Below are 144179 nucleotides of genomic sequence, written 5' to 3'. Positions count from 1 at the left end.
AAATTCCCCTATAACCCCATACAACCTCAACAGTAAACAGCAACTGTCTCCCTACCCCCCACTTCAAACATGTTCCCAACTATTACAAAGTGCACAGTTCACAAGCATTGTCCACTCAGTTCTCCCCCAGTTTATGCTCCCTAATGAAGTCTTCGGCCGCTTCTGGCCTCAGAACAGCACCCATATTTTCGTCGGGTTGAGGACCCCAAACCTGATCTGCTGGTACAGCACTGCCTTGGTCTTGTTGAAGCCTGCCCGCCGCTTTGCCAACTCTGCTCTGATGTCCTGAAAAATTTGGACGTTATTCCCTCCCAGTCACTAGTACGCTTCTCCCTGGCCCATCGCAGAGTCATCTTTTTCCACCAATTTGTGAAGTCTCATGATCACCACCCGTGGCGGCTCCCCAGCTCTAGGCTTCTGCCTCGGGGATCTATGCGCTCTGTCCACTTCAGGCGACTTATCTAGCACCCTTTCTGTCACCAGCCCTGCCATCATCTTCGAGACATACCTCATGGTACTCGCACCTTCCACTCCTTCAGGCAGGCCGACTATTCGCAGGTTCTGCCTTCTCGAGGCATTCTCCTGCTCCTCCATGTTTTACACAGGTCCCGTAGGGGCCCCACCTCTGCCTCCAGAGCCATCAAACGATCGCTGTGGTCCAAGATCACTCCTTCAATTTTCTGAATCTGCGACCCCAGCTTCTCCAAACACTTCTCCACCCGTTCCAGAGAACTCTTCAGGGGTGCCAGAGCTCCTTCGAGCAAACCTCGTGCATTTCCTTCCTCTTCCGGCAGAATTCCTCTTTAATAAACGCCATCAGCTCCTCCATCTGGAACCTTCCAGTTTGCATTAGCCGTTCCCCTGCCGCCTTACTTAAGCTGGCTGTTGCTGCAGTACAGGCTTGCTCCAAACCTTTAGCCTGTTGTATCACTGTTTTCTGCCGGGTCTGATAGCCAGCAGAGACACCACTCCTGACTACTCCTCCAACATTGACCTACGCCTTTTCATCAAATGTTTTACCCAGTATTGGGTAAAAAGAGCTATTTTCTGTGCCTTTTAAGCAGGAGCTGCGATGAGTATCACCACTCCCTCCATGGCCATAACTGGGGATCTGTGAAGTTAGGACGGTTTTCACCTAATCCGATCTGGGACCAGTGTTCTAGCAGAAAAGATAAATAGGGTGGTCACAAGGATTTTAAACTAGTAAATGGGGATAGTGGGGAAGGGAAGGCCTCAGGGGTACTCTAAACAGGGCAAAGAGTACAGAAATAGTCAGAAACCTAACTTTAGGAACTGCAGCTAATGGTAAAACTTCCAGAAGTATAACGGTTAATAGGAACCAAAGCAACATGTCAGCACATGAGAAGGTAGAGGCTAATAGGATGAACAGGCAGGTGTAGTCTTAATGACTACGGAGGGGAAAGGAAATGTTAATCAAAATGTAAGATGTCTGGGAGTGGAAGTTGGGGATGAAGCTGAGTGTTATCAGAGGTTAACAAAGGAGGTCAGTTGTGTGAAATGTGTAGTGCACTGCAAGGGAAAGACCAATCAGTAGAACATATTTTAAAACCTTTATTTTGAATAAGGTCAATGAGTTGACAACACAAATAGAGACAAATGGGTATGATTTGGTGGGAATTACTGAAATATGGTTGCGGTGGCCTGGGAGGTGAATGTCCAAGGATACGCCATATTCAGAAAGGATAGACTGGATGTAACAGGAGGTGGGGGTTGCTTTAGTGGTTAAAGATGACATCAAGGTTGTATTTAAAAGATAGTATTGGCACAAAGGGCCAAAATATTGAATCAATCTGGGTGGAAACAAAAAAACAAGGAGAAAAACTCCTTGGTAGGGATAATTTACAGGCCGTCGAGCAGTACTTGCAAAGTGGGGAATAGTATAAACCAAGAAATAATGAGGGCATGTGAGAAGGGCACAGCGGTAATCATGGGTGATTTCAACATGTATATTGACTGGAATAATCAAATTGGCAGGGGTAGCCTCGAGGGAGTTTTCAGACTGGCTCCATAACATATTGTTCAGGAAGCAGGCTATTGGGCAGCAAGTACTGCTGCCTCACCGGCAGAGGGCCCAGGTTTGTTCCCGGCCCCACATTACTGTCTTTGTGGAGTTGGACAGTTGAGGAACAATGGTGGATGTTCAGGGAGATATTAAACACCTCTTAATTAAAGTTTATTCCTTCGAGGAAGAGGAATTACAAAAGGGAGAAAAACATTCCATGGCTCAAAAAAGGAAGTCAGAGAGGACATAAAGGTTTAAAAACTAGTCGTAGCACGCAGTATAAGCTAGTGAATTGGGAGAACTTTGAGGTTCAACAAAAGGCTACTAAAAAAAATCAAAAGAGCTAAGATGCTTTCTATAAGTATATAAAGAGGAAGAGAATAACTAAGTTGGCTCTTTAGATGACAATACCGGTGAGGTAATAATGGGAAACACAGATAGCGGAGGTACTGAACCAATAACTTGACTCTGTCTTCGCGGTAGAGGATAATAAATTTTAAAAAACTGCAGTTAATGCAGAGGAACTTGGTGCCATAACCATCACAAGGGTTGAATAAACGAATGGGATTAACGGCAGATGTCTCCAGCACCTGATGGCCTGCACCATAGGGTATTAGTGATATTTCAAAATTCTTTGGAATCTGGAAAGATCCCGGTGGACTGGAAACACATTAATATGATGCCCCTATTCAAAAAGGAAGTGGGGCAAAAAGTAGGAAACTGTAGACTGGTTAGCTTGACCTTGGGGAGGTTGCTGGAATTGATCATTAAGGAAGAAAATGAATGAACATTTGGAAGGACAAAGCTCAATACACTTGTCAGCATGTTTTATGAAGTAAGTCATGCTTGACAAATTTAGTTGAGTTCTTTGAGGATGTATGTAACCAGCATGGTGGATAATGCAGTGCTGACAACTAGCACGGGTTTTCCTTATTTCACATGGAAAATCTGCTTGAATACGGCAATACGCTTCATCGCGTAGTGATACGCAATCCACTGCAGCCCTCGGTCAATACCAACCAGCCACCGCACTGAAGGAGAATATTTAAGCAAGAGGAGTTTTTTGGGGGATGGAAGAAAAAAAATATTAAGAGGCAGCTCCCGAAAAGGGCTGGCTGGCTTTGTGGGGTCTGGGGGGCGAGGCAGGAAGAGGAGCTGATTGGCAAGCCAGAGTGAATGCATTCCTTCCGAAAAGCTTTGATTGGTTTCCTTGGTGCCAACTGTTAGAAGACAGGGGCCCTGCACCGAGGCCCCGGCCACTCTCCTCTCTGCCCACACACTGTACAGTGCATGCCTGTCATGTGAGTCTTCACGTGGTCTCGCATCAAGGTGCCTGTACATGTGTATAAAAGCAAATTGCTGCGGATGGGGAATCTGAAACCAAAAAGAAATGCTGGAAAATCTCAGCAGGTCTGGCAGCATCTTTAGGGAGAGCAAAGAGCTAACATTGCAAGTCCAATGACTCTTTGCCAAAGCTAACAGACAAAGTGGGAAATATTTATACTGTGGAGTGAGAATGAAACGTGGTCATAGCCACAGAAACCCAGGGAAATCGGGTGCGAATGGCCACAGAATCAAAGGGGAAAGAGTGCTAATGGCAGTCCCCAGAGAGAACAAAAGACGTGAAAGGCCATACAGCAGAGAAACTGACTTGAGGGTAAACTGTAACAGGTGTACATGTGGGGGGGGAGGAGAGGGGGGGGAAACAAAGTGGAATGAAGTCATTGGACTTGAAACGTTAGTTCTCTTCTCTCCCTACAGATGCTGCCAGACCTGCTGAGATTTTCCAGCATTTTCTTTTTTTTTTGGTGTATGTAAAAAGCATTGGATTTGCATTTCCCATTTGTGCTTTAGGTTTGTGCAATAAAGGTGTAAAGCTGTACTTCAGATTGGTGGGCATTTTTTATTTGAAATGAAAATACAGATTTTACTACCAAAATAATGGGTATCTGGAATATTGATTTCTGTTGGGGAAGGTTGGCAGCTCTGATAATGGGGGACCTGTGGATGTGGCATATCTAGACTTCCACAAGGTGCCACATAAAAGACTGGTCCAGAAGGTAAGCTCACAGGGGATTGGGGGGGGTAGAGTACGAGATTTATTTTTAAAGATACTTCATTCCAAACATACACAGTAACAACTAATGCACCATCCATCAAAGCATAATTAGCAGTTTGTACAGTTTTCCACTTTTAATCCTTCTTTTTTTACTCCTCCCATCCTCCCCATGCAACGAACAGCTCCTTCAACAAAGTCAGGAACAGCCTCCGCCGCACCTCAAAACCCTTATCTGACCGCCCTCAGAGCAAACTTATTCTTCTTCAGCTGGAGAAAGTCCTACAAGCCCCCCCAGCCAGGCTGCCACCCCCAGTACCGTATCCGACCTCCAATTCAAAAGGATCCTTTGGGCAATCGGAGGTAAAGGCCACGACAGGGGCAACAACGGCAGCACAGTGGGGGCAACATGGCAGCACAGTTGCTTCACAGCTCCAGGGTCCCAGGTTTGATTCCCGGCTTGGGTCACTGTCTGTGCAGAGTCTGCACGTGTCTGCGTGGGTTTCCTCTGTTGTTCTGGTTTCCTCCCACAGTCCAAAGATTAGGTGGATTGGCTATGCTAAATTGCCGTTAGTGTCCAAAAAGGTGGGGTGGGATTACGGGCATGGGGTGGAGCTGTGGGGGTGCCCATTCCAAGAGCAGGTGCAGACTTGATGTGCCGAATGGCTTCCTTCTGCACTATAGATTCTGTGACATTGGCCCCCCTCCCCTCCAGCAGCTCCAGCTCCTTCGAAACACCAAAGATTGCCCCCATAGGATCCAGTCTGACCTCAACCCCCCTATCCTGGACAACATTCTGAACATCGCCTCCCGTGAGCATGATTTGCTGTCCCCTGCCCCAACCCCCCCCCCCAAAATCATCCTCGCCCAAGTCAAGTACACCCCTTGAACTGAATCAAGCTTATCCTTGTGCAGGAAGAGGTTGAGTTCATCTGCCGAATCGTCTCACAACAGAGTCCCCAACCTATCTCCCTCCCCAACTCCTACCACTTGTGCTTTATCCTCCCCACCTGTGCCTTGCCCTACTCTCCCAATTATCCATATGTCTCCAAGCCAACTCTCACCCAAGTCATTAGGGTGCAGCAGGTGCTCCAATAACCTGTAGCTGGGGAAACGTCTGCATCTCATTTCACGTGCAGTCCACAGCTGCATATACCTAAAATTGCTACCCCTCGGTAGCTCAAACCTCTCCCGCAGCTTGTCCAGCCCCACAAATGTCCCCTCTGCGAACATATGCCTAACCCACTCCAGTCTCCTCTCCCCCCCCCCCCCCCCAGGCTTTTAACATGTGGTTCCCCCACAGTGCTATCAGCACCAACATTTTATCCAGCCTAAAATGCCGCCTCAACTGGCTCCATATCCTTTTTTAAAAAAAATAATTTTTATTGAAAAATTTTGTATTTATATAACAACAATGAACCGCAATAAAATACCAACAATAACAATAATGATAACAGTCATGAACATTCGCCCATCTTTAATGAACAACAAAACATAGTAACAACAACTTAAATTAACACAATATTAAGTTAAGTAACCATAGAAAAAAAAAAAGAAAAAATAAAGAAACCCCCCCCCCCCCCGGTCGATGCTGCTATTGACCAAGATACCTATCTTTGAGCCAGAAAGTCCAGAAAAGGCTGCCACCGTTTATATAACCCTTATACTCCATCCTCTCAGGGCAAATTTGACCCTCTCCAATTTTATAAATCCCGCCGTGTCACTGATCCAGGTCTCCACACTTGGGGGGCCTCGCATCTTTCCACTGCATCAAGATCCTCCGCCGGGCTACTAGGGACGCAAAGGCCAGAACACCGGACTCTTTCGCCTCCTGCACTCCCGGCTCCGCCGCAACTCCAAAACTCGCGAGTCCCCAACCTGGTTTGACCCTGGATCCAACCACCCTCGACACCGTCCCCGCCACCCCCTTCCAGAATTCTTCCAGTGCCGGGCATGCCCAGAACATATGGGCATGATTCGCTGGACTCCCCGAACACTGGTGCACCTGTCCTCACCCCCAAAGAACCTACTCATCCGAGTCACAGACATATGGGCTCGATGCAGCACCTTGGATGAGACTAAGCCTCGCACATGAAGAGGAAGACTTAACTCTCTCCAAGGCATCTGCCCAAGTCCCGTCCTCTATCTGCTCCCCTAGTTCCCCCTCCCATTTAGCCTTCAGCTCCTCCAGTGACGACTCCTCCACCTCCTGCATTACCGTATAAATGTCAGACACCTTCCCCTCTTCGACCCACACCCCCGAAAGCACTCTGTCCATCGCCCACCGCGAGGGCAGCAAAGGAAATTCCTCCACCTGTCGCCTAGCAAACGCCTTTACCTGCAAGTATCTGAACATGTTCCCTTGGGGGAGCCCAAATTTATCTTCCAGTTCCCCCAGGCCCGCAAACCTCCCGCCAATAAACGGGTCCCTCAATTTACCTTTGCCACCCCCTAAATCCCCCATCAGTGTTCCGTGGGATGAACCGATGATTTCCACCTAATGGAGCCTCCATCGAGCCCCCTGTTTCCCCCCTATGCCGTCTCCACTGTCCCCAGATTCTTAGGGTCGCCGCCACCACCGGGCTTGTGGTATACCTCTTAGGAGAGAGCGGCAACGGCACCGTTACCAGGGCACCCAGGCTCGTACCTCTACAAGACGCCATCTTATTTTCCACGCCGCGCGCGCGCCCCCCCCCCCCCCCCCCCCATATCACCCATTTACGCACCATTGACACATTGGCCGCCCAATAGTACCCCAAAAGGTTGGGCAGCGCCAGCCCGCCTCTATCCCTCCCTTGCTCCAGGAAAACCCTCTTCACTCTCGGAGTCCCATGTGCCCACACAAAGCTCAAAATACTGCTAGTCACCCTCCTAAAGAAGGCCCTGGGGATGAAGATGGGCAGGCACTGAAAGAGGAACAAGAACCTCGGAAGCACCATCATTTTGACGGACTGCACCCTCCCCGCCAACGACAATGGCAGCATGTCCCACCTCCTGAACTCCTCCTCCATCTGATCCACAAGCCTGGTGAAATTATGCTTGTCAAGAGTCCCCCAGTCCCTGGCCACCTGCACCCCCAGGTACCTAAAACTCTCCCCTGCCCTCCTAAGCGGGAGCCTACCAATTCCCCCCTCCTGGTCCCCAGGGTGCATCACAAACACCTCACTCTCTTGCCTAGATTTAGTTTATAGCCTGAAAAGGTCCCAAACCCAGCTAGCGGCTCCATCACCCCCGGCATCCCTCCCACCGGGTCCGCCACATACAGTAGCAGGTCATCGGCAAACAGTGACACCCTATGTTCCTCCCCACCCCGCACCAAACCCCTCCACCTCCCTGAATCCCTCAACGCCATTGCCAACGGTTCGATTGCCAATGCAAACAACAAGGGGGACAGGGGGCAACCCTGCCTGGTCCCTCGATAAAGCCGGAAGTACTCCGACCTCCTCCCATTCGTGGCCACATGCCATCGGGGCCTCATATAGCAGCCTCACCCATCTAATAAACCCTTCACCAAATCCAAACCTCCCCAACACCTCCCATAAGTACTCCCACTCCACTCTATCGAAGGCCTTCTCCGTATCCAGCGCCACCACTATCTCAGCCTCCACCTCAATCGGCGGCATCATGATGACATTTTACAACCTACGCACATTCGTGTTCAGCTGCCTTCCCTTAACAAAACCTGTCTGGTCCTCGTGTACAACCCCTGGCACACAGTCCTCTATCCTGGTGGCCAGGATCTTTGCCAGCACCTTGGCATCCACATTAAGGAGAGATATGGACCTGTCTGAACCACACTGCTGGGGGTCCTTGTCCCTCTTTAAGATTAAAGAAATCGGCGCCCGCGACATCGTCGGGGGCAAAGTCCCCCCTTCCCATGCCTCATTAAGTGTCCGCACCAGCAAGGGGCCCACTAGGTCCACAAACTTTTTATAAAACTCCACTTGGAACCCATCTGGCCCCGGCACCTTCCCTGACTGCATCTGCCCGATCCCCTTAACAAGCTCCTCCAGCTCAATCGGCACCCCTAACCCCTCCACCTGCTCCTCCTGCACCTTCGGGAAAGATAGCCCATCGAGAAAACTCTCCATTCCCCTCCTCTCCACCATTGGCTCCGACTGGTACAGTTCCCCGTAAAAGTCCTTGAAGACCTCATTCACCTCTACCCCCTTCAGCACCACATTCCCACTCTTATCTCTCACTCCAGCAATTTCCCTAGCCGCATCCTGCTTGCGGAGCTGATGAGCCAGCATCCTACTCGTCTTTTCACCATGTTCATACACTGCCCCTTGTGCCTTCCTCCACTGTGCCTCTGCCTTTCTAGTGGTCAACAAATCAAATTTAGCCTGTAAGCTGCGCCTCTCCCCCAACAATCCCTCCTTGCGTACCTCCTATCTACCTCCAGCATCTCCCCCACCAGTCTATCCCTCTCGCTCCTCTCCCTGTGTGCCCGGATGAATATCAGCTCCCCACGAATCATTGCCTTCAGGGCTTCCCGGACCTCCCCGTATCATTCACCTCTAGGTACCCCTCAATACTTGTCCGGACCCTCCTGCACACCTCCTCCTCCGCCAACAACCCCACATCCAACCGCCACGATGGGCGCTGGTCCCGCACCTCCCCCATCTTCAACTCCATCCAATGCGGAGCGTGGTCGGAGATTGCAGTGGCCGAATATTCGGCCTCCTCCACTCTCGGAATCAGTTCCCTACTCACCACAAAGAAGTCTATCCGAGAATAAACCCTATGTACATGGGAGAAGAAAGAGTACTCCCGTGCCCTCGGCTTCACAAACCTCCATGGGTCCACCCCTCCCAACCTCTAGATCCGGGACATGTCCCAGCATACGCCTCATAAAGCCTGCATCATCCCAATTTGGGGCATACACGCTAGCAAGTACCACCTTCTCTCCCTGTAGCCTGCACCTTACCATAACAAACCTACCCCCCTTATCCGCCACCACCTCAGATGCCTCAAACGACACATTTTTCCCCACCAGAATCGCCACTCCCTGGTTCTTCACATCGAACCCGGAGTGGAAAACCTGCCCCCCCCCCACCCCTTCCTCAGACGGACCTGGTCCGCCACCTTCAGGTGGGTCTCCTGAAGCATTGCCACATCTGCCTTTAGCCCCCTCAGATCAGCAAGTACCCTAGACCGCTTCACCGGCCCATTCAGTCCCCTCTCATTCCAGGTGACCAACCGGATCAGAGGGCGTCCCTCCCCCGTCGACTAGCCATAGCCCATCGACTGCCCGCCCCAGGCCAGCACCCCCTGCCCGACCCAGTCCCCACGGCGACAACACCTCACCTCTGTCCTCCCCGGCCCACACCAGCTCCTTCCTGACCCTGCCAGCAGCAACCGGGTATCTCCCCCCCCCCCCCCCCCCCCCCCCCAAGGCTAGCCCTAGCCGCGAACCGTCCTCCATTGTACTTCCGTGGGTCAGCTAACTTCTGCTGACCCCGGAAACTCCCGCCAAAAACACGACCCCTCCCAGAGTGGGATCATCCCCCATCCTGTAACTCCTCAAGGCACCGTTCCAGCGCGGGGAGGAACCAGTTAAGGCCCCCCCCCCCCCCCGTCATCATCTCCAACCCCCAGCCCCGCAATGCGGGAAACCAGAGGAAAGCCTGCACTTTCGCACTGCCCCACCACACCCTTCTGACGCAGCTCCCAAATAGCAGCCCCACTCCATACCCCCAACCCTATACAGAATACAACAAACCCCCCCAACCCCCCCCCGCAAAATATAAAACTCAAACAATGCCCCCCAACAAAAAACCGAACAACACCCCAATAAATAACCATATCAAAATGACAAAAGTACAGAAAAAACACAGCAACAGCAGAAACCAGCAATAAAGCATTACAACCCCCCCCCCCCAAACCCCTAGTTGAGTCCAGCTTCTCCGTCCGCACAAAGGCCCACGCCTCCTCCGGTGAACCAAAATAATAATGCCACTCCAAATAAGTTACCCACAAGCGCGCAGTCTGCAACATTCCAAACTTTATTTTCTTCTTATAGAGCACCTCCTTCGTCCGATTAAACCCGGACCGCCGCTTAGCCACCTCCGCACTCCAATCCTGGTAGATCCGTACTACCCCATTCCCCCAATTGCTGCTCTTCACCCTCTTGGCCCAGCGCAGCACACACTCCCGATCACTGAACCAGTGGAACCTCACCAGCACCGCACGCGGGGGTTCATTCTCCTTAGGCCTCCTGGCCAGTACTCCGTGGGCTCCCTCCAGCTCCAGGGGCAGGTGGAAAGATCCTGCCCCCACTAGCGAGTTCAGCACCGTGGCCACGTAGGTTGTCAGATCCGACCCCTCCAGCCCCTCTGCAAGGCCCAAGATCCTCAGATTCTTCCGCCTCATGCGGTGATCAAGCTCCTCGAAGCGGTCTTGCCACTTCTTATGGAGTGCCTCGTGCCCCTCTACCTTACTCACGAGGACCACGGCCTCCTCCTCCCGTTCAGCGGCCTACGCCTGGATGGCAGCACCCTGGGTCGTCTGAATCTCCAAAAGCTTTTTATTTGTTTCCTGCAGAGAGCTCAGCACCTCAGCCTTAAAATCTGCAAAACAGCACAGGAGAGCAGCTTGCTGCTCCTGCGCCCACAGCCTCCACTCCTCTGGTGCTCCGCCGGCCACCATCTTGGAATCCTTCCCCCGTTTTTTCTGGGGAGCTGCTGCCGTTTTTTTCGCCCTTTCCACTCCGAGTTCGAGTCATGAAATGTGGAGAAAGTTGATCACCACACCTTCTCCCACCAGGAGACATCGAAAAAATTCCGTTTTTGGCTCTAAAAAGAGCCCAAAAGTCAGTTTGAATCGGGAGCTCCCAAATGTGCGGCTTCCTACATCACCGGAAGTCAATTGGCTCCATATCCTGATAGTCGATTGAACCACCAGAATCTCTGTACATTTCCTGGGGGCTAATGGCAATCAGGCCGTCACCAGGGCCCTCAGACTAGAACGCCTGCAGGGTGACTCCTCCAACCTAATCCACTTTGTTCCCACCACCAATACCTCACCGCCTCCACATTCGCAGTCCAGCAATAATGCATCGGGTTCGGGAATGCCAACCCACCCTTTGTCTCTGCCTGTGTAGTAGAGCCCTCCTCCCCCTTGGCACCTACCCTGCCCAGATGAATGCCAAAATCATTGGTTCTCGCACTCGCTCTCTCTCTCGCGCACGCTCTCTCTCGCGCACGCTCTCTCTCACGCACGCTCTCTCTCGCGCACGCTCTCTCGCGCGCACGCTCTCACGCGCACGCTCTCTCGCGCGCACGCTCTCTCGCGCGCACGCTCTCTCGCGCGCACGCTCTCTCGCGCGCACGCTCTCTCTCTCGCGCCCTCTCCAAATCAATTGGGTGATTTCAACATGCTGACTGCTCTCAATAGTGAATCTAAACCTGATCTCTGTGTTCAAGGTCTTTGTCTTCCGGATGTTGTTTGGGGATGTATTAAGGGTTATCTATTGAGTGCTGTATTCTTTGGGGATTTATTGGTGTTGATAGTTGTTAAGATGTTCACTGTGTGGGTTTATAAAGTCTTAACTGGTTTCATAAATAAACATTGTTTTAATTTAAAAGTATATAAAGGTCTGTTGCACCACACCTGTAGAGTGGACACTGTGCTCCCCATACCACAATCTATTAAAAGATGTGGGTCAGGTGAACTCCATGATGCACTTCGGGGTTCTCTAAACCTTGGCCCATAACACTCGCCACTCAGCCGACCCCCGAAGGGCCATTGCCAAGGGCTCAATCGGCAACGCAAATAACAACCGTGACAGCAGGCACGCCTGCACCGTTTCCCCCATGTAGCCCAAAATACCCTGCACTTAAGTCATTCGGGTACACACTAGCGAAAGGGGACGCATGTAAAAGAGGAACCCACACCACAAACTTCAGCCTAAACCTGCCCAGAATTTCGAATGGGCCATCCACTCTACTCTGTCAAAGGCCTTCTCCACATCATTGATACAATAACCTCCCAGTGCCCACCCTCCTGATGGAGTTATAACTACATTCAGCAGCCCCCTAAATGTTACTGGAGAGCTGCCTACCCTCCACGTCAGTGTTCAACAAAGAAATGGGTCTGTCGGACCCACACTGTGTCCTTCCCCTTCAGTTAAATTGATGTCTGTCTGTACTGGCAGCTGCTCCACTGCCTTGCCCATAGGCAACTATCAAATTGGGAGAATGTGCAAACTCCACACGGTCAGTAACCCAGGGCCGGGATCGAACCTGGGTCCTCAGTGCCATGAGGCAGCAATGCTAACCATTGTGCCGTCGTGCTGACTTGAGCTCCACATAATACCTAATCGCCACTCTCTCCTTCTCTCAAAGTGCCTTGCCTGCCCTAATCCAACCTTCACTCTGGCCTTTGCACCTGTCCTGAACCAAGCTTCACATCCAGCCAGTGCTGCGCTCTGTCTGAGATCGCAATTTCCACATATTCTGTGCCTACTGTCCCCATCAGCATCGCCTGACTCACAACAAAAAAATCAATCCTGGAGTACGACTACACGTGCAAAGAGGAGTACTCCCTCCTGGGTTCGTGAGCCTCCATGGATCCACCATCCCAATCTTTCCACACGCTGCCCCCCCCCCCCCCCCCCCCCCCCCCCCCCCCCCCCCCCTCTCTCTCAAATCGATTGGGGCTCGACCTGTCCATATTCGGCATCATCACAGTTAAAATCCCCTCCTATGATCAGCTGGTGCAAAACCATTTCAGGAGTTGCCTGTTCGGGTGTACACAGGGAGAAGTTAGAATGTTTAATTCACCTAACAGCACATCTTTCGGGACTTGTGGGACAGTGACCCAAGCTGTGAAGCAACAGTGCAAACCACTGTTCCCATGCCGTCCCTTGGTGTGCAGGTTAGATGGGGTTACGGGGATAGGGCAGGGGAGTGGGCCTGAGTAGGTCAGCTCAGGTAGTGATGGTACTGCTGAACATTTTTGATAATGGACATTGAAATCCCACTAGTAGAATTCAATTTGCCCCTCTAATGTTTTGTTAACTAACACTACCAATGTCCCCTTCAACACTCCACTCTTATCACAAACCTGAGTGAGTCAAACCCTGAGTGAAGTACTTGATCCACTCATCTCTTCCTCAGCCTAACCTGATTCTTCACCTGGAGATGTGCCTCGTGCAAGAAAATTACCTCCGCTCTCAAACCCCTCGGGTGTGCAAATACCCGGGACCTCGTGACCTGTCACGCCACAATTCTTAGCGGAGGCTTCCAGTCTCCACCCTCTCTATTGTCAGCCATCACCTCTTCTTTTTGGCTCTGCCTCGCCAAACCCACTCCAAGATGGCCCCTGCCACCACGCTCATCCTCCAAACCTGCCACATCATCACTTGCTCCTCTTTCCCCCCAACCCCCCTGCTCTACCCGCCTTGTCCTCGCAGCTTCCTCCCCCAGGTCACTCATCACCTTGACTTGGAAATATATCGCCATTCCACCGCTGTCGCTGGGACAAAATCCTGGAGCTATCTCCCTAACAGCGCAGTGGGTGTACCCACAACTGAAAGACTGCAGCAGTTCAAGAAGGCAACTCACTACCACCTTCTGAAGGACAACCAGGGATGGACAATGAATGCTGGCCTAACCAGCAACGCCCACATCCCGTAAATGAATCTCCTTCCTCTGCTGCCAAAATTCTCCTTCATGAGGCTCATCAATTGCTCCATCTGAGGCTTTCCTGCCGCCACCGAACCTTGGAGTACTAGATCGGATTGGCTGACTGACAAAGCAGGGGGTATGGATAAATGGGTCCTTCTCTTGGTGACTAACTGTAACTAGCAGTGTGCAGTCGGGGTCAGTCCTCTGACCTCCACTGTTTAAAATCTATATAAATCTGCAAGCAGGGACAGAGTGTAACATAGTAAAATTTGGGGATGGTACTAAAATAGATGGGAAAGCAGGCAGTGAGGAGGAGATTGGATTGGATTTGTTTATTGTCACGTGTACCGAGGTACAGTGAGAAGTATTTTTCTTTTGAGCAGCACAAACTGATCATTTAGTACATGAAAATAAAACAAAAATACATAATAGGCCAACACCATGTCCACAATGTAAATACAAAGACACCAGCATCGGCTGAAGCATACAGGAGTGTAGCATCAATCAGGCAAGTTCATACGAGGGTCATTTAGGAGTCTGGTAATAGCGGGGAAGAAGCTGTTTTTGAATCTGTTTGTGCATTGTCTCAGACTTTTGTATCTCCTGCCCGATGGCAGAGTGAGTCAGCTGGGTGGGAGGGGTCTTTGATTATGCTGCTGCTGCTTTCCCCAGGCAGCGGGAGGTGTAGATAGTCAATGGATGAGAGGCAGGTTTGTGTGATGACTGGGCTGAGTTCACGACTCTCTGAAGTTTCTTAATAAACGCAAATTATTGTGGATGCTGGAATCGGAAACTAAAGAGAAAATGCTATAAAACCTCCACAGGTCTGGCAGCATCTGTAGGGAGAGAAGAGCTAACGTTTCAAGTCATAGAATCATAGAATGTACAGTGCAGAAGGAGGCCATTCGACCCATGAGCCCACACCTCCACCCTCTTCCCATTACCCAGTAACCCCACTCAAGGGCAATGTTGGACACTAAGGGCAATTTAGCATGGCCAATCCATCTAACCCGCACATCTTTGGACTGTGGGAGGAAACCGGAGCACCTGGAGGAAACCCACGCACACACTGGGAGAACGTGCAGACTCGCAGTGACCCAAGCCGGGAATCTAACCTGGGACCCTAGAGCTGTGAAGCCATTGTGCTAACCACAATGCTATCATGCTGCCCCTGCCAAAGCTGGATTGACAGAGTTATATGGACTCAACGTTGGCTCTTTTCTCTCCCTACAGATGCTGCCAGACGTGCTGAGATTTTCCAGCGTTTTCTCTTTTGGTCTCTGAAGTTTCTTGCAGTCTTGGGCCGAGCTGTTGCCATACCAGGCTGTGATGCAGCCAGATACTATGGAGTTTACAGGCGGAATTTACAGACTGATGAGGCTAGGAGAATGGGCCAAAATTTGGCAGATGGGAATTTAATGTAGATAAGTGAGGTTATCCATTTTGGCTGAAAAAATAGAAGGCAAATTATTATCTAAATGGAAAACCGATTCAAAATGCATCTGGGCAGAGGGATCTGGCTGTTCTTTGTTCATGAATCGCAGAAAGTCGCTATGCAGGTACAGCATGTAATTAAAAAGGCAAATTGAATTTGTGTTTATTGTAAAATGACTAGAGTATAAAAGCAGAGAATTGTATAGTGTTGGTGAGACCAAATCTAAAGTATTGTCCAGTTTTTGTCTCCCTATTTGAAGAAGGAAGAGGTGACATTGGAGTCAGTTTAGAGGAGGTTAACCAGATTGATTCCAGAGATGAGGGGTTTATCGTATGAAGAGAGATTGAACAGTTTAGTCCTATACTCTCTCAAGCTTAGAAGAATGAGGGGAGATGAAATGAGGTATACAAGATAATAAAAGGTACGGATAGTAGACGTGGAGCGGATGCTTCTTTTTGTGGGCCATTCTAAAACGAGAGGTCATATTAGGATAAGAAGTATCAAATTTTAAATAGTTGAGAAACTACTCCCAAAAGAGTTGAGTGGAATTCACTACCCCAAGAGTGGTGGATGCTAGGACAGTGAGTAAATTTATGGAGGAGGTATAGATTTCTTTTTTAATAAATAAATTTTAGAGTACCCAATTATTTTTTCCAATTAAGGGGCAATTTAGCGTGGCCAGTCCGCCTACCCAGCACATCTTTGGGTTGTGGGGGTGAAACCCACGCAGACACTGGGAGAATGTGCAAACTCCTCACGGACAGTGACCCAGGGCCGGGATTCGAACCCAGGTCCTCAGTGCCGTAGGCAGCAATGCTAACCACTGTGCCACCGTGCTGCCCAGGTATAGATTTTTAATTGGTAATGGGTTGAAAGGGCAGGTGAACGGGCAGGCTGGTGAAGTTAGGACCAGGATCAGCAGAATGGCGGAGCAGACTTGATGGGCCAAATGGCCTAATTCTGCTAATTTATTTTATGAACTACATCTTTTGAATTTATGAAAGGGTTGACGCATGAGGAGAGATTGAACAGTTTGGGCTTGTTCTCACTGGAGTTTAGAAGAATGAGGTGATCTGATCGAGGTATGCAAAATAGATGAAGTAAACGCAGACCAAATGTTTCCACATGTGGGGCAATCTAGAACGAGAGGTCGCAGATTTGGGTTGAGAGGCAGTAGATTTGAGGAGAAACTGCTTCTCACAAAAGAGGATGGTGAATTTGTGGAACACGCTGCCCATAGTGCGGTAAGTCTGAATCATTTATTCATTCAGAGTATGTTTTTAAAAAATAATAAATTGAGCACCCAATTAGGGGCAATTTAGCATGGCTAATTCAGCCACCCTGCACATTTTTGGATTGAGGGGGTGAGACCCACGCAGACATTGGGAGAATGTGCAAACGCCACTTGGACAGTGACCCGGGGCTGGGATCGAACCCGGGCCCTCAGTGCTATGAGGCAACAGTGCTAACCACTGCACCGCCATGCTGCCCTGGTTTTAGAGTATGTCTGTTGAGTTTCATTCTTGGTAAACTTTCAGGCATTATGCTGTATGTCGGCAATAGGAATTTCAGTTGCTCGTGAGAGTTTATGTAGATTAGGTCTTGCAACAGTTTTTGTAATTAGCCTGTCAAAGGTAATATTCATGGCAAACATTCCTCAAGTTCTTAAGCTTTTTGTTTAGTATTTCTTGGTAATGCCACTCTTTAGCTTGTATTGCAGATACAATTCTGTTCAGTCAGCATTTTGCTTGACACTCTGACATCTGAATGTAAGATTTGTTGCTTGTCTTTTACATGGCTATAAAGTTGGTGTTCAAAATTACTATTTCCACATTTACAATGGAAATTTCCTATATTAGTTGCTGTAATTGCACCCTCCATGTTATAACCAATTTATATGGGAAATTTGCATTGTACATGGGGATATTGTAACTTGTGAAAATATTGGCTGAATGCATAACTTAAAATGGAAGTGGATAACATGAGAGCCCTGGTCAATGATCCTTTGGCTTTGACTCTCCCATGTGCTAAACCCTGTAAAATCATAGTGTTTTTATTGCTGGTGGTTTAAAAAAAAAGTTTACAAATTAACAAATATTGTTATACTATTATTCTACTCTTCACAGCTATTTGTATTCCAGACTAGTATATTTGCTGTATAATTTTCAATTAAAATTTTTTTTTATAGTACCCAATTTTTTTCCAATTAAATGGCAAGCAATTTAGTGTGGCCAATCCACCTACCATGCACATCTTTTTGTGTTGTGGGAGTGAGGCCCATGCAGACACTGGGAGAATGTGAAAACTCCATACACAGACAGTGACCTGAGACTGGGATCGAATCCGGGTCCTCGGTGCCGTCAGGCAGCAGTGCTAACCACGGCCCCACCGTGCTGCCTAGAAATTTTGATAGTTTCTAGGTTGTGTGTAATAATGCAGTGATTATTGTTTTCTGAATTGTACAGTGCAACTATAAACCAGACGTGACATCAACTGAATTGTTTCCGATCCAACTTGTAAGTTACTGGACAGGTAGATAGGCTGGGCAAAAAGGAATAGTGGATACTTGTCTTAGTGGCGATTACTGAAACTGTAAAACAGTGGTTAGGCCACAGCTGGGATATGCAGTTGCAGGAATTTGCGAGGAAGGTCTTCCGATAGGCCTGCCTCTTTGTTGCTGGAGGTGGTGCTGTCAGTGGGAGGGGTTGCTGGAGATCTTGCTGTCAGTGGTGGGGTGGGGGGGTTTGGAGAGTGGGGTTGTCGTCTCTCTGATTTATAGGAGAACTTTGGAGGAGGGTAGGATGTCCATGGAGGGGGTTGAGGCGAAGTGGAAGGAAGAATTGGGGTTGGTGTCGGGTGCTGTGGAGGGTAAATGCCTTGACTTTGTGTGAGGTCTCTGGTACCGAGTCTCGCTCAGAAGGGAAGGGGGGAGAATAGAAAAGCAATAGTGATGGGAGACTTGATGGTTAGGGGAACAGCTAGATTCTGTGGTCGTGAACGAGACTCCCGGAAGGTATGTTGCCTCCTGGGTGCCAGGGATGTCTCTGATCGAATCAGCGAGATTCTTAATGGGGAGGGGGAGCAACCAGAAGTCGTGGTGCACATAGGCACCAACGACATAGCTAGGAAAAAGGATGAGGATTTAAAAAGTGATTTTAGGGAGTTGGGTTGGAAGCTAAAGAATAAGGCGAGCAGAGTAGTAATCTCAGGATTGTTACCGGTGCCACGTGCAAGTGAAGCAAGGAACAGAGAGCGAGTGCAGCTGAACACGTGGCTACAGGGCTGGTGCAGGAGGGAAGCCTTCAGATAAGTGGATCATTGGGATACCTCCTGGGGAAGGTGGGACCTGTACATAAAGGACGGATTGCACCTAAACTGAAGGGGCACCAATATCTTGGGTGGGAGGTTTGCTAGAGCACTTGGGGAGGGTTTAAACTAGTTTGGTAGGGGGATGGGAACAAGAGATATGGATCAGAGGATAGGGTAGCTGTTGAACAGGCAGAAATAGTATGCAGCGAGTCTGAGGAAGGATAGACAGTTGGTTGGGCAAAGTTGCCCTGTTTCAATGCAAGGAGTGTCAGGAATAAGCGGAGACATGGATTTCACAGGGGCAGGAATGGTTTAGATTTTGTGAGGTTTAGATGTTTTAAGAAGAATGGGGAGGGAGGTAAAAGAGGTGGAGTGGCACTGTTAATTAGGGAGTGCATCTCGGCTACAGAAAGGGAGGTAGACCCCCCCCCCCCCCCCCCCCCCCACCACCACCACCACCACCACCACCACCCATAGCAGCAGAGAGATGGAGGAACAGTGGGTGGCAGATCTTGGAAAGGTGCAGAAGTAAGAGTTGTCGTCATGGGTGACTTCAACTTCCCTAATATTGACTGGAACCTCCTTACTGCAAATGGTTTGGATGGAGCAGATTTTGTCAGATGTGTACAGGAAGGATTCCTGACTCAATATGTCAATATGCTGACTAGGGGGCGAGGCCATATTAGATTTGGTGCTTAGCGACGAACCAGGCCAGGTTTCAGATGTCTCGGTGGGAGAGCATTTCGGTGACTGTGGCCACAACTCCTTGACCTTTTTTTTTTTTTAGAACAGTACAGCACAGAACAGGCCCTTCGGCCCTCGATGTTGTGCCGAGCAATGATCACCCTACTTAAACCCACGTAACCCGTATACCCGTAACCCAACAATCCCCCCATTAACCTTACACTACGGGCAATTTAGCCCTACCAAAGTCATGGAGAGGGATAGGAACAGAGTGTGGGAAAGTATTTAATTGAGGGATGGTAAATTGTACTGCTATTAGACAGGCGCTGAGGAGCATAAAGTGGGAACAGTTGGTCTTGGGGAAATGTGCAACAGTATTTGTGGGGGTTGTTTAAGGAGCACTTGGCTGCGAGTGCTAGATAGTTTTGTCCCACTGTGATGAGGAAGGAATGGTAAGGTGAAGGAGCCTTGGATGACGAGAAGTGGAGCTTCTGGTCGAGAGGAAGAAGGAAGCTTGCGTAAGGTTGAGAAGGAAGGATCTGTGACGACTCTGGAGGGTTACAAGGTAACCAGGAAGGAACTCAAAAATGGACTTGGGAGAGCTCGAAGGGGACATGAAAAAGCCCTGGCGGGAAGAATTGGGGGAAACCCCCAAGGCGTTCTACGCTTGTGTGAGAAATAAGAGGATGATCAGGGTGAGAGTAGGGCCAATCAGGCATAGTGGAGGGAACCTGTGCCTCGAGTCTGAGGAGATCGGGGAGGCCTTAAATGAATATCTTGCTTCAATATTCACGAGAGAGAGGGACCTTGTTGCTTGTGAGAACAGTGTGAACCAGGTTAATAGACTGGAACAGGTTGATATTTTGAAAAGCATCAGGATAGTTAAGTCCCCAGGGCCTTGCGGTATATACCCAAGGTTATTACGGAAAGTGAGGGAGGAGATTGCTGCATCGTTGGTGATTATCTTTGTGACCTCACTCTCCACTGATTGGGAGGTTGGTGAATGTTGTTCCCCTATTCAAGAAAGGAAATAGGGAAAATCCCTGGGAATTACAGACCAGTCAGTCTTAGTCTGTGGTAAGCAAAATATTGGAAAGGATTCTGAGAGTTAGGATTTATGATTATTTAGAAAAACATAGTTTGGTTAAAGATAGTCAGCATGGCTTTGAGGGGCAGGTCATGCCTCACGAGCCTCATTGAATTCTTTGAGGATGTGACGAGACACATTGATGAGGGGCGGGCAGTGGATGTGGTGTATATGGATTTTAATAAGGTTCCTCATGGTAGGCTCATTCAGAACATTAGGGAGCATGGGATACAGGGAAATTTGGCTGTCTGGATACAGAATTGGCTGGCCGAAAGAAGACAGCGAGTGATGGTGGATGGAAAGTATTCCGCCTGGAAGTTGGTGACAAGTGGTGTCCCGCAGGGATCTGTTCTGGGACCTCTGCTCTTTGTGATTTTTATAAATGACTTGGATGAGGAAGTGGAAGGGTGGGTTAGTAAGTTTGCCGATGACACGAAGGTTGGTGGAGTTGTAGATATTGTGGAGGGCTGTTGCAGGTTACAACAGGACATTGACCGGATGCAGAGCTGGGCTGAGAAGTGTCAGATGGAGTTCAACCTAGATAGATGTCAGTGATTTATTTTGGAAGGTTGAATTTGAATGCTGAATGCAGGGTTAAAGGCAGGGGCTGTAATTCTCCTAAAATCCTGGCCAAGTGTTGACGCCGGCGTCAAAACCGACGCGAGCGATGCCGGCGTCAACTGGCCTCCAGGCCCAGTCATTCTCCCCGTCCGGAGGGGGGGTGGGGGGGGGCTAGAACTGCACTGGAGTGCTGTGTGCTGCTCTGGCGCTGGCCCGCTGTGGCTGGTGTGGGCCTGTGAATGCGCGCCAAGGCCGGCACGAGTCTGCGAATGTGCGCCACGGATGTCTCCGCGCCGGCCCGTGGGCAACGTAGAGCTACAGGGGCCCTGCGGGGAGTAATATAGCCCCCCCCCCCCCCCCTCTCCTGGAATTAGCATGTCCACCGATCGGTTGCCCCCGATCGCGGCCCTCCCTTGGGAATCTCCGGCCCGGGCTTGGAGAACCCCGGTCAGTATTTTTGGAAGTGTGGAGGAACAGAGGGATCTTGGGGTCCACGTACATCGATCCCACAAAGTTGCCACCCAGGTTGATAGGGTTGTTAAGAAAGTGTATGGTGTGTTGGCTTTCATAAACAAGGGGATTAAGTTGAGCCGCGAGATTTTGCTGCAGCTTTATAAAGCTCTGGTTAGACTTCACTTGGAATATTGTGTCCAGCTCTGGTTGCCTCATTATAGGAAGGATGTGGATGCTTTGGAGAGGGTGCAGAGGAGATTTACCAGGATGCTGCCTGGACTGGAGGGCATGCTTTGTGAAGAAAGGTTGAGGGAGCTAGGGCTTTTCTCACTAGAGCGAAGAAGGCAGAGGGGTGTAAAAGGTGATGAGAGGCATGAATAAAGTGGACAGCCAGAGACTTTTCCCCAGGGCGGAAATGGCTGTCACAAGTGGACATAATTTTAAGGTGATTGGAGGAAGGTATAGGGGAGATGTCAGAGGTAGGTTCTTTTACACAGAGTGGTGGGTGCGTGGAATGCACTGCCAGCAGAGGTGGTGGAGTCTGAGTCGTTAGGGACATTTAAGCGACTCCTGGACAAGCACATGGACAGCAGTAACTTGAAGGGGTGTAGTTTAGGTTGAACATAGATTAGGAGAAATGGTCGGCCAACATCGTGGGCCGAAGGGCCTGTACTGTGCTGTACTATTCTATGTTCTATTATACAGCTGAAGATAGTGTGCAGGGCACACCTCACAATATCCAGGATGGTCCGGCTGTTCGAATGGGTAGAGAATGCCTATGAGCAATGTAGGCGGGGCCCTGCAAATCATGTACATATGTTTTGGTCCTGCCCGAAGTTGGAAATGTTTTGGAGGATGGTGTTTCGCACCATTTCGAGGGTTCCGCATATGGACGTGGAGCCCGGTCTCCTAGAAGCCATATTATGGGTGTCGGACTGGCTGGAGCTGCAGGCAGGTGTGGGCAGATATTTTAGCCCTCGCCTCACTGAATGCTCATAGGCGGTCTTGTTGGGTGGAGATCAGCTTTTCCACCCTGTGTTTCAGCTTGGCGGGGCGACCTACTGGAGTTTCTAACCCTGGAAAAGGTGAAATTTGCTTTAAGGGGGGCTGCGAGTGATGGGTTCTACAATTGTTGGAGTTTGTTTATCATGCACTTTTGAATTGGTTACTGTTGAGGGAGGTGGGGGGTTTTGTGGGGTTGTTGTGAACTGTAAAAATGTTGAAAATTTGTTGAATAAAAACGCTTCCAACGAAAAAGCCACAGTGGAGTATTGCATGTAGTCTGGTGATAGATGATAGAAAAGATGTAATTGCACAGGAGAAGGTACACAGGAGATTTATGAGTATATTGCCTGACTGAGAATTTTAATTGAGAAAAGATTGGATAGGCTCAGGTAGTTTACATTGGATTGGAGAAGGCTGAGTGTATGAAATTGTGAATGTCTGGATAGAGTAGGGTAGAAAGGCCCTATTCACCTTGGTTGAAGGGTCCATAACTAAGAGGCATGGATTTGGGTAAGAAGTAGGCTTAGAGGATTTGAGGGGCAATCTTTTCACCCTGAGGGTGATGGGGATCTGGAACTCGCTGTCTGAAAAGCTGGTAGAGGCAGAATCCCTCATACTTGGATATGCATTTGTACCGTAAAAGGTTGCCAACCAAGAACTGGCAAGTATGGCATTTCTATGATTCGGTGATGGGAATTTTGATATACCTGATTTCTCCTACTCTTGGACATTTTGTTTCTTCACTGACGGTGCCTTTGTGGTTTAAATAAATCAGTAACTGCATCCAAGAATTTAGTATTGGTCCCACACACATTTGATAGCCTAATCTCAAAACTAATATGAATTAATTTTGTGCTCGAGCAAACGTAAGGAAAATTAGTGTACTAGTTTCCCATTTACAAATTGTATTGTATAAGATGAGGTGCAGTTGAATTCTAATAAATGCATGCCGAGTTTATTCTTGGCTGTCGGTCCAAAAAGAAACAACATTATGATCTTTGTACCTTTCCCAGTTTTAATCACTCAACCTGTATATAAGTCTAAATTAGAATGCTTCATTCTACAAACTAATCTTTTGCAGTAAACTATTAATGAAAGAAGACAAGTGCGGAATTGACAGCATTCCACACTGCAAAAATAGCTTGAATGACTGGGATATTTTTGATAAACTTCAAATTGAGAGTACATTAAATAATTCTTAAAGCGTGCAGCAGTTTTGTACCCTCAAAAATACAAACCACGTTTTTGGAAGTAGGTTGTCTGCAATGTTTCATAAATAACACACCCCCTCTTTATTGATTCTTAAATGTATAAGCACCCTGCCCCAGCCTCAATCACCCCTGGGTAATCTTTTCCTGAAGACTGATGGGAGAAGTCTGAAGTTAATGAGAGCTGTATCCCGCATATTCCCAATTGCACCCTGTTATGACCAGGTATTTGATTTTCCACCTCCAATGTTCCTTGACCTTCTTCAACTTGTTGCCGCTGAAACCCTTATCTGTGCCTTTGATTGCAGAGGTTGATTTATTTTTTAAGAATAAATTTAAAGGACCCAATTCATTTTTTTTCCCAATAAGGGGAAATTTAGTGTGGCCAATCCAACTACCTTGCACATCTTTGGGTTGTGGGGGCGAGACCTGTTTTGTTATGCTCTTGACGTGGCATAAACTGCTTCCTTGATGTGCACTCTGACAAAGGAAGGTTCAGACTTGGAGATAGCTTTAACACATTTATTAAACTGTTAACAATTCTCCTACTTGGATTCTACTCAGACGAACTAACCAGTCTGCTACAATCCACGTGGTGGGTGTGATGTGTTTCAATCAATCCTGTGTACTCACTAAGTGTCTCCACTGGAACAAGGAAGATCATGTGTGCTGTGTCCTTGTATATGGGTTGGTGTAATGCCCTCTGTGGTTGCGTCACGTGTGTGTGTGTGTGTCTTGAATTCCCATTGGTCCTGTCCTATCTTACTGGCCTATTGGTTGAATGTCTGTCATGTCTCTGGTGCTCCCTCTAGTGTCTATCTAGTCTGCTTGTATTTATATTAACCCCTTGTGTATTTACAGTGATGCATATCACCACAAGACCCATGCAGATGCTGGGAGAATATGCAAACTCCCCACACACAGTGACCCGGGGCTGAGATTGAACCTGGGTCCTGGGTCCTGGGTGCTGTGAGGCAGCAGATGTTTCGCTATTTGATGCTCTTCTGACCGGCCTCCCATCTCCCACCCTATTAAAACCTGTACTCATTCAAACTTTCGTTGCTCATATCTTACTCCAAAATGCTCTCACTCCATCACTCCTGTGACCGTAACTGGCTTACCTTTGTACAACACCCAAGTTTTAAACTCCTTGTCCTTGTTTTCAAAGCCTTTTGGCGGTCTTGCCTCTCCCTCTGTTTAGTCTCCCTATCTGTTTAGTCTCCTTAAGCCCGATAGGCATTCAAGATCTCTGCACTAATTCAGTTTTGTTCAGTTTTGGCCTCTTGTGCATCTCTGATTTTGATTACATGATCATTGTTCGCCATGTTTTCAGTTGCCCTTAACGTAAGCTTTAGAATTTCCTTTTTAAACCTTTCTGCAATATTATCCCTCCTTTTTTTAAGATGCTCTTTGATCAAACTTCTGGTTATATTTCCTAAATTTCCACATTGTTTGATATTGCTCTTGTTAAATGCATCATGTAAATAAGTTCCTTTTAGTAGCTATGATAAAGGAACCTAATTTCATAGTGTTATATCCTGATTTAAACTTTGTAGAGCATTAGGGCGGCACGGAGCACAGTGGTTAGCACTGTTGCTTCATAGCGCCAGGGTCCCAGGTTCGATTCCCAGCTTGGGTCACTGTCTGTGCGGAGTCTGCATGTTCTCCCTGTGTCTGCGTGGGTTTTCTCCGGGTGCTCCGGTTTCCTCCCACAAGTCCCGAAATACGTGCTGTTGGGTGAATTGGACATTATGAATTCTCCCTCAGTGTACCCGAACCGGTACCAGAATGTGGCGACTGGGGGCTTTTGCAGTAACTTCATTGCAGTGTTAATGTAAGCCTACTTGTGACAATAGAGATTATTACTATTTTTTTCTTCATTTCTTCCCTGGCAAACTACACATTGCCTGCAGTGTGGCGAAGTTGCAAAAGTTGTGTTTATGGAAAATGCGTCTACATTTTAACTGGAAAAGGTTGGGAAAGCATGGGCTGGTGTAATATTTCAAAACTGGGTTCTCTGATGGGGTTGATGAGGCCATTAAAAATTTCTAAACTTTTATATTTGAGTTGCTAGTTGTGGTGTTGTGCACTGTGGTGACATAGAACCATAGAAATGTTACAGCACAGATGGCCATTTGGCCCATCTTGTGCATACCAGCCCATGGACACCAAGATTCCTTTTCTAAACCCATCTTCCTACACCTGGTCCACAGCCCTGTAGCTCACAGCACTTAAAGTGCAGATCCAGGTACTTTTAAAAATAGGTTGGGGTCTCTGCCTCCACCACCAACTCGAGCAGCGAATTCCAGACTCCCACTACCCTCTGCTATTTCCAAAAAATAAGTTTTTCCTCGTGTCCCTCTACACCATTGCCACTTATCTTGAATCCATGTCACCTGATTCTAGAATTCTCCACCCAGTGGAAACATAGAACAGTACAGCACAGAACAGGCCCTTCGGCCCTCGATGTTGTGCCGAGCAATGATCACCCTACTCAAACCCACATATACACCCTATACCCGTAACCCAACAACCCCCCCCCTCCCCCCCTAACCTTACTTTTTAGGACACTACGGGCAATTTAGCATGGCCAATCCACCTAACCCGCACATCTTTGGACTGTGGGAGGAAACCGGAGCACCCGGAGGAAACCCACGCACACACGGGGAGGACGTGCAGACTCCGCACAGACAGTGACCCAGCTGGGAACCGAACCTGGGATCCTGGAGCTGTGAAGCATTTATGCTAACCACCATGCTACTGTGCTGCCCTTAAACAATTTTATCCTGTCCACTCCATCTCTTCCCTCATAATTTTGTACACCTCAATTAAGTCACCTCTCGGCCTTCTTTCTTACAAGGAAAAGAACTCCACTCCATCCAATCTCCTTGTAGCTACACTTTTCTAGCCCTTGCCGAATTCTTGTAAACCTCTTCTGCACTCTCTCCTGAGCCATTGCGTCGTTCCTGTTATGTGGTGACCTGAATTGCACACACTACTCCAATTGTGGCCTCACTCGTGTTTTATACAATTCCAACATTATATCCTTTTATATTCTATACCTCTGCCAATGAAGGAGAGCATTCCATATACTTCTTTACAATCTTGTCTACTTAAACTGCTGTCTTTAGAGCCCTGTGTACTTGTACACCAAGATCTCTCCTTTCATTTACCCCTCTTAGTATATTCCGATTTCTTGTGTACTTCCTCTAACTGACCTCGCTAAATGCATGACCTCGCACTTGTGTTAAAATCCATCTGCCACTTTATAATGATAATCGCTTATTGTCACAAGTAGGCTTCAATGAGGTTACTGTGAAAAGCCACATTCCGGTGCCTGTTTGGATAGGCCGATATGGGAATTTAACCTGCGCTGCTGGCATTGTTCTGCTTTACAAGCCAGCTGTTTAGCACACTGCTAAACCAGCCCCTTCGACCAATCATTATCGTCTGCAAATTTCCCAATCATGCCCCCTACGTTCACATCCAAATTGTTAATGTATAACGCAAACAGTAAGACACGGAAGCCCGGTGGGGGTGGGGGTGGCGGATCTCTCTCAACCTTATTTTTGGGATTACATGAATATTTGGAGGAGTACTTATACAGAACAGTTTGAAAAACATTGATCAAATTGGCTTTTGTTTATTTTGTATTCTTGCCACTCAAAATACCAAGCAGAGTTATGCGCAAAGTAACATTATAGCTTAGAATCTGCAGCATAAATTCAAATGTTAAGATTTGACAAGGAAAAGGTGGTATAAATGAGATATTGGGAAGAACTTTGTCATGACGTTTGTAATGCAGATTTTTTGAAAAGTCGCTTCACAGCCCTGTGTTTTTGATCTGTATCACAATGAATGTGTTCTTTGGAGCACTGTGGTCCTCTCTCTCTCTCTCCTCCTTCCCCCCCCCCCGGCCCCAGAAGGAAACTGATACAGTATTACTAAACGTGTGGATAAACATTTGTGGAACCACCTACCCTGCACATCTTTGGGTTGTGGGGGTGAGACCCACACAGACACTGGGAATGTGCAAACTCCACATGAACAGTAACCCGGGGCTGAGATTGCACCTGGGTCTGCAGAGCAATGAGGCAGCAGTGCTGACTACTGCTACCATGCCGACTGAAAAATATTTTCAATATCGGTACAGCTGAGTGAACAGCTTGATGTGCGTTTTTTGTGGTTCCTACAAATTTCTTGCAAACCTCTTGGTGGGAAGCAGAGACTATCATGCCGCTGCCAAACACACCAAAATATTTGTATCTCTAGAACCATTAATAATGAATAGCATTATTGTTTGTTCAACCTTTTCTGCTCCTCAAAAGCTTTCATAGTTTGATACATTAAAGACATTCTAATGTGTATCATAAAAAACATGGATATTTACAGCACAGAAGGGGGGGTCATTTGACCCATTTAGCTTGTGCCAGAAGTGATCCTTTGAGAAATTGACATGAGACAACCAATTGTCCTGGATTTTGGTGTGGTATGTCTTCCACTTAAAATTAATGTAGCCAGATCCTTCCCCTCTTGTATAGAAACTGCAGATTTGTGACTTTCAAATATCCTTTGTTTTGAGCTGCAGAAGTAACTAAATAACAATGTCACAAGTATGCTTACATTAACACTGCAATGAAGTTACTGTGAAAAGCCCTGAGTCACCACTTTTCGGCGTCTGTTCGGGTACACTGAGGGAGAATTCATAATGTCCAAATTACCTAGCAGCACGTCTTTCGGGACTTCTGGGAGGGCACCAGAGGAAACCAGACATGGGGAAAAAGTGCAGACTCCGCACGGTCATTGACCAAAGCTGGGAATCAAACCTGGGACCCTGGCACTGTAAAGCAACAGTGCTAACCAAGGTAATGTGTAGATTGCAGGTTTCATCAGAATTTTTTTTTGTTATGGGATGTGGGCCAGCATTTATTGCCCACCCTAAGGAAATTTAAGAGTCAAACCACATTGCTGTGGGTCTGGAGTCGCATGTTGACCAGACCAGGTGAGGGTGACGGGTTTCCTTCCCTAAAGGACGTTAGTGAAGCAGATGTGCGTTTATGATGTCTTATGAAAACTAAATATATATCAACAGAACAGTAATAATAATAACAATAATAAACCCCCCCCCCCCCCCCCCCCCCCCCCGGCACCGTAACAACGCATGTAACAAACCCCCCCCCCCCAAACCCAATGAACAACAAAATAAATTAACAATAAGCAAATTAACTTACCCCCCCCCCCCCCCCCCCCCCCCCGGTTGCTGCTGCTGCTGACCTAGTTCCTTATCGTTAAGCCAGAAAGTCGAGGAAAGGCTGCCACCTCCTAAAGAACCCTTGTACCGACCCCCTCAGGGTGAATTTGACCCCCTCCAGTTTAATCAATCCCGCCATGTCATTGATCCAGGTCTCCACGCTCGGAGGTGTCTCATCTTTCCAATGCAGCAATATCCTCCGCTGGGCTACTAGGGACGCAAGGCCAAAACATAGAACAGTACAGCACAGAACAGGCCCATCGGCCCTCAATGTTGTGCCGAGCCATGATCACCCTACTCAAACCCACATATCCACCCTATACCCGTAACCCAACCCCCCCCTTAACCTTACATTTATTAGGACACTACGGGCAATTTAGCATGGCCAATCCACCTAACCCGCACATCTTTGGACTGTGGGAGGAAACCGGAGCACCCGGAGGAAACCCACGCACACAGGGGGAGGACGTGCAGACTCCACACAGACAGTGACCCAGCCGGGAATCGAACCTGGGACCCTGGAGCTGTGAAGCATTTATGCTAACCACCATGCTACCCTGCTGCCCCGAAAACATCGGCCTCTTTCGCCTCCTGCACTCCCGGCTCCACCCCAACCCCAAATATCGCGAGTCCCCAGCCTGGCTTGACCCTGGACCCTACCACCCTCTACACCGTCCTCGCCACCCCCTGCCAGAATTCCCCCAGTGCCGGGCATGCCCAAAACATATGGGCATGGTTCGCTGGGCTCCCCGAACACCTGATACACCTGTCCTCACCCCCAAAAAACTTGCTCATCCTCGTCCCGGACATATGAGCCTTATGCAGTACCTTGAACTGGATGAAGCTAAGCCTTGCACATGAAGAGGAGGAGTTCACCCTCTCCAGGGCGTCCGCCCATGTCCCCTCCTCAATCTGCTCCCCCAGCTCCACCTTCCACGCAGCCTTCAGCTCCTCTACCGACGCCTCCTCCACCTCCTGCATCACTTAGTAGATGTCAGACACCTTCCCATCCCCGACCCACACCCCCGAAAGCACCCTATCCCTTGCCCCCCGCGGGGGAAGTGAAGGGATCCCCTCCACCTGCCACCGAGCAAACGCCTTGACCTGAAGGTACCTGAACATATTCCCCGTGGTGAGCTCAAACTTCTCCTCCAGTTCACCCAGGCCCCCCCCCCCCCCCCCCCCCCCCCCCCCTGTGTTGCCTCCACTGCCCCTAAATTTTGAGGGCAGCCGCCACCACCGGGCTCGTAGTGTACCTCGTTGGAGGGAGCGGCAACGACACTGTTACCAGTGCCTTCAGGCTCGTGCCTCCACAGGACGCCATCTCCATTCGTTTCCATGCTGCCCCCTCCCCATCCATTACCCACTTACGTACCATCAAGACGTTAGCCGCCCAATAGTACCCAGAGAGGTTGGGCAGCGCCAGCCCCCCTCCATCCCGCTCGCTCCAAAAAGACCCTCCTCACCCTCGGAGTCCCGTGCGCCCAAACAAATCCCGTGATGCTGCTATTCACCCTCCTAAAAAAGGCCCTCGGAATGAAAATGGGGAGGCACTGAAACAAAAACCAAAACCTCGGGAGCACCGTCATTTTAACGGACTGTACTCTACCCGCCAACGACAATGGCAGCATGTCCCACCTTTTAAATTCCTCCTCCATCTGCTCCACCAACCTAGTAAAATTGAGCTTGTGCAGAGACCCCCAGCTCCTAGCCACCTGAACCCCCAGGTACCTCAAACTCCTCACTGCACTCTTTAGCGGGAGCCTACCAATCCCCTCCTCCTGATCTCCCGGGTGTACAACAAACAGCTCACTCTTGCCCAGGTTCAATTTATAGCCCGAGAAACTCAGCAAGAATCTCCATCACCTCCGGCATTCCCCCCACTGGGTCTGCTACATACAGCAGCAAGTCGTCTGCATACAGCGACACTCTGTGCTCCTCCCCACCCCGCACCAGACCCCTCCACCTCCCCGACTCCGAGAGCCATGGCAAGAGGCTCAATTGCCAACGCAAAAAGCAACGGGGACAGGGGGCACCCCTGCCTAGTCCCACGGTGGAGCCTGAAGTACTCTGACCTCCTCCCATTTGTCGCTACACTCTCCATCGGGGCCTCGTACAGCAACCGTGCCCATTTAATAAACCCAACCCCAAACCCGAACCTCTCCCACAAGTACCCCCACTCAACCCTGTCAAAGGCCTTCTCCGCATCCAATGCCACCACAATCTCCGCCTCTCCTTCTGCCGCCGGCATCATTATCACATTTAGCAGCCTTCGCACGTTAGTGTTCAGCTGCCTCCCCTTCACAAAACCCGTCTGATCTTCATGTATCACCCCCGGCACCCAGTCCTCTATTCTAGTGACCAAGATCTTCGCCAGCAACTTGGTGTCCACATTCAGCAGTGAAATTGGCATGTATGATCTGCACTGCAAGGGGTCCTTATCACGCTTCAGGATCAGGGAAATCAGCGCCCGAGACATCGTTGGGGGCAAAACACCCCCCTCCCATGCCTTGTTAAAGGTCCTAACCAACAGGGGGCCCAACAGGTCCGCGTATTTCTTATAAAATTCAACTGGGAACCCATCCGGTCCCGGCGCCTTCCCCGACTGCATTTGGCCAATCCCTCTGACTAGTTCCTCCAACTCGATCGGCGCCCCCAGTCCCTCCACCTGCTCCTCCTGCACCCTTGGAAATCGCAGCCTGTCCAAAAAGCTCTCCATTCCCCCTCCCACCACCGGCGGCTCCGACGTACAGTTCCCTGTAGAAGTCCCTAAAGACCTCATTGACCTCTGCCCCCTGCCGCACCACATTCCCACCCCTATCCTTCACTCCACCAATCTCCCTAGCCGCGTCCCGCTTGCGAAGCTGATGCGCCAACATCCTGCTCGCCTTCTCGCCATACTCGTAGACCGCTCCCTGAGCCTTCCTCCACTGAGTCTCTGCCTTTCTGGTGGTCAATAAATCAAACTTGGCTGCAGGCTATGCCGCTCCCCCAGCAATCCCCCCTCCGGGGCCTCCGCGTACCTCCTATCTACACTCAACAGCTCCCCCACCAGTCTCTCCCTCTCCCTATGGGCTCGATGGAGATCAACTCCCCCCTAATCACTGCCTTCAGAGCCTCCCACACCATCCCCACCTGGACCTCCCCAGTATCATTGACCTCGAGGTACCTCTCGATACATCCCCGGACCCTCCTACACACCACCTCAACAGCCAACAACCCCATGTCCAGACGCCAAAGCGGGCGCTGGTCCCGCACCTCCCCATCTTCCGATCCACCCAATGCGGAGCATGGTCCGAAATCGCAATAGCCGAATACTCGGCCTTCTCCACCCTCGGGACCAGTCCCCTACTCGGAACAAAGAAATCAATACGGGAATAAACCCTGTGCACATGGGAGAAAAAAAGAGTACTCCCGAGCCCTCGGCCTCCCAAACCTCCAGGGATTCACTCCTCCCATCTGGTCCATAAACCCCCTCAACACCCTTGGCCGCCGCAGGCCTCCTACCTGTCCTCCATGATCAAGCCCCCCATCTCCAGGTCAGGAATGCGGCCCAACATACGCCTCATGAAACCAGCATCATCCCAATTTGGGGCGTACACATTTGCCAACACCACCCTCTCCCCCTGCAGCTTACCGCTCACCATCACATATCTGCCGCCACTATCGGCCACCACCTTAGACGCCTCAAACGCCACCCTCTTCCCCCACCAGGATCGCCACCCCCCGGTTCTTCGAGTCGAGCCCTGAATGGAAAACCTGCCCCACCCACCCCTTCCTCAGACGGACCTGGTCCGCCACCTTCAGGTGGGTCTCCTGGAGCATGGCCACGTCCGCCTTCAGCCCCTTCAGATGCAAAAACATCTGGGCCCGCTTAACCGGCCCATTCAACGCCCTCATGTTCCACGTGATCAGCCGGATCAGGGGGCACCCTGCCCCCCTCCCCCGTCGACTAGCCATAGCCCATCGACTGCTCGCCCCTGGCCAGCACCCATTCGGCCCGTTTCCCACAGCGATAGAACCTCACCCCGACCCACACCAGCTCCTCCCTGGCCAATCCAGCAGCAACCCGGTATCCCCCCCCCCCCCCCCCCCCCCCCCAAAAGGCTAGGACACCTAGCCGCGACGCTCCCTCCATAGTACTCCCGTGAGCCTGCTGACCCGGCAGCTCCTGCCCTAACTCCGACCCCTCCCGATACGAGGTCACCCCTGCATCAGCTCCTTGGCACCGCTTCAGCGCGGGAAAACGGATCTGATATCCACGCCCTTGTCACCAGCTCCACCCCCCTCGTCCAGCAGCACGGGAAACCGGAGAAAAGCCCGCGCTTTCACACTGCCCCACCCCACCCCCCCCAACGCAGCTCCCAAACAGCAGTCCCAACCCATCCACCAGCTCTGTGCAACCAAAAACACAGATCAACCACAAACCCCAATACCCCCCTTAAAACACAAAACCATAACCAACATCATCCGAAAGCGAGAGAAAAAAACACACTAACCATCAACAGCATAAACAGTGATACAGAAATAAAAAAACTCCCACAGCCCCCAATCTCTAGTTCGAGTCCAACATTTCAGCCTGCACAAAGGCCCACGCCTCCTCCGGGGACTCAAAATAGTAATGCCGGTCCTTGTAGATGACCCACAGGTGCGCAGGCGGCAGCATGCCGAACTTCACCTGCATTCCGTGGAGCACTGCCTTCGTCCGGTTGAACCCGGCCCTCCGCTTAGCCACCTCCGCACTCCAGTCCTGGTAGATACGCACTACCGAATTCTCCCACTTGCTGCTCCTCACCTTCTTGGCCCATCACAGCACACACCCCATGTCACTGAACCGATGGAACCGCACCAGCACCGCCCGCGGGGGTTCATTCGCCTTAGGCCGCCTGGCCAGTACTCTGTGGGACCCCTCCAGCTCCAGGGGCAGATGGAAGGATCCTGCCCCCACCAGCGAGTTCAGCATCACGACCACATAGGCCGGCAGGTCCGACCCCTCTAGCCCAGGATCCGCAAGTTCTTCCTCCGTGATCGAAACTCCATCTCCTCGAACCGATCTTGCCACTTTTTGTGAAGCGCCTCGTGCATCTCCACCTTCCCCACGAGGGCCGAAACTTCATCCTCGCGCTCAGAGGCCTGGAGTATCGCTGCACCCTGAATTGTCTGGGTCTCCAGCAGCTTACTAGTCGTTACCTTCAGGGATTCCAACAACTCCCCTTTTAGCTCCGTAAAATAGCGCAGAAGGGCCGCCTGCTGCTCCTCCGCCCACTGCCTCCACTCCTCGGGGGCTCCACCGGCTGCCATTTTGTCCACCTTCCCCCGCTTTTCCAGGGGAGCTGCTGCCGTTTTTCTCCTCGCCCCACTCCGAGTCCGCACCATAAATCCCGGGGGGTTTTGCTCCAGACCCTTTTATCCACCAGGAATCGTCAAATCAGCGCCGTTTGGGGCCCTTAAAAGAGCCCACAAGTCCTATTAAAGCGGGAGCGGCCGAACCGGAAGTCTTTGAGAGACTTTTCAATTCCAAATAAAATATTCTTGTTTCACTCCATATTCCATTTTGTATTCTAGGATGTGTTCATACCACTTCCTTCTCTAGATAAGAGAGACTGGGATTTTTACTTGTACTGTAGAATCTGAGATTTAGAACCTGTCAACACCATTTCTTGGGAATGCCAGTGGTACAAAATTGAAGAGATGACCCCCTCTTGCCTGCAAGCAACCAATACTTGAGTTTAGATTTTGAATGCTGGCAGATTATTTGACCACTGTTTTAGGGTTTTAACTTGTGTGCAATGTTGGATTATTCTTGTAATGTAGCAGGTATATGTACTAATAAGGTTCACTACACATAATGTAACTGTCTGGTTACCCTGAATTATTATCAATGATAAATTGGCGATTAACGTAGTAAACTGGGGTTTGACCTTCATTTGACCCTAAAGTCTAATTTACCTGTCGAGCAAATAGGATTTGCCTATGATGGGAATGTATTAGGCCTCTTAACTATTTTAAGGTTTCATCTATATGCTTAGACAGGATTTAAAAATTAAAAATAGGTCTAAAGACCTTCAACAGTGTTAATTCTCTTGAGATTTTTGGTACAAAACTCCTGAAGATGTGGATTCTTGTTTGTATGATTTGGTCACTTAATTTAAAGCAATTTTACATTTTTATGAATATAGTTTTGCAGTTCCGATTAGGGAGTTGACTCTAGCAACATAAATGTGTGGAATGATACATGGGTATTGCAAGTTGAGTGCAAAATTAATTCCAAATGCATAATCGGGAAGTTGAATGGTAGCCAGATGCCATAAAAGATCAGCTTTCATATCCAAATATCTCCAGGTTATTTTCACAATGATTTATTTGAATTGCTGTGACCGTCATGCAGATATAGTGCAGTAAAACTAACTGGAAATTCTGGCTAAGGTAGATTTGGGACCTGCTTCTCACCCTGCTCCTCACCCTGCTCGGTAGTAAAATCATGGCATAAACTATGGTTTAGTGCCCCTCACATAATCTCAAATTCTTGGGGAAGCAGTCTTGCATGTGTGATATTTGATCTTCGGTGGCAGCACCAAAATACACGTGAGTATTTAAGTGTAGCTAAAACTGCAAATGTTGAAAATCTGATACAGTTGAAACATCTTCTCTATGACCTACTATGTATGCAGCATTCTCTCTTTTGCTCTCAACAAAGTAAACTGCCAGAATTGTTACGGCCAGCTGATTGGAAAACTGTTCTCCACTCTGGGAGACTAGCAATTTTCCTCAGCATTTCTGTTGTAAGCTGATTGTACAGTATTTGTAAAGATGCTGTAGCTCTTTGTTTGCAAACAACGCATGTTCTGGAGAAACAACTTTACAAGAATCTGGACTATAATAAAAACATTGTTTAAAAATTAAATATTTGTGGCATAAGTGATCACACTAGGACTATTGCTGAGTGTTCAGTGGAGCAAGTCACATTCTGCAGCATAGAATACTGCTTTCACTGAATCCCCACCTACAGTGCACATATTTGCTCTAGATTGTAACAAGGCGTAGAAAGGACAAACAAATTGCCCAGTTACAATTAACTCGTACCTTTTTGGTATCTTTGTCTCCTTTTCCAACCCCTTGCTGAGCACTAGTTAATCTGGGATTAAATTGACAACATCCATGATTTTCACCTTTATCATGGAATATGTTGACTGATGGTGCTTTGACTTGATCCATTTGTTTTGCATCTTTGGACATTGTTTGGGAGGAGATGGCAGTAGCAATCTTTAATTGGGCAAAGATTAAATTGTGTGTGCTATTAGGAAGGCTATCGAAGTGGGGGCCCATTTGGGGAGATAGCATTGTTGTCAAATTTTATTTGTGGTTAATGTAGAAAACTGCTGCAGAGACGAGCCTATAATGGGTGTGTAACACGAGCATGCACTCTCATTCATGTGAAAGGTTGGTGATATCCTATTGTAGTTGGTAGCCTTTCTGTGATTGGTTGCCTCAGACACCTGATGCATGCTCAATGTTTTCCTTCATATGGAAGCAAATTTCCCAAAGTTGATAGCCCTACCTCCTGGCACTTTATAAATGCCAGCGTCTCAAGATTCACAATCTCATAAATAGATTAATCTAGCGGGAGTACATAAATGGCTCCCTTCACTTTCATACCAAAATAATGAGCTTCTTTGTTAGTAACTGCTGCAGTGGATTTTTTGTATCCAGATAGCAGCATCTGAGCCTCTGACACATAGGGTTGCTAAGGTGTTTTTAGCATCTAATATAATAGCACAATATAGTCTCTACCTTTGGAGTGCTGGTCCTGGTGGCTTGGCTAGTGCTCATTCAGCAATGAAATCACTTTCAATCTGAGCTTCAGTGATCCTTCAATTTCTCTAGACTGTCACTTTCTCAAGACTACCTTTGTGAATTCACTGACTCCGCCTGATTGACCTCCTTGAGGTTTTGCATCAACATGGAGAAACTTGTATTTTCCATTATCACCTGGTAGGTGCTTACACTTTGCTGTGCTTCTCTGCAATGTTTTCCCTGGATAATGTTTACCTTTTAGGACACAAACTTGCATTCCCCCACTTTACTCTCCTGCAGGAAACTCTGGATCATGTTTTGCTGTTGTTGAATGGGTCTGTGGATGGGCTCTTTCCAAGCTCCTGTATATACTGCTGTTTTCCTGCTTGGGAGGAAGTAGGAGGTACCCAACAATAGGCCGGGAAAGAAAAATAACAGAAGTAAACTCTCTCGAGCTAAGAATCACTTGGGGACTGATGCCAGGAATTGAATGACTATTTGAGGGACAGTGTAAAGTATACTTGTGCAGTGGGCTTTTCAGTTAGTTTTTAAAAAGTAAAAGGCGAAAATTCAGCCCTAATAGTTTAAAGTGTTGCTTACAAAAACTATTTGGTCAACATTGCTTTCAGTCTTTTTAAAACTTGAAATTTTGTCATCCTTTCAGCTAGTCACTGGAAGTTTGAATTTCTTACCTACTGATTTCCATGGGGATCATAACATTTGTGAGTCAGGAAAGTCTTTTTGTACCCGTAAGCAAAAATATAATATATTTTTAGTTTGTGAGAGATAGGCTGGCAATACGTTTGAGTGAGATACCGGTATCGTACCTGCGAGTAGTATTTTAGGCTGGCAATTGGGGTCGATACCCACGAATAGTATTTTACAAAGGCAGTCGGGGTGCGGTTCTGGTTTATACAAGAGAGAAAATTAACAAGTCCACCAAAGTGTGAACAGACGAGGCTGGTTATACATATTTACAAATGCCTGCTTTGTCTCCCTTCGGTCCATTTATCTGGCTGGTCTATCTCTGCTGCCTTGCCTGTTGTTGGCCCTGGCTTGTGCTTCTCCATTTATTGCTACTCCTGCTGGCCCTCCTTTTGCCCTTTGGTTCATTGTACCCCCCTGCAGCCATGCCCTTTGTGTTTTGCGGTCAACTTGTGGGTTTTTACCCCCCCTCCTTCCTTTGCTATCTGTGGCTCATCTTTGCCCCCCCTCCTCTTCTCTTCACCCCTACCACCCCACCCCCAAATTGGCTGTCGGCAACAAATAGGTCCTGGAACAGGTTGGTGAGATTTGGAAGCCCTCTAATGATTCCCAGATGGCGAATTTGATTTTCTCCAGATTGGAGAAATTCCGACAGGTTGGACAGCCAGTCTGCAGCTTCGGTGGTGCTGCTGATCGCCAGCCGATCAGGACTCTTCGTGCAATCAGGGAGCCAAAGACAAGGGTGTCAACCCCCTCCCCATGAAGAGTTCTGGCTGATTAGATACCCTGAAGACTGCCATGTTCGGGTGTGGCTCCATCCTCATCCCCACAACCTTGGACATTGCCTCAAAGAAGGCTATCCAGAACCCGATCAATCTGGGGCATGCCCAGAACATGTGGGTGTGGTTGACTGGACCTTGCTGACACCATTCACACTTGTCCTCCACCTCCGAGAAGAACCTGCTCACCATAAGCATAGTTAAGATAGCTAATGTTTTAATTGCTAAGATATGTTACACTAAACATCCATAGAATAGACAGCCCCGAAACAGGTCATTCGTTTGAACAAATTCATGCTTTTCCCAGCCAACTTTATCACCATAACCCTTTCTCTTCCTATACCTATCTAGATTCCCCTTAAATGCACCCAGATTCCCCTTAAATGCACCTATACTATTCGCCTCTACCATTCCACTACTCTTCCCACCACTGGCTTAGTCTGAATTCTGTAATTAATTTATGTACCATGAATAGGAGTAGGCCATTCAGTCCTTCAAACTTGGTCTGTCATTAAATGAGATTGTGGCCGATCTTCAAGACCATTTTCCTGCACTCTCCCATATCTCTGTTTTTAATATGTAGACATCTTAGAATCACAGTCTTGAACATACTCGATGACTGAGCCTCCATAGCCCTCTGAGGGAGAGAATTCCAAGATTCTCCACCTGAGAAAAGAAATTCCTCCTCCTCCATTATCCTAAATGGCATGTCCCTTATTGTGGGACTGTCTCCTCCTGATTCTAGGCTCTCTATCTAGTCTATTTAAGCCTATCTCTTAGGACAATCCCTCATCCCAGGAATTTATTTGGTGACCTTTGTTGCAGACCCTCTATGACAAATATATATTTCCTTAAGTAAGAAGACCAAAATATATAATATTTATTTGTGTCATAAGTAGGCTTACATTAACACTGCAGTGAAGTTACTGTGAAAATCCCCTAGTCGCCACACTCCGACGCCTGTTTGGGTACACTTTTTTTTCTTTTTTAAAATAAATTTAGAATACCCAATTATTTTTTCCAATTAAGGGGCAATTTAGAGTGGCCAATCTACCTATCCTGCACATCTTTGGGTTGTGGGGGTGAAACCCACGCAGACACGGGGAGAATGTGCAAACTCCACGCGGACAGTGACCCAGGGCCGGAATTCGAACCCGGGTCCTCAGCGCCGTAGGCAGCAATGCTAACCACTGTGCCACCGTGCTGTCCCTCTGTTTGGGTACACTTGAGGGAGAATTCAGAATGTCCAATTCGCCTAAAGTCTTTTGGGACTTGTGGGAGGAAACTGGAGCACCCAGAGCAAACTCATGCCGACACGGCGAGAGTGTGCACACTCTGCTCAGACATTGACCCAAGCTGGGAATCAAACCCGGGTCCCTCATGCTATGAAGCACAATGCGAACCACTGTGCTACCCTGCCGCCCATAACTGCATGCACTACTCCAGGTGCATATCACCAAAGCTCTATAAATAATTGCAGTATGATATGTTTTACTCCTATACTCAAATCCTCTCGTAATAAAGGCCAACATACATTGCCTTCATCATTCCTTGCTATACCTGCATGTTAGCATTCAGTGACTCGTGAACAAGTGACTAAGTCCCTTTGAAGCTCAACACTTGCCAGCCTCTTGCCATTTAGTTTTTCCTACCAATGTGAATGATCGCACATTTTCCCACATGTATTCCGTGTTCCAGATTTTTACCCACTCGGTCTCTCCAAATCCCCTTGAAACATCTTTGCATCTTCAACTCTTATTTGCACCTAGTTTTGTGTTATCAGCAAAATGGAAATATTACATTTGATCCCCACATTAAAATATAGTTGGGAGTTCAAGCAGTGATCTTTGCGGTGCGCTCATGCTGAAGATGTCCCACTTATTCGTACTGTCTGCTTTCTGGTCATTAACCATTTCTTAATTCATACCAGTATATTCTTCTAAATCTGATGTGCTCTAATTTTGTTCACTAACCTCTTGTATGGGACCAAATCAAAAACTTTCTAAAAATCTAAATATGCTATATCCACTTGCTCCCCATTATCTGTTCTGAGAGTTACATCCTCTCAAATTCCAACAGGTTTGTTAAACATGATTTCCCTTTCCTGAATCTGTGTTGACCCTGCCCAATCCTACCATTATTTTCTAATTGTCCTTTAACCACCATCACTCTTCCTTTCAGGTCTGCCACCTTGCAACCTGCAGGAACCATTCCAGATTGTCTAGGTATTTGAAAGTGACCACCAACTATAACCTTTGCAGCCACCTTTTTCAATATTGAGATAAAGATCATCAAGACCAGGGGATTTATCTAAATTCCCAAGTTCTCAACTATATTTTGTTTTACTAGCATCTTGAAATTTCTTGTTTAGACCAGTCCCTTGATTTTCCTTTTATTTCTGGGAGATTTTTTGTATTTTCCTCTGAAGACAGACACTGCCATTTCCTTTATTCCAATTATACATTCTCCTGACTCCGCTTGTAATGGGCCCACATTCATTTTTTGTAATGGTTGCCTTTTTTACATACATGTACAAGTTTTCAGTCCATTTCTAGGTTTCAAGATGGTTCACTGTCTCATAGTGAATGGTAGAACCCTCCAGTGTATTGAAAGTCAGAGAGATCTAGGTGTACAGGTCCACAGGTCACTGAAAGGGGCAATACAGTTGCAGAATGTCATAATATGCACACAAGTATATGATGCACAGACAGGCAGTGATTGACGCACAGGATGACCAATGAACACAGAACACAGCAGCCAATCACCAGACAGGACACGACCACTATAAAGCCAAAGGGCACTAGTTTTCCCGCTGTCTTGGGATCCAGCCTCTGAGACAGTCGGAGCCCGTGAGCAACAACTTGAACATACACCATGTGGTAGTTAGTAAGATAGTCTGGTCAGGTTAGCCTCTGATCTCCATTCAAGTCAGCATGGTGTCAACCCACAGATAAAGTATGTATGATAGTTAACTGTTCAATAAAATAGTTGCATTTCTTCAAGTGTTGGAAACCTGTCTCTCTCACTGCTGCAGTAAACACAGTCCTCGCAGACCCAGCTTGCCCAACACATCAGAGAAGGTAGTCAAGAAGGCATATGGCATGCTTGCCTTCATTGGCTGGGGCATTGAGTATAAGAATTGGCAAGTCATGTGTTATGGGAGGCGTTTGCAAAACCCCAAAATGTATCACGGAGTTCAACCAACTTCCCTGTTTAATGTATTGTTGCTTTTGAAGCACACTGCTTGTTCTCCAGGTGTGGTATTACAATTATGGACACGTGGGTTTTTAAACATAAAATAATGTTTATTCCATGAACTCAACTTAACCGTTTAAAATAAACATTGGATCACTTAACACCCCTTACTTCAAAGATAACCCTGAAAATAATACAACACTAAATAATCCTTCAAAATGTTCCTTGAAACCTCCAAAAGACGTAACACCTTTAAACAGAAACACATCAGGTTAAAGACATTACTATTATGAGTTTAAATCACCCAAATGATTCAGAGATGTCTTTTATGGCAGCGATCACAGCAGATCCAGCTCACTGCATACACACACACACACCCAAGCTCTTTCTCTTCATGCAGCTCTCAGCAAACCAGCCAGGCACTTTTCAGCTGCTCTCTCAAACTGAAACTAAAAGCAGAAGTGAGCTCAGCTCCCCCCATCCTCTGACATCACTTCAGTAATATGAGCTCTATTTCTTAAAGGTACATTGCTTAAACATCCATTTCTTAAAGGTATTCTCACATGACACATGTTGCAGCTGTATAGAACCTTAGTTAGGCCACGCTTGAGTATAGTGTTTAATTCTGGTCGCCACACTACCAGAAGGATGTGGAGGCTTTAGAGAGGGTGCAGAAGAGATTTACCAGGATGTTGCCTGGTATGGAGGGCATTAGCTATGAGGAGCGGTTGAATAAACTCAGTTTGTTCTCATTGGAACGACGGAGGTTGAGGGGCGACCTGATAGAGGTCTACAAAATTATAAGGGGCATAGACAGTGGATAGTCAGAGGCTTTGAGGGTCAATTACTAGGGGGCATAGGTTTAAGGTGCGAGCCGCAAGGTTTAGAGTAGATGTACGAGGCAATTTTTTTTTTTTTTTTTTAAAGAGTGTAGTGGGTGCCTGGAACTCGCTGCTGAAGGAGGTTGTGGAAGCAGGGACGATAGTGACATTAAGGGGGCATCTTGACATGCATGAATAGGATGGGGATAGAGGGATATGGACCCAGGAAGTGTAGAAGAGTTTAGTTTAGACGGGCAGCATGGTCGGCACGGGCTTGGAGGGCCGAAGGGCCTGTTCCTGTGCTGTCCTTTTCTTTGTTCTTTGTTCTATTCTAAAGATTTATTCACCTTTTTCTTGGTCCTCTTTTGCAGAATTCTAAAATGCTCCAGTCCTCTGACTTTTTTTTACTTTGGCAATGCCTCCTTTGCTCTAAAGAATTCTTGATTTATTTTGTTAGCTATGGTTAGATCACTTGCTAGATTTTTATGCTTGAAAGGATTTTTTGGTTTTTGTTAACTAGTATTAGTTCTTTTAAATGTTACCTATTGCCTGGCTACCATCATAGCTCAATAACTTTCCACTCTCACCTTATTATCTTGGTGACCGTCTTGTATTGATGGTTTGTTCTTTGGTAGCATCCTTGATTATTTTGTGGATTGCTGATCCATGGTGTTTGCTGTGACTTTACTAAGGGGCGGAACGAAGAGGAGGCTCCAAGTCCTAGCTGGAACCAGGATCAAATCCTGTGCTGCTGTTCTGAAGCACGTGCGAGTTGACTAGACAACTTAAGCTGATGAGCTCTCCTGATGGTCTTTAGTTTCCCATTCCCCAGAAGTCTAACCACCATTTGTTTAATTGTGGCGGTTTTGGTTTCAATTCTAACTGAACATGAAAAGCAAACAGCTTGGAGAAAGACTGCACTGTTACTTAGCAACCAGAGGCCACCTTTAAGTTAGAAAGACCGTTTTGAGTTTAGTTTTAACTGGACCAAAGGTAGTTGGCACTTAGCAGCTAGAGAGGATTCTTGGCTCGTATCAGAACCATGATGTAGTGGAAATAAAGCAAGTCCCAGAAACTAAAGAACTGCTAGTTCTAGAAACCAGAGAAGTTCCAGGAAAATTGAAGTCTTAGAGACAAAAGGAACTGGAATTTGATCAAGATACTTTTCATTGAAGTTGAAGACTGCTGAATTGTGTCTCTTACCACTTGAGGTTGGTCGAGCAGGAGTTTCCCTTTTGAAATCTTTGATTTTCATTTATATTTTTAGCTTCTCTCTTTCTTGTTTTAGTAGGGATTATTCCTATTATCTATGTTAAACTAGCTCCTTTTTAAAAATATAGCTATCTTGTTAGCTACCCGTCAATCATCTGATACTACACATTTTCCAACAAATTATTAAATGTGTGATGGGTGTCTGTGCTGTCTTTGGATACTTTTCAACTGTGCTGACGTTTCAGGTCAGCGAAGTCCTTTCATCCTTTTAGTCTGGACTGGATGTTGCATGTCATTAGGTGACCCCTGGATATGCATAGAGCACTTATTTTGCAGTCTACCATAGTGAAGTGAATCACTGGTCCATGATCAACAGTCCAAACTATATTCTTGTTCATTTTGGGACCTAAATACTTTGTTGCTTGGTTGAACTTCAGATTTCTTTGCAAACAAGTTACTGCTAATTTTCTACCCTTTGTAAGCAATAGTTTTTTGAGGGGAGGGGTTCAAGTGTTTATAAAATTTTTGAGCTATAGACCACATGGATGTTGAAGTGGTCAGAATACATTCAGTAGCATTTCTATCAACAATGTGTTGAAGAGGCTCTGCAGCGTTTGATGTCATTTCATTTCTTCTGACCCATGCCACCAAACTAGATTGTCGGCAGTTTCATGCTTTTGAAAAAAAAATTAATGAGATGGGTGCCACTTACTAAGCCAGCATTTATTGCTCATTCCTAATTTTCCTTGAGAAGGCAATGATGTGTCTGTCACTTGCTATCAGCACTGTTGTCGACACGGTGTAGGTGCATCGGTGATGCTGTTAGGGAGTTTCAGGATTTTCAGGGACATTGAAGGAATGGTGATATAGTTCCAAGTCCGGATGGTATGCAGCCTGGAGAACTTGCAGGTTGTGGTGCTCCCATGCATCTGCAGCCCTTGGCCTTCTAGGTAATGAAGGTTATGGATTTGGAATGTGCTTTTGAAGGAACTCTGATATATTGCTGTAGTGCATCTTGTAGATCGTACACATTGCAGCCACTGGGCATCAGTGGATTGAATATTTAAAGTGATGAATGGGCACTATTAAACTAGGCTGCTTTATCATGGATAGTGCTGAACTTATCCAAGTGTTGGAACTGCACACATCCAGGCAAGTGGAGAGTATTACAATGTACTGTTGTGCCTTGGAAATGGTGGGCAGGCTTTGGGGTGCCAGGAGGTGAGTTATTCTCTGCAGAATTCTTAGCTGCTGACCTCTTGTCGCCACAGCATTTCTATGGCTAGTCCAGCTCAGATTCTGCCCCCCCCACCAAGGATGTTGATGGTGGGGGATTCAGTAATGGTAATGCCATTGAATGTTGAGGGGATATTAATATTGTGCTTAAATTCACTTAATAGCACAATTGTAGAAATGACCACACGCTAGCTGTATAGCCAGTTCAACCTAACTAGCCTCCAGGTAAAAACTAGGAAGTGAGAAATAAAGACAAACTGATAAGCTGGAATCAAAATCAATCCTTTCTGCTTTGTATCTGGAGTTAGCAGCCCCTTTTAACTTGTTCTAACTCATTCCTCCTTCTGTAAATGCCATTAAAAGCAGATGAACGGGGCGGCGCAGTGGTAGCACTGCAGTCTCACGGCGCTGAGGTCCCAAGTTCGATCCCAGCTCTGGGTCACTGTCCGTGTGGAGTTTGCCATGTTCGTGTGTTTCTCGCCCCCACAACCCAAAGATGTGCAAGGTAGGTGGATTGAACATGCTAAATTGCCCCTTAATTGGAAAAACGGATTGGGTACTCTAAATACAATAGAATGTACAAGTAATGGAATATTGTTGTGGCTGCACCCCAAGTCCCCTCAAAATAATGTTCAATTGCAATCTAATTGTAAGTTTTCTGTATATAGTGAAGCCATGCAAAACTGAAATGCATGATGTGACACTGAAACAGTCTGAAATCCAATGTAATAAAGAGATTTGGTTACTTTGAAGCAGTGGTAGGGTGGCACAGTGGAGTAGTGGTTAGCATTGCTGCCAATGGTACTGAAGATCCGGGTTCAATCCCAGCCCCGAGTCACTGTCCATGTGGAGTTTGCACATTCTCCCCATATCTATGTGGTCTCTTCCCCCGCAACCCAAAAGATGTGCATGCTAGGTGGATTGGTCATGCTAAATTGCCCCTTAATTGGAAAAAATAATTGGGTACTCTAGTTTTTTTTTTAATTTTAAGCAGTGGTTTTGAGCCAGGTTGTTTTTGAACATACCTTTTTTAAAATTGTAGTTTTATTGTCAGTATCTCCATGTTTTATTGGTAAGTATTCGTCTTCTCATTGAAATTGCCTACCATGAGACTTAAATGATTTGAATGCAGCAGAAAAAGCACTTCTCATTGGAGTCAAAATGTTAACTCTTGATTCTCTCTCTGAATGCTGCCAGACCTGAGTTTTTCTAGCACTTTTTATTTCACATCTTCAAGTTTTTGTTTGTATTCAACATGTTGGTGAAACAGCAGTTTGCCAATAAGAATGCATTTTACTAGCTGGTGTATTTGTTCAGAAATGACCTACACCAGTTTTCTTTTACGATGTACATGAGTCAAGTAGATCAAGTAATGGCTCTGTAGGAAATAAATAAATCATTATTTTAGGGCCCTGTATGTTACTAGGAGGGCATGCGGCTAATTGGGTGACTGCAGAGTAAAATTAAAGCTGAGCAGGGGCTGGTGGCCACGGGAAGCAGACCATTTTACAAGGTGGCACAGGGTTGGTTTCTGAAATAAGAGATGGATGCAGTGTGCAGGCTAAAATAATAATATAATCTTTAGTGTCAACAGTAGGCTTGCATTCCACTGCAATGAAGTTACTATGAAAATCCCCTAGTCGCCACACTCCGGTGCCTGTTCGGGCACACACGGAGAATTCATATGTCCAATACGTCTAACAAGTGCATCTCAGGACTACTGGGAGGACACCGGACACCCAGAGAAAACCTGCGCAGACACTGGAGAAAGTACAGACTCTGCACAGTGACCCAAGCTGGGAATCTAACCCCGGTCCTGGCGCTGTGAAGCAACAGTGCTAACCACTATGCTAGTGTGCCGCCCATACTAAGGAAGTGACAAAATTGAGTTGGGTGCAGTGCTATTGGAGGCCAGTGGTGTGAGTCGATCATCCCCAAAACTAGTCAACAAAAAACAAAAAAATTCTGCAAATGCTGGAAACTTTAAATAAAATCAGGAAATGCTGGATACTTTTGTTTCTTAACCTGTACACACTGAGGCACTTTGAATACTATACTGATGGGAAGGTGGATGGAATATATGTCTTGCCTATGGGAAGGTGGATGGAATATATGTTTTACCTGTGTTCAGATATGGTGCCACTAGGCTGCGGTGCGTGGAGTAGAAAGATAAAGGCTTTTAGGGAAGAGTTTCAAATGAAGCACATCCTGCAGGATAATGGCTGCCCTGATCGGGCAACTCAAGAACAGGCCAAAGGCAACTGAAGATTATTGTTTTACGCTGATGCTATGGAATAACAACACGAGTAGCCTTCGCTGCTAACAGAATGCTGCCTAAATTGAAAAGATATTCTGCCTATTGCACAAATAAGTAATGGGATGTGTGAATTTTGGTGCCAGTGTGATGCTGGGTATTTACGCTGGTGGTGGATCATATCAAACAGCATATCCGCTGTTCGCAATGGGCAAAGTACAGACTGTGTACCCAACCAGCCCATGCTTGCAAAACGATGTCCAATATTAGATGCGATTCCGTGACTGGACAACATTTGCTAAATAATCCTCAGTGTTAATTTATGCTGACAATTTAAGATGTCAGTCGGGCTTATAGTGCACTGCATGTACTGGTAGCGACACACATTAATACCAGGACCCTATTTTTAAAATAAATTTAGAGTACCCAATTACTATTTTTTTTCCCAATTAAGGGGCAATTTAGCATGGCCAGTCCACCTAACCTGCACATCTTTGGGTTGTGGGGGTGAAACCCATGCAGACACGGAGAATGTGCAAACCCCACACGGACAGTGACCCGGGGCCGGGATTTGAACCCGGGTCCTTGGCTGAGTCAACGCTGCTAAATTGTTTGCTTTTAAGCAATGCCTGGCCGTTAATTGTTAGTTGCCATCAACTGGTGTATTCTCTATGGCAATGCCTCTCCCAATCAGTCCACTTGCCAACCAATCAGCACTCTCTTCTCCTACGGTATAAAGTTGTTGTTTTCCCTGACATTGGTATTCTTGGGAGTGCAAAATGAAAAGCTTCTGCAAAATATCCCCTTCAGCAATACTGAACCATATTTTGCAAATGCGGCCAGTGCCATTGAATTAATTGGATGTGTTTGTCCTGCGATTGTGTTTTGGACAACTACATATTTTGAGTATATCTTGACTGGTGACTAAGGATAGCTTTTTTAAATCTGGAAAATACTGCACTGCAGTGCCAGGTGTATTCTATTAATTACAGGAAATAGGAGCTGGCAAAGCTGGCATTGGTGCCCTACATGTGTTTTCCATGCCGTTGGCAGCAAGGTGTACCATTTTTATATTTAACTTTCCCTGCTGTAGATGCATTATAGATTTAAAAAGTTAAACATGTGCAACTAAATGTTAGTTTATATTGTGTTCTGTTGGATTTGAAGTGCAATCCATGCTGAACTTTTAGCATTCGGACATGTCCAATTACTCCATCATCTGTCTCATTGCACATTATAAATTGCATTTGTTTTTTAGAAAAATCAAATTTTTGGACACATTTACTAGTTTGCTGATTAAAATGTTGTTATGATCAGTCCCCAGGCAAGGTTCCCCAAATTTGCTATCCTGGGCGAGGAGGAAAGAACTGACTAGCATTCTTTATTCAACCCCTTCGGTTGGGAAGATTAATTTTAAAAGCACCTCTTCCCTTTTTGGAACGCTATTGATTTTTTAAAAAGCCACTTTAACCAGGCTTTCTTGAGTTAGTGAGTTTATTAGTGCCTCATTGTAAGAAAAATGATATAGCACATGGATATACATTCACACAGGTTACAAATGAGAATAGAGTCCAAAAGTAAGTGACTTGTTGGTAAAGAGTAGATGGTGGAGCATTGCGACCGTTGTGATTTGTGATTCCTTTAGCGCTGACTTAAGGTGAATAGTTCTGAAATTCCAGTATTCTATGGTTTGGCTGAGCAACTGTCTGGTTACTTTTTCAGCTGTGGCCTTGCTGATTTGGCTGGCTGATTCAGCATGAAAGAGAGCTACCTGCAAAAACATTTTCAGAGGTCAGCTGTGTTTTCCTCTTGTCACACGCGGACGTGGACACGCCTCAAACTAATTGACAGTCATCACATTTTACAGATGGATTTTATCCCAGTCTTTGTATATTCCTGAAAGGTGAAAATCCACAAACTGCTCTGGAACGTTGCTCACAGGATATCATTCCTGCTGAGGTGGTGATCAGCTCCGATTATCTCCAAAGAAGGTGATAGTTTCTGTGTGGCTTTTGTGCTTTTGATACATCCTTGCCTGGAAACGAGATGCAGTTCCTTTGATTGTCTTATATTGTTAAGGGCCAGGGCTTAGAAACTCCAAAGTATGTTATGAAATCTACCTGACCTACAACCTTTATGCTGAATTTGGCTAGGATGAGCACAAGAGCCTTCCCTTCAGGTGTGACACTTTAATCAAAACAAGCTTTATTCTGAGAACTTTGTTAATATAAATATAAAAACACAGCAAGAACTTTTATCATAACGACACCACCCAGCTACAGTAATCTTTGTGTAACACGTAATGAATTCCCCTTAACTTCCAATTCAGAAACAAAATCCACTAAACCAAAAACCCCTATTCAAAGGCGTGGCTCAGCACATTGTATTCTCACTTGACTAAGATTAGTATCGGTCCCTATGATTCTGATCCGGTTTCCAACCAGATTCAAATTCCTTCCGGAAAGCAATTGTATCTCAAAAGCCACCACCAAGGTGATTTTAACTGCAACGGATATTTTAAAATGAAAATAGAGAGAGACAAGCCAAAACACTTTGTCCTGTCTGTAGTCCACAGCAGTCAAACTGAAAGCAAAACCAAAAACCTCACACAACCACAGCCCAGCTCCACCCACACAATGACATCACTGAAGACATGATAAGACAAAAACAAGGGACACTCGCATGACAGTATCACCCACCAGCATTTAAACTAGTGAATGAATTTACATATCCAGACATGGCCTGTTTAAAGTTCAGTCTGCCCATATGCAATTTGGGGTATTCCCTCCATGATACTACCTAAAATTGCAATGATATGTTCTAAATCAAATCGGCAAACCTCAAGCATTTATGGACATAGACCTAAAAATAGAAAATAATACAACAATGGCTCTGAAACTAGGGTCGGTTGAGACTTTCCAGGTGTCTGTAAAATGAGGTGTAATGTGAGCTGGTGGGGGATGGGGGTGGGAATGGAATGCTGTAACCACATGTACAGCAAAGAGTGGGCTAGCTTTATCACCTGGGAAAGGAGTCAGCAAGGGTAGACAGATGCTGCTGGGAGAAGCACTACTCAGTGTTAACCAACTAAATACCTGTTTATTACTCTTAATGCAACACTTTCATATCATGTGTTATAACCTATTTGTGCCTGTGATTACTAATCCATTTGAAAAATAGCCCATCAACCCAAAATGTTGATGCATAGAAGCCCAATAGTGCAGGAGGAGGCCATTCGGCCCATCAAGTCTGCATCAATCCTTCGAAAGAGCATTCTGCATAAACCCATAGTTCGTGCATTGATCATGGCCAATCCCCCGAATCAGCACATCTTTGAGAGCCACTGTATTATAGCACCCTAAAATGAAGGTACGAAAGAATCCTTGCCTTCAGAAATATTTGTAGTATGATCGGTCCTGTGAAATACCTTGAGACATTTTGCTGCATTTTATTATCATTTAAGGTGGCTAATACGCAATTAACCATTCTTTCTTATGTTCTGAACTTGAGTTAATTTTTCATGCTATTTCCATCTGATTAGAATTACTAGAGGAGTGCATTGATTGTATTAAAATTGTAGACTCGTTAGATATCACATGACTATAATTAGATCATCCTAGTTGATTATCGTGATGCTGATGGAAATTTAATAATTTACCACAATAACATTGCATCGCCTTAGTTTAAGCTGCTCATCATGTGCTAATATTCCCCAATATTTAATTCTGGTAATGGTTTCCTATTTTGAGAGCTGTTTAGTGATTCTATGTCTTGTGTTTATGGCATTTTTAAAAATATTGCCCAAATATATATATATATATTGTTGGGGGTGGGTGGATGGATGAGTTGACATCCAGCTTTCCCCCAAATGTAACCTACCAATAAATCTAATTGGTGTTGCTGGTATATAACTCTAATCACAGAACTGATTGTGCCTAACTGATTATAATAATCATTTATTGTCACAAGTAGGCTTCAATGAAGTTACTGTGAAAAGCCCTTAGTCGCCACATTCCAACGCCTGTTCGGGGAGGCCGGTACGGGGATTGAACCCGCGCTGCTACCTTCTGCATTACAAGCCAGCTGTTTAGCCCACTGTGCTAGACCCACCATAATAGAGGTATGCTGGATGGAGACATCTCAAAGGTTGGAATACAAAGGAGTGCAATTCATGCTGGAGTTCTGTAAAGCTTTGGTTAGGCAACATGTGGAGTTCTTGTTAAAACAACAACTACTTGTATTTCTATAGCTCCCTTTTAAAATGGTAAAACATCACAAGGCAGTTCATGGAGCATTGTGAAGCAGAATTTTGACATTTGCACATTGGTCCCTACGACCCTACTAAATGGTGATTACTGTACTCATTTCATTAGATACAATGAATTCTGATTTCTTTCACTGGTGAATGTAGCTGTTAGAAGATTGCAACTTATAACTGATAAATTTGCCGAATACTTTTGCAAAACGAATTCTTGATCAAATGCAAAATACTGCAGTTTCTCCAAATCTGGACTAAAACCAGAACATGGTGGGAATACTCATCAGGTCTGGTAACCTCTGGGGCAGAAACAAAAAATGTTTTCTAGTTGATGACCTTTCATCAGAAAATTATAAATATATAACAAATAACTGTAATCTGACTTGTACTTGTGCCTAAATGTTTCTTCTAAAGAACAAAGAACAAAGAAAATTACAGCACAGCAACAGGCCCTTCGGCCCTCCCAGCCTGCGCCGATCCAGATCCTTTATCTAAACCGGTCTCCTATTTTCCAAGGTCTACTTCCCTCTGTTCCCGCCCATTCATATACCTGTCTAGATGCTTCTTAAATGATGCTATCGTGCCCGCCTCTACCACCTCCGCTGGTAAAGCGTTCCAGGCACCCACCACCCTCTGCGTAAAAAACTTTCCACGCACATCTCCCTTAAACTTTCCCCCTCTCACTTTGAAATAGTGACCCCTCGTAACTGACACCCCCACTCTTGGGAAAAGCTTGTTGCTGTCCACCCTGTCCATACCTCATAATTTTGTAGACCTCAATCAGGTCCCCCCTCAACCTCCGTCTTTCCAACGAAAACAATCCCAATCTACTCGACCTTTCTTCATAGCTAGCACCCTCCATACCAGGCAACATCCTGGTGAACCTCCTCTGCACCCTCTCCAAGGCATCCACATCCTTCTGGTAATGTGGCGACCAGAACTGCACGCAGTATTCCAAATGTGGCCGAACCAAAGTCCTATACAACTATAACATGACCTGCCAACTCTTGTACTCAATACCCCGTCCGATGCAACAAGAAGGAAATGGGAGGACGACCTGGGGATGGAGATAGGGTGGGGACTCTGGAGCGAAGCACTGCATAGGGTCAACTCCACCTCCACGTGCGCAAGGCTCAGCCTGACGCAACTAAAAGTGGTACATAGAGCCCACTTAACAAGAACCCGTATGAGTAGGTTCTTCCCGGAGGTGGAAGACAGATGTGAACGGTGCCAAAGAGGCCCGGCCAACCGCGCCCACATGTTCTGGTCTTGCCCCAGACTCGTGGAGTACTGGACAGCCTTCTTCGAGGTTATGTCCAAAGTGGTGGGAGTGAGGGTGGAGCCATGCCCGATAGTGGCGGTCTTCGGGGTTTCAGAACAGCCAGATCTATTCCTGGGGAGGAGGGCGGACGCCCTTGCCTTTGCCTCCCTGATCGCCCGCCGTAGAATCCTGTTTGGCTGGCGGTCAGCAGCACCGCCCAGAGCTGCGGACTGGCTGTCCGACCTCTCGGAATCTCTCCAAATGGAGAAAATCAAATTTGCCATCCGAGGGTCGGACGACGGCTTCCACAGAACGTGGGAGCCATTCATGCAACTGTTCCGGGACCTATTTGTGGCCAATGTACAAGAGGAAGAATAGTCGGGGGAAGGTAGCGGGGGGGGGGGGGGGGGGGGGCTACAGGTTCGGTACGGGGGTTCGATGGCTAGCTAAGGCCCAAAACCAAACTAAATAAACATGTTGAGGGGGGGGGGGGGGGGGGGCGGGCGCAGTTACTACTACGAAGATGCTTACCTGTAAATATGTATGTTAATTTTTGCGTGTTTGTTTGTTTTTTTTGTTCTTTTTCTCTCCTAACAATTTGTAATTTGTTCAATATAAAATATTAAAACTGAATAAAAACATTTATAAAAAAAAAAATACCCCGTCCGATGAAGGCAAGCATGCTGTATGCCTTCTTGACCACTAGCAACCTGCGTTGCCACCTTCAGGGTACAATGGACTGAACTCCCAGATCTCTCTGCACATCAATTTTCCCCAATACCCTTCATTGACCATATAGTCCGCTCTTGAATTTGATCTTCCAAAATGCATCACCTCGCATTTGCCTGGATTGAACTCCATCTGCCATTTCTCTGCCCAACTCTCCAATCTATCTATATTTTGTTGTATTCTCTGACAGTCCTCCTCGCTATCTGCAACTCCACCAATTTAGTATCATCTGCAAACTTGCTAATCAGACCACCTATACCTTCCTCCAGGTCATTTATGTAGATCACAAACAACAGTGGTCCGAGCACGGATCCCTGTGGAACACCACTAGTCACCTCCATTTTGAGACACTCCCTTCCACCACTACTCTCTGTCTCCTGTTGCCCAGCCAGTTCTTTATCCATCTAGCTAGTACACCCTGAACCCCATACGACTTCACTTTGTCCATCAACCTGCCATGGGAAACCTTATCAAACGCCTTACTAAAGTCCATGTATACGACATCTACAGCCCTTCCCTCATCAATTAACTTTGTCACTTCCTCAAAGAATTCTATTAGGTTTGTAAGACATGACCTTCCCTGCAGAAAACCATGCTGCCTATCACTGATGAGTCTATTTTCTTCCAGATGTGAATAGATCCTATCCCTCAGTATCTTCTCCAACAGTTTGCCTACCACTGACGTCAAGCTCACAGGTCTATAATTCCCTGGATTATCCCTGCTACCCTTCTTAAACAAAGGGACAACATTAGCAATTCTCCAGTCCTCCGGGACCTCACCCGTGCTCAAGGATGCTGCAAAGATATTTGTTAAGGCCCCAGTTATTTCTACCCTCGCTTCCCTCAGTAACCTGGGATAGATCCCATCCGGTCCTGGGGACTTGTCCACCTTAATGTCTTTTAGAATACCCAAAACTTCCCCCTTCCGTATGACAACTTGACCGAGAGTATTTAAACATCCATCCCTAGCCTCAACATCCGTCTTGTCCCTCTCCTTTGTGAATACCGATGTAAAGTACTCATTAAGAATCTCATCCATAGGGCAGCACGGTGGCCTAGTGGTTAGCACAACCGCCTCACGGCGCTGAGGTCCCAGGTTCGATCCCGGCTCTGGGTCACTGTCCGTGTGGAGTTTGCACATTCTCCCCGTGTCTGCGTGGGTTTCGCCCCCACAACCCAAAAATGTGCAGGTTAGGTGGATTGGCCACGCTAAATTGCCCCTTAATTGGAAAAAATAATTGGGTAATCTAAATTTATAAAAAAAAGAATCTCACCCATTTCCTCTCAGTCCACGCATAAATTCCCTCTTTTGTCTTTAAGTGGGCCAATCCTTTCTCTAGTTACCCTCTTGCTCCTTACATACGAATAAAATGCTTTGGGATTTTCCTTAACTCTGTTGGCCAAAGATATTTCATGACCCCTTTTAGCCCTCTTTATTGCGCGTTTGAGATTCGTCCTACTTTCCCGATATTCCTCCAAAGCTTCATCAGTTTTGAGTTGCCTTGATCCTATGTATGCTTCCTTTTTCATCTTAGCTAGTCTCACAATTTCACCCGTCATCCATGGTTCCCTAATCTTGCCATTTCTATCTTTCATTTTCACAGGAACATGTCTGTCCTGCAGTCTAATCAACCTTTCCTTAAAAGACTTCCACATTTCAAATGTGGATTTACCCTTAAACAGCTGCTCCCAATCCACATTCCCTAGCTCCTGCCGAATTTTGTTATACTCTGCCTTTCCCCAATTTAGTACTCTTCCTTTCGGACCCCACTTGTCCTTGTCCATGAGTATTCTAAAATTTACGGAGTGTGATCGCTATTCCCAAAGTAATCATCGACTGAAACATCAACCACCTGGCCAGGATCATTCCCCAATACCAGGTCCAGTATGGCCCCTTCCAGAGTTGGACTATTTACATACTGCTCTAAAAAACTCCTGGATGTTCCTTACAAACTCTGCTCCATCTACGCCTCCAACACTACACGAATCCCATTCAATGTTGGGGAAGTTAAAATCTCTCATCACAACCACCCCATTGCTCCTACATTTTTCTATAATCTGTCTGCATATTTGTACCTCTACTTCATGCTCGCTTTTGGGAGGCCTGTATTAAAGTCCCAACAATGTTACTGCACCCCCTATTTCTCAGCTCCACCCATATTGCCTCAGTGCTCGAATCCTCCATCATGCCCTCCTTAATCACAGCTGTGATATCATCTCTGACGAGTAATGCAACTCCTCCACCCCTTCTACCTTCCTCTCTATCCCATCTGAAGCATCTATACCCTGGGATATTCAGTTGCCAGTCCTGCCCTTCCCTCAACCAAGTCTCAGTAATACCAATAGCATCATATTCCCAGGTACGGATACAAGCGCTAAGTTCATCTGCCTTACCTGCTACACTTCTTGCATTAAAACAAATGCACCTCAGGCCACCTTTGTGTTCATCATCTCTTCCCTGTCTACTCTTCCCCTTAGTCACATTTGAGTTTATTGTCTCGTACCTTACTGGCTTTAGTTGCTGCTTCTTTACTGACCTCTAACTTCCTAATCTGGTTCCCATCCCCCTGCCACATTAGTTTAAAACCTCCCCAACAGTGTTAGCAAAAGCACCCCCTAGGACGTTGGTTCCAGTCCTGCCCAGGTGTAGACCATCCGGTTTGTAATGGTCCCACTGCCCCCAGAACCGGTTCCAATGTCCCAAAAATCTGAACCCCCTCCCTCCTGCACCATCTCTCAAGCCACGTATTCATACTGACTATTCTTGAATTTCTACTCTGACTGTCCCGTGGCACTGGTAGCAATCCTGAGATTACTACCTTTGAGGTCCTGCTTTTTAACTTATCTCCTAACTCCCTAAATTCTGATTGTAGGACCTCATCATTTTTTTTACCTATATCGTTGGTGCCTATATGCACCACGACAACTGGCTGTTCACCCTCCCCCTTCAGTATGTCCTACAGCCGATCGGAGACATCCCTGACCCGAGCACCCGGGAGGCAACATACTATTCGGGAGTCTCGTTTTCGACCACAGAAACGCCTGTCTACTCCCTTTACAATTGAATCCCCTATGACTATTGCCCTGCCAGTCTTTTTCCCGCCCTTCTGTGCCGCAGAGCCAGCCACAGTGCCATGAGCCTGGCTACTACTGCCTTCCCCTGGTGAGTGATCTCCCCCAACAGTATCCAAAACGGTATACCTGTTTTGGAGGGAGATGACCGCAGGGGACACCTGCACTGCCTTCCTGCTCTTTCTCTGCCTTTTGGTCAAAGGGAGGAATGTGCTCATCTTCCCTGATAGAGATTTCAACATCAGCAAGTTCCTAATTTTAAGTTGCCTCACTTTTTTAAATTTAGAGTACCCAATTAAGGGACAATTTAGTGTGGCCTATCCTACCTGTACACCTTTTGGGTTGTGGGGGTAAGATCCACGCAGACACTTGGAGATGTGCATTCTCCTCATGGACAGTGACCCAAGGCCGGGTTTGAACCCAGGTCCTCGGTGCCATGAGACAGCAGTGCTAACCAGTGCTGCTAAAGTTGCCTAATTTAGCGTAATTTCCCTTGATGTTATGAGTGTAATAGAGCCTCGATGCACGCTTAGCATTGGTATTATAGTTTTGTGCTGAGGCTGACTGTGTGTGTGTGACCCAATTGGCATTTTGGATCTGCATCTCCCACTTGTTACCTCCCTCCGAACCACCTGCTTGCCACTTCTCTGACCTGTCAATTACCTAGACCTGCCGTGCAGCAGAGTCCAGGAGAGGAAGCAGCGAGCAGGAAAGAGTCGGCCAGTGGGAGGTAAGAATTGGTGCATTTCTTTTATAGTTACAAACTTTTATTTTAACATTATTTCATTTATGAATTTAGGAATGTACAGTATTTAACCTTGCACGGTATATATGTTGGAGGATATTTTCTGTCCTGGATTCGCTTTTAATGCCCGTCTTGCTGCCTGTTCCGATCCGATCTACATTCTTCTCTTTCGAGGCTACAAGATTACTGCACCCTTTGGAATTTTGGTTTAAATTGTAGTTTTTGGACACCGGAAAACCCCTCTATTTTGATGGGCTGGTCCAAAACCACCCACTTTAGGTTCTGTGGCAGAACCTGTTGAAGCAGCCAATCGGTGTATGAGGAATTTTTAGCCTTCTCCTATCGTTGCCTGTGGTTGGTGAAGGTGGGTATTCTGGAGAGTGCCATCTTTTGTTCAGTTTTGTTAAGCAGCCAGTGAGCAAGGACCCTGAAGTCTCTCTCTCTCCTTTCTCTCTGGATGATTTCAAGAGACATTCAACCAAATCTCTGAAGACCTTTTTGTGTAAAGGAGCACAGCCATCCGAACTGGGAAGGAGATACTGAATGTTAACATGCAAGTTGTTTTCCCAAAAGTAGGTGAGAGCTCTGTCTGGTGGTTGAAAGGCAGAAGTGCACCAACCTGAGCATCCTGTGTACAGCACCATTTGGTGGCCGCCGTCAAGAACTGCACTGATCTGAACACCCTCGGACCTAGCTCCTTCTGGCGACTGAACAGCGGAATTGCCCCAACCTGCAGTTCTTGGGTGAAACGCCATCTGTTGGCCAAAGGGCAGAATTACACCAACCTGAACCTCTAATCTATTTCCCAGAGGCTGCAATAGCAATAGTGACACTTTTCAGACCTACCCTATTCCCCCCCTTTTTTTTATTCCTCACCAACCCTTGTGTGTCCAGGTGGAGGGTGGGCCGGAGTATTGGTATTAGTGGTAGTCTGGTAGACCATTATCTTTTTATTTCCTCATGTTCATCTTTTCTTTTTATTAATAAACACTTTGTTAATGTTTTACTTACAAATCTGGTGTCTGTAACTCAGTGGAGCAGTCAAGGTTTGAAGATCTTCGGAAAATATGAATTATTGGTTAATTCACTTGGGTCTGTGGGGCTGGATTTGACCACGCATTTGCCAGGGTGTCATAACAATGTTATTCTTTCTCATGAGAAAGGTCCTACAGGAAGTAACTGCTGTTTTTACACTTGAAAGAATCTGATTAATTTAAAGTTGTTTGACTGAAAGTTGCACTTTTCAGGAAAGCACAATGCGAGGACTTAATGTAATTAACTTCCATTCCTGAACTTCCCCTTGGGATTGAAAAGATGGATCCTTGAAGAGCTCCCCTTGTTTACCTTTTTGATTTCAAACCTTTCTTGATCTGGAACCCAAATCATTTAACCCCCTTGTGAAGAAAGACAACTGAAGACATCTTGCCTATACCAAGACTTGGAAAGGAACCATTTATTGTTTACTGTTTTCAAACCTCTAATTCCTTTGAATTGCAATTACTCAAGGCTTTATTTTACCAGCTTCTCGGATCCGGGGTTTTATTCATTTATTTTGCATTTAAAAATTCAATTCCCAAAACTAAAATGTTATTATTCTAAAGCATATGAATCATGAAATTACATATTCATAATATCCTAAACCAAGCATTAACTCCAAAAAATGTGGGACTCCAATAGATGGGAAGGGTTTGACTTTGTACACTGCACCTTGTGTTCAGAATTCTTCACACTGAATTATTCTCTCAGCAAACCAGGCACTGAATTGCTTTACTGTAAATTCCAGATAGTGAAATAAATTGTTGTGGTTTGATCGGTTTTTTAAAATGTGGAATGTATGATGGAGAAATTTGATATTCCACAAATACAAAATTAGTTTTTAGGCCCGTGAAGGTGTTCAGAAGTGATTCTGAAATTAGTACACTGTTTTAAGTTTGAATGGAAATTGTCATTAGTTCAAAGATTTTCTATGGAGTACGTCTAGGAAAAGCACAGAATCACTGACAAACGTTTGATGTTTCACGTGTACAATTTCGGTAAAGTTAATATGGTGAATTCTGACCGTTTCACCATAATTACCATTGCAAAGTCAGGTCCAGTACTCGTTGACTAATATTTTTGAACCACAATAGCCAAGCGTGGTTTTTATGTAAAGACTAGCCAGAATAAGAATGCTGGATACTTGGAAGTAGATATGTTATTCCTTTTTAACTTTTAACTGTAGAGTTAGTTCTTTAGTCCCTATCTGAAGTGGAGCTGTGCTCGGTTACAGAGCTGTCTTGTCTGCTGAAAGAAAGAAGAATGCAAATTATAGTGAATTTGATGCGTAAAGAAGCATAAGAAGATCTATTTGTTGCAAGGCCTGAACATCTTGACTGATTGTAAATGTTGAGGGCCAGGCCTGATTTGGGGTTTGCACGGTTTCCTTGGCTTTTTAGGTCATGCAATTGTGATTATATCACTGCAGACAAAACAGCGAACATGTTATATCAAGAAATGGTTAAGTGCATTGAATACACAATTGTTAAGGGCTCCACAGCATTCTAGCTATTTTTGCTGAAGACCTGTTGTGCCCTTAGCTAGTCTCAGTACAGCTGGAACAGTGCCACACCATGCACCAACCCCCAGGTCAATTCCTCATTCTCAATCCTTGTCCTCAAAAAAACATTTACAGCATTATCTTAAATATCTTTGCAAACTATTCTTTTCCACCCAAAGATTACATTCCTCTGATTTTGGTTTTCTGTACATTATGCTTTTGCTTTATTAATGACAGAGCTTTCACTTCCTCTGGTCCTGCTCTTTTGATGAACCCCAAGTGTTCACATGTTTCCCACTTGAGAATTGAAGAGTCTTCACAATATCGTGGGCTGGATTCTCTGTCCCGCTGCGCTACATTTCCGTTTCACCCGCCGGTGGGCTGCTCCATTACGCCAGCCAGCCAATGAGGTTTTCCAATGTTGGGCAGTCCCATACCAACGGGAAACCCCCAAGCTGCTGGCAAAACTGAGCATCCCACCGGCAGAGAATCCAGCCCCATGTTTGTAACTGAGTAGCACAGTGACTTGGGGTTTGCAACAAAAAAAATCAATTTCTGCCTGCACAGAATCCCAACACATGAAGACCCGAGTTGAAGACTAACAGGCTGACATCCGCAGAAATTGTAGGGGATTCATGTGTGATAGCACTGTATTACGTTCATCTCCAGCCTGGTTCTGTTGTTTGAACCATAAGAATATAAATAGGAGCAGGTATGGCCAACATGATCCCTTGAACCTGCTTGACCATTCAGGAAGATCATAGTTGAAACTCTACAATTCCACTGTCCCTTCGTCTCCCCATGTCTTGATTCTCGGGTACCAAGAGAATCATTAATCTCAGCCTTGAATATAGAATTCATCGAATCATAGAATCCTACATGCAGAAGGAGGCCATTCGGCCCATCGAGTATACACCTACTCTCTGAAAGAGCACCCAATTGTAGGCCACTTGAGGGGCAAATTACAGCATTGTCAATCCATATAACCACATCATTTGGACTGTGGGAGAAAATCGGAGCACCCAAGGAAACCCATGCAGGCACAGGGGGAAAGCGCAAACTCCACAACGGCAGTTACTCTAGGCTGGAATTGAACCGGGTCCCTGGTACTGTGCGGCAGAAGTGCTAACCACTGTGCCATCCTGTTGCCCAAATATATTCAACAGCTGGGCACCTACAGTCCTCTGCGGAGTCATTGTAGATCTACAGATTTTTTTACTTGCCCCAGCTGTAGTAAAGTAAAAGTTAAAATGGTCATATATATAAATTAGCGTGCAATGAATATGGAAAAAGTCCAGATTTAAACATGGTGTGGCAGTAAAAAGACCAATGGTCAGAGATAACACCTGTCATTTAGTCAATCCCTGAATACAAACTAGGTGTGGTGTGGCAGTAAAAAGACCAATGGTCAGAGATAACCCCCGTCATTAGTCAAGCCCTGAATACAAAATAGGTGTAGTTAAGCTTTAAGTACTGCTTAAAATACTTGAAATCAAAGCTTCTGTTTTTAATTGTTTTATTACCTGTTGCAGATCACTGTTTTACAGCAGGATGCCTCTTACTCTACAGAGAAAATACATTTCACAGATGACTTCATTGTTGTAGATTGCAGTGAGACTATTTGGCCAAAGTAAATACTAACTTGGTGAACTATTTGACATACTTGTGCTGAGATGGAAGCTGTGATAACTAGCAGTTTGTTGAATCTGGCAGCTTGTCACATTGTTTGACTTGAAATTAATCCTGGGAGACCCACCCATGTGTCTTTGAATCCTATAGTTGTGCTTGTATCATCTGAGGGTTCTCGTGCAGTTCTTCCGAAGGCATTGAGACCAATTGACATACCTTATTAAAGATATAGATGTCACTCTTTAATGCTATGAATAGTTATAGAAATGCTACATCTTTTATGTACATTGGGCAATCAGTGGTTATTCTGTACTGAAAAACATGTATTTTTGATGCATCTTTAAAGTATAAAATATGCCAATCATGCCACTTCATAAATGAGGGTAAGGAAAACCAACATCGTGATGCGGGGTCAGAGATGAAGAGATTTCCTGGAGGGTTTTAAACGTGGAGAGGTGAGCAGTTTTACAGAGGGAGTTCCAAAGAGCAGGACCAGAGCAACAAACCTTTGCCATTAACAGGACAAAAGAAAAAAAGATGCCATGCATCATATCACCTATAGTGCAGAAAGTGGCCATTCAGCCCATCGAGTCTGCCCCGACTCTCTAAAAGAGGACTCTACTCGGGGCCCTATCCCTGTTATCCCACCTAACTGTTGGACACAGAGGTGCAATTTAACATGACCAATCCCAACTCACCTGCACATTTTTTGACTGTGGGAGGAAATTGGAAAACCCAGAGGAAACCCATGCAGACACTGGGAGAATGCAAATTCCACGCAATCGCCCGAGGTCGAATTTGAACCCAGGTCCCTGGTGCTGTGAGGCATCAGTACTAGCTTCGGTGCCATCCATAGGATCAAAACGTTGAAGATTTGTGGAAGTTGAGAGGAAATACTGTATTTTCTTTTTGAGGACCAGAATTTCTAATTTAATACAAGTGGGCCAGGGTTTGATACAAAGAATTGGACAAGTTGGAGTTTATACAAAATAGAGATTAGTGAAGAAAACATTTTAATCTGGAGGCAGCACAGGCATGTGATAGGGGTTCAGTAACTGAGGTATTTAGCTAGGGGTGGAGACGAGTAATGTTTCCGAGATTGATGGATCAGTTTTTCTAATGGACGGAATGTAGGATTTGAGCTGGTCTCAGTTAGAGATGATACCAATGGTCTGTTTCAGCCTGAATGGGCCATCCGTGATGAAGACACTAATGGCTGTTGACTTGTGTGTTTTGTTTCTCTTGTGCTGAGCTGGAGGAAGTTGTGACTCATATGAGCCTTCATGTCAGACACACAACCTGACTAGGAAGACTCAATCAAGGCCAAGATATGTTGCTGGAGTAAATGAGCTAGGCAATGTAATGTTGAATTGCTGTTTCTGGCCAATCTTCCCTGGTTTGGTGTTTATTCTTTTGCTACCAAAAAGTGAAAACATGAAGGCTAATTTCAATTAATTTGAGCTAATGCTACCCAATTCTGTTTGACCCTCATAATGGTACACTGTCAAATAGTATGTTTATGAAGTTACAATTTGGTTTGAAGCACAGCTTGCAGTTCTGATGAAAGGTCATCAACTTGAAACCTTTTTTTTTCTATCAGAAGCTGGCCAACCTGAGTATTTCCAGCATTTTCTATTCTGGAGAAATTACATTTGGCATAAAGCACAGATTACGATCAGTTGCTTTAAAATGCCCAAATTCAATATCTGACCATGTGATCTTTTCGCAAAAGCTAGGTCAACTGAGTTTGGTTTTGCACATACCAAATTAAAATGGGTTGGTGTAGTGTACGCAAATGATTAAGGATCAGTAATTGTTGATGGTCTTTGATTTTATTTTTAGGCCTAATTACTGGAACTTTGCAGCAGATAGAAACCATAGTCTGATATGTACAACAAAGCTTGGTTCATTCAGAAATTAGCAAGGGCTACAGCCGTTTCCTCAGTGCGACCTTTTGCATCTCCATACCAGCTTCACTTGTTGTCTCACCCTTTTGTCCCTGACCCTAGACCAAATCTGATATACCCAGCATAAGGAGTGTGACTGGCTGCTGGAACAAAGTGTCCAGATAACTTTTCTTTACTTGATGCATTACCATGTCCAAAACTCATCAACTCTTTGGAGTCAAGGTCCCAAGATGTAGACAATATAAATATAGTTGCTTTAGATCACACTTTGTACCAACTCCCAACAAGCTACAGCTGCAACATTTCCACCTGCCTAATCACCTCCATTGTATTTTGTTAAACTAATTAGGGTTTCAAATTTAGAAATATCAATCAACAACTTGTAGTTCTATCAGCTTCCAATGGGTTGCTTTTTTACTTTACCAATGTGAGTAACCTCTAATCTCCGAACTATTCTTCCTCTTGAGGATTGTACTGTAGATTTCTTTCTCTAGTGACAAGCAAGGTAAATCTTCTAGCCTCCTTTAACTCACAGGCTCACTCTTCAATCTGAGCACTAGCTTCTACCCAGTGGTGAACAATAGAGTAACAATTGAAGGTGTAGACCTGGCGAATTGTTGTTTTTGCTATTTCTACCTCTTAGCTGGCTGCAGACCACACAAAACAAAACTGCTCTCTGATATGCATGGGTTTCTACAGAAGCCTAAAACCTTATTTTAAAATGGCTTCCTCCATCCTCTTCACTTGTGGAAATGGGGAAACATATGAGCTTTGTATTTAAGTAGAAATACCAATTAGTTAGCTTTGACTCTAACTTTCATTCATCTTACAAGCAAATACAGTTTATAGCACCCACTGTTTACAACTTGATACCTATAACATCTCTTTGGGACAAAAACAGAAAATGTTGGAAAAGCTCAGCAGATTTGGCAGCTTCTGTGGAGAAAAAGAAGCAGTTAACGTTTCAAGTCCGTATGACTTTTCAAAGCTGTTTCAGTTTGAAGAATAGTCATATGAACTCAACACATTTTTGCTTTTACACCTCGCCGAGAGACCAAACCCGACTTTAAATATAATGGGGCATTTACTCTGGGGTAAAGTAATCCAAAGATTCACAACCCTTTGAGTGAAGAAATGTCTCCTTGTCTCTGTCCTAAATGATCAGCCCACTTATCTTGAAACTTGTTACCTGTGTTCTAGATTCCCCAGCCAGGGAAAACCCCCTCTGTCTCCCCTACCAAACCCGGCACATTTCAATTTGATTACCTCTTATTCTTATAAACACCAGAGAACATAGGGCCAATTTACTTAGCCTCTCAGTAGACAACCCTGTCATCTCGGGAGCCAATCTGATTAACCTTTGCTGCAACGCCTCCAATGCAAATATAACCATCCTTAAATATGGAGATCAAATTTGCACATAGCAGTCAAGGTGTGGGCTCACCAAAGCCCTGTACAATTGTAGCAATACTTTATTTGTGTACTCCAATTTCCTTGTAAGAAAGGCCAATGAGCAATTTGCCTTCCTGACACTTTACTTTGCTTGCATGCTAATTTTCTGTGTTCTTTTTGCCTATGCACCCAGGTCCCTCTGAACATAGTCACTTGCAAGTTGTCTTTTAAAATATTTTCAGCTTTCCTTGTCTCTCATTTCCCACACTGCCTCATCTGCCATCTTATCTATTAACTATCTCTTTCCAACCTGTGTTTTCATCACTGCTTACAATTTCACCTTGTTTAATATAGTCAACTAACTTCAATACATAGCTCTGTCTCCTCTTCTAAGTAATTTAAATAGATTGTAAATAGCTATAACCCTAACACTGATCCTGAAGACTCTTCCACTAGTCATAGACTAATTTGAAAATATCATGTTTATCCTCATCTCTATCCAGTTTGTTAATAATCGTCTATCCATACTAATATATCACACAACTCCATGAGCCCTTGTGTATTAACCAAACACAACTTATCAAATGCCTTTGGATTTCCAAGTGTGCGACATCTGTTGGCCCCCTTTTATCTACCCTACTAGTTGCATCCTCAAAACTCTCAAAAATTTGTCCAATGCAATCTCTTATTTATAAAGCCATGTGACTTGGATCAATCATTTGATTCTTGTTAATAGTGCCTTAAGAGATTCCAACATTTACCAGCAATGACTGATGTCAGGCTAACGTGTTCCCTGTTCTCTCTCTCCCTCCTCCTTGACTAAGTGTTCTGTTTGCTATCTTCTTCCAATCCACTGGGACTGTTGTAGAATCTAGGGAATTGTGAAAAATCCTAACCAGTGCATCGTGTATATCTGCAGCTACGGCATGGTGGCACAGTGGTTAGCATTGCTATCTCACAGCTCCAGGGTCCCAGGTTCAATTCCGGCCTCTGGTTCCTGTGTGGTGTTTGTACTTTCTCCCCTTGTCTGCGTGGGTTTCCTCTGGGTGCTCTGGTTTCCTCCCGCAGTGCAAAGATGTGCAGGTTAGGTGATTGGCCATGCTAAATTGCCCCTTGGTGTCCAAAAGGTTAGGTGGGGTTACGGGGATATGGCGGAGGCATGGGCTGAGGTGGGATGTTCTTTCCTGGGCCCAGTGGAGACTCTGGGCCCGGTGCAGACTCTGGGCCCAGTGTACTCCTTCTGCACTGTATTCTATGATGATTCTACTTATTTTAGAACACTAGGATATAGGCTGCCAGGGGGAAATTGTCAGATTTTAGTCCTCCAGATTCCCAAGACATTTTCTTTGCTGATCTTCTTTACCTTGTGTTCCAGAATGAACCTAGAAGCAAGGACTGAATTTGCAATTGATATATATTTTTTCGAGTAAGCTTTTTCCCTGGTTCTGCCCAGGAAAATTCATTTTCATTTTCTTTTTTCAGTAATGTCCAAATTTAGACATTGGCTTCAAAAAGATATGTGGTGATGAATTATTTCTTGGGTGCAGTTCTGAATGGATAAAATAGTCTTCTGCCTAGAGATTTCTCAACATTCCAAACAAAATTTGATTAATTTACCATATGGTTCAAGATCTATTTACATGACCCATCACTATCATTTAGGCTGTATTCTGTTGCACCTCCTAGACTCTGCTGTTGGCTGCACATACTGAGAACTGTATTGCCACTGGTTGATTAAGGTCAGTTTCTAAGAAGGCCTGGCAAGTATTGATTGAGGTCAGTCTTGGGAGGTCTGCCAGAGTACCGATATACTGCTGCATGATCCTCTCTGAAAATTGTTGTTTTTCAAAAAATTCTAACGAAGGGGCAATTTAGCATGGCCCACCCACTTGCCCTGATCATCTTTGGGTTGTGGGATGAGACCCATGCAAACGCTGGGAGTATGTGCAAACTCCACATGGTCAGTGACCTGGGATCGAACCCAGGTCCTTGGTGCTGTGAGGCAGCAGTGCTAGCCACTGTGCCGCCTTTGGGAAGTTGTCTTGAAGTTATGCTGCCAATTTTATGTACAGGCACATTTGAAGCTGTACTGTTTCTGTGAGTAAATGCACTGTTTTAGTTAATGGACAATTTGAAGTTTTGATCAGCTTGGAAGCACTTTTCTAAAGAAACCCTCAAAGTATTAACCTATCTTAATTATATTAATCAAGTATTGCCCCTAATTGCTGCACAATATTGTGTCTGGAGTACTTTGGTTTCATTTAGCAGGAACATTTGAGGCATCAAGTGAAGACTAGTTTACAGCATTATTTGCAGATGTTAGCGTTCTGAAAACTTGCTGTTGAAGTTGGAATGTGTAAGCAGTGTATCTGGAGTCGGTGTCTTTATCTTGTATGCAATGGGGGGGGGGGGGAGAGAAAGAGATGCATCTCAGGATTTTGTTTTATGCATTATCCACACAGTATTATGAAACTTGAGGGACTCGAGGGAAACATTTTATTGAACATTCTTCATGTTGTCATGTCATTGACGATATATGGTGCTTCATCTGATCTGATTCTGCTTCATATTGAGAACTGTGCCTTTATATTAATTAGTGGACTTGAGCTTAAAATTTGTCCTGCCTTAGTTTATGCCTGCTGTCCTAAGAGAAGTTTTAGCTCCATTTATAATTAACAGGTTAAGGTCTCCAATGAAATAGGGACTTCTTTTAAGCGTGTGATGTAAATGTGCCAAATCATCTGCAATTATCAACTGTGATATTTTTTTTTTGTTTGTAGAAAGCGAAATCAAACTTGCAATGCAAATGGACTAAAGTAAAAGTATAATTGCACTTGGTGCTGAGTATTTTTTCCCAACTGGGCAATATAAATTCCATGTAATGCATCAGCATCTCCATATTTTTATAATTTGGGTCAACATGTCTGCAAAACCATCTGCCAAGACTTTACTGTGTACACGGCAGTATTCCATTTATTGATGTTCATCATTGCAGAAAATGCTTGTCACTGAAACATGCTGCCATACTGCAAGCTGCCAAATTGGCCTTCAGTTTACAGAAGCAGTTTAAGAAATAACACAACTTATTTTACTTTGTTCCAGAACCAAATGATAAATATTAGAAGCCCAGGATATGCAATCACAACTATGTTGAATATCGCTGACTGTACCTTGGAATCTGTTCAAAAATTATGTTGTGCATACCTTCCTACTTTGGTTTACTAGAGTAATGCTTGGAACTTGGAATTATCATAGTTCTCTTGAGGAAAGGCTGGATAGGGGTGGCTTTGCATACGAGTAGGAGGTGACTTGATTGAAACATACAAGATCCTGAGGGGACTTAACAGGAGAATCTGGAATGTGGGGCCATTGTTTCAAAATGAGGGGTTGTTGGTTCAGGATAGAGATGGGCAAAAACCTTTCTCTCCGAAGGTTGAGAGATTTGGGAAATCTTAAGGCAGAAGTAGATATCTCTCCTTACTTATCCAGAAGTTATCTGGGGGTAGGCAGGAATGTGAAGCGGAGGTTAAAATCAAATCGGCGTGAAAAAAAAATCAAACTCAAGAGGTCGAGTGGCTTTCTTCTAATTCATGTGTTCATATGGATAGTTTTTTATATCCCTCTATGCTAAGCATTGGCAACTCTGACCACTGAAAATCTTGGCACTGGTAACTGACATAAGTTCAGATATTGTTACCCATCACCCAAAGACATAGCTTATCTGGTAATTTTGTATCTATGGTGCCTTGACCTGACCACTGAACGAAAGCGCTATCTCTATTTACTTGTCCCTTTTCATAATTTTCACCACCATTATATTGCCCTGCATTCTGCATTTTTCAAAGTTTTTTTGAGTATTTATATTTCATCAACAGGCAGCACTTTGGAAGATCTTACTGTACCCTCTAAACTTGAATGCGCTTTTTCTGCAGCTCAATGCGCACACTTTTGAATATGTCTTGAGTTTCATTTTTGACATATCAACGTGACGGTGTCGCCTCTTCCACAAAAGGGATTTAACAGTCATTTTTAGTGCTTCTGATTCCAAAAATTTCCCAATAGCCATTGTAAGATCTTTCATAGCAGTATGTCCCGATTTTTGGTTGCCTCATTCAATGTCATTCCACTAGCATTGACCCGGCTGCTCGCAGCCGTCATCACCAGCCTCAAACTGAATGCAAAACCCTGCCTCAATACTAATTGCCTGGTTGCTGATAGATTCCAGGACGTATTGCTCTAAGGAATGGTTCAGAATACCCTCTGTACACTCCTCCTCCAAGCCAGTTTTACCTTTTTGATTTGTCCAATCCATATGAAGAAGTTTGAAATTGCCTGCAGGAGTGTTGAGGATTTCTGCAAATACTCTCTTCTTGACACCTGACTGATTACATTTGCGAAGTTTCCAGTTTGGATTCCCATTGTTGATTAGATCAGTGCTTCTCAAAGTGTGGTACGCGTACCGGTGCCGGTACGTGAACCATCGTCTGCCGGTACGTGGAGTGTTTCCAGAAAAGAAAGAGACAGTAATCCTGGATTGGCTTGTTTCGCTCACTGGTCCCTGGCACATTGGGGAAAAAAACTGCCGGTCCGCCACATCAGATAGTTTGAGAAGCACTGGATTAGATCATGGTGTGGCATCCTGCAAATGGTTTTGGGGTTTTGGTTGTACACGTTGTAAGATTGCATCTGGAGTACTGTGTACAACTATTGTCTCGGCATTAAGAAAGGATATCTTGCATTGGAAGTGGTACAGCAGAGATTCACTAGATTAGACCCTGCGGTGAGGGGATTGTCCTAAGGATAGGCTGAGTGAATTTGGCTTTTATTCTCTTGAATTTAGAAGAATGAGAAAAACCTCATTGCAATTTACAAGATTCTGAAGGGCTTAACATGGTGGGCACTTCATGATTGTTGCTATTGGTTGGATAATCTAAAACACAAGTTGGGAGTCTTCGGATAAGGAGTCGATCACTTAGAACTGAGATGAGAAGTTGCTTTATGCAAAGTGTTGTGATTCTTTGGAATTTTCTACCCCTGAGGATTGTGGATGCTCCATTGTTGAATATAGGGATATATAAGTTTTTGTTGTCTCGGAATTGAGGGATATGGGGAGCGGGTGGGAAAATGAATTGAAACCCAAGGTCAACCATGATATTGAATGGCGGAGCAGACTCAATGGAACATAAAAAAACATAATGTCACAAATAGGCTTACACTAATGAAGTTACTGTGAAAAGCCCCTAGTCGCCACATTCCTGTGCCTGTTCGGGTACACTGCGGGAGAATTCGGAATGTCCAAATTACCTAACAGCACTACTTTCAGGACTTGTGGGAGGAAACCGGAACATTCGGAGGTAACCCATGCAGGCATGCGGAGAATGTGCAGAGTCCGCACACACGGTTACCCAAGCCGGGAATCGAACCTGGGGCTTTGGCGCTGTGAAGCAACAGTGCTAACCACTGGATCACGTGATCTACTCCTATTTCTTTAGGAGCAGGAGTTGGCCGTTTGGCCCTTCGAACCTGCTCCACCATTAAATATGGTTATGGCTGGTCATCTGTTCCTGCTTTCTCCCCATATCCTTTGATTCCTTTAGCCCCAAGAGCCATATCTAGCTCCTCCTTGCAAACATACAATGTTTTGGCCTAAACGGCTTCTGCGGTAACAAATTCCACAGGCTTACCCCTCTCTTTCCCCCCCCCCCCCCCCAAAAAAACTTCTGAACTCCAGCAGATACCTAACCGGCTCAATCTCTCTCTCCTTGTATATTAGTCCCACCATCCCAGGAATTCGTCTGGTAAACCTTCACTGCACTCCCATCTAGAGCAAGAATATCCTCCTTCAGACAAGGAGACCAAAACTGCACGCACTATTTCAGGCGTGGTCTCCCTAAAGCCCTTTGTAATTGCAGCATGACATTCCAGCTTTTGGACCCTAATTCTCCCGCTATGAAGGCCAGCATACCATTTGTTGTCTTTACCACCTACATGCTTGCCTTCTGTGGCCGGTGTACACGGATACCCAGGACTCTTTGCACATTCCACTCTCAATTTATAGCCATTCAGATAATCTGCCACTGCCTTTTTGCTACCAGAAGTGGATAACCACGCATTTATCTACATATACTGCACCTGCCATGCAGTTTCCCACTTGCTCAGCACCATCCAAATCACACTGAAGCATCTCTTAAGAAGGTGTACGGTGTGTTAGCTTTTATTGGTTGACGGATTGAGTTTCGGAGCCATGAGGTCGTGTTGCAGCTGTACAAAACTCTTGGTGTGGCCGCATTTGGAGTATTGCGTGCAGTTTTGGTCGCCGCATTATAGGAAGGGTGAAGAGGAGATTTACCAGGTTTTAGCCTGGTATGGAGAGTAGATCTTTTGAGGAAAGGCTGAGGGACTTGAGGTTGTTTTCATTAGAGAGAAGAAGGTTAAGAGGTGACTTAATAGAGGCATACAAGATGATCAGAGGATTAGATAGGGAAGACAGTGAGAGCCTTTTTCCTCAGACGGTGATGGCTAGCATGAGGGGACATAGCTTTAAATTATTTTTTTTAAATTTTGAGTACCCAATTCATTTTTTTCAATTAAGGGGCAATTTAGCGTGGCCAATCCACCTACACTGCACATCTTTGGGTTGTGGGGGCGAAACCCACGCTGACACGGGGCGAATGTGCAAACTCCACACACAGTGACCCAGAACTGGGATTGAACCTGGCACCTTGGTGCTGTGAGGCAGCAGGGCTAACCCACTGCGCCACTGTACCGCCCTCAACATAGCTTTAAATTGAGGGGCGATAGATATAGGACAGATGTCAGAGGTAGGATTTTTACTCAGAGTAGTAAGGGCGTGGAATGCCCTGCCTGCAACAGCAGTGGACGCGCCAACATTAAGGGCATTTAAATGGTCATTGGATAAACATGGATGATAATGGAATAGTGTAGATGGGCTATAGATTGGTTTCACAGGTCGGCGCAACATCGAGGGCCGAAAGGCCTGTACTGCGTAATGTTCCATGTTCCTCCTCACAGCTCACCCTCCCAGCCAACTTTGTCTCATTTGCAAAGTTGGAGATATTACATTTAATTCCCTCATCTAAATTAATAATATATCTTGTGAATAACTGGGATCCTAGCACTGATCCCTGCGGTACCCCAGGACTCTCTCCCTGCCATTCGGAAAAAGGCCCATTTATTCCTGCTCTTTTGTTTCCTGTCTGCTAACCAGTTTTCTATCCATCTTAATACACTACGCCTCCAATCCAATGCACTTTAATTTTGCATGCTAATCTCTTATGTGGGACTTGGCCGAAAGCCGTCTGAAAGTCCAAATAAACTGCATCCACTGTCTCCCCCTTATCCGCTTTACTAGTTACATCCTCGAAGAATCCCAGTACAGTTGTCAAACATTTCACTTCAATAAATCTATGTTGAGCTGTGATTTTTATCCTGTTTTCCAAGTGCTCTGCTGTAAAATATTTGATAATGGTCTCTGGAATTTCCCCCACTACCGATCATGCTGATTGGTCTATAATTCTGTTTTTTGTTTACTATCCTTTTTTAAATAGTGGGGTTGCATTAGTCTATAGCATGTTGGAAGATGGCCACCAATGCATCCACTATTTCTAGAGCCACTTAACCTATAGCCCAGAGTACTTATCAGGCCCTGGGGATTTATCGGTCTTCAATCCCACCCATTTCCCCAACATCATTTCTCTATTAATACTGGTTACCACCTCACTTCCTCTTCAAGGCAGAGGAGGGGGGAGATCAAGAATAAGAATAAACGACAGAAAGGGGATAAGAAAAAAGCATCAGGCAGAGAAATCAAGGCCCAGAATCAAACTGCACCATAGGGAAAAATAATGGAAACTAAGTGATGTTAAAAAAACAAGCCATAAAGCTTTGTGCCTTAATTTGTAGAGCATTTGCAAAAAGTGGATGAATTAATCACGCAAATAGATGGAAACTGGTATGATACTGTTCCGATTATGAAAATCTTCACTTAGTCATTTGTACCAATAAATTATGTTCTAGGTAACGTCCCAACCCTGTAACAATAGGGTAGGGTTAAGAAACAATAGGGTTAAGGTTGTGTTCCCCAACATTCCTGGTAGGTTATTTGTATCCTCCTTTTGTGAAGATTGAGCCAAAGTATGTATTTAGTTGGTGAGCCATTTCTTTATTCCCAATTATAAATTCCCATGTTTGACTTCAAGGGACCTATACCAATCCTTTTCCTTTTACATAGCTGGAGAAACTTTTACAGTCAGTTTTTATGTTCCCTGCAAGCTTACTCTTGAATTCTATTTTCCTCTTAATCAATCCCTTGATCCTCCTTTGAATTTTAAACTATTCTCAATCCTGTTATTTTTCCTGGCCAATTTATATGCCTCTTCCTTAGATCTAATACTATATCTAATTTCCCTTTTAAGCCATGGTTTGGCCACCTTTCCTATTTTACTTTTACACCAGACAGGAATAGACAATTGTTACAGCTCACCCATGCCCTCTTTTTAAAAAAAAAAAATGATTTTTATTGAAAACTTTTGAATTTATACAACAACGGGAAGCACGGTAGCATTGTGGATAGCACAATCGCTTCACAGCTTTACGGTCCCAGGTTCGATTCCAGCTTGGGTCACTGTCTGTGCGGAGTCTGCACTTCCTCCCCGTGTGTGCGTGGGTTTCCTCCGGGTGCTCCGGTTTCTTCCCACAGTCCAAAGATGTGCAAGTTAGGTGGATTGGACATGATAAATTGCCCTTAGTGTCCAAAATTGCCCTTAGTGTTGGGTGGGGTTACTGGGTTATGGGGATAGGGTGGAGGTGTTAACCTTGGGTAGAGTGCTCTTTCCAGGAGCCGGTGCAGACTCGATGGGCCGAATGGCCTCCTTCTGCACTGTAAATTCTATGATCAATGATCTTCTATGATCTATGAACATCAAACCATACTAAAATACGAACTATAACAGTAATGACAACAACCATGAACCTTCGCCCCTCCTCAATGAACAACCCAACATATTAACAACAACTTAAATTTAAGTTACATAACCGTAGCGAAAAAATATAGAAACTATAATAAGGAACGCCCCTCGCTCTCGCTCTCTCCTCCCCCTCCCCCGGGTTGCTGCTGCTATTGACCAAGATACCTATCGTTGAGCCAGGAAGTCCAGAAAAGGCTGCCACCGTTTATAGAACCCTTGTACTGATCCTCTCAGGGCAAATTTGACCCTTTCCAACTTTCTAAATCCCGCCATGTCATTGACCCAGGTCTCCACACTTGGGGGCCTCGTATCCTTCCACTGCAGCAAGATCCTCCGCCGGGCTACTAGGGACCACCCATGCCCTCTTTGAATGTTTGCCATTGCCTATCCACTGTCATTCCTTCAAGTAACGTTTCCCATCCATCATAGCCAACTCGTGCCTCATACCAGCAAAGTCTTAGAACCTGTCTCAGAATCAACTCACTCTCCATCTTGGTGAATACTCCAATCAGATTATGGTGGCTCATCCTTGAGGGGTGTCTCACAACTAGATTGCCAATTATTCCTTTCTCCTTGCATAATACCCAGTCTAGCTGTTCCCCAGTTGGTTCTTCGATGTATTGGTCCAGAAAACCAGCCTGTATACACCAGGGATTCCTCCTCTACGGGATTGTGACTGATGTGATTTCCCAATCTATATGCAGATTAAAAGTCTCCTATAACTATAGATATTCCTTTATCACATGCATCTCTAAATTCCTGTTTAATGCCCTTCCCAACATCAGCACTACAGTATGGGGTCTATAAACAACCCCCATTAGTTTTTTTGCCACTTGGTGTTTCTCAGCTCTACCCAAGCAGATTCCACATTGTCAGAGCTAATATCTATCCTCACTATTGTTAATTTCCTCTTTAACCAGCACAGCAACTCCAATTTTCCTTGTTGTCCGACCTTTCTAAATACTGACTACACCTGGATGTTCAATTCCGATCCCTGGTCACCATGCAAGCATGTTTTCCAAATTCCAACTATATCATGCCCTTAACATCTATTTGCACCATGAATTCATCCACTTATTGCAAATGATCCACACATTAAGGCACAGAGCCTGAAGGCTTTTCTTTTTAAAAAACACTTGTCCTGTTTCCACTATTTTCCACTGTGGCCCTGTTTGATTCTGGCCCTTGATTTCTCTGCCTATCACTTTGTTTTTTCTTATCCCCCTTTCTGTCTTTTTTTGTTATCCTTGATTCCCCTTCCTCTGACTCCTTGCATAGATTCCTATCCCCTACCATTTTAGTTTAAACCCTGCCCCTACCACTCCAGCAAATACTCTCCCTAAGATGTCAGTCCTGGTCCTGCCCATGTATAACCTGTCCAGTTTGTATTGGTCACAAAGTCCCAGGAAGCCCTCCCCCTCGCACCATGCATTCATCCGATTATATTTTGCCATTTCTATTCTAACTAGCAAGTGGCATTGGTAGTAATCCTGAGATCACTAACCTTTGAGGTCCTACTTTTCAACTTGCTTCCTAACTCTCTCTATTCTGTTTTTAGGATTTCATCCCTTTTTTAATATATTTTTGGTAACATCCTAACTCATTTAACAATTGGTTTAAGGCTGTGGTACTGAAAATATTCCAAGATGTTTTATCTCCTAATTCACTTTCAGCTCGATGTAGATGTCTGAAGGTGAGACCTCATTACTATGAATGATTTTTGTTTGGTTTTACCTGCTTTTAGCTCAACAAATATCGATCTGGTTTTAAAATCACCATTGGATTTTATTAGCAACCTAACTGCATAATGCCCACATGTGTATTTATTTAACCGCATTATGCAATTTTTGGAAATTAAGCTAACCTGCAGCAAAATGTTCAGTTAAGGCTTCTCTTGTTATGTGGTAGCGCTGTGTATTTTTAGTCCTTTAAGGAGCATAACCCATAGGTCCATATTATAAAGAAAATTGACAGCACTGCTGAAAATCTGATGGTTCAGAGACTTGTTAACAGGCAGTTTAGCGATTTTTATGCAGCTTGCTGAATCTGTAATCCCCAAATTGCTGCACTATAGCACCCCTCTGCAATCCTAGATTGTGCTATCTGACCTGAAGCAAAGCAAATGAAATTGCTTCCTCAGTTTTCAGTAGAATCATTAAATGGGAATATCTAGTTTGGCATTGATTGAAATTTGGCTTGTTCTAGATTTATTCCCATTTAGCACAACAGTAAGTAGTGGTTCAGCACTGTCAAATGATTAATGTAACAGAATTTGTTGTTTTGAAATTATTTTCCTGAGAACACATCTAAGTATGGCTATGAAAATGTTTCTTTCATTACAAAGTTTCAACAATGATGTTGGAATACTCAGGGGTACATATAGTGGAACCCCTTTGAGGCTCCTCAGACATTTCAAAGGAAGGTATATCTTTAGAGATGATGATTAAGAATCTCCCTATATTGGCACTAGGTCTTGGTTATATTGAAAAACTGTATATGGTGCTCCTAATTTAATATGAGCCATATTTTAATTGGCTTTCTTGGGGTAAAATTTTCTACACGAGGAATGAGGCATTAAATTTCTGGTAAAGGGTAAAAACCTAAACAAAACATCACCAATAAAGTATTGCAAAACAAGTAATTAAAGCAAATACCCATTTTAAACAAAGCAAAAACAACCAAAGGAATTTTGCAAGTAAGTGAATTATTTCAGACTCTTTGATCCTTAAAATTGCAGATAGATGTAAAATAACTTTATTTATATAAATTTAGAGTAGCCAATTATTTTTCTTTTTTCCAATCAAGGGACAAGTTAGTGTGGCCAATCCACCTAACCAGCACATCTTTGGGTTGTGGGGGTGAAACCCACGCAGACATGGGGAGAATGTGCAAACTCCACACAGACAGTGACTCGGGGTCAGTATTCGAACTCAGTGCCGCAGTCCCAGTGCTAGCCCCTGTGCCACATGCTGCCATAGACAGATGTATAAATGATAATTGCGTTCATTTTAAATCACGAGAAATCCAGTTGCCCAAAATGCAAAACCCATTTCTTGTACTTGAGATTTGCATAACTGGAGATTGAAGAATTGAAGTACAGGCCCTTCATACTTATAGCAGGAAGCCATTTTCTGCAGAAAAGAAAACAAAAAGCGGAAATATTTTCAACAAAGTTAAATTAGTTTCAGCTGGAGGGCCTTTCTTCAGAGCTCCAGTATACAAATAGCCACTTTCCAGTACAGTAATTAAATATTGTTAAAATAAGAGGCATGTTTCAAAGCTTTTCATCTTGCACCCAACAGGACAAACGCAGTAGTCTATCATAATTTACACTACAGGAGAGAAGGGTGCTGATTGGTTGGCATGTCAACTGAAACCAACTCCTATAGGTCTATGGGCCGCCCTAAATGGTGCCCTAGATATTTGCTCTACGAGACGTTGGCTATTCCGATCAGATCATTGTTTACCGTTTATCATACAAACTCGCAAATGGGCCATAGGCTATCCCTTTCAATGCCTGGTCTACCTCAATTATTCTGGAAAGGTAAAGTATCTCAAATGTGAATGGTGGGTTAAGCAATTGTTTTCGTGCCCTTACTGTGCAGTAGCTGCATGAATTTTTTTTCATGAAGAGGATGCTGACTTCAGCCTGAAAATATGGTTTTCCTATCACACAATTGAGTCATTTCTATACCGGTATGATGTAGGTCCATCGACCTATATCCAGTGACTGGTCAATCAAATCAAACATGTGCTTTTGGTTATTCATGATAAAGAGTACAAGCCATACTTAACCAGCCTTTGCTTGTAAGATCCAAAACAAAATGTCTACCATTTAGATGTGATGCCATAGTTGAGCAGCACTTGCTGAACAATCCCTAATGTGCTAATAGCTGCACGAATAACCAACTTGAATAATCAGTTAAGCTTGTAATGTGGTTCATTAATGCTTGCTGGAAGTAACATGTTATGTGCAGCGTCCAGATCTCTGCCAACAAAAGGAATTTATCCAAACCTCCAGCCTCTTTGAATTACTCGGGAGCTTAGCAAGCCTTTAGTTCCCTATTGCTTTCTCCATGTTAACGCCTGAGAGTCAACCTTTTTTCTCCTGTAGTATGAGTCACTGTGATTTTGAAATTTGGCATTCTTGCATTTATCCTGATGAGTGCAGGATGAAAAGCTCCAACGACATTGTCTCCTTTCAGCAATATTTAAGATCTTGAAATCCTTGACTTGAAACATTGACTGTTTTCTCTCCACAAATACTGCCAGACCTGCTGCATGTTTCCAACATTTATCTTTATTTCAGATTCAGCATACGCATTTTGCTTTTGTTTTACCATATTTTTAGAAATGTATTAACTGATGTATAAACAGCCACACTTACTCTAAATTGAGCCCAGAGAGCTTGGTGCTGCATGTTTTTCTAATGGATCATTTCCTCTGCATTTAAATTAATATAAAATTTGTTTTTACTCATTTATGATGCGGGCATCGCTGGCTAGGCCAGCATTTATTGTTCCCATGCATCTGTAACCTTGCCCTTCTAAATGGTTGTGGTCATAGGCTTGGAAGATAATGTCTAAAGACTTTTGGTAAGTCCCTGCACCTTGCGATGGTACACACTTCTGCCACTGTTCATCTGTGGTGGAGGGAGTGAAAGTTTGTGGGTGGGGTGCCAATCAAGTGGGTGCTTTGATCTGGATGGTGTTGAGCTTCTTGTGGTGTTGGAGCTGCACTCATCCAGAAAAGTGCAGATTGTTTAATTGCACTCCTGACTTCTGCCTTGTAGACAGGCTTTGGAAAGGTTGAGTTAGTCACCACAGGATTCCGAGCCATTGCATCTCCTGCGGCAATGGTTAGATTCTGCCTTGATTGCCATTGCCTGGCACTTGTGTGATGCAAATATTGTTGCCATTTGTCAGCCCAAGCCTGGATATTGGCCAGGTCTTTCTGCATTTGGATATGGACTGCTCTTCCTGTCAGTTTCAGTGGAGTAATGATGTTGCTCATTACTGCAGCAAAATCCAAATCATTGTGATTATTTGTTACTTTGTGGTATTTGTTAATTATCAAACTGAGGCACTAACCATTTCACAGCATAAATAAAAACACTGATTTCGGATTGTAGGAGACGTTTTGCTAATGGAAGCCGCTAGCCATGTGTTTAACAACCATGAATGTAACAACCATATACTTTTATACCATTTAATCTCTCGCAACGTCCCATTGCATTTATGTGTATAATCGAACAAAAATTAATAAGTCAAAAAAGGAAACATTGGAATGGTGACCAGAAGCTTGGTGAAAAAGATAGGCTTTGCATTTAAAATTTTTAAATTGAGACAGATAGGAAAGAGGTTTGCGGCAGCATGGTGGAGCAGTGGTTAGTACTGCTGCCTCACTGCGTCGAAGACCCGGGTTCGATCCCGGCCCCGGTTCACTGTCCGTATGGAGTTTGCACATTCTCCGTGTCTGTGTGGGTCTCATCCCCACAATCCAAAATGATGTGCAGGGTAGATGAATTGACCATGCTAAATTGTTCCTTAATTTGGGGGGGGGGGGGGGGAAGAATTGGGTACTCTAAAAAAAATTTAAATAGGGAAGAAGTTTGACTTCAAGGCTGAAACAACTGAAAGCTCAGCATGGATGGGCAAAAGTGTGTGCACAAGAGACCAGAGTTGGAGAAACTTCTCAAAAGGCTGAAGGAAGTTATGGCGATTGAGAGGATTAGAAATAGAGAACTAGTGTTGCAAAAGAGCTTGACACATTTGCTTCTGTTAATGCCACGTCCAGTGGACTTAATCCAATAGTAAAAGGACCCTTTTAAATTTAAGATTAAACTAGTTATCATTTCATGTAATGTACCTGGTAACACACTTACAATTTTGGGGAAGGATAACATTGCTATTTATATGGAGCCTCTGGCATACAAGCATAATTTCTTGTATGCTTGAGGTGGCTTTTGCAATATTGTTAATGGTTTGCAGTGGAGGAGTTCTTTCAGATTATTTCATTACTGGAGATACTTTCTAAAATTGGTAAAAAGTTGAGTGCATGGCAGGAGGAGCAGCAAAAAAATAAATTGCAAAACATAAACCTACATGAGAAAGCTGTTCATTATAACTATGAAAGTCTTTAGATATGAATTTCTAGTTCTAAGAATGTTATATATTTTATCTAGTATAATTTGAATTTTTTTTTTTTACTAAGTTTGGACTTTATTCTAGCAATTTAAGTTGGCCGAACCTTCCTCTGCTTGAGTGATATTTCCACTAATTAGGAAAACTTTGAACGTTAAACGACTGTTCAACAAATGTTATTAGAAAATGTATGAACCCATTTCTTAATTTAAAAGCTGGTGTAGGTGACCACATTTTTGGTGTGAAACCAGTGAATTTGGAAAAAAAAATACTTGTGTTCTTTTTTTTAGAAGGTGTATTAGAATAAGTTTTAAGCATTTGTATTGGAACAGAATCAACGAGTTGTAAATAAAGTGGATACTGATTTGCAAGTTTAGCACACGTCAATGTTTGGTCTGATACATGTCTTTATATCCCACATCAGGAGTGGGATCTTCATGTAATTTTGTTTTGCTCCCATGTTCTGTTCATCCAGCTGCAAGGATCTAGAACGCACCACACAATTAGATTAAGAGGAGCGATTGACAGCTAATTTTATTCTGTGCTTCACAGATTATCTTATTAAGAGGATATTGGTAATTCCATTAAAGATGTAAGATAGATGCTTTTGAGAGTTACCAATCAATGTAGCCCAAACATTAGTTGATTACTTTACAATACTGTAGTTTGCTATAGTCCATGCTGTGTCCATTCATTCAGCCCACAGCACTTCTGCTGGCTGGTTGGTTGAACTATTCAATTCGTTCTGTAATTATTTTCCCTTGAAGTATTTGACCAATCAGTTTTTGAATGCTACCACTCAATTTGCTCCCACTACCCTTTGAGGCACTACATTCCAGAGCAGAAAAATCACTATTTCAAAAAATAATTATTTATCACCTTATTTGCCAATTAACTTAAATCTGTGTCCTCTAGTTTTTGACATTGGAAATGTTGTTTCCTCCTTTGCTCGATCCTCAAGCTCTTTCAAGACTTTAGCACCCATGATGCATCCCTTTTTCATTTCCAGTCTTTTCACATAACTGAAGTCCTGCATCTGGCACTATTCTTGTAAATCCTTCTATATTGTTCCCTAGTGCCCAGAATTGGACTTCAGTTGGGCTCTAACCTGTAATTTCTGAAGGTTAATCATACGATCCTTTCATGTGTACTCCATATAACAAAGCCTAGAGTCCCTTATGCACTTGTTTAAAAAAAATGTATATTTTTATTGGTTTTGCATTTATTTATAACATTGCTAGGAACATCACACAAACGGGGAATCTATGCAATGGGAATACTTAAGGTGTGCACACAAAGGTTACCTTTGCCCCTCGCGCTCGCTCGGCCCCCTCCCAAAAAAAATAATTGGTGCTGGCCACAAACCAGTCCTAGAACAAGCTGGTGAATTGCTTCCATATGTTGCAGAAGCCGTCCTCTGACCCTTGAATGGTGAATTTTATTATTTTTAAAAACAATTTTAGGAAGTCTGCTTCCTCGGACAGCGAGTCTGAGGCCTTGGGTGGCATTGCTGATCTCTAGCCAGCAGGGGTTTCTGGTGAGCGATCAGTGAGGCAAAGGCAAGGGCACCTCCCCCTCGCCCTGTAAATAATTCTGGATGTTCCCATAGCATTAAGACTGCCACTAGTACGCATGGCTTCATCCTCACCCCAACAACCTTGGACATAGCCTCGTAAAAGGCGGCACAGTACCCAACAAGTCTGGGACAGGACCACAACATGTGGGTGTGGTTGGCTGGGCTCCATGCCACTATTTGCATTTGTCCTCCAGCTCCGGGAAGAACCCACTCATGCGTGTTCTAGTCAAGTGCACCCTGTTCACTACCTTTTGCTGTGTTAGGCTCACCCCTGCGCATGAGGTGGCGTTCACCTCTGCAGTGCTTCGATCCTGTGTCCTCCCCCTATCACTATGCCTGGCTCTTTGTCTTACTTTTTCTTGTCCTGAGGTGACTGTACCACATCCCAATTGTTGTCCGTTCATGTCCACGTAGTTACTGTCCCCCAGTTTGCCCCTGGTTCAGTTGTGGTGTGTCCTTGTAGCTGGTACCTTAGCGGTGTCCTTGAGAAGAAAGTTCCTTATTTGCATATACCGGAGCTCATTCCCTTTTGGCAGTTGGAGCTTGTCTGTTGGTTACCCCAGGGTCACTACTCTGCTGTCTACATATGTCCCCCGCCGTCAGTGACCCTTTGTCCTGTCACCACCTTTTAAAGGGGTGTCGCAGGGGTGAATCTATGGTTCTTGCAGATGGGGGGCCATGGTAGACATTGCCATCAGATTGAAGTGGTGCCTGAGTTGATTCTGTGGCCACGATCACTGGGCTTCTTGAGTATTTGGCTGGGGGAAATGGGAGTGGGGCCCTGGCCAATGCTCAGAAGGATATCGCTGTGCAGGAGTTCTCCTCCGTTCTTACCCATTCCACTCCCGGCTCTTTGATCCACCCCCGTTCTCAGTGTTAGCTGCCCAGTGGAAGAATAATTGGTTCGGAAGGGCCAGGCCCCCTACGTTCCTCCTCCTCCTCTGTTGGATGCTCTTGCAGATCCTAGCATTCTTCTACCCCCCATCCCAATCTACTTTGGTGACGAAGGCCCTGGGGATGAAGATTGGGAGGGATCTGCACCGGAAGACAAACCTTGGCAGCATGTTAATTTTTATTGTCTGCACTCTGCCCACCAGGGGGAACGGGAGCGAGTCCCATCTCTGCAGGTCCCTCTTTACCACCTCCATCAGACGTGATGGGTTCCACTTGTGGATCCGTATCCAGTTGTGGGCTATTTGGATCCCCAGGTATCGGAATTTGGTTTGGGCCAGCTTGAACAACAACTTCCCCAGCTCTGATTTCCGCCGCCCCCGTGGGTTCACAGGGAAACTTTCGGTCTTGCTCAGGTTGAGTTTGTAAATGCACTCCCTTAGGAGTTCCACTGTTCCTTTCATTATGGCTTGGGGGTTCGTGACATAGAGGAGCAGGGCATCCGCATAGAGTGAGAGACTATTCTCCCTGTCTCCCCTCTGAATGCTTCTCTGCCCCATCACTAAACTTGAGAGCCAGAGCCACTGGCTCGATTGCCAGAGCAAATAGTAGCTGGAATAATTGGCACCCCTGCTTTGTCTCTCCAGCAAAAGTATTTGGCGCTGGTGGTGTTTATCTGTTCGCCTGCCATGGCAGTGCTGTACAGTAGTTTCACCCATGAGGTGACCCCTGGCCCAACCCCAAACTGTTCCAGTACATCCATGAGGTACTTCAGACCTTCTGTGTCTAGGGAGATGATCACTTCTGGTGTCTCCTCCCTGGGTGGGGGTCATAGTCACATTCAGCAGGTGGCTGATGTTCATGGTTAGTTGTCTGCCCTTGACAAGAGCCTGTCTGATCCTCCGTGACTACCTCTGGCATGCAACTTTCCAGTCACCTCACAAGGTCCTTCGCCAGGACTTGGGCTTCAGGAGTGAGGTAGGTCTGTACGATCCGTACTCCATCAGGTCTTTGACCTCTTTTTAGAGATCAATGATATTGAGACCTGTGCCAGTGTGCGCAGGGCCCATCGGTAGCAAGTCATTAAACATCTCCCACAGGTACGGGGCCAATGCTGGCCCAAACGTTTTATCGACTTCCACCAGGAATCCATCCAGACCCGGTGCCTTCTCCGACTGCAGAGAGTTAATGCTGTTCATAGCATCCCCCAGTTCTAGTGGTGGCTCCAATTCCTGCCTTTTTTCCTCCCCCCACAGCTGACATGTCCAGCCCATCGAGAAACCGCCTCATCATCTTCGAGTCTACCTCCAGGGGCTTGGAGTTGTACAGCTCCCGGTAAAAGGTTGCAACAGCCTCATTGATCTTATCTGGTGCTGTCACTAGCTTACCTTTTCTGCTATCTCCCTTATTGCTGCCTGCTTTCTCAGCTGGTGAGCCAGTGGGCACCTGGCCTTGACTCTATATTCATAAAAGGTCCCCCATATCTGGTCGGGTTGGTGTACTGCTTTCCCGGTAGAGAGAAAATCAAATTCCAATTGTAGCTTTTTCTTCTATGCCAGCAGTTCCACGGTCGGAGCCATGGAGTACCACTGATCCACTTTGAATATGGAGTCGATCAACAGTTGCCTCGCCAACCCCTCTTTCCTGTCCCTGAGTGTCCTGTAGGCTATTATTTCCCCCCAAATCCCTGTCTTCAGTACCTTCTAAAATAGTGGGTGAGACCTTGCCGTTCTGTTTACAGGATACGTATCTGTCGGATGTTGTGTCTAGTCTCCATGGGGGCGCTGGGCCCGGCCTGTCTCCAACCTCACCCACGTCGTGTGGAGCGTGGTCTGAGATTGCAGAATATTCCTCCCCTTCTTCTACCCCGGAAGCATCAACTTACAACGAAGTAGTTGATACAGGAGTATACTTTGAATTTGAGGGAAGAAGGAGAACTCCTCTCTTGGGTCCGCTCCCAAACATCTGCTCCATAAAGGTGTTCAGCCCCTTTTCCAAGGCCAATTGCTTTCTTGATGTGGGGCTGGATTTGACTCCTCGAGTCCTGTACACAATTGAAGCCTTCCCCCACCATGATGAGTTGGCGGGCGTCTAGGTCGGGGATTTCTGCCATGGTGTTTTTTTTTTGATGAAGTCTACATCATCCCAGTTAGTGACGTATATATTCACTGGTGCAATCAGCAATATTTACCACATGGATGTGCCTCTGCATGCCAGGGTTTCCCTTTGTTTGTTGGTCATCAAAGATGGCCACCGTTATCATCTTTGTCCCAGTCGTCTCCACATGTGACCTGTTATAGACCTGGTAACTCGGAACACAACAATTACTTTGAGACTACATAAATACATCTTTGCTTCAAAATCCAAATACGCCTTCAGTTATCAAATCTGCAGAAAACCTTAAAAATTCACAAAAAGATGATTGACTCATTTGTAAGGTTGGATGATCCGGTTCTTTTGATGCTTCTGTTTTAAAGGCTCTCAAAATTGTGTCATCACAAAACAAAGAACTTATCCTAAATGAATTAGTCCAGTGTATTTAACCCCCTCTCTGCTCCACTGATTTTGCTGGCTGTCATCCCTGACTCTTAAAATCATTGCTTCATTACAGCCATTAATTTTGGCTAACCCTGCTGTCTTTGGAATTAGTTCACTGTCTTACTGGGATGAGGACCTGTATGACACTTGAGGGCTACTTACTGTTATTAGTTGAAAGTGTAGCTTTTGAAAAGCCAATTTGACCAATCAGAGTTCCTGTTTTCATTCCTAATGTCTAGGGATGATGCATTTTAAAAGCTCAAAGAAATTAACTTGTGTTGGATGTCACAACTAATCTGTTGATGTGGCATTGCAGTTATCCTCCATCTTCAAGTATTTTTGATGGCAGACTTCCACCTTGTGCACAAAAAGTTTGTATTGTAGCTGCTTTTAATTTATAACAAACCTTCAGCAAAACATCAGTGTGCTGCCCATATGATTGAAAAGGTTCTTGAAAAGCAAGATGCTCATTTGACCCCCTGAACATTGAATTTAGTTTTGACTAAAGTAAAATGGTTTGGAACCTTGAGCTAATGTTAAGAGTTTTTCTGTTCTTCAGACTCGTGGCAATTGTATACACTGTCTATGTTACTTCCATTATTGCTACCAGTGGTGAATCAGTACGCAACTGTAATTTTCTGTAATAATTTTCCACAGGCCTACCGGTCTGTAATTGTAATATTTTGTATTTCCATGGGCTGTAGATGAAGCTTCCACATGTCCACCTAAATATCAGCGACAGCACTGTTACATTTGGCATCTTGTGCTGCCTTGAATCTCGGCTCCTGCAAAGGCCTGGTTCTGAAGGGGGCCTTTTGAGCAAGTGGTGCAAATTTTAAATTCTCGCCATACAACAATATTCCCGAGCCCCAACCACGTTCTTTCCTTTTTAATTCAAATTTATTTTGTATTGACCTCTTTCCTTCTCATGGCAACAGTGCCTTCAAACATAATGCTCCAGAATTTCTTCAAGGGAAGAAAGAAGTGGAAAGATTTAGGAGCATCCTTAAAACCTAACTCTATGATCAAGTTGTTGGTCACTGCTCTTAATTTTTTACTTGGGTGATTCAACATCTTTCCTTGGAGCTCTGTGAAGCCCTTGGATTATTGCATAATTGCATGATAGTATGGATATTTCAGATATTAACTATTGTTTAGCAATTTAAAGTGGAATATTAATCAGTTACATATTAATTTAGCTTCCTAACATCTCTTGGGAAGTTTTTTTTTGTATCTGCATACTTTTGCTGACTGGTAACTGGATCGTTATCTGAAAATTAAGCCATGATGTAGATGCCGGCGTTGGACTGAGGTGAGCACAGTAAGAAGTCTTACATCATCAGGTTAAAGTCCAACTAGTGTTTGAAACAAACATGGTGGACTTTAACCTGGTGCTGCAGGACTTCTTACTGAAAATTAAGAGCAGAGACTGCATTTGGGCTTTTAGCTGTATATCCTGTAATTCACTTGGAGAGGTTTAATTATTTCCTGTTTTGCACTCCAGCGGCTGCATTGTGTATTGTGTCTTTGGGAATGTACGTGCGCGCAGTAAGGGTAATGCATCACATTTTTGCTTGTAGAAAACCAAGAATAAACTCTCAGCTGGTTGCACAACAAGTAGCGCAGCAGTATGCAACACCTCCACCTCCAAAAAAAGAGAAGAAGGAAAAAGTTGAAAAAGATAAGCCTGATAAAGAAAAAGAAATGAGCTTGAGCTCAAATGCAAGCAAAAAGAACAGCAACAAAAAGATAAAGTAAGTGTAATTTTCAAACTATACGTGAAAGTTCTGAACTTAATGAGCTTCCCTGTGAGTAAAAGGCAAACTAAACATTTTTTCAGTTTTTTGGTTAGTATCAGCAAACCTCGATAGGAGTTATGTTATCAGTAAGGATTTAAATACTCCCCTATAGTTCAGAAAAATTGTGGTGGTGCAGCGTTCTGCAGACCCACTGGAACCTGCTTAAACACATAACGACATGTGAAGTAGGAACAAGTCGGCCATATGGTTCCTTGAGCCTACTCTACTACTCAGTACGATTATGGTGGGACTCACCTTGTCCTTCCATCCCTATATCCCTCAATTCTCTTAAGCGCCTGAAAATCTGCCAATCGACTCATTAAACATCTAGAGCCCACTGGGATAGAGAATTCCAAAGATTTTACGTCCCTTGAATGAAGGGACTTAAAATTCGTCCTGACTGATCACCTCATATTCTGAAACTGCCGCTTAGTTACAGACTCCAACCAGACAATTGGTACAGTGCAGAAGGTCATTTGGCCCAGCATGTTTGCACCGGCTCTAGGAATAAGCAATTCACTTATTGCTTTTCTCCGCCTTCTCCCTGTAACCCTGCACATTCATACTTTTCAGGTAGTGATGTAGTTCCTTTCTGAATGCTTCATGAGCCTGCCTCCGCCACATGATGCGTTTAAAAAAAAAAAAGCATTTTCTCAAATCACTTCATAATGTTGGTTTCTTTTGCCAAAATTGATTAAGATTTGGAATGAACTTCCCAAGGATGGTGGAGGAAGGTTCAATCTAAGCATTCAAAAGGGAATTGGAGTGTTAGCTGAAAATAATGCAGGGGTTGTGGGAAGGAGGTGGGTGAATGGCACCAAGGGAATTATTTGTAATTACAGAGTATAGGCTCAGTCTACAGTACCTTCCTCGTAAAACAGCCCCCTCATCATCCCAAGAACAACTTGGTCAAAATTTATTGCACTCCCACTAAGGCAGGTATATCCTCCTTTGGGTAAAGAGACCTAAACTATGCACAGTACTCCAATTTGGTCTAATGCTATACAATTGCAGCAAAACCTCCTTGCTCTTATACTCCTGACTCCCTTGAAATAAAGGCTTTCTCTTGCTTTATGTATCTGCATGTTAACTTCTAATCCATGTACAGGCACACTCCAATACATCTGAACGTCAACCTTTTTAAGTCCTGTACCTTTTGGAGAGAGTATTCCACTTTTTCATTCTTCCCACAATTTTATACTTCCCAACATTATATTTTATCTGCCATCTTCTTGACAACTCACAACCTGGCTATATCCCTTTGCAGCTAGTGCAGAGCTTATAGTGTGCCTTTAAATGGGCAATAATGCGATAAGCATGGTTTAGGCACACTCCCCTGAGCAACTTTTGGTAATGTTGATTCTGCTCACCATAAACTGGGCAAATTCAATGAAGAAATCTCATCCTGGATTCCACTGGAAATAATTTTTTACATCAACAATAGCAGAAAGGGCTTTAGAAAATAAAACCTTAAAAAAATTTTGATAATCATCTTTTGGTAAACTGTTTAAAGAGTGAGATTAATAAATGTTTTTTGATTCGGCTGATTACTTTTTTTAGGGTATATGTTTATTCCTTATGGATTCCAATCATTGAATAATAAAAGTGATGTTATTCTTGCTTAGTAAGTCTGAAAATGTTTCTACATTTTTGATAATCTGGCGACTATAACGTTTGTGGTAGAGTAATATAATTTATGGTAGAATTCAACAAAATCAGCAGTGTGGCTTTATTTTCAGGCCGAAGATGGAACTTGAAAAAGGACCTCCTAGTGAAATTAACAGTATACAGTCTGGGAAAGCTGCAACAAAAACTGATAGCTTACACACTTCAAGGTAACTTGTTTTAATTGCTAGCTAAAATGTAGTTGCAGCATGAAATATCTTGTTCTTTGACCTAGTTGAAAATTTTTGTGTTTAGAATCATGTGCACCAACCCTCTGAAAGAGCACTCCACCTAGGCCCAATCTCTGTAACCCCACCTAACCTGCACATCTTTGGACTGTGGGAAGGAACCTGGGGGAAACCCACACAGACACTTGAGAAAACGTGCGAACTATACACAGTCACTTAAGGCTGGAATGGAACCTGGATCCCTTGCACTGTGAGGCAGCAGTGCTAGCTGTCCCCTTATAGTGGCTTTGTGTGGCTTGGCGTTTAGACCATAATATAGAGCAAAATTAGGCCATTTCGGTTCATCCAAGTCTGCTCTGCCATTCGATCATGGCTGATGTATGTTTCTCGTCCCCATTCTTCTGCCTTCTCCCTGTAACCCCTGATTGCCTTATTAATCAAGAACCTGTCTCTGTGCTAAAGACACTTCGTGACTTGGCCTCCACAGCCTTCTGCAGCAATGAGTTCCCCAGATTCACCATCCTCTGCTGAAGAAATTAATACTAATCTCAGTTTTAAAGGATCGTCCCTTCAGTCCAAGGTTGTGCCCTCAGGTTCTAGTCTCTCCTCGTGGAAACAACATCTCTACATCCACTCTAGGCCTCTCAGTATTCTGTAAGTTTCAATTAGACCCCCCCCCCCCCCCCCCCATCCTTCTAAACTCAATCAAGTAGAGACCCAGAGTTCTCAACCACTCCTCATATGACACATCTTTCATTCCTGGGATCATTCTTGTGAACCTCCTCTGGACCCTGTACAAGGCTAGTGCATCCTTCCTTAGAATCGGGGCCCAAAACTACTCTCATTAGTTTGAATGGGGTCTGCCCAGAGCATTATACAGTCCCCACAGTACAACCCTGCTCTTGTATTCAAAGTGAATGCTGACATTGCATTTGTCTTCCTAACTGCCAACCGAACCTGCATGTTAACCTTAAGAGAATCTTGAACTAAGACTTCTAAGTCCCTTTCTGCTTCCCCATTTAGAAATATGTTTATGCCTCTATTCTACCAAAGTGCATGACCTCACACTTTTTCACAAAGTATTCCGTCTGCCATTTCGTTTCTCACTTTCCTAGCCTGTCCAAGTCCTTCTGCAACCTCCCGCTTCTTTTTTTTTTCTTCCTTTTTAAAAAAAAATAATTGGGTACTCTAAATTTATTTTAAAATTTTAGAGTACCCAATTCATTTTTTCCAATTACGGGGCAATTTAGTGTGGCCAATCCACCTAGCCTGCACATCTTTGGGTTCTGGGGGCGAAACACATGCAAACACAAGAAGAATGTGCAAACTCCACACGGACAGTGACCCAGAGCTGGGATTGAACCTGGGACCTCGGCGCCATGAGGCAACAGGGCTAACCCACTGCGCCACCATGCTGCTCGATCCTCCCACTTCTTCAACACTACCTGTCCCTCTACATATCTTTGCATCATCTGCAAACGTAGCAACAATGCCCTCAGTTTCTCCTTCCAAATTGTTAATGTATATAGTGAATAGTTGTGGTCCCAACACTGACCCCTACAGACCACCACTCATCACTGTCTTCTGTCAGTCAGCCAATCCTCTATCCAGGACAGTACCTTGTCCCTAACACCATGAGCTCTTATCTTATTTAACAGCCTCCTGTACGGCCTTGGGCTTTCTGGAAATCCAAACAGATCATGTCCTCTGGCTCTCCTTTGTCTAACTTCCTCGTTACCTGTTTGCATGATGGATCTACAAAGGATTGAACCTTATTTCATGATATGTTGATGAATAGCATGTCTTTGGAATTCCTCAAATTAGTGGAAAGTAAAAACGCACATAGCCAATCCTGTTCACTTAAGATGCTTCTTTTCCTAATTATGCACGAGTTGGCAATGTGAACATCACAGCACATCCAATGTTTCTGACATGAATGAGGAGGAAAGATTTTTTAAATATTGCCCATGCATTGAAGAAAGTAACAAATATTTTCATGGCTCTTTTGCCATTTTGGATCTTTCCTCCAGGGACGCTCGCCGATGGGAAGAAATCATAATTTCCCTGGTGCAGCTGTATTGAATTGTTCTCTAATCTGGGAGCTGGTACAAAGCTACCAGAAACTAAAAAAGCGCATTACTAACAAAGTACAAGCCTGGTGACTCATTAAATTAAACAATCTTTATCTTAAAAATAGACAGTCTAAAAAAAATACTAAGTAAGTCAGGTGGCATTTTGTGGACAAAAACAGTAAACTTTCAGATCTAATTACCTGAAGTGTTTGCTGTTTCTCTGCACAGGTGTCTGACGTGGTGAGTATTTCCAATGTTTATGTTTTCATTTTAAATTTCCTCTTGATAACTTGCTTCATATTGATATGGAGATGTACTTCAGGGCGCAAATCTTTTTCCCCTCCTTTCCCACTGCCTTTCCAGAATTAATGTTCCTTTTTAAGTGTGGTGTCTGTATGAAAAGCAGAACAGGTAGGTTTGTGAAGTTTTTGGCATCCTTGTTTGATCTCCATGTAGGACCTATAAATAGATCATTATGTGGAAGATGACCATTCTATGAAAGTGTCCTCCTAAGTTGAACCTGGTGTGTGTTCTTCACTACAAATCTGAATGTTGAAATATGTGATCTCAGTTGTCATGTTATGTGTGACGACTTGCTTTCCATCATCAGTAGTAATCAGAATTTTGCACTTTGCTTCCCAGTTGCTGGTCAAGGATATAAAGCTCGAAATGGTGTGGCATTAAGATACTTTAAAATTCCTGGTTGTCAACATTGCATTAGCACGGTTAAAAGTTGGGTGGGAAGGAACAAAAATGAAACCAACTTTGAACAGTGTTTAAACAGTCAGTGGTGTCCACTGAGTTTTTCTGAATGAGCTTACTAATGTTGAAATACAGGCAATTTTGTGAAGTGAATATATAGGTATATTTAGTAAGTGATATGTCACCAACAAGGGAAATCTAGTTTTTTTTTACTCTTGTTCTGCATTGGCTTCCATCCATTGCCTAAAACGTGTCTTAGTCAGCTTGTGTTCCTGAATTCTGCCAATGGGACTTGGAAAGGAAAATGGACAGCAAATTCCATATTTTAATTTAATAATCATCACTTTTAATTAAAATGATCCCCAATGTGGATATGTGAGAATGCAGACACTGGATTTGCCTCAAAATAAGTGCTACTTGCTATCCAGTACTAGACGAAGTTTGGCAATTTGGGCAATGTACTGGAGAGATGCTGGCACCTATGGGAATGTACCCCAGAATGAGTCCTTCACTGCAGTAATGGAAGAGATAGGGAAGAAAAAAATAGCTGTTTTGTGTTTGGTGATTATTTGCTGAATTTTGTTTAGTTGCATGTAACTTTTCATGGTTTCTTCAAAATAGATCGAATGATTAATTTCTCATTTTTACCAAAGAAGAAAGGGTAGCACAAGTGGCTAGCATTGTGGCTTCACAGCTCCAGAGTCCCAGCTTGAGTCATTGTCTATGTGGAGTCTACATGTTCTCCCCGTGTATGCGTGGGTTTCCTCCCACAGTCCAAAGACGTGCAGGTGGATTGGCCATGCTAAATTGCCCTGAGTGTCAAAAAGGGTAGGAGGAGTTATGGGGATAGGGTGACAGAGGACTTAAGTGGGTTGGTGTAGACTCAATGGGCCAAATGGCCTCCTGCACTCTATGTTCTATGTTTGTGGTGTCCATTCCATTATATTTTGATGTACCGCCCCATACGCAACACTTTTCTCTCCTCGCCTCCACCCCCCAGTATTTCTTTTTACAAAAAATGTATAAATCTTTAATTTCACATAATAATTAAACTGTGCAGATTCAGGTGCAAAGGATCCTGTGCTACTTTTCTTTTGAGGATGGTCTCTTTGATTATGAACAACTTTTAACTAAACAACTGGTCGCCCATCACTGTTTGAGATATGTGTGTAAATTGGCTACAATTTTGGTAATGAAGAATTTTGGAATGCCCAGGAATCTGTACGATGCTATATAAATTAAAGTTACCTTTCTGTGTTCCCTTATATCATTAGCTGAATTCACAAACTGCATGCATTTTGTTTTTAAAAAGCTAAATTAGTGGCAATACCTCCCAAGGATATTCGGACCATAAGACATAGGAGCAGAATTAGGCCTCTTGGCCCATCGGGTCTGCTCTGCCATTCAATCATGGCTGATATTTTCTCATCCCCATTCTCTTGCCTTCTCCCCTGATCCCCTTATTAATCAAGAACCTATCTATCTCTGTCTTTTTTTTTTATAAATGTTTTTTTATTGAGTTTTCATATTTTATATATGACAAATTACAAGTTATTAGAGAGAGAGAAAAAAAAAAGGAAAACACAAAAATTTAACATGAATATTTACAGGTAAGCATCTTCATAACAATAATTGTGGCCGCCCCCTTTAGCCAGCATACATATTTTACATTCCCCAATATGGCCGAGGCACATGTTTATAGGCATTTATTTATAGTTTGGTTTTGGGCCTTGGCTTGCCATCAAACCCCCATACCGAGCCCGTAGCCCCCCCCCCCCCCCCCCTCCCCCCGGCTACCTTCCCCCGATTCCCGTCCATTTTCCCCTGGTTCTTGGCCACCCGACTATTCTTCCTCATGTACGTTGGCCACAAACAGGTCCCGGAACAGTTGCATGAATGGCTCCCACGTTCTGTGGAAGCCGTCGTCCGACCCTCGGATGGCGAATTTGATTTTCTCCATTTGGAGAGATTCCGAGAGGTCGGACAGCCAGTCTGCAGCTCTGGGTGGTGCTGCTGACCGCCAGCCAAACAGGATTCTACGGCGGGCAATCAGGGAGGCAAAGGCAAGGGCGTCCGCCCTCCTCCCCAGGAATAGATCTGACTGGTCTGAAACCCCGAAGACCGCCACTATCGGGCATGGCTCCACCCTCACCCCCACCACTTTGGACATAGCCTCGAAGAAGGCTGTCCAGTACTCCACAAGTCTGGGGCAAGACCAGAACATGTGGGCGTGGTTGGCTGGGCCTCTTTGGCACCGCTCACATTTGTCCTCCACCTCCGGGAAGAACCTACTCATACGGTTTCTCGTTAAGTGGGCTCTATGTACCACTTTTAGTTGCGTCAGGCTGAGCCTTGCGCACGTGGAGGTGGAGTTGACCCTATGCAGTGCTTCGCTCCAGAGTCCCCACCCTATCTCCATCCCCAGGTCGTCCTCCCATTTCCTCCTTGTTGCGTCCAGTACGGTGTCGTCCCTATCTACCAGTCGGTCATACATGTCACTACAGTTCCCTTTCTCTAGGATACTTGCGTCCAGTAGGTCTTCCAGTAGTGTCTGTCGTCGCGGTTGTGGGTACGTCCTTGTCTCCTTTCGTAGGAAGTTTTTGAGCTGCAGGTACCGTAGCTCGTTCCCCCCAGCTAGCTGAAATTTCTCTGTCAGTTCGTCCAGTGTTGCGATCCTGTCGTCCGTGTATAGGTCCCTGACTGTCAGTGTCCCCCCGTCCTGCCTCCACCTTTTGAAGGTGGCGTCAGTCAGTGCTGGTTTGAACCTATGGTTGTTGCAGATGGGAGCCTTGTCCGACATTTTGTACAGGCCAAATTGCTGCCGCAGTTGATTCCAGGATTGGAGGGTGGCTGTCACCACTGGGCTGGTGGAGTGTTTTTTGGGTGGGGATGGGAGTGGTGCCGTGGCGAGGGCCCGGAGGGAGGTTCCCATGCAGGAGGCCTCCTCCGCACGCACCCACTCGGCTTCTGGCTCCTGGATCCATCCCCTTACTCGCTCGGCTGTTGCCGCCCAGTGATAGAATTGTAGATTCGGGAGGGCTAGCCCCCCCCTGGATTTTGTTTTTTGTATGACCTCCTTTGGGATCCTAGCATTTTTACCCCCCCCCCCATACGAACGCCATGATATGTTTGTCCAGCGCTTTGAAAAAGGCCTGGGGATGTAGATCGGAATGGATCTAAACAGGAAAAGGAACCTGGGCAGTACGTTCATTTTGATCGTCTGGACTCTCCCTGCGAGGGAGAGCGGGAGTGTGTTATCTATCTCTGTCTTAAAGATACTCAGTGAATTGACCTCCACAGCCTTCTCCGGCAAAGAGTTCCACGGATTCACCACCCTCTGGCTGAAGAAATTTCTCCTCATTAATAATTAATTTCACAACCTCCGCTTTTATGGTGAAAAAACTGTTCACGGAATTTCTCATGTTTTACACAATGGGGAGGGGAAGAAACAATTAGTGGTCAGTTGCTGCTGCAAGCAGTCCAGAGTTACTTCCTTCCATTTTTTTTCTTGACTGCGCAAAATGACCAAAGTTCCACTTGTTACCTCCCTCTGATGACTGGGATATCTCCAGTTGTTGAGATTCTTTTGTCACTTTTTAAAAATAAATTTAGAGTACCTAATTCATTTTTTCCAATTTAGTGTGTTCAATCTACCTAACTTGCACATCTTTCGGTTGTGGGGGTGAAACCCACGCAAACACTGGGAGAATGTGTAAACTCCACACGGACAGTGACCCAGAGCCGGGATCGAACCTGGGACCTCAGTGCCGTGAAACTGCAGTGCTACCACTGCGCCACCGTGCTGTCCTGTCACTTTTGAGTACATTTTATTTTTTATCATCAGTTCATTAATAGAACTGTTGTTTTGCATCTATTTATACTTTATATAAAAGACAAAATCCTTGCGAACAAAATATAGGCTTCTGAAGAGCTGATCACCAAGTTCCTTTTTTGGGAGGATGACAACTTATTAAAAATAATGCAAACAAACTTAAATGGATTTTCAGACCAACCTTTTTGAATTTTTGTTTTCATAGAACCCCTACAGTGCAGAAGGAGGCCATTCGGCCCACGCATCTGCACCAACCCTCTGAAAGAGCACCCTACTTAGGCTCACTCCCCCACCTATACCCGTAACCCCACCTAACCTGCACATCTTTGGAATGTGAAAGGAAGCCGGAGCAGAAACCAAAGGAAACCCACGCAGACACTGGGAAAACGTCCAAATTCCGCCGTCGCCTAAGGCCAGAATTGAACCTGGGTCCCTGATGCTGTGAGGCAGCTGTGCTAACCACAGTGCCATCCTTATTCGTTAATTTATCGGATGTGAATGTTGTTGCTAGGCCTGTCTTTATTGGACATCCCTAATTGCTCTAAGGTGGTGGTGAATTGCCACCTTGAACCTCTGCACTTGTGTGGTGCAGATAAACCCGCAGTGCTATTTCTTGGAAATTTGGGGAAAGGTCCAAGGTTATTACATTAGTTTCAAACAACTAAAGTGTAAAATGTATCACAATGGATCAATACTTTGGACAACATCCTTGTTTGCACTAATGCCTGTATATACAGGAGGTATGAAAACATCACAAATCTTTCCTCTGGTGGATATATTAACATTTTAATATTAGTGGTTTAGTTGGCCAGACCCCGGAGTTAAAATTTTATAAGTTTGAGTCCAATACTAGTGTCTCTGTTTAATCTAGTTATAATTCTTCAGTAAGAGAATGCTGTCTTTGTGATGAGGCTTTAAATTGAGGTTCCAGATGTCTTTGGGTTGAGACATTTATGCTGAAGCCGTAGATGCAACACCTGCCCTTTACCTCCTTTCATACACTCTAGGGCCACAAATATTCCTTCCAGGTGAAATGGGGTTTTCTTTGTACTTGGAGCTCAATATATTTTGTTCAGTGTTCACGTTGTGATAATTTCTACGAAGAGATGGATTGAGTAATCATTTTGTAAAACACCTCTGCTCAGTACAGAAAAATAAACCTCAGCTTCCAGCTGCTAAAATGTCTGCCATTCCCACTTTGATTTCACTGTTCTTGGCCTCCCACACTAAGTGAAGCTCAACACGAGCTCAAACAGCACATTGTGTAATACCTGATGTTTTCTTTAGGACCTTCACAACCTTCAGACCTGAACGTTTAGTTCAACTAAGTCATATCTATTGCTCCCATTTTCTTGGGAGCAAATGTTATTGGGCTAGCAGCTCCATAAGGAGCTCTTCTGCATGCTCTCTTCTGACATATATTGTCACCTGTTCCCTTTCTCTTCTCTTTCACTGTGTGAGTTCCTCTGGTTCTGATGGTGGGTGCATTTGACCCGAACAACAATATAACTGTTAGTTTGGGGTTACCCTAGTCAAGTACCCAATGCTTATCCCGCAGCCAACCTTGCGGTTTGTTTTCCTCTGCGCACTAGATCATTTTTCAAATGTGACTTCCAAATTCCTGGACATTAAGACTCAGTTCTCTACTGGTCTATGCTGTAAGACTGTGTAGGGTCCCTGATCCACTATTCAGATGCATTAATTTTAACGTAACTTTGTCTAATCTACAGCCCAGCCCCGCCACTGCTTTACGCTGAGTTTATGACTATCCTACTGGTTCCTTAGTTTTTTTAGACCAAGGCAGTAAATTTCTGACAAAAACTAAAGTTAATTTCTCTCTTCCCTCTGGATCCTTGACTGCCCACTGTTTTGCAAGGCTGAAAATTAATGACCATTGATTCTGCCCACTACCTGGATCTTTCTCCCCACAGAAATACATTTCTAGCCAGCAATGTGTCCACCAAAGCTTTAGCTTTATCTGTACTCAATAGCCCTCCAAGCTTGTCTTCAAACCTAGTCATCAGTTTGTCAATGTTCGAAACTGACTCCCCACCAGACGACCAATTTTAAACTCCTTATTGTTTTTCTTTTTCCTGCTTAACAGGTGGTAGCAATTTGATTCTTGCTATATAACCAGCTCTGTAATTTGAGTTTCCATATCCATTTGTGTGCCTATTCTGCAAAGCTGAGGTAACTCCTTTTCCCCCCCCCCCTTGCTTTCCTTTTCTCTTTACCCTCCTCTAATTTCCGCCCCCTCCCCCACCTCTGTTATTTTACCATCCCAAATTCCTACCCCCAACCCTTCTCCTTGACCTTCCTACTCTTATGCTGTCCTAGGCTTAACCCTAGTTTATTTTATTCTTTTAATGGGTTGAAGGTCAGTGGCAAAGCCAGCGCTTTCACATTTCTAATTGCCCTCAAAAGTTGCAGCTTGCTTCTGTGTGCCTCTTGGCCTCCTCCAAAAGGCCCATCAAGGGATTTGTCGCTACTAGCTTATAAGCAGTAACCTCATTGTTTTCCCTCCTTCCGATTCAACTTTCTCCTCCCAATGCTGGAATTGTGGGCGCTGCTACTGGATCAGTTTTTATCGTCCCCTCTGCTTGCTCCTCCAGGAAGTCTGCTCATTTCTGAGTAAGTCCCTTGATCTGCAAAAGCTAGGCTATACCTTCAACTACCTACCCCACCCAAACTCTGGTGGTGTGACCCGTAGCAAATCTAGTCTGCCCACCGCTCTCCTTTTGAGCCTCTCGCTTAATTCTGCCTCCTTTCATTTAAAATTGTGTTCTCTGCTGCCCACTTATATACAAAGCTTTTTTTAAAAACATTTCTCCCCAAGAAAACTTCACTGCTTTCTTCCCTCTGCACTCAGCGACATATCTTCCTTGGTGATTTCAACCTCCACCTCTCCTGAGTTCAATGCACTTTTAAATTTCCCTATTCTCTCATTCCATATAAACTCCCCTAACCATTTTTATCTCAGTGTGACTTTGCAACTCCCATCATCCCAAACACCGATGAAGCCATCTCTTTTACTTCCTTGTATCGATCCCCACTTAGAGCTCACTCCTGAATCCACTTCCTGTCTATTCAGGAGGAAAAGTTCTGCTCCTAAGTTACTTGGAGCTGAGCTTTCAAATTCTGAACCATGTAGCCAGTCACTATGATATGTCTGCACATCCTCACCTCCACTTTTAATCCCCTAGTTCTCATTAAAATCTTACTCTTGCTCATCAAGTTATTCATCTGGTATGGCCCCATCCCTTCCCTAAATCAGAAGAAGCAGATGTGAATATTTATGGTGAATGCAAGTATAATCATTAGTCACCATCTATAGCTCGACCACAAAACGCTGCTGGGTCCTGGTCTTTGCCAAAATTTCTCATTATTGCATGATGATTTTTTTAGGATGTACAGATCACCCCGAGCTTCCTTTCCCCCACATCATTATCTTAAACCCCCTCTCTGCCTTCTCCAGCCTCGCCTGCTAGTGCAAGGAGCTTGTGGACTTCTTTGTCACTAAGAGTGTGACCATACATTCAGCTAGATCTGCTTCTTCCCTTCCTTAGCCTAGTAGACCAGACTTCCTCTAAGGGGGCCCTGTGTCCGAGTGCTAACCTGGCATCTTTAATTTTCTCCCCGTCTCTGTTCATGTCCTCTTTGAGCTAAGCTAAACTTGTTTGTAAGGCAAAGCTCCCTTGTACCGAATTTCCACACAACTGCTGACCACAACCCTCATCAGCCTCCATGTTAACTGTTCTTTATCCTCCAGTCCATGTCAGGAAAAGCAAAAGTGGACACCAGGAGGACAGAAAAATACGCAAAACAGCAGGGGCTAAGACACTGCACTATTTCTCACCATTCTTGACCTCAAAACTGTCAAAGGTGAAACCATCAAATTGAATGGTGGTACCATGCATGTTATTATGGAAGGGCCACATGAGACTGAAAGTTTGTTGGATCAAGGTGCTCATCTACAAGGCCTGCATTCGCAGCATACTGTTGCCTGGCAGTAAAGCTAAGACAACTTTCCCACAAGAAAAAAATACTTTTAAAGTATCATCTTATATGTCCAGTGTGCATTCTCCACATCCCCTGGAAAGACCGTTACCAATGAATTTTTTCTGGAGCAAACGTGCTAATCATGCTAAGAAAAATTCACTGGCTTAGGCACATGCACAGGATGGAAGATGGCTACATCCCTAATAAGCTATACAGGGAGGTAACCCATGCCAAGAGACCAGCGGAGCATCCAAAGCTCCATTTCAGGGACTCTTTGGGAAATTTGAAAGTTCTCAACATCCATTATGACAAATGGGAAACTCTAGCTGGTGATCGATGCAAATGGCAATGTGATTTCAGAAGATGGTGCCTCTCAAATCAGCGCACATCTTTCTCAGAACTTCATGTTTGAACCCCCTTCAGTCTATTTCTTCCCCTCCACAATACTGAAATAACCCTCATTCAAGTCACAAGTGACCTTGTATGTGATTGTAATCATAGAAAACTATTCCTTCTCGACATAGTTGGACCTGCCATTTTCATCCAACTCTCTGCTCTGTCATTCCAACACCAAAACTGCCTGCTTTAACATCAACTGATGCAGGGACAGTATTGTTTATCAGCTGTTGAAAGCCTTTATTTCCTCCAGACTTGATTATTCTGCTCTCATTTACATTGATTACCAATTTGGCAATGCTTTGCTTTTAATCTCTTCCATGTTTCAAATCCCACATGGTCTCCCTCTTCTCTATCTGAGTAAGTGCTTCCAATATCTCTGCATTCTTTGGACAGTTCCTCTTACACATCCCTGATTTTAATCGCTCCACGATTAGTGGACATACTTTCAGCTGCTTCGCCCTTAAGCTCTGGATTGCCATCCTTCAGCCTCTATCTCTTTAATCCTCTCTCTCTCCTTGTTCAAGACACTTTCTGAAACTTGGCTCCGATCAAGTTTTTTTGACATCTGTGCTAATATCTCCATGTGCGGTTGTGTCATTTCTTGTGATCGATCTTGTAAAGCACGTGGGATGTTTTATTACATTTAAAAAGTTACATAAATAGTTATTGGTCATGCTTCTGCTGTGACCATTTACTGGTTTCCTGGACCACTTTTACTTTTTCTTTTACTTGTTATGGCCTTGTAACTCCAGGCATTTCTCTCTCTCCCTGGCTCTGCACTTAACTGTTAAGGCTATACTTCATTTCTGATAGTGTTAACATTTGTTTTTTACCACCACCTGTACTGTCTGACCTGCTGAGTATTTCCAGCATTCTTTAACTTTAGATTTCTTGCATCTGAAATATTTTGCTTTTGCTCTGTTTGCCTTCTCAGGTGAAAGGTAACAGGTTAACCTCGACCAACATTGCCAAAAATAGATTAACTGGCCTTGACCTCGATATTGTTTGTTGGAAGGTCCTGTGCATAAGTTGTCTCCCTCATTTGCTGATAAAATAAGGAGCAATTGCCCTTAAATTTCCTTTTGTGAAGCACTTTGGGGCATCTGAATGATAAAGGCACTATAAACCATAGAACATGCAACATACAGTGCCGAAGGAGACCATTTGGCCCATTGCGCCTGCACCGACCCACTTAAACCCTTCCACCCTATTCCCCTAACCCAATAAAGCCTCCTAACCTTTTTGGACACTAAGGGCTATTTAGCATGACCAATCCACCTAACCTGCATGTCTTTGGAATAAATCAAGTTCATTCCTAACTCTGCGTTTTACGTTTTATCAATATCTTCATTGTAGCTGTAATGCTAACTTTCCTGCACATTCACACTAATAAAATAGCCCATTAGTATTAAAGATACACTATTCTTACCTTTAATGAGGAATTCACCCGAGTTTTCTGTTCTTTCAACAATAATCCACTTTCAGCCAACCATCGTGTCTTCCAACTTTTTGCAATGAGGTTTAATTGTGTCCTTCTGAAATGCTTAGTGTTAATTTCGTGCATATTTTGTACAAAAATAGTGATTTAGTAGAAACATTGAAAGGTCGTTTATATGATGGCGGAAGGGAATATGAGTGGATCTTATTGCTGATTGGTTGTGCTATTATATTTCTAATTGGTCAATGCATCTTAACATTTTTTCTGCTGATTGCTATTAATTCTGTTGACCAATGTATTTCTTGAGTTGGGGTAATCAGATGAGAAAACCATCTTGAGGGACGGTGTGCCATCAGTAGTTCTCTAGCCTCCTTGGTGTGTCTTGTATAACAGTATGTAATAGATGAAAAGTCTAGAATAGGGTCATTGGACATGGTGGTTATTAAGTTGAATTGGCTTGCAGATAGCTGACTAGTTTTTGAAGTTATTTTAATGTTTCTTGCCTAATATACAGGCTGCAGGGTTTCCCCAATGTAGATGAGTCCAGAAGCACACGGTATGTTCCATATTCCTGGTTCCTTATGAGATGGTTTCTTGTCTTTGTGAGTATGAAGGATGAATTAAAGCTTGGATGAGGTGTGTCAAATCCACAAACTTGAGTATACATTGCTGCCTGTGAGATGGAACCGTTGTATGGGAGGCTGACTCTTGTCGTAATGGAAGTAGTTTTGCAACAAATAACCGTTGAGTCATGTGTTAACAAAAAGATAACTTCATGTGTAGATTGATAGATGCCTTTTGTGAACTAGCTGCTACATCTTTCTGAATGTTGAATGTTACGATGCAAGAAGTTATTGATGTATATGCTTGTTATATGTAAATGTTTGAAATGATCCCGTCCCATATTTATTTAACATATTTCTGTTGTAGGCCCAAGCTGAAAAACGTGGACAGAAGTACTGCACAACAGCTTGCAGTGACAGTGGGTAATGTTACAGTAATTATTACAGACTTTAAAGAAAAAATACGTTCCTCTTCCACATCATCATCAACAGTCACATCCAGTGCTGGATCTGAGCAACAGAACCAAAGTAGCTCTGGATCAGAGAGCACAGATAAGGGTTCATCGCGTTCCTCTACGCCAAAAGGTGAAATGTCAGCAGTAAATGATGAATCGTTCTGAGCTTTGCCAGGCTCCAGACCTGCACATGCAATGTGAAAAGTATGAATTAATACTTTTGACATTTTTTATGTATTCCCTTGGTTTTATATTTTCCTAACAATCATTTATAATGGATGTGCTCCTGAATCTACTTTTTTATAAATCTGCTGTGCACAATTTCCATGTACATTATGTATTTTGTTACCTTTTGACTTTTATTTATTACATTTGCAAATTCCACCCTTTTCAACATATACTTTTTTTGTAAGTTTTGTTGCCAGCAACTATGCTGATTATTAGCGATTTTAGAGATGTTAAATGTCTAACTGGTTTAAACAGAATAAATGGTTGTTCGAAACCAACACATAAAACACTGGTGCTTAATACACTGTGAAATAAATGCAGCATTCAACCGATAAGATTAGGACAGTGCATTCCAGCAGAGATGATCCAAGTTCTGCAAACTATTGTAATGAAAGCTGTCTTGTCCTCAGGATTGTTAACTCTTCAGAAGCAGAAAAGGCTGAGGAGAAGTACACTTGAGGCAACTGAACAATAGCTGGATTAGTTCAGTGACTATTAAGCAATAGATGTGGGTTCCTCCATACACTTACCTGAAAGCTGTGTCATTGTGTGCTATAAATGTAATTATTCTCAATGCTGTAGTTCCCAGCCACCGAACTAATCTAAAGATGCAGTGCCTCAACTGGCAGCATGATTTAACTCGTTTCATATTGGCATAAACTAAAGCAGCTTACATGTGGGAAAGAAAAACATTTAATAGTCCTAGCTCAATGGCATTCAAATTAAGACCCCCTTGGCTCATGTGCATGTTGCATTGTTATTGCTAATTGATTTTTTACCCAGGAAGTAGAGATCAGCAGTAAATAGATGTTCAAAAGCAGCACTGATGATTACTGAAACATGCATTTAGTTTCTGAAGATGGGATCATTTGAAACTATTTTTCACCTTCAAATAAACTGCTTTAGTTCTACTTCTACAATAAAAACATGATTTTTAAAAATAATTTTAGAGTACCCAATTCATTTTTTTCTAATTAAGGGGCAATTTAGTGTGTACAATCTACCTGCCTTGCACATCTTTGGGTTGTGGGGGCGAAACCCACACAAACACTGGGGGAATGTGGAAACTCCACATGGACAGTGACCCAGAGCCAGGATCAAACCTGGGACCTCGACGCCGTGAGACTGCAGTGCTACCACTGCGCCACCGTGCTGCCCTAATAAAAACATGATTAACATGATTTGACACTTTTCGTATCCAACTTCAGTTTTTGCAATTGCCGGCAATGTTTGTATGTTACTTAACTACTTGTTCTACATCTGTATGGTTGCAGCCAAATCTCTCTCAATTCAAACAGTAATGGGAGAAAATGTAGGAGCTTCTGCTGAATCTCTTACCATTCCTTAAAATACAAAATGTGCTTCTGTTACAGATGTAAATAACAGGAAATTTCTAGCCATTTTTGTAAGCAAATTGCAGCTCGGTGTTCCTCTTGAATCTACACTATTCCTGGTCATGCTGGTTATATAAGGCCAATAAATTGTGGAGAATTTAAATGAAAATTAACTGAGCAGACTGCACTTTACAGTCTTAATGTCTTTTTTGCATGCTTCCCGTTTGTCATTTTTTATGTCTGGCTTTTGGTGCTCCACTTTTCAAATCTGGTTTTTGAAGAAATCTTGAACTATTTAGGTTTGAAACACCTGGTTTCTGTTTTCCACCCTATCCCCATTTGTAAAAGGTACGTGTTTCTTTATTATAAAACAACTAGCTTTAGTAATGGAAGTAGTGTTCCCTTGATATGCTGAGATGCTTGCTGAGAAAGAAAGACCCACCTCCTGATTATGAAATGAACTGTTAAGTGACCAGTTATGTTGATAAATACCAGAGAGCGTGCTTCTTCGGAGGCCTTGTACTTGGCACTTACTTACCATTAGTGCATAACATTTGAATGGTTGCCTCCTAAGTATTATGAAATATTGCTTCCACAAGGTCATGGGGCAAAATAAGTTGATTCCAATTGAGTTTCTTGGAAGGAACTTATTCTAAATTTCAATTAACAAATGTGAACCACTTCTGCTTTGGTGGTATTGAGTAACTGGTAAATCATACATTGTGTAATGTATTGAATTGTAACTACATTTTATCATCAAATATTAAGATTTTATTTGATATTGTCACTAACAGGAAGAAAATCCCATTGTTCTTGAATATCTTAAGTATCAGGGTGGGCAGATTCTGGGTGAAAGATGAGGAACAATATGTGTATTTCAAAATGCAAGCTCCAGGTAACAATTAGTAAATTATTCCCTTGTATTAAGACTTGCATAAGTCCAGGCTGTGATTTATCTTTGTATGAAATGATGCACTTAGATTTTGCAAACTTTGATATTTTTCTTTCTTGTAAATTGTACCTCTGGAATTTAATCCTTCTTTGTGCAGTGTTAACACTTAAATTGCTTGAAATGAAGTTTATTCAAACTGGTTTAAGAATGTTTAATGCTTCACTTAATATTGTGATCTAGGAAGGCGGTAAACTTGTACTTAACGATTTATTTAAAATATGATGGCCTTGCATAGGCATATGAACACTAGCTGTACAGATAATTTAACATCAGAGTGGAGCATAAAGGTTAGTAAATACCACACTGATACTGGAGCAAGCATAAACTGAATGCAATTTTCATGTAATGTAATGAACCCACAGTCTATTGAAGAACTATTTTCATTTTGATTAGGTGCTGTCCTTTAGGGTAATAGCCAGCTTCCTCTGTGCTGCTTAGCCTAGTTTTTCTTTATTTAGGACCTGACAGCTTTTCTGCAGTGCCTCCTGAATTGAAACTACACCGCCAAATCGGCATGTTGTTTATGACTTGGAAGCAAGTCGCTATTTTAATGTTCTATTCTGTAGACTGAATTGGTGCACAGACTTTTTTTTAACAGTCTTTAAAGCAACAGTAATTCTGCAAGTTGAAATTGGTAAAGTGTTTAAACATAATGAGCCACTTTCAAAGTTAATACAACTTGTGTAAAAATATTTCTATTTCTGGAAACTCATATTATTGGAATGAGTGGCACTTCATCTGCCTTACCAAAAATATTTCAGTCTACTTTTATAAACTATTGTAACTTAAATTATTGAAAAAATGTAATGTTTGCTGGAAATATAAAAATGCTTGTAAGTAACTTGAAAGGGTTCAAGAGCCAACCTTTAGAAAATTACAACGAACTGAACAGTTTTTTTAATGCGCAAGCAGTTCTGTTCTTGTGTATGACTTGTAACCTTTATTTACTGTGTAAAGATGGTTACATTGTTATTTCTTAGCTTTGTTCATTGGATATCCATATAGAATGCTTGTTTAAAGTGGCATAACATAATCTTGTGAATTTTGTTATTGTATTATACAAGGTATATTTTCATTTGCCCAGAAAGATGTCCTGTATAATGCTTTGGAAGTTTTTTGCTCTGTAAATTCAATAGGGCTGACAGCGTGCTGGATTTGTTTTCTTTAATCTTCATGCTGATGTGTTCATGGTGGTTTTGTGAGCTGGTAAAATTATTTCCAGGTCTTAAATGTTTTGGGGACTTTATAATCTACACTGCTTTTTGTCTAGCAAATAAAAGATGTTAATATATTCCTGTTACTGGCATGTGCACGAATATGTTATTAGAAGCCACTTTATTATTTCCTTCTTAACTGCTTCAAATAGAAATGTCTATTTATGAATTCTGCTTGTAGTTTTTCACAAATAAAATAGTTTAAACAAATCTAATTGTTTTTTTTTGTTAAACACTCCTAACTACTGTTACGGTGAAACATAATTAAACCGAACCAGCGGCACTGAAAGAAGGCATCTTAATTTTAATTTGTGGGATGTGGATGTCGCTGGCTCAGCCACTATTTGTTGCTGATCCCTAATTGCCCTTGAACTGAGGAACAGTTAATCAACTGTATAGCTGTGGGTCTGGAGTCGCATGTTGGCCAGACCAGGTAAGGGCCGCAGATTTCCAACCCTAAAGGACATTTAGTCACTCCCGTCTGTTGTGGGCTAAAGGACATTTAGTCATCGGTTCTCTTTCATTTCTTCATATGAGCTGCTACATCAGATATACACATTTCCAGTTTTGCGTCCTGTCGGAAAATCCATAGAAGTATGTTGGCACAAAATGTATACAGATTGCCACTTCCTCCACATTAATTTTGCATACACATTGGTACAGTTGCCCAGGCTATAATTAAACTCCAATGTTATCTTGTGCCTGTTTCAGACAATTTAAGTGGTAGCGATATGCTTGTGCAAATGCAACACAAGTTGAACTTGCTGTAACTGAGGAGCTTTTTTGCATGATTGACTGTCAAACACAAATTCTCTCTTCTTTTTTTTTATAAATTTAGATTCCCCAATTATTTTTTCCAATTAAGGGGCAATTTAGCGTGGCCAATCCACCTACTCTGCACATTTTTGGGTTGTGGGGGCGAAACCCACGCAGACACGGGGAGAATGTGCACACAGACAGTGACCCAGAGCCGGGATCGAACCTGGGACCTCAGCGCCGTGAGGCGGTTGTGCTAACCACTAGGCCACCGTGCTGCCCTTCAAATTCTCACTTCTAAAGAAATGGAGGACTGTGATCAACCACCAGAGAAGGAAAATTATTTGCAGGTGTTGTGTAAAAATACATAATGTGCTAACTTGACATTTGGTTAATATTGGATTGCTTTCTAAAGTCAGCACTTTACATTTTCTAATTGTATTTATGTTTAGAATAATGAATGAGGGTTTACAGGATAAACTAACAAGTTACAATAAGCTGTTGCTTCTTTGGTGTTCTGTAAGAGAGCTTAGTCCTAGGTCTGCGCAGGAGCACAGTGGTGAGTGTTACTGCTTCATAGCGCCAGGGACCTGGGTTCAATTCCCACCTTAGGTGACTGGAGTTTGTACGTTCACCCGGTGTCTACATGGGTTTCCTTCAGGTGCTCTGATGTGCAGGTTTAGTGGATCGGCCATGCTAAATTGTCCCTTTAGTGTCCAAAGATGGGGTTACGGGGATAAGGTGGGAGAGTGGGTCTAGGAGGGTGCTCGCTCAGAGCCGGTACAGACTCGATTGGCAGAATTGCCTCCTGCGCTGTAGGAATTCTGTGACTTTTTCAATGTTGGGACAAGCCAATGCTATTCTGAATTGGTTTGCATATTCTAGAAAGTTATATTTCCATTAATTTTGGAAAATAAAACTAGGATAAGTTATAATTATTTTGCTAAAGAATGTTCTAAAGATGAAATTGAGGGTTTTTTCTGTAACCTGCAGTGAAATATTTAAGCACTATTTTTTTTCTACAAGTTGAATACCGTAGATTGAGGCACTTAAGACAATCCCCATTGTTTGGGCCTCAATTTTCAGCCGCAACACCATAGTAATCAGCCTCAGTTTTTCATCCCACAAAAGAATGTTTTACTTTCTGATTCATCTATAATTGTGTGCAAGGGACCAAGCAAGTGATATGGGCTATGGTGCAAAGATGCACAGGAGTTTAAGATACGTCCATATGGTGAGTGACATTATGTGTAGGTTATAAGGACAGTCCTAGCAACTAACTAGTTAATTTAACATCAGTGGTGGCTATGGTCTTGGAAGCTATAATGAGAGAAAATCAAAAGGCACTTAAAAAGTTTGAGTTAAGAAGAATCTATGTTTTACTTTTTGAAGAAACCATGTTGATGAAGGGAATGGTGTCGACATGGATCTTAAGAAGACATTTGACAAATACCATATACAGGCTTGTTACCAAAATCGAGGCTTGTGCAATACGATCAATATCCAATTGGAAAAATTGGCTTAAGGACAAAGTGAGCTTTTTAAAAATAATTCTGAGAACCCAATTATTTTTTTCCAATTCGGGGCAATTTAGTATGGCCAATTTGCCTATCCTACACATCTTAGGTTGTGGGGATGAGACCCCATAGACACCTGGAGAATGTGCAAACTCCACACAGACAGTGACCCGGGGCCGGAATCGAACCTGGGTCCTCAGCACCGTGAGGCAGCAGTGCTAATCACTGCGCTATCGTGTTGCCCCATAGGACAAAGTGAGTTGTGGTGCATAGTTGTTAATTGTACTGTGCTAGGCTATGGTGCTTCCCAATGTTCAGGGATGGCACTATCGTTTTTGCTATATATGAATAATTTGGATCTTGGCAAATTTTGAAATTTTAATTTCTATTCCATGGTGCCAAACTTGGATGATATGAATTGCCTGCAACAGGACATAGACTAACGGAAAGTGGCAGGTGGAATTTAATGCAGAGAGGTGTGAAGTGATGTACTTTGACAACAGGGTGCAGAATAGTTCCAAGGATAGGATTTGATTTACATAGAACAGTACAGCACAGAACAGGCCCTTCGGCCCTCGATGTTGTGCCGAGCAATGATCACCCTACTTAAACCCACGTAACCCGTATACCCGTAACCCAACAATCCCCCCATTAACCTTACACTACTGGCAATTTAGCATGGCCAATCCACCTAACCCGCACATCTTTGGACTGTGGGAGGAAACCGGAGCACCCGGAGGAAACCCACGCACACACAGGGAGGACGTGCAGACTCCACACAGACAGTGACCCAGCCGGGAATCGAACCTGGGACCCTGGAGCTGTGAAGCATTGATGCTAACCACCATGCTACCGTGAGGCCCCTGGTGACGTTCTAATGGTGGGCTTGTCTTGGAGCACTGGATATCGAGGGGAAATTGGATAAAGATGTGTATAAGATTGACAGGCTTAAGTAAGATAGACAAGAAAAAAGAACACTACCATTAACTGATGGTACACGGCCTGCAGGACATGGATTTAAGATGTTGCAGAAGAGATGCAGGGGGAATGTGAGGAAGAATGTTTTAACACAGCCAAATGGTAATGATCTGGAACTTTGCTTGTGGCAATCAATTATTTCTATTGGAAACTAGTAAACTTTCATGACGACTGGGATCAAGCAGAGGATAGGGACTGACCGGATTGCTGCACGCGGGACTGGCATGACCGAAATGGGTCAAATAGCATCCTGTGTCGTAAATGACTTATGGGCAGAATTCTCATTTCGAGACTAAGTGCGGTAACAGGTGGCTCTTGCAGTGCCTGTCCCACCAACTGGATTAGTGGGATAATTAATTATGCACAAGTGCGTTTCCCCTCTAGTCACCTGACGGACCAGCGGCTGGTTCCTCCACTCTGCCAGCTGGTGGGTTTGAAGGTCCTTGCGCCATATTTAAATACCACACATTTTCAGCGCTCTTTCCAGCCCAGCTGTCTTCGGATCATGTCAGATATCAACCCACAGAGAAAAGGTCAGCAGCCTTGAAGTCTATCCCGTGAGTCAATCACTGAGCCCATCACTTGGGAAGTGCCCATGCCCCACGTAAACCTCTACCCACCACATTTGGAGTCATCTTTCATCCCCCTCCAGTAAGCTCTGTGGTATCCCTTTGAGTGCCTTGATTGTGAGCTTTTCTTGCCTTTTGCTGTCCAACTTCCCTCTCCTCTGCCTTCCATTGTTACCATCCTCATCCACCTCTTTGCCTGTCTGTGCTATTGTGAACCATCATTTCCTCCTCCTCCTCCTCCTCCTCCTCCTCCTCCTCCTCCCCCCCCCCCCCCCCCCCCAACCTTTGTTAACAAGTCTCTCTTTTCCCCTCGCTCCCCATTTGCAGTGATTTGCAAAGGTGAATGATCTAAAGTACAAATTTTGCCATCTGTCTTTAAAATTTTGCATTTTACTGGGGGAAAAATGCACCGGTAATTTTATTCCATTTCCCTTATTTGGTAAGCATTGTGAATTCATGTGTAAGTTTTAAATTTGAACCATGTTGGACCTTTATTGCTCTTTACATGAAATGAAATGAAAATCGCTTATTGTCACGAGTAGGCTTCAATGAAGTTACTGTGAAAAGCCCCTAGTCGCCACATTCCAGCGCCTGTCCGGGGAGGCTGATACGGGAATCTAACCGTGCTGCTGGCCTGCTTGGATAGCTTTAAAAGCCAGTGATTTAGCCCAGTGAGCTAAATCAGCCCCTTGCAAATGAAGGTAGGTTTGCCCATTTTTTCCAAACTACAACTAGAGAAAATGTTGATGACTTTCACTGTTTGATTAACTTAACACACAAAGTTATATATCACTTTTAAAGCTTGTAGGGATTTCATGGAGGATTAAATATAGCTTTCATGTAGCACAATAACAGTAAAATATGAACTGGATTAAGCTCTTGGAAGTGTTTGTGGATGTCTTCCAGATTACTGTGGTTTGTCTTCTATGTGCTAAACCTAAGAAACTTTTGACTATGGGCAATGATCAGAATATATTGCCATGTAGTGCCTCCCCTCAAGCAGTGCTCGAAGTTGAGGATGACTTAGTTTGACACTAAAATGAGTTCTCGAGTGGACTGATGAGTTGAATGAGTGACTTATCGTCTCTGTTACAGGTTGGAGGAGAGCATGGGTAGGCAGCCCTGGCTCCCATGAGCTCCTTTTTGCTTTCGATGCTTGGCTTCAGCTTGTTCTCTGAACTATTCAGCCCCTTCCCAGATGCTTTTCCTCCCCTTGGGCCAGGGATTCCCAGGTGTCGGCATGGATGTTGCATTTTTTTCAAAGAGGCTTTTCAGGGTGTCCTCGGTGTTTTCTCTGCTCTCCTGGGGCTCGCTTGTTCTGTTAAAGCTCTGTAGAGCACTTGTTTCAGAAGTCTCATAAGCCATGTGGTCAATGTGGCCCACCCAGCGGAGCTGATTGAGCTAAGTAGGGGATCCTTGTGATGCTGGAATTGTATTAATTCCAGTAAATTACAGATTTTGCATTGGCCATTTCTAACTCCAGCCCCAATCATGGTAAATCGCGTAAAATTTGTACAATTTAAATCTGATGGGACGCACAGTCCCATATTCAGTGTCTGAAATTGATATATATGAATAGAAAAGACAGGTTTTTCCTTGTGGCATGACTTTGTGTTCAGTGAACAGATTAAGCTGCAGGGTATTGAAGCTTGTCAAAGCCCAGCTGCTCAGTACATGGCCTGCCAGCTGATATATTTAAACGTAGTTTTTATTGCTAAGTATGCTTGGCTTGTAGCACAGAGGCATATGCTTTACTTGTGTCACTTTTTAAAGAAGTGCTGCTGTGCCTGCCAGCATACACATTTGGGAATAACCTGGGCACTGATCATTTAGTCTGTCAAGTACTGGTGAGACCTTTTACTTTGGGGATGCAGTGCAAGTTGTCAAGATCACTATGCATGTAGCTTTGTGACCCTCCCATCTCTCCCACTGGAATTGTTGGCTTCATAGTCATGTTTTACAAACTTTAATAAACTATTGGATTGATGAACTTTCTGCTTGTGCAAGGTACATAGCCAACTGATCTTGTGAAACAGTATAATTGTTTAACAGCTCAATTTTCTTGAACAGTAGATGTTGGTAATCATTCTCTGTACCCATTTACACCTTCCCTGAGCCCATCTTTTGTTTCTAAATTCCCTTTCTACCTTGCATCATTATCACATGTTATTTATTCAGTCCTGCCTTTCGTCCTATTACAGTTCTTCTTTTTCCTAACCAGCCCCCTTTTACCCTGTCTTTACTTGTTTCTAAACTGTTAAATCACGAACTTTAAATTTTGAATTTGATTTATTGTCATGTGTACCGAGGTACAGTGAAACACATTGTTGCTGCTTACAGTCCAGACAGATTGTTCTATACATGATAAAACATCTGATAAATACACAATGTAAATACATAGACACAGACATCGGGTGAAGCATACAGAGTGTAGTACTACTCGGTAGAGAAGATGCATGGAGAGATCTGTTCAGACCGTAAGACGGTCATTGAGGAGTCTGATAACGAGGGGGGAAGAAGTTGTTTTTGAACTTGATGAGTGTTCTCAGATGTTTGAATCTCCTGCCTGATGGAAGAGAGAATAACCCAAGTGGGAGGGGTCTGTGATATGCTGCCTGCTTTCCCAAGGCAGCAGGAGGCGCAGACAGAGTCAATGAATGGGAGGCGGTTTTGCATGATGGACTGCTCTGCAGCACGGTGGCGCAGTGGGTTAGCCCTGCTGCCTCGCGGCGCCGAGGTCCTGGGTTCGGTCCCGGCTCTGGGTTGCTGTCCGTGTGGAGTTTGCATGTTCTCCCGTGTTTGCTTTGGTTTCGCCCCCACAACCTAGAGATGGATTGGCCACCCTGGATTGCCCCTTAATTGGAGAAAATGAATTGGGTATTCTAAATTTATTTTAAAAAAAATAATGATGGACTGGGCTCTGTTTACGACTCTGTAGTTTCTTACGGTCTTGGGCTGTGTAGTTGCCACATCAGGCTGTGATGTAGCCAGATAGAATGCTTTCTGTGGTGTAAAAATTAGTAAGAGTCAATGTGGACATGCCAATGTTTCTTAAGGAAGTATAGACACTGTTGTGGTTTCTTTGTTGTAGTGTCGATGTGAGTGGACCAGGTCAGACTGTTGATGTGCACTCCTAGGAATTTGAAGCTGTCAACCATCTCCACCTCGGCACCATTGATACAGACGGGTGTGCATGATACTTCACTTCCTGAAGTCAGTGATCAGCTCCTTAGTTTTGCTGACGGTGAGGGAGAGATTGTTGTTGTTACACCATGTCACTAGGTTCCCTATCTCTCTCCTGTACTCTGACTCATTGTTGTTTGAGATGCGACCCGCTATGGTCGTGTCATTTGCAATCTTGTAAATAGTTAGAGCTAAATTCTGCCACAGTCGTGTGAGTGTGTATAGAACAAGGAAAATTACAGCACCTTCGGCCCTCCCAGCCTGCGCCGATCCAGATCCTTTATCTAAACCTGTCTCCTATTTTCCAAGGTCTACTTCCCTCTGTTGCCGCCCGTTCATATACCTGTCTAGATGCCTCTTAAACGATGCTATCGTGCCCGCCTCTACTAACTCCGCTGGTAAAGCGTTCCAGGCACCCACCACCCTCTGCGTAAAAAGACTTTCCATGCACATCTCCCTTAAACTTTCCCCCTCTCACTTTGGAATCGTGACCCCTCGTAACTGACACCCCCACTCTTGGAAAAAGCTCGTTGCTATCCACCCTGTCCATACCTCAATTTTGTATACCTCAATCAGGTCCCCCTTCAACCTCCCATCTTTCCAACGAAAACAATACTAATCTACTCAACCTTTCTTCATAGCTAGCACCCTCCATACCAGGTAACATCCTGGTGAACCTCCTCTGCACCCTCTCCAAAGCATCCACATCCTTCTGGTAATGTGGCGACCAGAACTGCACGCAGTATTCCAAATGTGGCCTAACCAAAGTCCTATACAACTGTAACATGACCTGCCGACTCTTGTACTCAATACCCCGTCCGATGAAGGCAAGCAGGCTGTGTGCCTTCTTGACCACTCCATCAACCTGCGTTGCCACCTTCAGGGTACAATGGACCTGAACTCCCAGATCTTTCTGTACATCAATTTTCCCCAGGACCCTTCCATTGACCATATAGTCCACTCTTGAATTTGATCTTCCAAAATGCATCACCTCGCATTTGCCTGGATTGAACTCCATCTGCCATTTCTCTGCCCAACTCTCCAATCTATCTATATTTTGTTGTATTCTCTGACAGTCCTCCTCGCTATCTGCAACTCCACCAATCATAGTATCATCTGCAAACTTGCTAATCAGACCACTTATACCTTCCTCCAGGTCATTTATGTAGATCACAAACAACAGTGGTCCGAGCACAGATCCCTGTGGAACACCACTAGTCACCCTTCTCCATTTTGAGACACTCCCTTCCACCACTACTCTCTGTCTCCTGTTGCCCAGCCAGTTCTTTATCCATCTAGCTAGTACACCCTGAACCCCATACGACTTCACTTTTGCCATCAACCTGCCATGGGAAACCTTATCAAACGCCTTACTAAAATCCATGTATATGACATCTACAGCCCTTCCCTCATCAATTAACTTTGTCACTTCCTCAAAGAATTCTATTAGGTTTGTAAGACATGACCTTCCCTGCACAAAACCATGCTGCCTATCACTGATAAGTCTATTTTCTTCCAGATGTGAATAGGTCCTATCCCTCAGTATCTTCTCCAACAGTTTGCCTACCACTGACGTCAAGCTCACAGGTCTGTAATTCCCTGGATTTTCCCTGCTACCCTTCTTAAACAAAGGGACAACATTAGCAATTCTCCTGTCCTCCGGGACCTCACCCGTGCTCAAGGGTGCTGCAAAGATATCTGTTAAGGCCCCAGCTATTTCGACCCTCGCTTCCCTCAGTAACCTGGGATAGATCCCATCCGGTCCTGGGAACTTGTCCACCTTAATGTTTTTAGAATACCCAAAACTTCCCCTTTCCGTATGACAACTTGACCTAGAGTATTTAAACATCCATCCCTAGCCTCAACATCCATCTTGTCCCAATCCTTTGTGAATACCGATGCAAAGTACTCATTAAGAATCTCGCCCACTTCCTCTGAGTCCACGCATAAATTCCCTCTCTTGTCTTTGAGTGGTCCAATCCTTTCCCTAGTTACCCTCTTGCTCCTTGCATACGAATAAAAGGCTTTGGGATTTTCCTTAACCCTGTTAGCCAAAGATATTTCATGACCCCTTTTAGCCCTTTTTATTGCGCGTTTGAGATTCTTCCTACTTTCCTGATATTCCTCCAAAGCTTCATCAATTTTGAGTCTCCTCAATCTTACATATGCTTCCTTTTTCATCTTAGCTAGTCTCACAATTTCATCCATCATCCATGGTTCCTTAACCTTGCCATTTCTATCTCTCATTTTCACAGGAACATGTCTGTCCTGCACTCTAATCACCCTTTCTTAAAAGACTCCCACATTTCAAATGTGGATTTACCCTTAAACAGCTGATCCCAATCCACATTCCCTAGCTCCTGCCGAATTTTGTTATACTCTGCCTTTCCCCAATTTAGCACTCTTCCTTTCGGACCCCACTTGTCCTTGTCCATGAGTATTCTAAAACTTACGGAATTGTGATCGCTGTTCCCAAAGTAATCACCGACTGAAACATCAACCACCTGGCCAGGATCATTCCCCAATACCAGGTCCAGTATGGCCCCTTCCCGAGTTGGACTATTTACATACTGCTCTAAAAAACTCTCCTGGATGCTCATTACAAACTCTGCTCCATCTACGCCTCCAACACTACACGAATCCCATTCAATGTTGGGGAAGTTAAAATCTCCCATCACAACCACCCTATTGCTTCTACATTTTTCTATAATCTGTCTGCATATTTGTACCTCTACTTCATGCTCACTTTTGGGAGGCCTGTAGTAAAGTCCCAACAATGTTACTGCACCCTTCCTATTTCTTAGCTCCACCCATATTGCCTCAGTGCTCGAATCCTCCATCGTGCCCTCCTTAATCATAGCTGTGATTTCATCTCTGATGAATAATGCAACTCCTCCACCTCTTCTACCTCCCTCTCTATTCCTCCTGAAGCATCTATACCCTGGGATATTCAGTTGCCAGTCCTGCCCTTCCCTCAACCAAGTCTCAGTAATACCAATAACATCATATTCCCAGTAAGAAGTCTTACAGCACCAGGTTAAAGTCCAACAGGTTTGTTTCAAACACGAGCTTTCGGAGCGCAGCTCCTTCCTCAGGTGCTTTTTTGCATCTTTGTAGAAACTTAATGTCAGTGTCTATATGCACGATCTTCCTGGAGACCCTCTCCACTTTGAGCCGGCCGTTTGCGGTGTCGATGGTAGTCATGATGTGGAGATGCCGGCGTTGGACTGGGGTGAGTACAGTAAGAAGTCTTGCAACACCAGGTTAAAGTCCAACAGGTTTGTTTCAAACACGAGCTTTCGGTCACCTGAGGAAGGAGCTGCGCTCCGAAAGCTCGTGTTTGAAACAAACCTGTTGGACTTTAACCTGGTGTTGTAAGACTTCTTACTGTGCTCACCCCAGTCCAATGCTGGCATCTCCACATCATCATATTCCCAGGTACTGATCCAAGCCCTAAGTTCATCTGCCTTACCTGCTACACTTCTCGCATTAAAACAAATGCACGACAGACCACCTGTCCCTTTGCGTTCATCATCTCTTCCCTGTCGACTCTTCCCCTTAGTCACATGGAGTTTATTATCTCGTACTTTACCGGCTTTAGTTGCTGCTTCTTTACTGACCTCTAACTTCCTAATCTGGTTCCCATCCCGCTGCCACATTAGTTTAAAACCTCCCCAACAGTGTTAGCAAAAGCACCCCCTAGGACATTGGTTCCAGTCCTGCCCAGGTGTAGACCATCCGATTTGTAATGGTCCCACTGCCCCCAGAACCGGTTCCAATGTCCCAAAAATCTGAACCCCCTCCCTCCTGCACCATCTCTCAAGCCACGTATTCATACTGACTATTCTTGAATTTCTACTCTGACTGTCCCGTGGCACTGATAGCAATCCTGAGATTACTACCTTTGAGGTCCTACTTTTTAACTTGTCTCCTAACTCCCTAAATTCTGATTGTAGGACTGCCTTCCTGCTCTTTCTCTGCCTTTTGGTCACCCATTCCCTGTCTCCCTCACCAATCCTAATCTGCGGTGTAACCAACTCACTGAACGTGCTATCCACTACCTCCTCAGCATCACGGATGCTCCAAAGTGAGTCCACCCGCAGCTCCAGAGCCGTCATGCGGCCTAACAGGCGCCGCAGCTGGACACACTTCCCGCACATGAAGGAGTCAGGGACATCGGCCGTGTCCCTGAACTCCCACATTGAGCACGAGGAGCATAACACGGGTCTAGGTTCTCCTGCCATCTTTACCCTTTACCTTAACTGACTACAAACTATACTATCAAATAATTAATAAGTGAAAGGAACAAAGATTTTACTTACCAATCACAATACTTACCAACACACGAAGAGTTAAATTACTCCCCGCTGCTGCTAATTGGAGTACTTTCCTTACCAGCCAATCAGATCTCTGCTTTGCTGTGATGTCGCTCTTCCAGGTAAGTTTTTAAGGTTTTAAAGAGGTAAACTTACCTTCGCAAAGACCCCTCGCCACTGCTCCCCCTGAGAATCTGATGTCCGCTGCTCCTTTTCAACAGTCTTTTTTTTGGTTAGAGGAGGAGGGCGGGTGGGAGACACTACACATGTAGTGTCTCGGGTTTAGCCGCTGCCCAAATATATCAATTCACTCACCTTCATAGAGTGCAATTCGGCTCCTCCCACTCACTGCAAAACTGCAAGTTAAGTTTTTTTTAAAGTAGAGAATCTTACCGCTCCCTTTCAGCTCCTCCCACGCACTGAAACTGCCAGGTGAAATCAATTCACTCACCTAGGGATTATAGTAGGGGACTAAGTATGCAGCCTCGCAGGGCCCGGGTACTGAACTATCGTGGGGGAGATGTTGTTTAATCCTTGCTGATTGTGATCTATGGGTCAGGAAGTCGAGTTGCCGAGGGAGGAGCCAAGCCCTAATTTTTGAAGTTTTTTGATATGAACTTTGCTGGGATTATGGTGTTGAAGGCAGCTGAGCTGTAGAACTTGCCTGGGGTTATAGTGTTGAAGGAATAGGAGTCTGACGTAGTAGTCAGCTAGAAGGGTCATTAACCTGAAGCATTTGTTTAATTTCTCTTCACAGATGCTGTTTGGTCTGAGTGTTTTAACCAGCGGGAGTAAGGGAGATTCCCATTTAAGGCAGATGAGGAATTTCTTCTCTAGGGTAGTGAATCTGTGGACTTACTGCAAAGAGCTGTAAAGGCTGGGTCGTTCAGTATGTTCAAGGCTGAGGTAGACTGATTTCAGGGAAGCTGGCATTATGGGGATCAGCCGTGATCTTGTTTAATGGCAGAGCAGTCCCAATGGGCCAAGTTGTCTACTTCCTACGTCTTATGGTCTTAACCTTTCCTCCCTCTTATTTCCGATGACCAGCATTCACAACATTTAGCTGAAGAGAATTCCTTTTTTTTTATAAATTGGAATTGTCTTGTTTGAATATGATTCAAAGTGGTACATTGAGAATTGGTAGTGGAATATAAAATTTATTTCTCTCACCTGTGATAATTTGACCAGAATGACAAATGGCTTAATGTTGCATCCTTCATGCACCTGCAACTTTTATGTAATTTTTCTTCACAATGACTCTTTCCATCATGTGAGAAGCATTTTTGTCAAATTGAATTTCCTACGCTGAGTAACTGTATTGATAGAGATTGGTGAGGACAGAGAGAAACGCCCTGTTGCATAATTGACATGATGGCACTTAAGCGTGGCCTTCAGGTCAAATTTAAATTGGAGCAATAAAATGTGAGCATTGAATATGTATGCAAACTAACAATTGAAATCTAAAATTGTGCAATGTTCCTAGAAACTAGACAGTGCAAAATAATAGGTGCCTAGTCTATTACAAAGCTATAATCTTTAATTTTGGGTGACTGCAAGCAAACACCAATCACCCCTCAATTGTGCTACACTCTGCGGGGGGGAATTGTCTAAAGCATTTGAACATTCAGTAATAACTTGTAAAAGCTAGGGCAGGATGTGAATCTGTACGGGGGTGCTGGAAATGCTTGCACCTTCAAAATTAATGTGCGATGTCAAATTGAAACATTTTAAAACGCGTCCTATTTTTTTAACTTGGGAATGTGAAACTGAATTCTGGATACTTCAAACAATCTGCTGAACATATTTATATTTCCAACGTTAAGCCAGTACTTTGTTTTGACTTTATGAATTACACATCTTTATAATGAATGAAAATTGTACATGTTGAATTGCATTTCCAGTTGCATTTATCTAGCGTCTGTTGTAAGTATCCCAAAGCATTTTGCAGAGTAGATAGGTCAGAGAATTTGAAGCCGGTGCAATGTTGGGGAAGGGGCCATAAATGAAGGGCTGCAAGAGCTGGGGGGTCAGAGTGGGGCAAGGTCATGGAAGGAGTTGGTTGCATTTTCCTGTTCCTGTTGGGGTTAAAGTTTTTTTTTGTATTTGAGCTTGGGTTTGGGGTTTACTTTCATGTGGGGTTCTGTTCTAATTGTTCTGAAAATATATAACTCCCTGTTAAGTTTCATTTTTGTTTTTAATTTTTCTTCACTCTAGGTGGTAGCTGCCCTGTTGGCGAAGAGTTAGCTGTTTTAGATAATGAGTTTAGTGTTCTTATCTTATTTAGGTTTAGTAGAAGTAGGGTTTTGTTGTTTGTACTCGCCTTGCTGTTTTCTGTATGTATATTTAGGTGTGGCGGTGTCTGATGGTCAGGACATGGGGAGGATGTGGGGCTAGTTTGTTGATGTTGACTGCAGATTTTAATTTTTTTTTGTCTTGAATAGGTTTGGCAGGCATCCTGGATGGGCCTGGTTGCTGTACCTTCTATGTACCTGTTGGATAATCCCTCTTGGTGGCTAACTCTGGATTGAGAAAGGGTGGAAGGCCCCCAATTTATTTGGTCACCTGGAATGTCAGGGGGTTGAATTGCCCAGCTTCAAATTATCTGACCTATCTACTCTGCAAAATGCTTTGGGATACTTACAACAGACGCTAGATAAATGCAACTGGAAATGCAATTCAACATGTACAATTTTCATTCATTATAAAGATGTGTAATTCATAAAGTCAAAATTTGCTCATCTTAGATTAAATTCTGACGTGTTGTTTCTGCAAGAGACTCAGTTGCAGGTCAGAGACCAGACAATATTGCCGAAGGGGTGGGCGGGACAATCTTTTCATTCAAGGTGCGGCAATATTAATCAATAAAAGGGTTCTATTTTTTGCCGCTAAGATCTTGGCTGACCCTAATCCTTGATTTGGGTTCGCATCTGCTTATTTTGGGTGGTGACTTAAATTGTGTTCTGGATCGCAGTCTGGATGGTCTAAGCCCAAATCTCTTGACTCCATCGAGGGGGGGGGGGGGGGGGGGGGGGGGGGGGGAGGGGGGGCAGAGCTTTGTTGTTTTTCATGGAATAGATGGGGAGGGGTGGTGGTCAGATCCATGGCGCTTTTTGCACCCAGGTAATAAAGATTAGCATTTTTCACCCATGTACACCGGACATACTGGCGTATTTTTTGTGATGCGTAGGTTTCTCCTCCCTTCGGCGGATTACTTGGCGATTGTGATCTCAGACCATTCCCTACATTTTGATTTGGTACTAGAGTTGGGTCCTTCCCAGCGTCTGCCACGGAGGTGGAAATGGCATGATTATCGGACGAGATTTTGTGAACGCATGTCCTCTGCCGTTCGGGAATATATTAAATTTAAGTTGAGTATCTCATTTTCTACACTGTGGGAATCCCTGAATATGGTTATCGGGAGGAGATAATTTCCTGCAAACCTACAAAGAGCACATGGTAAAATCACAGAGGGTGGGGCACCAGAGGCTGGCGGACTGCATTCTTCAGGTAGACCACCAGTACTCGCCGCAATCACAATTTGAACTATTGTCAACGGATAGGGTGGTGGGCCAGTTGCCACCCTTGAGGGGTATGTTTTATGAATACGGGGAGAAGTGCAGTTGCCTCTTAGCTCACCAGCTAAGGCAATAGGCAGTTTCCTGGGAGATCGTACAGGTATGTGATTTGAGTGGCAGCCTGCTGTTTTCCTCCCCTCGGGTCAATGTGGCTTTTGAATCTTTCTATCGGGGCTCTATAGATCTGAGACTCCGGCTGAGGGTTCGGTCATGACTGATTTTTTTTTTTTTTTGGAAACATTATCCATCCCAGCTGTGGAGGGATGGTGAGAGGTGTGAGGAGTTGGAATTTGTTGGACCCAGATAAGTTATGAAATGCATTGGGTTGATGCAGACTAGTAAAGCTCCTGGCACTGATGGCTCCCCCATTGAATTTTATATGAGGTTTGCAGAGCAATTCGTACCTCTAATTAATGATTCATTATTCCGGAATTCGTTGCCCTCTACCCTTGCAAAGGCCTCTATCTCTTTGATCCTCAGGAAAGACAAAGACAAGTGTGGGTCATACCGACCTATACACTTTTAAATGCAAATGTTAAGCTACTTGCTAGCGCTGCGGTTGGAGCCCTGCCTCCCAGAGGGGTCTCAGAAGATCAGACCTACTTCATTAAGGGTCATCAATTTAAAGGACTAGGTTCATAGGTGTGTTTTCTTGTTAATCTTGTTTTGTGTTTATTCTGTTTGTGTTTATCTATTGTGTAACTCTGATTCTTTTGTATGATTGTTTTTTATGAACATTTTTTAAAGGTATAATGGGAGTAGATGGAAGACCTACCCGAACCTGCCTCCTGTACCAGACCATTGAGTCTATAAGTAATAATGTGGACAACATTTCCAGCAGTTTTGGGAATGAGGCATATGTACAAAGCTTCCTTCATTTCGTCTTTTTATGTCAAGCTTTTTAAAACTTATTTACCATTGACAATACCAGCATTAAAGATTTTTTTTTTCTGGAGGTTAGTGCATGTTCAGTGTTTGGCCCATAATATCAATATGACCACATGGGCAGTTGTAATTCACCTGAAGTGGAAGTAATCAGACATCAATTGAAATATCATGAAAGAGCAACCTGAGTGGGCTGCGTTTTGCTCAATTTAACAGGTGGACTGATTTATTTTCCGAAAGAAAACCTTACAATGTGGATTTCAAAGCAGAAAGCCCTGAAATTTTCATGTGACGATTGTGTTCTATTATCAGATGTGCTTCTAATGAAATCGCCTTGTTTTAAGAAAAAAACAAATTGATGTAATACTAAGAAATAAACATTGAACGTGGCACATGATGCCAAAGATAATGGAATAACTGATCCTGCACTCTGCTGCATTTTCAAACTCTGCTACAACTCTAGTGCCAAGGTCGAGACCAGGTGCTGTGCCTCAGAGATCATATTACTAAGCCATACTTGGGGTTGACCCAAGTATAGTATGGCAGGCTGCCTTAGAACTGCTTTGCCTACCTGCTTGGGAAAGGATTGAATAAGGCAATTGATTTTTCTTAAAAACTGAAATACAGAAAATGATAGAATTTTTAGATGCAAGACAAAAGGGAAACTTAATCCAAGCTACAATTAATTGACTCTTGGAAAAATATGGGCTAATAAATAAGAACCAGCAATGATTTATCAAACGCAAGTTGTGTTTGACTAACTAGATTGAGTTATTTCTTAAAGCGATAAGAACAAGGAGCAGAGAGAGACCATTCAGCCCCGCGAGCCTGGTTCGCCATTTAATATGTTTATGGCTAATCTGATCGTAGCCTCCAATCTGCATCCCACCTACTGTCCATGAGCTATCACAATCCATCACCCCGCCCCTTGCTTACTAAGAATCTATCTATCTCTGCCTAAAATTATTCAAAGACTCTGCTTCCACCACCTTTTCAGGAAGAGATTCCAGAGAATGATGACTCCAAGGGAAATGTTTATTTGCCTCATCTGTTTTGAATGAGTTTGTTTGGAATCACCTAGCTTTTGGTGCGAGATCCTTCATCAGGAGAGATTGAATAAACTGGGATTATTCTCCCTAGAAAGATGGAGGCTGAGGGGCGACCTGATAGAAGTTTGTAAAATTATGAGGGGTGTAGCTAGGGTGAACAGTTGGAGACTTTTTCCCAGGGAGGAAATGACGAGGGGGCACAAGTTCAAGGTGCGAGAGGGTAGGTTCAGTGGAGATGTGTGGGGGAAGGTTTTTACACTGAGGGTGCTGGTGGCCTGGAATGCACTGCCAAGTGAGGTGGTCGAGGCAGATATGTTAGCGACCTTTAAGACTTATCTGCATAGACATATGAACAGGCAGTTTATAGAAGGGTACAGGCGTTTGGTCTAGATAGGACACTTGATCGGTGCAGGCTTGGAGGGCCGAAGGGCCCATTCCTGTGCTATATTCTTTGTTTCAAACAAACCTGTTGGACTTGAATCTGATGTTGTAAGACTTCTTACTGTGCCCACCCCAGTCCAACGCTGGCATCTCTACATCATGTTTTGAATGGGTGACCCATTATATTTAATTTTAAAAAAAAAATACATTTAAAGTACCCATTTTGTTTCCAATTAATGTGGCCAATCTACCTACTCCGCACATCTTTGGGTTGTGGGGACGAAACACACGCAAACACGGGGAGAATGTACAAACTCCACACAGACGGTGACCCAGGGCTGGGATCGATCCCGAATCCTCAGCGGTGTGAGGCAGCACTGTGCCACCGTGCCGCGCTGACCCCTTATTTTTAAACAGTGACCTTTATTTCTAGATTCTCACACAAGAGGAAACATCCTTTCCACATTCACCCTCTGAAGTCCCTTCAAAATCTTATGTTTCAATCCCAGTTTATTCTTCTGAACTCCAGTGGTTACAAGCCTGCCCATTGCAGGTATTAGTCTGGTAAACCTTCTCTGAACTGCTTTCAATACATTTACATCTTCCTTAAATAAGATGACCAATACTACTCCAGATGTGGTCCCACTAATGCATAACCTTTCAACTACTTTTATATTAATTCCCCTTGATTCGTTTCCCTAATTACTTGCTGTACCTGCACGGCCTCACGGTAGCATGGTGGTTAGCATCAATGCTTCACAGCTCCAGGGTCCCAGGTTCGATTCCCGGCTGGGTCACTGTCTGTGTGGAGTCTGCACATCCTCCCCGTGTGTGCGTGGGTTTCCTCCGGGTGCTCCGGTTTCCTCCCACAGTCCAAAGGTGTGCGGGTTAGGTGGATTGGCCAGGCTAAATTGCCCGTAGTGTAAGGTTAATGGGGGGATTGTTGGGTTACGGGTATACGGGTTACGTGGGTTTAAGTAGGGTGATCATTGCTCGGCACAACACCGAGGGCCGAAGGGCCTGTTCTGTGCTGTACTGTTCTATGTTCTATGTACTAGTCTTTTGAGGTTCATAACAGGAACAGCCAGATCCTTTTGCATTTCAGAACTCTGCGATTGCTCACCATTTAAATAATATGCTTCACTTTTATCCTTCCTGCTAAAATGAGCAACTTCACATTTTCCCACGTTATACTCCATTTGCCCAATTTCTGTTCACTCAACCTGTCTGTATCTTTTTTAGCTGTCTTGTGTCCTCCTCGCACCGCTGAGGACCTGGGTTCGTCGCCGGCCCTGGGTCACTGTCTGTGTGGAGTTTGCACATTCTCCCCGCGTTTGTGTGGGTACTTTGCTACCTACTGTTAAGAATTGTGGAAAATTAAGATTAAAAGGGGGAATTGACAATGCCAATTGTCTGAAGGGGATTTTGATATGGGAATTTGCATATCAGTAAGGAAAGTAAGTGCCTAGGAGAAAACAATGAAATGAAAAATGAAAATCGCTTATTGTCAGGAGTAGGCTTCAATGAAGTTACTGTGAAAAGCCCCTAGTCGCCACATTCCGGCACCTGTCCGGGGAGGCTGGTACGGGAATCGAACTGTGCTGCTAGCCTGCTTGGTCTGCTTTAAAAGCCAGCGATTTAGCTCAGTGAGCTAAACCAGCCCCTCAATGGGGTATAGATAGTAGCACAGTGGTTAGCACTGTTGCTTCACGGTGCCAGGGACCCGGGTTTGATTCCTAGCTTGGGTCACTGTCCATGTGGAGTTTGCACATTGTTCCCGTGTTTGCGTGGGTTTTGCCCCACAACCTAAAAATGTGTGTAGTAGGTGGATTGGCCACGCTAAATTGCCCCTTAATTGGAAAAAAATAATTGTGTACTCTAATTATAGAATTTAAAAAAAAAAAAGAAAATGCGCATAGGTGATCCAAGTTAGTTGTCTTGGTTTTGGAATACCCTCGCATTTAACCTCAGTGGGGTTCTCAACACTATCCGGTTTTATCAGCAAATTTGGAAACCATCCCATCAATCCCTTCATCCAAGTCATTTATATAAACTGTAAACAGTTGAGGTCCCAGCACTTATCCCTGTGGCACACTACTCATTACATCTTGCCAACCTGAAAAAGACCCATTTATACCTACTGTTTCCTGTTATCCCTGCCAATCTTCTATCCATGCTAATATGTTGCCCCCTATACTATGAACTGTCGGGTGGGTTGCGGAACGATCAGTTGCCACTTTCCTGATCACGGGAGAAGCACCCAATGGCTGTGACTGGCTTTTACAAATCTCTGCCGTGACTGGCTTTCAAGTTGAGAATGCCGGTCACATCCGGCCTTTAAATGCGAGCGATGCAGTTTTCCCATCAGTGGCAGAAAAGAGCATCTGTGGTTTTTACGCAAAGTCACAGAGGAGAGATTCCTTCATTTTGTAGCTGCCAGCAAGCAAGGCAATAGGACTGAAGAACTGAGAATGGATCCTTTTGTTACAAGGAAGAGTGAGCCAGGGACTCAAACAGGCCAGGATTTCACTATTGAACCTGCTGGAGGGAGCTGCTCGGGACAGTACATGGCGGGGCACAGCAGTGCTAGTGTTAGCTGCACAGGAGAGTCCATGACAGGACAAAGCAGTGCTGGTGTGAGTTGCAAACAGAACTCCAGGGCCCCCTCTGGTGAACAGCCAACTAAGAAGAAACTGAACAGAGCAGTGTAAAGATGATTTCTTGAGATATGGCTTTGTTACTTGTGCCAATGTAAATCAGGATGCAAAGCCCATGTGTGTTATGTGCAGAGAAGTACTGGCAAATGGGAGTTGGATGCTAACAGTATCTTATCTTTCAGACATGCTTTCAATTCGAAACGAACTGAACCTTAAATTGCAAGGGAAGGATGATGATTGCTTTATGCACTGAAGAAATAGATGATTTCCAAAAGTCATCTAAGTTCGGCAAGTGCGAGTACAAAGCCAAAACTACTATATGTTCCCCACCCTGCTATGACACATCGAAGAAAACAGTGTTAGTAAGGGAACTGTCAATAGACTGGCAAGCCTTATTCAGCCCGATGCAAGTTTTTGTCACTACTTTCCAGAGAAGAAGTTTCAGATTTTGAAAGAGAAGAGGTAAGTATGAAATCCTTTTGCAACCTCGAGTTAATTATTAACTTGCAGCTGACTCCAAATGAAGAGACTGAACTTCTGTTCCTCACCTGTGACAGCACATTAAAAAACATACCATAAGTGTAAGAGGCTGGAGTAGCATCTCAGGAATATTCCGTGCTGAGTAAAACAAGCATTTTGTTGATTTTGCCCTTCACAATGACCTACATATGCAAGGTTGGAATTTCCCTTTTCACAAAGATGAAGACAGCACAAAGGAACCGGTTGAACTCTGCGCCTGATATGCGCATTTCCCTCTCCTCCTGTGAACCTGATTGGAGAGAGATTGTGAGGACCAAGCAGCCTCACCTGTTGCATTAAAGGTAAGCGAAAATGGTGTGTTGTGAAGGTTGGCCGGTGTGGGTCCTGATGGTCAGCCAGTTTGTAAAAGTGGGTCCGTGGAAAATGTTTGAAAAACACAGGTTTAGGTGACATTGGTATGTGACCTGCATCTGCACTTGATCAGAAACCTGAAAGGTAAATGAATGTCACAGTTTGACTCCTTGTGAGTATTATTTAGATGTAATCTAAAATCTAACTGCTCTGTTGCAATTATTGGCAGTTACCATACATAATTATGGCCCATCCTTGCTGCATCGGTTTAGTTGATTTTAATGACAACGACACACCGGGGCACGCAAATTGGCTTCACTAAATAAGATAGCCATAGTTCCAGATGACTATCGGCTGCTTTCCCCTTTGAGGGGAAGAATGAGCTAATGATTTACCCTGGAGATCACCACACCTTAGGCGAGGAGCAAGGTTGAGAAGGTGAGGCTTCATAAATAACTTCAGCCGGTAAGGGAATTGAACTCGTGCTGTTGGCCTTGTTCTGCATCACAGACTAGTTGTCCAGCCAACTGAGCTTCACTGCCTATGGGTTAGAGAGGGGCCAGATGGTGTTGGAAATTTGATGAGGACCGTATTGGGCTTCCCTTGGTCACTTGCTGCCGAGGTTCACGGAAGAAGAATGAGCTTTGTGGTACAGGACAGGAGAGGCAACTCTTGAAAGGAAGAGAAAACTGCAGGGAAAATTGTCTGTACTGAAGAAACGGTTTGATATTTTAACACTGAAGAGAGAACGTAGAATTTAATATCTTTGCTCTGTTCTTTTATTGTATACTTATTCAATTTTCTTAAGTGATGATCCATTCTGCTACCAATGTGAAAATTGACTTTTAAACTCTCCTTTAATTCATTTGGAGATAATCCCATCTTTATTACCACCTTGATTTTCCTTTTGTCATTACAGGACCTTTCAAAATCTCTCTTCTTTTCTGTATTGGAACCGCTGTATTGGACATTTTTCTTAAGTGTAACCTCTCGTTCCTCTATAACTTGTTTTTGGCCCACTTGCCAGGGGGAACTCTTTCCCTCTATCTACTCAATCAGAACCTACCATCATCTTCCAAACTTCTATTAGGTCACCTCTTAACCTTCTCCATCCCAATGAGACCAGTCCTACATTTTTTTAACATTCCCTTAACTGACATCCTTCATCTCGGGTAAACCTCCTTTGTAAGGATATTTTCCTGAATTGTGGTGCCCGGAATTGTCCACAATACTCCAGCTGAGGCTGAATCAGTGATTTATGAAGTTCCAGAATGATTTCTGTGTTTTATTGTTGTCATGTTGTTCGGGTCCAGTAGCTGTTTGTTTAAAGTAGGCAACGTTTGTAATCTCAGTTACTCGTGAAGAGAACAAAGCCAGAAGATTCCACAGTTTCAAATAAATTTACAATACCTATCTTGTGCTCTAACATTCAGAATTAAACATGAAGTAAATGTGAATTTACAAACTATGGCCGAAGACACTGCAATTGTGACCAATTTCTCAGCAGCCCACCCAGCTGTCGGTGACACTGGGCATCTCGTTAACTCTGTCACCCTCCGACAGGATTTTCAACTCTTCACTTTCCAAGATCTATCATCTGAATTCCCTCAAAAGCCAACTTGGGCTACCTCAGCAACTACTCACCTCCCGATGTTTCAATCTTCGTCTGGACTGCGTTCCACTGAAGATTTTCCCAGAATTAAAAATTACCTCTAAAATATTGAGATGAACCAAGAGCTTAATATTTGCCACAATATTAATGAATGCAAAGTAACTAAGTGGTTGGCTTTTGATGTGAAAATATTTATGCAACTTTCAAATGTAACTGGGTGTAGTTTCAGGTCAAAAAGGAAAAACAGGACTTCCGGTTGCGGCTATGACCAGCTAAGTCGCACATTTGGCAGCTCCTGCGACAAAGGTGTTTTCGGGCCAATTGGAGGGCCCCGACGGTACTGTAAAGACGAATCCCGGTGGGGGAAGGCTCCCTGAGGAGAGTGAGACCAACTTTATGGTCGGTACTCGGAGTGGGGCGACAAAAAAAAGCGGCAGCAGCTCCCCGAAAAAAGCGGGGGAAGAGGACCAAAATGGCGGCCGGTGGCGCACTAGAAGATTGGAGAAAATGGGCGGAGGAGCAGCAGGCCGCTCTCCTCCGGTGTTTTACGGAGCTGAAAGTGGAACTCTTAGAGTCTATGAACGCGACGACCACAAGGCTGATGGGGGCCCAGGCGACCCAAGAGGCGTCGATAAGAGAGCTGCAGCAGGAGATGACTGTAAGGGAGGAGGAGGCCACGGTCCTCGTGGGAAAGGTGGAGGTGCACGAGGCACTCCACCTGAAATGGCAGAGCCGCTTTGAGGAGCTGGACACTCGAATGAGGCGGAAGAACTTGAGGATCCTGGGCCTAGCAGAAGGCCTGGAGGGGCCTGATCTCCCGAAATATGTAGCGGAGATGCTGAGCTCCCTGATGGGAGAGGGGGCCGGTCCATCGCCCCTGGAGCTGGAAGAAGCATATCGGGTCATGGCTAGGCGGCCTAGGGCGAACGAGCCCCCGAGGGCGGTGCTGGTGCGATTCCAGCGTTTCTGTGATCGGGAGAAAGTGCTGAGGTGGGCCAAGAGGGAGAAAAGCAGCAAATGGGAGAATTCGACGGTGCGGATATATCAGGACTGGAGTGCGGAGGTGGCAAAGCGGCGGGCCCGGTTTAACCGGACGAAGGCGGTGCTGCACGCAAAGAGGATCAAGTTCGGAATGCTGCAGCCAGCGCGCTTGTGGGTCACCTACAAGGACCAGCACCATTACTTTGAGACCCCAGAGGAGGCATGGACTTTTGTTCGGGAGGAAAAGCTGGACCTGAACTAGAACTTGGGAACGCCGGTGGTCGAGGCCGCCCGAGTACCCTTGACTGATCAAGTGGCCCATGTCTTTCTTAGGCCAGGTCGGAACTTGGTTAAAGTTGATGGATCGTTTGGTTTCTTTGAAACTTGTGTTATGGGGGGTTTCTTTGTTCCTTTTTGTGTGTCTCTTCCCGTTGCCAACTTCCCTTAATTATTGTTGTTGTAGGGGGGGCTTTTTTACTGTTTTTTGATCTGTTCTTTAAGGGTTATGGTTACTGTTCTGTTCGATGGAGGGTGATGGTTAAATACGTTATTATTGGGTAGTTATTTAGTTATGCAGGCATAGTTATGTATTTATGTATTTATTTGAGATTTGTTATTTATATTGTTATATTGTTAAGTTGGGGAGGCGGGACGGGGGGGGGTGCAAGTTGGTTATGCGTGTTTTCTTTTTCTCTTTTTTCTTCCTCTCGTTTTAAGGGGGCTTTTTTATGGGCTTGGATGGGTACGGGGGTGGAATTGAAGATGGCGGGGTAGGGTGTGGCCGGGCGAAAGCGCGGGCTTTCCCCTGTTTCCCGCGCGCGGGACGGAGGAAGGGGGGAGGAGAGAAGAGTGGGGTGTGGCCAGCAATGGCGGCTTTTCCCGCGCTGAAGCGGGGTCAGAGAGGGATGGCAAGGGGGGGGGGGGGGAGGCCCCTCCCCCCCCACATCGGGAGGAGTCGGAGTGTGGCAGGGGCAGCCGGGTCAGCGAAAACCAGCTGACTCTCGGGAGTACGATGGTGGATACACCGCGGCTAGGAGGGGTCCTAGCCGGGGGGGGGGGGGGGGGGGGGGAGGGGGGGGAAGGGGGGTTAGGGGGGGATACCGGGTTGCTGCTGGAAAGGCCGAGGACGGGAAGGGAAGAACGGGAGGAGAGAGGGGGAGGGGCCATCGCCATGGGGAACGGGTCAGAAGGGGAGGGTCGACCCGGGGCGAACAGGGAACAGGACATGGCTAATAGACAGGGGAAAGGGACGGGTCGCTCCGCGACCCGGTTGATTACTTGGAACGTGAGGGGGCTGAATGGGCCGGTCAAGAGATCAAGGGTTTTTTCACACCTAAAGGGACTGCAGGCGGATGTGGCAATGTTGCAGGAGACTCACTTGAGAGTAGTAGACCAGGTACGCCTGAGAAGGGGGTGGGTGGGACAGGTGTTCCACTCAGGCTTGGACGCAAAGAACCGGGGGGGGGGTGGCGATTTTGGTGGGAAAGAGGGTGTCGTTCGTGGCGGCGCAGGTGGTAGCAGATAAGGAGGGTAGGTACGTGATGGTGAAGGGTAGGCTGCAGGGAGAGAATGTGGTGCTGGTGAATGTGTATGCCCCGAATTGGGATGACGCGGGTTTTATGAGGCGCCTGTTGGGCCTCATTCCGGGTCTGGAGGCAGGGGGCCTGATCATGGGGGGGGACTTCAATACAGTGCTCGACCCTGGGCTGGACAGATCGAGTTCCAGGACGAATAGGAGGCCGGCAGCGGCAGAGGTGCTAAGGGGGTTCATGGAGCAGATGGGGGGGGTAGACCCTTGGAGATTTGGCAGGCCAAGGGCGAGGGAGTATTCTTTTTTCTCCCACGTCCACAGGGTGTACTCCAGAATAGACTTTTTGTACTGAGCAGGGGGCTGATTTCGAGAGTGCAGGACACGGAGTACTCGGCCATTGCGATTTCGGACCATGCACCACACTGGGTAGAGGTAGAACTGGGGGAAGCACGGGACCAGCGCCCGTTGTGGCGCCTGGATGTGGGGCTGCTGGCGGACGATGAGGTGTGCGGAAGGGTCAGGAAAGGGCATTGAGAGATATCTGGGCACGAACGACACGGGCGAGGTGAAGGTGGGGGTAGTCTGGGAGGCCCTGAAAGCAGTGATCAGAGGAGAGCTGATCTCCATAAGGGCACACAGAGAAAGGAAGGAGAGGCAGGAGAGGGAGAGACTGGTGGGGGAACTTATAGAAGTGGACAGGAGATATGCGGAGACACCAGAGGAGGGGCTGTTGAGGGAGCGGCGCAGTTTACAGGCCCAGTTTGACCTACTGACCACTAGGAAGGCGGAGACGCAATGGAGAAGGGCACAGGGCGCGGTCTATGAGTACGGGGAAAAGGCGAGCAGGATGCTAGCACACCAGCTGCGCAAGCGAGATGCAGCCAGAGAGATTGGGGGAGTGAGAGAGAAGGGAGGGAACGTAGTGCAGAAGGGGCAAGAGGTGAACGGGGTCTTCAGGGATTTCTACAGGGAATTGTACCGGTCTGAGCCGCCCAGGAGGAGGGGGGGAAGGGAGAACTTCCTCGATAGATTGAGGTTCCCAAAGGTCCAGGAGGAACGGGTGGAGGGGCTGGGGGCGCCGATAGAGCTGCAGGAGCTAGTTAAAGGGATAGGCCAGATGCAGGCGGGGAAGGCGCCGGGGCCGGATGGGTTCCCGGTGGAATTTTATAAGAAGTATGTGGACTTGGTGGGTCCAGTGCTGGTGCGAGCCTTCAATGAGGCGCGAGAGGGGGGGGTTCTGCCCCCGACAATGTCACAGGCCCTGATCTCCTTGATCCTGAAGCGGGACAAAGACCCTGTACAGTGCGGGTCCTACAGGCCTATCTCCCTCTTGAATGTAGATGCCAAACTGTTGGCAAAGGTCCTGGCAACCAGAATAGAGGATTGTGTGCCAGGGGTAATCCATGAGGACCAGACGGGGTTCGTAAAGGGACGACAACTTAACACAAATGTCCGGAGACTGTTGAATGTGATTATGATGCCAGCAGTGGAGGGGGAGGCTGAGATTGTGGTAGCACTGGATGCGGAGAAGGCATTCGATAGGGTGGAGTGGGAATACCTGTGGGAGACGCTGGAACGGTTTGGGTTTGGGGAGGGATTTATCAAGTGGGTGAAGCTGCTGTATTCGGCCCCGATGGCGAGTGTGGTTACAAACGGGAGGAGGTCAGAGTATTTTGGGCTCCATCGAGGTACCAGGCAGGGATGCCCCCTATCCCCCTTACTATTTGCATTAGCGATCGAACCGTTGGCGATGGCACTGAGGGGTTCAGGGGGGTGGAGAGGACTGACAAGGGGAGGGGAGGAACATCGGGTATCACTCTATGCGGATGATTTGTTGTTATATGTGGCGGACCCGGAAGGGGGAATGCCGGAGGTAATGGAAATACTAGCGGAGTTTGGGGACTTTTCGGGATATAAATTAAATGTGGGTAAAAGTGAGGTCTTTGTGATACACCCGGGAGATCAGGGGGAGGGAATTGGGCGGCTCCCCTTTAAGAGAGCAATAAAGAGCTTCAGGTACTTGGGGGTGCAGGTGGCAAGGAACTGGGGGACCCTCCACAAGCTGAACTTTCAAGGCTGGTGGAGCAGATGGAGGAGGAGTTCAAGAGGTGGGACATGGTACCGCTGTCGCTAGCAGGGAGGGTGCAGTCAGTCAAAATGACGGTCCTCCCGAGGTTCTTGTTTCTGTTCCAGTGCTTGCCCATCTTTCTCCCCAGGGCCTTCTTCAAGAAGGTAACTAGCAGCATTATGGGCTATGTGTGGGCACATGGCACCCCTAGAGTGAGAAGGATTTTCTTGGAACGGAGTAGGGACAGTGGAGGATTAGCGCTACCCAATCTTTCCGGATACTACTGGGCGGCGAACGCATCGATGGTGCGCAAGTGGGTGATGGAGGGGGAGGGGGCAGCTTGGAAACGTATGGAGAGGGCGTCCTGCGGCAATACAAGCCTGGGGGCGCTAGTAACGGCACCATGGCCGCTCCCCCCCCACAAGGTATACCACGAGTCCGGTAGTGGCGGCCACCCTTAAAATCTGGGGGCAGTGGAGGCGACACAGGGGGGAAGTGGGGGGTCTGATGGCGGCGCCACTGAGAGGGAACCACAGATTTGTCCCGGGGAACACTGGCGGGGGATTCCAGAGCTGGCACAGGGCGGGCATCAGGCAACTGAGGGACATGTTCATAGAGGGGAGGTTTGCGAGCCTGGGAGAGCTGGAGGAGAAATTTGAGCTCCCCCCGGGGAACACGTTTAGATACCTGCAGGTGAAGGCATTTGCCAGACGACAGGTGGAAGGATTTCCCTTGCTTCCCGATAGAGGGGTGAGTGATAGGGTGCTGTCAGGGGTCTGGGTCGGAGAAGGGAAGGTCTCGGACATCTACAAAATAATGCAGGAGGTGGAGGAGGTATCGATAGAGGAGCTGAAAGACAAGTGGGAAGCGGAGCTGGGAGAGCAGATAGAAGATGGGACATGGGCGGATGCCTTAGAGAGGGTCAATTCGTCGTCGTCGTGCGCAAGGTTGGGCCTCATCCAATTTAAGGTGCTGCACAGAGCCCATATGACGGGGACTAGGATGAGTCGGTTCTTCGGGGGTGAGGACAGGTGTGTTAGGTGTTCGGGAAGCCCTGCGAACCATGTACATATGTTCTGGATGTGCCCGGCACTGGAAGAGTTCTGGGAGGGGGTGGCGGGGACGGTATCGAGAGTGGTGGGAACCAGGGTCAAACCAGGGTGGGGGCTAGCGATTTTTGGGGTTGGGGTGGAGCCAGGAGTACAGGAGGCAGGGGAGGCCGGAATATTGGCCTTTGCGTCCTTGGTAGCTCGGAGAAGGATCTTGATTCAGTGGAGGGACACAAGGCCACCAAGTGTTAACACCTGGTTAAACGACATGGCAAGCTTCATCCAATTGGAAAGAATCAAATTCGCCCTGAGAGGGTCGGTACAGGGGTTCTTCCGGCGGTGGCAGCCCTTCCTTGACTTTCTGGATCAGAGATAGGAACTGGAGGCCGAAACAGCAGCAACCCGGGGAGAAAGGGGGGGGGGGGATAGCAACGAAGGGAGCACGTCAGCGGGGGGTCGCGGGCAATGACTGCCCGAGGCCATCGGCAGAAAGGGAAAAACGGTTTAGTTGCTAGACTGGTAGCGCGGGGGGGGGGGGGGGGGGGGAGGGTGGGGGGGGTGCGCGCGGGGGAGGGCGTGGGGAGGATTTTCCAGGGGGGATTTGTTGTGTTATAATTTAAAATGTAGTAGGGGTAAATGTTTGTATCGAAAAATTTCAATAAAAATTATTTTAAAAAAAAAAGGAAAAACAGCTGGTGTAGGAGAGAAAGGCTACAGCTGAACAAAAAGAAGGATACTGAGGCTGCCATCAGTAATAATAAAAACAGGATAGTTTAGGTGGAATAAAAGATCACCTAGCTAACAGTGTTCTTAAAATATTATACAGAATGTTTACTCATGCACAGCCCTAGCGGTCAAGCAGTTATTTATACAGTTATTATTTACACTTATTCTAACTGTAATATCTGTCCTATTGTTCACTGTCGGTGTTTTATCTGTATTGGGAGTAAATTTAAAATCCGCACAGATTTGTCTCACACCTTTATTCTTTCATTTCCATAGAAGATACTTACAGGCTGCATTTCACCTTCAGTGTTCCTAACGCTTAATATTTCATTTCTATGCATAATTACTTAACTGACAGGATTTTCCAATGAGACAGTTCTATATTAGTCGATGCCTAAACCTGAGGGGGCCAGAATACCTAAGAGAAAACTAAAGTACAATTCCCAAAGCTTGGAGATTTTATAGCTAGGAAAATTGGATAAATGGCATTCGGAATAGACCCTCTTAAAACACACTGCTTTCATAGTGATGGTGCAGAAGGTGCTTTTGCTTTTAGGGTGGGCAGAACTACTGTGTTTGTCAGCATTTTGAATTAACCAATATAACTAAAGTGTCACCATTAACAGATTTTTAAAAATGAATGATCCAGTGACGCGAGCCCATCCGATTTCAACACCGACCAACTGGTGCATTTCCACTCAATTCGGCCAATGTACAATTTGCCATATCGCCAAATCTCCTGAACCTTGGAAATATTGATGAGCATAATTTACAAAGTAAACCCTTCAGAATGTCTCCTGGACTCCAAAGATAATTCAACAAAACTCCAGGATATTGATTGAACTTTACATCACAGTTCCATTTTGCGTTTCACAGTGGATATTTTGTATCATCCTAACATTGCATTTGTTTTTAGTATTTCTGCATATACAATTTCTTTAGAGCACCACAGAGATATGAAATTAGAATCACTTTATTCCTGTACATAGAAAAAAAAGTACCATTACTTAGTATGCAAGTTAGAATTGAGCACCATAGTTAATGGTTGTTATCCTCAGGAAACTAGGATTTAAAAAAGTATATATCCCAAAGTGCCGTTAAGTGCAGTACGATATTTTTGAAATCACAAGACTCAATATTTTACAGCAAAGGGAAAAAATGCCTTTAGTCATATCATCAAAGTGAAACACATGTTTTATTTTGTTCAAAATGTATAGTTCAAACTTTTCTTTCTGCTAATTACAGAGTAACATGTGAACATGTTTGAATGGTTGGTGCCAAAAGTATTGCCGTTTTTCTTTTCAGTTCCTGTTTTTTGTCTTTTGTGAGTCTCAATAAACGCTGACAGATGCCAGAATGGAGATTTTATTACAGTCCTCTAGACCATAACAAAATTCTATCATCTAAAGTCAGATCTATTCACTGTGTCTTTAAAGCAGGTTGTACTTGGCAATCTGCAGTTAATTGACTTGGAAATTATTTTCATATGTTTTTTTTAATAATTATAGGAATCCTTAACTATTCTCTAGAAAGTTAGAAAACTGACATTGCTTTGGTTTGTCAAATGGAAATGCGAAAAGGCAGCATGTTCAGTCAATCGCCCCAGCTTTTTCTAATGACACCTGGCACTACCTCACCACCACCTCTTTTGACGCCTCTATTGTTAAATTATCAGACTGCTTACCTGACACCCAGCACTGGATGAGCGGAACTTTCCTCGAAATATTGGAAAGACCAAAGCCATTGTTTACATCTTCTTTGGAAAGTTGTTTCCTAGATAATGATTGCACCTCTCTCCCTGGCAATAGTCTGAGACTAAACCAATCTGTTCACAATCTTGGTCTAATATTTGGTTCCCACGGTGAGCTCCTGACCTCAATATCAGAAGATGGCGCCGGAGCGAGGCGACTCTCTGCGAGCTCTCCCCAACAGATCCACTTTTTACTTAATTTATACTCTTTCTAATCTTTTAAAATTTAATTCTAAGACTAACATTATTACTAACCTCTCTCTTTTATCTTTTCTTGCAGGCTTGAGCATCCTCCGAGGCCCGTGGAGACCTTTTGACCCGACCTGACTGGTGATATGCATCACTGTAAATACACAAGGGGTTAATGTAAATACACTTAGACTAGATAAACACTAGAGGGAGCACCAGAGACATGACACACAGGCATTCAACCAATAGGCCAGTAAGATAGGACACGACCAATGGGCAGTCACGACACACCCAGAGGTGACACTACCACAGAGGGGGGCATTACACCAACCCATATACAAGGACACAGCACACATGATCTTCCTTGTTCCAGTGGAGACACTTAGTGAGTACACAGGGTTAATTGAAACACATCACACCCACCACGTGGATTGTAGCAGACTGGTTAGTTAGTCTGAGTAGCTATAGCAGGATTAGCAGGAGAGTCAAATCCAAGGAGGAGAATTGTTAATAGTTCAATAAATGTGTTTAAGCTATCTCCAAGTCTGAACCTTCCTTTGTCAGAGTATACATCAAGGAAACAGCTTGTACTACGTCAAGAGCATAACAAAACACCGACCTGACCTCCACGACCTGGAAGTGGATCGTTCCCAAACCGGCAGTGTAGCCCCGACCTCGATTTGGAGCCGACCCGTACCTCAGAGCTCCCAAATCGGCCTAACAACCGACGCCAGTCCCCGGAGCTCCTGACCCGACCCCCGATGACAACAGCACCTATACTTCCTCAGGAAACTAAAGAAATTCGGCATGTTCGCATTAACCCTTACCAACTTTTACAGATGTGCCACAGAAAGGCATCCTGTCTGGCTGCATCACAGCCTTGGATGGCAACTGCTCAGCCCAGGACCGCAAGGAACTTCAGAGTTGTGAACACTGCCCAGGCCATCTCACAAACCTGCCTCCCATCCATTGAGTCCATCTACACCTCCCGCTGCCTGGGGAAAGCGGGCAGCATAATCAAAGACCCCTCCCACCCGGCTTACTCACTCTTCCAACTTCTTCCATCGAGCAGGAGATACAGAAGTCTGAGAACATGCACGAACAGACTCAAAAACAGCTTATTCCCTGCTGTTACCAGACTCTTAAATGACCCTCAAATGTACTGACCTCATTAACACTACACCCTGTATGCTTCATCCGATGCCAGTGCTTATGTAGTTACATTGTATACCTTGTGTTGCCCTATTATGTATTTTATTTTATTTCCTTTTCTTCCCATGTACTTAATGATCTGTTGAGCTGCTCGCAAAAAAATACTTTTCACTGTACCTTGATACAAGTGATAATAAACAAATCCAATCCAATCCATACTTGGCTCATCACTAAAAACACCTATTCCCATCATTCACTTCATTGCTGTCTCGGCTCACCTACTGCTGAAATTCTCTTTAATGCCTTTGTTGCTTCCATACTTGACTATTCCCGAAGCACTCCTGGCTGGTCTCCCACATTCATCTCCAACTCTGCTGGCCATGGCTTAACTGGCACTCGGTTTCATTCACCTACCATTGGTGTTCTCACTGACCTCCAGTGGCATCCAGTCAAGCAACATCTTGATTTTAAAATTCTCATCCTTGTTTACAAATCCCCCATAACCTCATACCGCCCCCCAAATGCCTGACTCCTGTAACCATCCAAAAACTCTTGCCCCCACGCCACCATCTCTATAATCTCCTACAGGCTTCAAGAGGCTCATCAGTTCTGGTCTCTTGAGAATACTCAATTTTAACCACTCTACGTTTGGTGACTGTGCCTTCAGCTGCCTGAGTCTACGCTACGGAGTTTCCTCCCTCCCTCCTCTCTGCCTTTCTATCTAGACGAGTGATCCATCACTTTAAACATTTGTTCCCTCCACCACTGGTGCACAGTAGCAGCAGTGTGTACCATCTACATTATTAAATTATAGCAACTCGCTAAGCATCCTTTGACAGCACCTTATAAACCTGCAACCTCTGCCATCTTGAAGGACCAGGGTAGCAAATGAATGGGAACACCATCAGCAAGTTCTCCTGCAAGCCATACACAATGGTGATTTGCAACTATATCAACCATTCCTTGACTGCAGTGTTAAGATCCTGCAACTCCCTCTATAACAGCACTGTGTGTGCACTTACACCAGGTGGGCTGTCGCGGTTCAAGAAGGGACCTTCGCAAGAGCAATTAAGAATGGAAAACAAATGACTGCACTTGCCAGCGATGCGCACGTCCCATGAAACAATACAAATCTGCACTTTCATTCTTTATGATACTCCTTAAAACCAATTTCTTTGACCAAGCTTTTGGCTATATTACCTAGCTCTCATGTTTGTTTAGTGTCAGATTTAGCTTTATAATGCTCCTGTGAATCACTTTGTGGCATTTTCATATATTAATAGCACCAGATAAATAGGAGTTGTTTTTGCACTGCCCACCATGAAGTGCATTCTACATCAGATTCCTTTGTAACTCTTGCAGTGCCAAGTTGAACACATCCATGGGACAAGGTGCTCATTTTCACTTTTGACTTGTTCATATCAACCTTTCTCGGTTGTTGAGTTTTGTCAGGTTTTCAGCTGGGATTCTTCATGATGATTGACTCCAGCAACCCAGATTATACCGCCACATTCGGTGTCAGCAGATGGGTAGAATGATGTCCAAACTGACTTGGAAGGTGATGATAAAACAAAGATATTTTAAAATCATAAAGGAGAACTCCAATCGATACAGTTCCGTATATTTTACACTTTCTCTAATGTCACCCTCGCAATATTGCTTTGTATATACACATGTTAACATACTTTTAATTGGTACAGCTTTGACAAAGCTCAGTAGATGAATGCACTTGTTTGTGGTGCTAAACCTGACAAAGCAACTTTCATTCCTGGTCTATGCTGAATTCTATAGTTGTAGTTGGAGCTGCATAATTCCCCTATTAATATTGGGCAGGAAGAAAACAAAAATCAGTCTTTCTAGATCAATTCTGGAAAGTATATGCGGACATTTAATGAAAGAATTTGGGTCACGAGTGGTAATTGCCTAAACTGAAAAGTAGCCTGCCAACATTAACTTGGGTGAGGTCCCAGCTGGGGGCCTGTTGGTAAACTGACCATGTGTCATTGATTTTTGAAGAGAAGTATAAAACATTGGGGAGGGGGAGGAGAACAGTCTTTTTAGGTTGTTATTGATATCAGAATACTTAAACTATTCTAAGAACAGTCTGATCTGGGAATGTATCAGAATGAGAAATGTTTGTACTTTGAGAAATTATTCAACTAAACTTTGTCTCAAAAACTTACAAATTACTTCAATGAATGAAACAGTTCTTCAACTGAAGCCCTTGACGTACCAGCCTGAGGGATATATTTTGTTTTGCAGCATTAGTTAACAGAATATTGGTATTTATTCCCTGTGCGTATCAGTTTGGTGTTTGTATATAAACATTGAGACTTGAACCATTTTGCAAAGCTTTTCTACATGCATTGCGAGTTGGAAAACAATGCTCTCAAATATTTTATTGTTCTTGCATGCAAAGATATAGATGATTCACCTCTGAGACATCAACAGGGAACTGTAGGCTCTCAGCTCACAGGCAATTCAAAAAAGGAGCCATGTTATGAGCTTAACCTAATAAATTGGTTATTTGTGCAGCTTTTTGCTTGGTCTCGGCCAATCGGAGTCTACTTGGCAACCAACCAGCACCCTTTTCTCCTGTAGTATCAATTGTGATCATTTGAAATTTGTCATTCTTGCATTTGTCTCTTCGTGCAAGACAATGGCATATTCTGGTTCCACCATGGGTTTCACAGCAGTGAGGGGCGCAGTCAATGTGAAAACCCATTAACAATGGCAGAACCAGAAGATCCCGCCAATGGCGGGCTCCCTCTGCTGCCACGAAACACACGATGGATTGCATGATAAATCCCACCCAATATGTGTCTCTGCTTCAGCAATATTCAAGTTCTGTTTTAATGAGCAACTGTTTGTCGTTTTTTTTAAATGGTCGCCAAAAACACCACCTTATTTTCAAACGAGCCAAGAAAGGACAGGCATGAGAAACAGTTTCAACATTTCTCATGGTAAAACTGATAGATATTTGAAAGGGTTTGCAGTACAATTTGAGTGGATATTTGAGCAGGGTACAGGATGAGTATATATAGCTAATTGAAATTTAGTTGCTGCAGGAGCAGTAGATTGCTGACTGACAGATTGTGAAAAAAAATTTGAGTTGGATTTACATACTGCTTTCCACAACCTTTCAGATATCCCACAGCACTGTGCAGTCAATGTAGTTATTGTCTAGGTGTACTTACTGTTGTAATTCGGGAAATGCGGCAGTTAATTCAACAAGCTCAGAAAATTCCCACAACAACAATGTGATAATGACCAGATCACCTTTTTTCTAAAGTTGACTGAAGGATAAATAACTTGCCAAGAGACCAGGTGTATCTACCCCGTTCTTCAAAATAGTGCCATAGGACTTTTTACATCCAACCCGGTATATAGAAACATGTATAGAAATAGAAGAAAGAGGAGGCAATTTGGCTCTACAAGCCTGCTCCGACATTCATTCTGGTCATGACTGATCAACAGGTTCAAAACCCTAATCCAGTGCCTTTTCCTGCGCCGCGCCCCCCCCCCCCCCCCCCCCCCCCCCCAATATCCTTTGATCCCTTTAGCCAGTTTAACAATGCATCCAAAGATGGCACCTCAAATGGTGTGAAGTTCCCTTTGTACTGCACTGGAGAGTCAGCCTTGATCCTTCTGCTCCTAGCCTAGGGCGGTTCTTGAACCCAGAATCTTGTGCTTCAGAAGGGAATATGCTGTTACAGACACCTGGTAGCCCTCAATAATGGCTGAAACACTGAATCAAACGCATAACATTCTTTGTTTTAAGACAGTGCAAAAAAATAGATTTGTTCCAGGGGTGAAAATATCAAAATAGGGCTTGGTTATCTTATAAACAATAGAAAAGTAGCCAATATTTAAACTTTTACTTCTAACAGATTACATGCAGTTTATTAACCTTAACACACGAGTTCCAATTGAACAACACTGTACATGAACTTATAGCTCTTGTTCCGCTATCACACACAGACAAAGGTAATACTTGCATTTAGAAAGCAATTTTTCTTCTGTTGGGGGCATTGGTTTAGAATCCTTTTCCCAAAGCCTGCCACACGGACAATGACCCAGGGCTAAAATCAAACCTGGAACCATGAGGCAGCAGTGCTAACCACTGCACATCATGCCTCCTGTGAATGATGTTGGATGATGAATGGCTCATTCTGGCTGAACTGGGACATCCTGTATATTCCGACTAACAAGGTTGAGTCTGAATGGGACAAGGTAACTCGGGCTGTGGGTATATCCCTCTGACTGCTGCTAGCAGTCTTTTCCTTCAGCCTGTTTAACCCCTAAATTGCCTTCTACATTTTGGACCCATTTCTGGACGCAATATCCTCATATCTTCCTAACCTGGCAGTGCTACAAACTGAGCCACAGCTGGGAGGAATATCTAGACAAGACATTAAGAATCGCCGTTGTTCCTTGACAGAAATGTGGGAAGCGGGAACATAGAACATAGAACAGTACAGCACAGAACAGGCCCTTCGGCCCTCGATGTTGTGCCGAGCAATGATCACCCTACTCAAACCCACGTATCCACCCTATACCTGTAACCAAACAACCCCCCCCCCCTCCTGAACCTTACTTTTTAGGACACTACGGGCAATTTAGCATGGCCAATCCACCTAACCCGCACATCTTTGGACTGTGGGAGGAAACCGGAGCACCCGGAGGAAACCCACGCACACACTGGGAGGATGTGCAGACTCCACACAGGCAGTGACCCAGCCGGGAATCTAACCTGGGACCCTGGAGCTGTGAAGCATTGATGCTAACCACCATGCTACCGTGAGGTAAAATGTGATCGGGAAAAGAATGGATCTTAGGAAAGTGTTATCAATAGATAGGTCGTCAAGGTGGGAGCCAGATGGGGCAGGTACTACTCTTTCCCCAGACTCGGATGCAGGAGTGAGGATCGTTTTTTAAAAAAGGCTTCTTCATAAGGAGAGCTGAAAGTTAGTAGAGACTGTGAAGGCTATGCAAACTGTACAGCACTGTACCAGGGGAGTCGGCACTGATGTGACTAATGGGAAATTCCTTCATCATGAGGTAGACAAATATGGATAAGAAAAAATGATATATTCACCTCATTGGCAGAAGGTTACCAAAATCACGAGTACCCCACTGGGGTTTCTGACACCGATAAGGTGACTAATTGGGAGAAATGAAAAGAAATTCCACTTAGTTTTTACTGAAGCGGGATCAATGAAGAAGGAATGGGACCACTAAAGGATAATGAATACTATTTCATTGCAGAGACTAAAGGAATAACAGTGGCACTTAATTGCTGCTACTTGTAGAGAAGGGTGAAAAATGGACTGCAGATTGTCAGGGGAGGGTCGATGGAATGGATAGCGACTATTAATGAAGAGGACTAACTGTCAGAAAGGGGACTTGTTACAGGCCTGGATGGTCTACAATTCAGGCGGGGGGAGGGGGAGGTCTTTGCATTCTTGGCTGATTAATAATATTCACCAGTTAAATATTTACAGAACCTATGCCATTGCCTTCTGCCCTTCAATAAATTTCATAACCTTACCCCTCTCTTGTAGCCTTGGGATGATTCAGCCGATCACCTTGACATGCTATTCCCTCCAATCTGTGATTCTGATGCAATATCCTTCCCACCATCTATAATACCACTCGCTGCTATCCCTACTTCAGCCCTTTCTATCGCTGATTCATCTTGCCACTTGCCAACTTGACCTGCCCCCCCCCCCCCCCCGCATCCTCCATAATCTTCAATACAGCTAAAACTCTGCGGCCCCATCCTATCTTAGACCAAGTCACTTGTAGGGGGCACTAGAACTAGGGGGCACAGTTTGATGATGATTGAGTAGATGAAATGAAAATCGCTTATTGTCATGAGTAGGCTTCAATGAAGTTACTGTGAAAAGCCCCTAGTTGCCACATTCCGGCACCTGTCCGGGGATAGATGAGGAGAATTTTAGGTTTACTCGTATGTGGAATTTTCTTTCTCCGGAGAGCAGTGGCTGGCTGGGTCATTAAATTTATTCAAGACATAGTTGGACAGATTGTTGATAGGCAAGGGAGTCGAGGGTTATGGGGGCAGAGAGGAAAGTGGAGTTGAGACTGCAGTCAGATCAACCATGATTTTATTAAATGGTGGAGCAGGCTCGAAGGGCCGAATGGTTTACTCCTGCTCCTACATCCGACGACGTTCCTCTAAGTTGTGGTCAACCCTGCTCTCTGTTCTTATTGACCGAATGTGACTATCAATTCCCTAATGTCTCAAATTTTAAATTGCACGATGTTTTGAAGAAATACCAGAAATCTTTATTCTTTCATGGGCTGTGGACACTGGCGAGGCCAGTGTTTATTGCCCATCGCTGGGTACAAAGTGTAATATTCCAAAATAATATGTAAACAGGAATTGTATCAAAGGCCTGGAGGATGATGAATTTTATACTCTTAATCAAAAATAGAAAGTGATAAACCATGTAATTGTAGACCAATTAGCATCATATTGGTGGTAAAAAAAATGGGATGACATTAATGAACACTTAAAGACTAAATTAGATCGTTTTTTAAAAAATAATTTTTATTGAAAAATTTTGTATTAATGTAACAACGCACCGCAATAAAATACCAACAATAATGGTAACAGTCATAAACATTCGCCCATCCTTAATGAACAACAAAACATCTTAACAACAATTAAATTAACACAATATTAAGTTAAATAACTATAGAGAAAAAAATAGAAACAATAAAGAACACCCTCCATCCTCCCACCCCCGGGTTGCTGCTGCTATTGACCAAGATACCTATCTTTGAGCCAGAAAGTCCAGAAAAGGCTGCCACCGTTTATAGAACCCTTGTACTGATCCTCTCGGGGCAAATTTGACCCTCTCCAATTTTATAAATCCCGCCATGTCACTGATCCAGGTCTCCACACTTGGGGGCCTCGCATCTTTCCACTGCATCAAGATCCTCCGCCGGGCTACTAGGGACGCAAAGGTCAGAACACCGGCCTCTTTCGCCTCCTGCACTCCCGGCTCCGCCGCAACTCCAAAAATTGCGAGTCCCCACCCTGGTTTGACCCTGGATCCAACCACCCTCGACACGTCCCCGCCACCCCCTTCCAGTATTCTTCCAGTGCCGGGCATGCCCAGAACATATGGGCATGATTCGCTGGACTCCCCGAACACTGGTGCACCTGTCCTCACCCCCAAAGAACCTACTCA

At 44.7% G+C, this 144179-nt stretch overlaps 1 protein-coding gene across 1 annotated transcript; it reads left to right on the top strand.

The window, feature by feature from the left end:
* Nucleotides 1-45134: 45134 nt before the first annotated feature.
* rybpb (RING1 and YY1 binding protein b) lies at nucleotides 45135-105414 on the top strand. The gene is made up of 5 exons (XM_038812185.1): nucleotides 45135-45171; nucleotides 48568-48691; nucleotides 85945-86118; nucleotides 87903-87998; nucleotides 101389-105414. The coding sequence occupies exons 1-5, from the start codon at nucleotides 45135-45137 to the stop codon at nucleotides 101639-101641; spliced, it is 684 nt and encodes a 227-aa protein (XP_038668113.1). The 3' UTR covers nucleotides 101642-105414.
* The last annotated feature ends 38765 nt before the right edge of the window (nucleotides 105415-144179 follow it).

The sequence above is a fragment of the Scyliorhinus canicula genome, chromosome 11, assembly GCF_902713615.1.
Source record: "Scyliorhinus canicula chromosome 11, sScyCan1.1, whole genome shotgun sequence".
NCBI classification, from domain to species: Eukaryota; Metazoa; Chordata; class Chondrichthyes; order Carcharhiniformes; family Scyliorhinidae; genus Scyliorhinus; species Scyliorhinus canicula.
The sequence above is the reverse complement of the archived record's forward strand: the minus strand, read 5'-3'. Positions and strand labels throughout refer to the sequence as shown.

Excerpts from the sequence above, each read along its gene's own strand:
- rybpb (XM_038812185.1), top strand. The coding sequence starts at position 45,135 with ATGCATGATGTGACACTGAAACAGTCTGAAATCCAAT. Across the intron at positions 45,172-48,567 it reads GAAACAGTCTGAAATCCAAT|ATGGATTTTATCCCAGTCTT; the intron begins GTAATAAAGAGA and ends CACATTTTACAG. Across the intron at positions 86,119-87,902 it reads AACAGCAACAAAAAGATAAA|GCCGAAGATGGAACTTGAAA; the intron begins GTAAGTGTAATT and ends CTTTATTTTCAG.